Raw genomic sequence first — 144,179 nt, forward strand, 5'->3', positions numbered from 1 at the left:
CATTTATGGGCTTCCCAAACTATTAATTCATTAGGACCGTTAGCTTCATTATCCTCAAAATAATGATCAATAGTGCTTTGAATCTTCTTAATTATGTCTGGATCTTCCATTAAAGTTTCATTTATTTTCCATTGCCAACTTTTACTTTGGTTACCTACTTTATCCACCGTGCAGAAGTTGGGGGCATGATCTGACCAAGTAATAGGGCCTATATATGCTTTGTGTACCATAGGTAGTTGATCTTGTGGCATGAAAAAATAGTCTATTCTTGAATACCGCGAGTGTACAGTAGAGTAGTATGAATAATCTCTTGAGTTAGGATTTAGTGATCACCATATGTCCATCATCCTATGGGAGTGAAGCAGTTTTCTTGCTGTAATTAGATATGTGTCTGACAAACTACTTTTCTGATTAGAGCAGTCTAAGACTGGTTCCAGCGCCAAATTCAGGTCACCTCCAAGTATGTAAGTCCCATCCACGAATCCTTCTATAATATTTAAAATAGATTTTAAAGACTGAACTTGTCCCGCATTTGGCAAATACACTGAGACAAGTGTATATATTTTATTATCAATCATACCCTTTACAGCTATATAGCGCCCTAATTTGTCAGACACATGGTCAATATATTACCAGCGTACAGAGTCAGAAATCACTATTGCTGTTCCTCTCACCCATAGCCTAGTGTTAGGGTGGGTCTATCAAGTTTTGGCTTCCTTTCCCTATTCTTCCAGTTTGTCAACCCATGGTCTTCTCTTATCATTTTGCCTGCATAAGGTACCGACATTGAATATACAAAAGAAAAAGGAAAAAGAAAAAAAGAATAAAGGAAAAAGAGAAGGTTTAAATACATACAATTACACCAAAGAAAAATGTAGCAGAAGCAGTCCTTTAGATGGTCCCTGGACTGCCCTGTGGACATTTCCCTAGTTATTCCGCAGAGTCTGTACCCCCGTAGGGGTTGGCCATAAACTGCGGGTGATGTTCTAGGGGGGATAAAACCAATATGGGCTCTCCCCGTTCCTCCTATTCCCCTGTCGAGGTAGGAGAGAGTCTCCCGTCTCCATATATTCTGTCATCTCCTGCCTTATTTAAATACTACCTTGTCTCCTATTCACTCTGTTCCTCCTTCATGACATCAGAAAATTCTGGTCACCCTATATAGAACAAGCTCCTCCTCCATATCCAATGGGAGTACTCCCATGGTCAATATATTAATCCGATTCCCATTGTGAGAGCAAAGGAGAAGAAGAGGAAAAAAAAAAAAAGGGGCGGGTTATTTTTTTCCCCCTTCTCTTCCTTTCTTTGTATATACATACCCATATATATATATATATATATATATATATATATATATATATATATATATATATATATATATATATATATATATATATATATACAAAAACAAAAAATGCAGCTCATCCATGTGTTGCAATTAAAATCAGTCTGGTGCATGGGTGTGTGGCTTATATCATATACTGAACTAAACAAATTAACCCAGCACTATCATTATACAACTTAAAAGAACAATTGGATTAAAGAGAACTTATCTGAATTTGGCAAAAAGAGACACTTTTGGTTACATGGTTTGTACAAAGTATGCATAAGCTGATGCCCCCGCCAAGGCAGTGCCCATGCATCAGTCCTACCTAAGTGAAAACGGGTATTTTCTTTGGGAGGAGAAAGACCATACCTGCTTCTCTCTTTATTTGGCATGACCTCTTCCAAAGAAACATTCAGCATTATGGGCTTTTAAGTAATCTGTAGGACTGTGTTTAGAGGGGCATGGGTTGGGAGAGCAAGCATTAAAGGGAAAGCCACTTTCCTTTATAGAATATACAAAAACAAAAAATGCAGCTCATCCATGTGTTGCAATTAAAATCAGTCTGGTGCATGGGTGTGTGGCTTATATCATATACTGAACTAAACAAATTAACCCAGCACTATCATTATACAACTTTAAGGAACAATTGGATTAAAGAGAACTTATCTGAATTTGGCAAAAAGAGACACTTTTGGTTACATGGTTTGTACCAAGTATGCATAAGCTGATGCCCCCGCCAAGGCAGTGCCCATGCATCAGTCCTACCTAAGTGAAAAAGGGTATTTTCTTTGGGAGGAGAAAGACCATACCTGCTTCTCTCTTTATTTGGCATGACCTCTTCCAAAGAAACATTCAGCATTATGGGCTTTTAAGTAATCTGTAGGACTGTGTTTAGAGGGGCGGGGGTTGGGAGAGCAAGCATTAAAGGGAAAGCCACTTTCCTTTATAGAACATACAAAAAAAAAATGCAGCTCATCCATGTGTTGCAATTAAAATCAGTCTGGTGCATGGGTGTGTGGCTTATATCATATACTGAACTAAACAAATTAACCCAGCACTATCATTATACAACTTTAAGGAACAATTGGATTAAAGAGAACTTATCTGAATTTGGCAAAAATTAATGCTTGCTCTCCCAACCCCCGCCCCTCTAAACACAGTCCTACAGATTACTTAAAAGCCCATAATGCTGAATGTTTCTTTGGAAGAGGTCATGCCAAATAAAGTGAGAAGCAGGTATGGTCTTTCTCCTCCCAAAGAAGAAACAACTAAACAGGGGAAATATATATATTTCCTCCTCTTCTCCTTTTCTTTCTCTTCCTCCCTTCCCTACCCTTTTTTCCCCTCAAAAAAGAGATGGGGGGAGTGGTGCTCATGTTGTCATCCCTTAATATTTATATAATCCATATATGGGTGTTCCGTTTTTGTTCCTTAAAGGGATAATCCTCATCCCCTGCCCATAATTTCCCTAATATCTTCATACATGCTTTTAATATAGCGTAGCTCTCCTTCTTCCTCTATTAAATTAATAGAGTACCTTATCTACCACACCTTTAAGTACTCACTATACCTCTCAAGTGTGTTTTTATACTCCCTCTTAATATTAGCAGAGGAGGAGCACATCCAGTACCCCTTCTATTATCTTTATTATCTTTATATATTTTCCCGTCCTAAGAGTATATCCTTTTTTATAATCCAGCACTTTCCCGATCAGAAAATGAAGAAAGAAGGAGGAAAAGAAAGAGAGAAAAAAGAGAGAAAAAAAAGAAAAATAAATAAATAAATAAATAGACAAAAAAAAATTATTTTCCTTTCTCTTCTCTTCTCCTCACGAGGAAAAAGAAGAGTATCAAACACAAACAAAATAGGCTAGGTGACAGAAGAGAAAGCTATGGTACATAGTTACATAGTTAAATTGGGTTGAAAAAAGACAAAGTCCATCAAGTTCAACCCCTCCAAATGAAAACCCAGCATCCATACACACACCCCTCCCTACTTTTAATTAAAATTCTATATACCTATACTAACTATAGAGTTTAGTATCACAATAGCCTTTGATATTATGTCTGTTATGTAAGTGGACAGTTAAGTACATCTGATAATTGTATTCAAATATTAGTTTCTAGATAAACCCCTTATTACATATACAAATATCTATAAAATTAGTAACATTTGAATAACCCATATTCTTATATTGAATCAAACTTCATATGTTAATGACACGGCAAGAGGTAAAAAGAGAGTAAACCTTCTTTATGTCTCTGTAGAGGAGGTGGCATTTTTCCTCTGGGCCTTCAGCCATGTGCAAGGGCTCAAGTCAGGTAGATCTTCCCCTCCATAGGCCATCTGTCTCCACTCCTTAAGATCTACTGCAGGTATACATAGGCCACGACAAAAGATATCTATTCCATCCGGATCAAGGTGTAGATTTGGCCATTATTCTGTGCTGAAAGGGAGAATGGATAGTTCCACCTGTATTTAATGCTCCTTTCTGTTAAAGCAGCTGTTAAGGGTCTAAGCAGCCTACGCTGTTGCAGGGTCATCCACGATAGGTCCTGAAATATCTCTATTCTTTTGTCCTGATATTGACAATTGTTAGCGCTCCGTGCTTTATACATGATAGCCTCTTTAGTCTTGTAACTGCACAAGCGACATACAACGTCTCTCGGCCCGTCTCCATTTGGCCTTTTGCCTGTGGCCCTGTGGGCCCTATCAAACTCCATTTTCGTTTCTGTCGGGCGTTGTAAGAGTGTATTGAAAATCACTGAAAGAGCATTCTCCAGCTCTTCCTGGGGCACAGAGTCTGTTAGGCCTCTCACCCTCAGATTATTACGCCTCCCGCGATTATCCAAATCCTCCATTTGACGCTTTATCAGATATGTCAGTTATGGTGTTCATTAGTGCGCTGTCTGCCCCTTTTAATAGCCTGTCGGTTCTCCGATACTTGGGCTTCTAGCTCCTCCAATTGAGTGCCTATGCAGCGTAACGACTCCCTTATCTCTATCATGTCCTCTTTTTGGGCTCTACGGATTTCCTCCAACATTACCTGGAGATCGCTCTTAGTAGGCAGCGACGCTAGTATCTCCTGCAGTGTCTGGCCTGCCGGTTCCTCCTCCCTCTCCGGGCTGCGCGAGTTAGCGTTGACCTCAGGCGCATCCGCCATCTTGCCTCCGGTCGAGAGCCTGAGACGATCCACTCTGTCAAAGTATCTGGATACTGAAGTGGCCTTAGGTGCTTGCGGAGGTGTTGAAATCACCGGTTGGGGCTTCTTTTTCCCATCTTTCCCCATGTTGGTAGGTGAATATAGCCTCTTGTATTCGCTGGTGGCAAGGGAGAACCGCTGTTATATTATTTTACTTTGGAGACGGGAGCTCCTCGCCGCACCTCCTCTCAGCCGCACAACCGGTCACGCCCCTAAAATGGTATTTTCTTTACATTAGAGTGCTCTTCACTATAGTAACAGTCCCTTGATGAAATATGAATTCATTCTATAACAGATTTTGCTGATGTTAAACCTGAATAATCACTTCAGAAAGCTACATTGTTCTAGTCAAAACAATCTTTGCATCTTCATCTTTCTATGTCAGGTAATGCACCAATAAACTTCTTCCACTTATCCCTAAATCCTTCAAATATCTCATGACATCATCTGTTGAATGAGCAGTTGGCTTAGTCCGTTGTAATTGCTTTCCTAGCAGCAGCACAAATGAGGTTAATAAAAGAATGAGCACTGTTTCATTATTGGTCAAAAAGTATTGTGTAGCATAGAACGTACTGTACCTGATCTGATTATTTGTCTACTTTGGACTATTATAAATATATTGACCAAAATACTATGCAAACGATAAAATACTTTACTCAGCCTTCTCCTCCAAACTTTTCTTTGAAAAATTCCATATTCTTTTAAAGCTGTAGATTTCAACATTTGTACAAAGTCCCCTGTTGATAAAGGGCCCCATCTGGTCAGATAAGTTCAACTGGCCTATGGCTAATACTGCTTGTCAGGCCTTAAATTATCATTGTTAGGACTGGGGTTTTAGAAAAGGGGGACCCCAGACAGTTTTATCTGTCGATTCAGCTCCTTCTGTCCAAGTCGGCAGTTTATCTGCCCAGACATGGGGAACTCCAATAGGCCTACCCGACAGATATCTGGAGCAAAATTGAGGACATATGGATCAGACTGGTTAAAAAATCTATTTGGTCATTGCCCCAGTGGCCTGTATCCAATTGTTTGCTCCTAGGCCCAAATGAATGGATCAATCTGATATTGCCCACCTATTGGGGAAAGGTCCACTCATTCGGTGATCTTGACAAAACGCAAATTTATTAATATATGGCCAGCTTAAGTTTTGGACTTTTTCTGTACAAGTCCCACTTTACAGTCTGAAATTTTTGTTTGCTGTCGTCTTTGCATCATTAAAAGATATATGAAAGTACTGGCATATCTGTCATCCTACTGCAGTTTTGAGAATATTTAGTAGAGTAAATAATAGGGATGCACCGAATCCACTATTTTGGATTCGGCCAAACCCCCAAACCCTTCGCGAAAGATTCAGCCAAATACCGAACCAAATCCTAATTTGCATATGCAAATTAGGAGTGGGAAGGGGAAAACATTTTTTACTTTTTTGTTTTGTGACAAAAAGTCACATGATTTGCATTTGCAAATTAGGATTCAGATTCGGTTCGGCCAAGCAGAAGGATTTCTCGAATCTGAATCTTGTTGAAAAGGGCCGAATCCTGGATTCGGTGCATCCCTAGTAAATACATGTTCACCTTAAATGTCACATTAGCTGGACTTCATGTTGAACATCAAAGAATAAATAGGAAATGCTGTCCAACGTTTTCATATATAGCGGTCCAGTTATTCACTGAGGAACATGTTTGGAGGCAGACATTAATAAAATTATAATGTTATCAAAAGTGTTCATTGAACTGTCTATGGGGGATGTCATAAAAATCTGTTTTGTGGTCCTCCAATTGGACAACCCTAAATCATCTTATTCTAACTGGATCTCTTGTTTTTCCCCTATCTCCACTTTTAAATGGCCCTTCAGTGGGATGAGGGCAACAGTTTAGGAATTGACAGGCTTCACAGACAGAATATTGGGTGACTCTTGTACTTGATGGCACCCTAATTTATAACACAATATCTGGCATTGTACAATAGGAGAGACATGTTAGGATTAAGTCACAACACCTTATTTAAACCCCATTATTTCTTTCTACCCTTTAACCACTTTATGTTGCAACGCTATACTTTTTATTTAGACTGTAAGCTCTTGTATGTCATTATGTTATCCCTGATAATGGATGTTTTTGAAAGGTCTGCACTTTTCTTATTCAAGTATCTTATTGTGCTAATGTGCATTATTGAAGATCAATAAACAGAGGGTCTCTTATTTAAAGAAAATCTACAGCTGAAAACATGCGTGTTGGGGTCATTTGGAAATTGCATAAATATTTATTTAACATTTTTCATGTTTTTATAGATAACCAGTGATGTTAACAAGTGCTGTTTGTAACTAGTCTTATTTTGCTCTGATGAGCCTCTGATTCCTGCTGGGCTCCACAATAGCCTTACAATAAGAGGCCAGGAGAAGTGAGGAGTACAAAAGGAATTTGCATCCCTAAGAACAAACTATGAGGGGGCTTAAACCATTGTGTTGCAATGGGGTCTCCCACATTCTTCTTATGAATAAGATTTAGATATTTAGGGCGCTGGGCACAGGGCACATTATCAACCCTCCCACTGTTGATGAATTGTCCGGCAATACTTGCTATGACACCCCAGGGCTAACACCCCTTTATTTTATATGGACACATTACCCCTGCAGGCCCATGGTAGTGGTTGCTCCATGGTTCCCCTGCACCGACAGGTGCCCTTGTACAAAATTCATACTAGCAGCATGCACAGCATCTCACTTAAAACATTTATTTGTGCAATTCAAACAAACTACAATTCACATAAGCCTTCATGGCATTACAACATTACACACCACAGTGCAGTGTCTCCCCCCAGTCTGCCTACCTTATGTTCAGCCACACCCTCCTGATGCATTTCACGCTATTGGGTGCTTCATCAGAGGAGGTGTGGCTAGTACTGGTCATATCCTTTAAACACCTACAAGACATAAGAAAATAAAGGGCATGACCAGAAATTATGTTGTGAAAACAAACTCACCAATAGGCAAAAAATTCATGACTATTTTTCCATCTAATGGGAAAATATTCATGAAAAAGTGCATATATGCCATAAAAAATACATATTATTTGTATCTTTACAATTAAGGTGTACTGGTGCAATATATATATATTAAAATGTTTCAGTGCGTTCAGAGATACTTCAGTGTTAAACATCTTTACTTTAAGATCAATGATTTAACTTTATAGTGATTTAGCAGATGCCATGCATAGAGAAGAAAAGCTAAAGGGTAAAAAAGACAAGAATGAGAAGAAAATAGAAAGATCAGGAATGGGTGGTGAACGGGAGGGAAAAATAGTATGATGTATTTTGGAATATGGATTACAATACAAAGCAGTGAGGAACAGTATAATAAAAAAAAACTGTAACATTTTAAATACAGATCCAGATATACAGGCGCTCAACTTAACTCCAATGGTCATTAGCAGGAAGGCTAAATCTATAGCTAGTCAAGTAGCCCCTAATAGGCTAAAGAAGGATCTAAAAAAATAAAAATACCTGGCTGGAGTTAAGAGATTTTTGTCCTTGAAAAAGTTGCGTAGTGTGTAAAAGCAATTATTGTAAAAAGGTGCATAAATTCAGTAATAAAGATAACAGTCAGGAATTCATGATTAAGAGAACTATAACTTGCCTTCAAAATATGTTGTTTATGCTATACAATGTCAGTGCGGGGCCCTATACGTTGGCCGTGCGATTAGACAGTTGCGGGTTAGGTTGGGAGAGCATTTAAGAGGTCACCAGCAAAGACAAAGATAATCCAATATATAGACATTTTCAGACCTCACATGGGGGATTACCTCAGGAGTTTAATATGTTTGGTATCGACAGCATAAATAAAAAAAGTTGAGGTAATTTAACCACAAAGTTGTTAAAGGGATACTGTCATGGAAAAACATGTTTTTTACAAAATGTATCAGTTAATAGTGCTACTACAGCAGAATCCTGCATTGAAATCCGTTTTTCAAAACAAGAAATTGATTTTTTTTATATCTAATCTTAAAATTTGCTATGGGGCTAGACATTTTGACATTTCCCAGCTGCCCTCAGGTCATGTGACTTGTGCTCTGATAAACTTCAGTCACACTTTACTGCTGCACTGCAAGTTGGAGTGGTCATTACCCCTCCCTCCTACAAGCTGCTGTAATGTAAATAGAGCCTTGTCTGCTGAGCCTGTCAATTGAACAATAGGCAGGAATCAAGATAAGCTCCCACTGACACCACTTCAGAAGGACTGAAATAAGATAGTCCTGTGATCACTGCCCCCACTTACGTTTAAAAAAATAAATATATATATATATACACACAATTCATTTTGGACACTGGAAAAAATATTTTATATAGATAGTTTATTATATTTGTTTACACAAAAATGAATGGCAGAAACACAGGAGTACACTCCCAGGACTGATAACAGGGAATAGAAAAAAAGGATAAAATAAGGAGGACATACTTGAAAACCAGGGAAACTTAAGAGGAAGTCTAGGAAGGGTTAAAATAGCTCAGGAGAAAGGAGGCAGTAAGTAGTTAAAGGGATACTGTCATCGGAAAACATTTTTTTTCCAAAACGCATCAGTTAATAGTACTACTCCAGCAGAATTCTGCACTGAAATCCATTTCTCAAACGAGCAAACAGATTTTTTTATATTCAATTTTGAAATCTGACATGGGGCTAGACATTTTGTCAATTTCCCAGCTGCCCCTGGTCATGTGACTTGTGCCTGCACTTTAGGAGAGAAATGCTTTCTGGCAGGCTGCTGTTTTTCCTTCTCAATGTAACTGAATGTGTCTCAGTGGGACATGGGTTTTTATTATTAAGTGTTATTCTTAGATCTACCAGGCAGCTGTTATCTTGTGTTAGGGAGCTGCTATCTGGTTACCTTCCCATTGTTCTGTTGTTTGGCTGCTGGGGGGGGGAAGGGAGGTGGTGATATCACTCCAACTTGCAGTACAGCAGTAAAGAGTGATTGAAGTTTATCAGAGCACAAGTCACATGACTTGGGGCAGCTGGGAAATTGACAAAATGTCTAGCCCCATGTCAGAATTCAAAATTGAATATAAAAAAATCTGTTTGCTCTTTTGAGAAATGGATTTCAGTGCAGAATTCTGCTGGAGCAGCACTATTAACTGATTCATTTTGAAAAAAAAATTTTTCCCCATGACAGTATCCCTTTAATGAAAAAAGAAGTATTGCAGGCAGGAAAGGAGCAAGGTCTGTGTGAGGTGGATAGCAGAGGGAACTCACAGCTCCTTTACCTCATCTAGTAACCAGTAAAACAAACTAGGAAGGCAGCAAGGAGAGAAAGCTCCCCCCTCCAAAGGAAAGCAGAGAACAAACTTACAGAATGGCAGGAGCTTTGATAGTGTCTGTGGGAGGAGGGGCTGCTAGTGCAGCTGTAGAGAAGGCAGGAAGTAGGAAAGTGAAAGTAATTGCTTCCCTGCAAACCATGTGACCTCTCTCCTCTAAACATCACACTCAGAGAGGGGAGGGGGAGTGTACAGCTAGATTCTCATGTCGTAGTGCGACCTGGCTTTTCATTACAGAGTGGCTGCCTCCAAGCACACAGGTAATGCTGTGCCTGCTGTTAGAGCAGCACAGGATGAATGTGTAATGAGCAGAAATGGAAGCCCCCATGACAAAATACAAACTAAAATAACTTATGCATGGATTTGTGGATTAACATTTTATTTGCCAGACAGTGTTTATGGATGTGTGTTTTTTATAAAAATGCAAAAAAAAAAAAATTTTAAAATGACAACAGATTCCCTTTAACTGATAATGTTTGTCTTTCAGGGGTATTTTAAAAATCTGAGGATTCTGGCATAATTTGATGGAGGCAGGATCAGAAGAATGATTATCAGGATAGAGAGGAAGTAATGTGTGAGAATGTAAGCAGAAGTTCTTTGAGTAGTGCAGGGCCTACCCCATGTCTGGTAATTGTTAACTCACACAAAAGTGTCAAGCGAGTTCCGCTGGGGCAACAAAGCAGACCAGACACCTCAGGCCTGGTACTGGAGGAGAGATTGAAGGGTGGCAATTAACACTGACTTGGGTGTATACCAATCAATATAACAGTTTGGATGCAAAAGCAGACTAATAAAAGTGCATAAGATACATTCAGGAATTCCAAATTAGGGCATTACAGGAGTGAGTCAAAGATTGATTATAAAAATTGATTATAAAATTAAATTCATTTTTGGTTGAAGAAAGTTTATGGAGAAATAGGATTAACTTCCAAGTGCCTTACGCAGTGAACTGTTTAAATATATCCTAATTCTTATTATCTGGATTATTTAGCTGGTCAATAGAGATCATAAAAGTAAAATTTATTCTATGGCATAGGTCTACTCTGTCAATTCCCAAGGCTGGAAATCATATGCCAGTTAACATACAGTCCCCCTAGCTACTGAAACCTACTTATATTACCATTTACATTAGTAACAGAATACTTTTTGCTAATGAAAAATCGATGTTTATTTACATTTTTTAAACGAAATAGTGCAAACATGGGGATTAAAGATACCCCATATCTGGGTCTCGTGAGGAAGATAATTAGATTAGCAGAATATAGCCCCATCCCTTCGCCCTTCAATGTTTTTTTAGGAGTTTATTATTTAGGTGTGCACTGGTGGTCTAATTATCTACCTTGAAAGGACCAAACATGGAGTAGCTTCAGTTTCTTTGTTTAATTCAAGAAATAACAAAAAACTGATTATTCATAATTAAAACAATAGACGAATAGTCCAGCCCAAGCCCTATTCATTGAACCTACTGTAAATTGAACAAGGGGTTATACTGCCCCTTTAAATACAAAGCCACAATAAAAAAAAATATATTTTATATATTTCACAGTTAATTTCAACTGCACCAAGTAAAATCTTCTATAATGATTATGGTAATACCAGAGAAATACAATAAAGGCTTTGCTGACAAAACAAAACTCAGCTTGGCAGTTCATTCTGAAATACCACTACAGAGTTCATTTCATCCACTTCATAAGATCTGCCAGAATAAGTCATAATTAGAGAGGGACACACAGAAAATAGAGGCATTCTTCAACAATAGCGATTTAGAAGTGGATTATTTCAGCAAAAAAGAAAATCTTTCTGTTTGCATTACAAATATGCTACTGCTTCTCTAAGTATGAATCTTACATATTCGACTAGCTATTTTCTAAGTGCATATTAAACACATGTTCTGATGCTGCTTGAAAGTCTCAAGAGAGTAATAATTTGATTGAAGGCTCTACGTTCTACTGAAGTGGGTGGCCAAAGAACTGAAACAGAATGAGAACAGCTGCTGCAAACTCGCTGAACTTTGTCATATATGAATTATTTTGTATACCATCTGGAGCAGGAATTTGCTATTGGCTATCAAAAGAAGAGGAACAGATTCATTTTCACATTCTTTTTTTTCCCATTATACAAAATCACTTTTATTGTACATTACTTTTATTTTCAAATACTGTAGCAAAATATCAACTGAATATATACTATATGTATACGATCTATCTACATATAAGGTAAATACACACATATACAGTTCTCTCTTCCTCAATACATATATTATTTGTAGGCATTTTCTAAAATGATCTATTCTCCAAAAACTGCCTCAGAGGTTTCCTTTTCAATGTAATATGCCAGCTGGACTAAATTCCCTCTCTTCCTCTATTTGTAACCTTCAGGCTAAATTTTGCCATAATGAATTGTGCTGAACTAACCACAAGTTTCTGTGACTGATTGTATCATACTTTAATAAGTAGAACATGTGCTTGGAGTTACTCCGGCAATTAAAATATGGCTATCATTAGTAGCAACTCTTCTTATTCATTATTTTAAAGTAGTATGCAAAATAAAGTCTTAAAGGTAAATTATACTCAGTTTTATCCTTTTCAGTTTATCTATATTTATTTACAAATCACCAGCATGTTATATTGCAATTTGAAAATGAACAAGGATCTTTATTCTATCTATCTATCTATCTATCTATCTATCTATCTATCTATCTGTCTGTCTGTCTGTCTGTCTGTCTGTCTGTCTGTCTGTCTGTCTGTCTAATCCGCAAAAGATGACATGTTTTTTGTAGAGAGCACTGTACAGGTATGAGATCACTTATCTGGAAACCCCTTATCCAGAAAGCTCTGAATTATGGGGAGACCATCTCCCATAAACACAATTTTTATCAAATAATTGATGTTTTTTTAGATGATTGCCTTTTTCTCTGTAACAATAAACAGTAGCTTGTACATGATCCCAACTAAGATATAATTAATCCTTATTGGAGGCAAAACAATCCTATTTGGTTTATTTAATGTTTACATATTTTTTAATGTATGGTGATCCAAATTACAGAATGACTTTCTTTTTTTTAAATAGAGCCAATAGTGAGATACATTAGTACTATTAATTAATTATGCAAGAAATGTTATACATGTACTCTATATAGATATATTTGTGGATATAATGTCAATTTAAATGTCAAAGCATGTGTTTCAGGGCTTCTTTTTAAAATTCAGTGCCTTTCAAGGAAAGGTAGTCAAACAAAATATACCGTACATGAAATTTAATTATTTCCCCATATCTTATTTAAATATGCTGCAGGTGTCCATACCAATAACTTCATAGAAATGTTTGCAACTCAGCTGTTTTCTAATGGTTGTCATCTTGTAAGGGCATGAACACGCAGGTATTTATACTCTGATGGATTGTGCTGTGCTTTAAAGAAATGTCTCAGGGGGCATAACTAACTTATCACCTATGGGCAGAGGTTAATGCTTGTGTTTGTGATAGAGGCTTATGGGAATTGCTTTGTGTACCTGTCCACAGTCTGTGAACTGTATACTCAATTGGTACACTCCTTGGTTCTGATATTAGGATCCGAATCTGCCCCATGTTCAGCACAAATGCACAATTGCTTCCAAGCTTAGTCTGTCTGATATGTACATAGCATTTCATACTATAGATGAAAATATTTGCAGTAAATAAGTGAATGTGTGAAATCCCTCACCATAGGTGGTACAGGAGACTACATCTATAGTAGAAAGACGAAGGAGCACACACAGAAGGGGGCAAGGTGGCCACCAGGGTTGCCTAGGGTGCCTTTACTTGTCAGTTAATCAGTAATTGTCAGAATAATGTATTACCCACAGACAGATAAGGAGATGTAGAAGTTCTTCCTGTATTGATTGATTTGATAGTACCAACCAGCAGTTCACATGGAAGGAGAAGGTTTCATTCTACCATCAGATTCAAAAGCATACTGGCTACTAGTTACATGTCAGTATCCCATATAGCCTGTATCCACTGCCTTTACAGAAGTTGTATTGTACCAATAAACATATTCTGGCTTGTATAATCAGATCAAACTTGCAGCATACACTTCAGCTGTTTGAGCTGAAATGTGTTGCACACTCAGGGTCTTCAGTAAACTTTTAAAGACATGAATGGATGTTGTTTTCACTATCGACCCCCTACACGCTGCCTCAGATTAAAAATCTGTGATGAGTTCAGCATCAGGAGGTACAGCTAGCCCTGTCCTTACCACCTGCCTTAGGTGAGAACAGGGCCCAATGCAGTCTGCGATTCCTGCTGCTCTGTACCTTGCTTGTCTAAATGACGTTTAAGGTATGAGGTGGGTAGGGGTGCCTCCAAAATGGAGCACAGATATGGCCAGTTGCAGCCTTTTTGGGTTAGTAAATAGTGATGAGCGAATCTGACCCATTTCACTTTGCGGAAAAATCGTGAAACTGCAAAAATTCCCAAATGCATTAAAGTCTGTGTTTTTGCTTTTCTGTTAGGTCTACAACTGCAATATCTTTTCCTTGTTTTGCTACCCATTTGCCATGATGCAATGATTTTAAGACAGGAAAGAACTACTAAGTAAGACAAGTTCAATGCTTGACTAGGACACTGTGACATGCCACTGGCCTGCACATGCACTTTTATGGGGGAATTAGCGTTTGGTAGGCAGGTAGCGTAGGATTTTGGAGCTTAGAGACAGGGACACCAAGGTTTAGGACAAAACACAGGTTTATTAAGCACTGGACATTCCCAACAAAAAGGCAACAGAAAAATGTTCAGGTTACAGTCCAACTTCACTGTAGAACAGGCAGGGTACAGTCCAGTAAATACACTGCAAAACATTCAGGGTTTTCCCCCCCTCTGGTCGCTCACCATCAAGGGAAACTGTCACCCTCTTGCACCTTGAAGTATTTGGGCTTCACACTCAGCCCTGCTGGCTCACCCTCCTGGGACTCAGACTCACTAGCCTCTGCCAGTCCTTTTCTCTTTCTTTCCCCACAAGGGATTTAGGCTCCAAGCTCTGGAACTCTCTTGCTGGCAGAAAAGCTCCTTCTGCCCAGCTCTGTCTCTCACAGCCCCTCACTTCCCTGGAGAGCTTTGAGCTATGCTCACACAGCCCTTTTACAGGGTCAGGTAGATCCTATCTCAGCTGCCACTTAATTACCTGGCTGAGAGGGAATATTAACCCTACCTGAGCCAAGTATTCCTTTGCAGCACATACAATGCAGTTTAAATGCACTCTTTTATGTGCCTTTTTCTCTAAGACAGTGGTGTTTTCCAAACACCCTGTCACAACACTGAGAAACTTTTTGGACAAATAGGACTGCTAGGAAGCTAAACTTACTCTGTCAATCTAAATCATTAACCAAGCTAGGAACCTGGGGTAGAGTTGAGCCAAAAATAAAGGAAAAAACTGGAAACATGCTTTTAGTGGACCAGGCTTGATTACGTTGCCAAAAGTTGTACATCAGAATTGGGCTGTACTTATTCTATCCAAAGTAGTACATTGGAAAACAAGCTTAACAGGTGGGTCTGGATGGAAAAATAATATGAATAACATACACAGACACTCCTAGAGATCTTGCAGATTGCCTAGCAAAATATTTTACAGTAAAACTCAATCTTTCCTTGCAGAATTACCGGCTCTCGTTCTGCCCCTCTTCTTGAAGGACAAACATACCCTTTCTTCACCCTTTGCTATGTTGCTCTTTACCACAACCTTTAAATAAGTATACAGATATCCTGTAACTACTACATTTCAACACCTTCTAGGAATTCCAACTGTAAATCTTTGACACTAATAAAAGTAACTCATGTCCTATCTTCAACTCTGATACATTTACTATTTTTCCTGCATTCACTTCATCCTAGTTCATGTTTTAAGTTATAGTAGAAAGACAGTGACCTGCACTTATCATTTAAAGAGTAATCCTATTGTGAACATCATTGTTTATATTATTTTAGATCCTAAAAAATGAAATGAGCTTTTGGTTAAACATTGCAGTCATTCTTTATGCGCAGTCCATGCTTTTAACAACATCCACCTAAAATCAATGAAGTAACGGTAATTATTTACAAATCAATTAATGGACCTGGGCTGAAGCATCCCATCAGTCAATGCATACACAGAAACCTGAATGTCATTTGTAGGGATATACAATATACAAACTCATTTTCTGTTTCTTATTTAAAAGAAGTAATTTCATGAACGAACCCAGAATGCAAAAAAAACATTTAGAAAAATATTAAATGGTGACAATGTATTTATTTACTTTTACTGTTTATCTTAGTTTTGGAAAAGATGATGATTTTGATCTCTATCGATTTGATGTTCTTGTAAGTAAACGACTTGGTCGTTGATACATGAAATGTTATGCAGTTTTTTTTTCTATAAAGTCATTGTGGTAATTCAGACTGTGTCTTAAGTGACTCTGGAAATTGACAGGACATCTGCTTAATCAAATCTATTCAAAACTGTGCAGACAGCAATTCAAATGAACTTGTAACCTTTTTATATTATAACCCAGGTTAGTGCAGTGCAATAGCAATTCAGCTGTAGATTTTATGAGATATCCTGTCACAAACCTAATACACAAATGTATATTTAAAGGGACAGATTTTGTAAGAAAGAGACACACTTTGTTAACACATTGTTGCAGATTATTGTTATTGTAGAACTTTTTTTCTAAAAAAAGAAGTAAAGAATCTGCTAAACAACTTGTTAACTACTGGATATAGAAAAAAACTATATGCCAGTTGTTCTAACAGTGTCTGGTGCAATTACAAGGGTATGCCTGTAAACAAGGGGCATTGTGGGTAAAAAGCATGGTGATATGCATTTGCACTATTTAGCAAATAAAGCCTTATTTCTGTAAAATGTTAATTATGAGAGGTACTTTTTTAAATTTAAAGGCAAGACCTTGTATAGCAGCTACTATTTTTCTGCTGAAGCTTTGGTTATTGGCAAGTTCAGTTGTGGTGCAAGATCCTGCAAAGTCGATGGCCTTTAGCGGGCTGACACATATTATGAGTGCACAGTGATATAACAATAGCTTATAATGCTCATTTTGAAGAACCTAGCCCCCCCCCAGCTTTCCTAGACTGGCACAAATTATTAACAACAATGTGCAACACTCTCATCAAAAAAGCTGGCAAACATGATTGGCCACATCTCCATAAGTGGTGGCCCCAACATTTTGTTTAGACACCTGGACAAACTCTCCCTCTGATCAATGTTATGTTAATTCATGCCTAAAGTCAGCGTTAAGATATGTCTCTGTAAATTTGCACAATATGTAACATGGCAACAAGCTGTTCAGTTATTAACAGTATACCAAGCACCTGACTTTGTTCTGTACCTTACGTATATCTACAGTATGTTGTACATCTAAGAAATTAAAACCTTTCTTGAGTACAATTTCAATAAATCTCAGATTGACTTTATTTTTAAATCTGGACTTTTTATCTTTGGACTTTTCCTAGCCTCACAATGAAACTAAAAACTTGAATGAAAACTCAAGATGGGTCATGCTAGTGCTTTACAAAGGGACTGAAGAACAATGCCCTCCTCTCCTTTTATTCCTTTTTTCCAGACAGTAATTTGCTTAACCTGGGCTTGGCTGTTGTAGGCTAGTACTGTTTGCCACAGCCAGACATATTATCTTATCTACACATACACCAAGTTATTTCACATATCTTAGTCCCTGTTAAGGGTAGCATGCTTAAGCTGGCCATAGATGTTGAGATTTTTAAAAGATCCGATCCTCATCGTGAGACCACAATTTTCTCAGAACGATCGTCCAATCGTAAGAATTGTCCATCAACTAAAAAGACCATTTCAGGCGATATTGCCAGGAAAACAAAGGGGAGCTGCCTGCTTGTCCCTGCACTGGGACTGACAAAGATTTTTTAAAATCTATGATCGTTTGAATCCCACTAACCGCACGATCATTTCGAAGGATTGGTCGGACTTCCCTAAAATCGGTCGTTCAGCAAGAAGAATCGTCGCGTCTATGGGGAGCTTTACTTACATCACAATTACAGGTAAGGGATCCGGTAACACATTATTCAGAAACCCAATATCCGGAAAACTATGAGGCAAATTTAGTGCCGAAACTGTATATTGTATATACAGTATTAATCAAGAATTTCTGCTGAACGAGAGACAAAAGGGCACTTATAAGACCAATCAATAATTTGGCTGATGATCAATGTTCTTCGGAGCCAGTTTAATGCATTTTTCAACAAACCTGAACTATATATTGAGTGGCCACAATAATGATAAAACTGATGCTTTTTTGACTTCTTCGGTCAATGACATGACAGACAGGAGCTGCAACAAGAACAGCCAATGGACAGATTCTGAGAAAAGTAATATCTAATCTTATATAACACCAAATTTATATTAGATAAAAAGAAGAAGAAAGGTTGCCAGCGCATGGTTTGCCTTTAAAAATAAATATTACAAAATATGAGGTGTTACTACCACTTTTGAGTCCTACATTTAACTTCATCTAAATTTGTAGTGCATTGTAGCGAACAGTGTGACTAAATAGTAAGACCATGTTGCACTTTACCCTATATCCTACATAATCTATTAACACTCTGAGTTTGTAGTTAAATATTAGATAAATAATATTTTTTATGTACAGTAAACCAAAAAAAATTTAAAATTATAAATAATTTGAAAACCCCTTTCCACAATGAATTTATCCTAAAAGAATAAAAAAAAAAAGCCAACATATGCTGAATCAATACCTAGAACACACCAGAATGATTTCCCAACTTGCCTGTAATCAGTAGTGTTGGGCCAATTTATTCGCCAGGCGCGAATTAGTGGCAAATTCCCACGATTCGCCACTGGCGAATAAATTTGCGAAATCGCCTCGAAAATTCAAAAAATTCGCAAATTTTTCGCTGTTTCGCAAATTTTGGGGGAAATTTGCCAATTTTTGTCAAAGCGAAACGGCCCAAATTAGCCAATCACTAGTAATCAGGAGAAATCTAGTGAAATGCAGATATGGCCTCCCAACAAAACCAACCAGAGCAGAAAGTCATATAAAGGGAAAGGAATTTTCCTTTGATACCAGTATCCTGGCTTTCTTACTCCCTAGATAGCTGTAATTCTTGATTCCATAGGAGAAAAGCACTTTTTATGGAAATCAAGAATTCATTAAAGTCAGGAATGGAACAACATATAAACAGCCTTTAGTAGAACAAATAGTAGACAGTAAAGAGTTTGAGCAAGACAATACAAGAACCAGGGTATATCATAAGGCAGGGAGCAGAATATAAAACAAATCACACCATGATCAATGCCCCAAGCATGAAGATGCAATATTTAGACTGATATAATGCATTTGGTCAAAATAGCCCTGCCCCACAACAACCACAACTCTTAAAAGGAATTCCTGCCCAAAAACTGTTGTTTACATGTAGTTCTTAACAAGTTTCCAATGAAAACAGCAATTAATCAATGACAACATACAAAGTGACTCACTTCAAGAATTTATTGTGCAAAATCACCATAGCAAATCATTTAAAAATATGAAAATTAATATATAAGCTTTACATCAAAACATACCACAAGGCAGTGTCTTCCCCCTGTCTGCATACCTCATGTAGGCCACTCCCTCCCTCCCTGACACATTTTGCGCCATTAGGCATATCATTAGAGGAGGTGTGATCACACATATATATATATATATATATATATATATATATATACCGTATACACCTGCACATTTGTCCCCATACATATTTCAGGGTTTATTATTCATTATATTATTACAGACATAACACACGGGAACTAAAAATAATCTAACTATTCATCACATAGACATGGATACATTATCTTCCTCTATTCCATCAATAAAAATATATTTAATTACATGTTCAAGGGTTCATAGTTCTACTATTCCCAATCCTTGCATTTTATCTGTGTCTCAAGACAATTGCATTTATCATATAAACTACTTGTTAACCTATTGTTAATATGTTTTTTTTTTTTTTATGTAATTGAAGGCAGGATAGAATAATACATAGGGATCCATACCTATACATTTCTATTCCAAAACATTGCTCTACTAATATTTAATCACAATTCCACATATTACAAAATAATCTACTATAGATATAAATTATCCTATCAGAAGTGTCTAAATGCTTCAATTGCATATTACTTTTACATTTTATACTAACAAAGTGCATATCCCTTCTAAAATATCAAAGAACATTAAGTTAACCCATTTCACATAGCATTCAACCCATTTTACTCTAATTAAAGTGCATGTAATTATCTGTAGAGTAAAAAAAATCATCTTAAAAAACAAATCAGACCCCTATAAATTACAATACATTAAAATCAATAATATGAATTCCATACTGATGTAAGAAATGGTTTTAATGCAAAATGACTTTTCATTCCCTCAGGTATTACTGTCCTCCACCTAAAAATCCAACTTAAGTTAACCCAAACTTTCACAAGCATTCAACCCATTGTACTCTTATTAAAGTTCATGTAATTATCTGTAGAATAAAAAATAGCTTTAAAGACAAATCAGACCCCTATAAATTACAATACATTAAAATCAATGATATTAATTCCATACTGATGTAAGAAATGGTTTTAATTCAAAATAACTGTTCATTCCATCAGGTATTACTGTCCTCAACCTAAAAATAAAACTTGATTCTAATCTTAACAATTTGGTGGTCAAATTACCTCCACTTTTTTCATCTACACTATCAATTCCAAACAGACCCACCATGAAAAACTTCAAAATGTTCAAATATAGGGCTATCCTCCGCTTTATTCTTATTACCTCTCCTAATCTTAATTGTAGTTGCTTAATAGTTCGACCAACATACAGGGCGCCACATTGTACACTGGACACTGTACAGCATACACCACAAATAGTGATGAGCGAATCCATCCATTTTGCGAAACTGCGCAAAAATTTGTGCAGTGGTGAAAAATTTGAAAAATTTCAAAATTATTTTTACGCGCATTTTTTAAGTGCGTCACAATTTTTCTCACTCAAAATGCATTAAAGTCATCGGGCATTTTTTCTCTATGACTTTTCTGTTGAGGCAAATTTTTCTGCAGCAAATTTTTGCGGCAGTTTTGTGAAAAAATTTGCAGATGGCGAAATGCGGAATTTTCCAGCGAATCCATGAAATTCTCCCATCACTAACCACAAACTTTGTGGAACAAGTTACTTTCCTTATATCAAAATCCAGAATTTTATATTTGTTCCAAACTTGATTACTTTTTACCATTCTTATTTCTACACACTACATAGCATCAACATTGGAAAAATCCCCCTAAAGCACCCAATCGCATAATTCTTTTTTGTTCCTTATGTAACTTATTCGGGGTAATTGTACTCACTATTGACTTAGCTATCTTGCTAATCACTATCAGGGTTAGATTTAATGTCCAGATAACCGGGTTTATGGTTTTAACTGTCATTTTTTTTTTATTCCATTTAAGTGTCATTAAGAATTAAATGCAGGAATCAGGTTATGAAAAGGAATATAATTTGTAATAATAGTTATTTAGACACAAGATGTTGATATTTCAGTGCTGCACATAATGTAGAGAGGATAATAGAATCCATTGTGTCTGTACATTTGGGGGCCCATTTACTTAGCTCGAGTGAAGGAATAGAATAAAAAAAAGTTCGAATTTCGAATGATTTTTTTGGCTACTTCGACCTTTGACTACGACTTCTCTTCGATTCGAACTAAAAATTGTTCGAATATTCGACCATTCGATAATCGAAGTACTGTCTCTTTAAAAAAAACTTCGACCCCCCTAGTTCGCCACCTAAAACCTACCGAAGCGCCATGTTAGCCTATGGGGAAGGTCCCCATAGGCTTTGTAACAATTTTTGTCAGCTGTGCACTACCTTCAACTTAACTTTTATTCACATTTCATTACAAATATAATTACCTAATGCATTTCTTCAGAAAGCTTTGGGGGGAATGTAATTAAAGTCGCAAAGAGAAAAACAATTCACATCAATAAGAATAAAAATCCACATCTCGCAATGTAATATTGTTCCTTAAACTGTTATTGCATTGCGAATGAACATTGTGCATTGCAAATTTAAAAAGAAGTGCTTGAAGGTGTCGTAATCTTTTGGAGCAAACATAATGGGGTCATTTATAAAGTTCGCTCAGCGCATATATATTCACAAATGGTTGTTTTGCCTCGGCTTTTTCCGGAACGCTAATATATTGCACTGCTGTGACCATCTTTCCGGTTTTCGTGAATTCGCACCGTGAATAAATTTTCGCAAAGCTTTGCGAGGTTGTCGTGTGCGAAAATAGCATTGACAGTAGCTTAAATTCACAATTTGCAAAACTGTATTGCGAATATTTTCTTCGCCACCAAAGTTGTGGCATAATTCAAACGCAGAATGTATTTGTGATTTTTGCACAATTTGTGATTTTTGCCATATTTAAAAAGCTCTTAAAGACATTGGCAGTTTGCAGATTCTTATTCAGCTTTATAATATAACCAGGCAGAAGTTTATAAATGAGACCCAACGACTTTTTCAGTAAGATGTTTTATTACATTTAGGGGCACATTTACTATTGGTCGAATATCGAGGGTTAATTAACCCTCGATATTCGACCCTCGAAGTAAAATCCTTCTACTTCGAATATCAAAGTCGAAGGATTTACTGCAAATACTTAGATCGAATGATAGAAGGAAAAGTCATTCGATCAAACGTTTAAATCCTTCGAATCGAACGATTTTAATCCATCGATCGAAGGATTTTCCTTCGATCAAAAAAAGCTTAGAAAACCTATGAGGAAGGTCCCCATAGGCTAACATTGATGCTTGGTAGGTTTAAAGTGCCAAAATAGGTATTCAAAGTTTTTTTTTAAAGAGACAGTACTTCAACTATCGAATGGTCGAATAGTCGAACGATTTTTAGTTCGAATCGTTCGATTCGAAGTCGAAGTCAAAGGTCGAAGTAGCCTATTCGATGGTCGAAGTAGCCAAAAAAAACTTCTAAATTCGAAGTTTTTTTTACTTCAAATCCTTCACTCGAGCTAAGTAAATGTGCCCCTTACTGTGCATTGGCGCAAACTATAAAATTTGCAAACGGTCTTCCACTGTGGGAAGTGGTTGCTAAACAGTTTCCAGGTTTGCAAAAACTATATTAAATGCGCATAAAGAAAAATTTGTTCTCGCAAAGGCATACATTTTCGCATTAGTCCAAAACAAATTTGAGTCCCAAAGTCAATTGTGTTCACAATCCTTATCCGGCTCGCACTTGTATCCCCTCAAGCCTGAAACACCGTATCTAGAAAAAAAGAGCCAGCGCCATAGGCACAGGACCAACAAACAAAATATAGGGTAATATTGTTTCAAATAATACCACTTTGTGCTCAGAAGTAGGGCTTAGCTATATCACTGCTAAATGTGAACCCTTGTAAGTCTTGCCACCACTTTGATTATAAAAATGGAGAAAGGCTTTTGAACTTTCCTTAACAGATTTCAATGTGGGTACTCACAAACATAAATTTATTTCTTGGAATGTAAAGAGACTTTCCAGCGTCTATCTCACTCTCCTTCTTTTTTAGGTCTATGATTTCTTGCCACAGCAATATCCGAGCTATATAGTGTGGGGGTTCACTCGCTGGTAGGCTGCTAATTTGTATTAGAGAATACTGTACATTTTTTAATTATATTCCTATATAATGGTGTTATGATCATAATTCATTGTTAAACTTAATAGCAAAGCTTTATAAATAATAACAAGTCAGATCTATAACTTCACTGCATATGCGATAACTAATTGAATTTTGTATTTTTTATTGAAAACAAACTCAAGTCCAATTCATTAATATTTCACATACTATAAAATATAACCGGAAACTCCATACAAAGGTCCTAAGGGGGGCCCAGGAGGTATAGGGGGCCCTATAAAACCCTAATTCATATACAATTTCAATAAAACATGGTAAAACAGGACAACCTCTAGACATTTTCGGGGACTAAAAAATAAATTTGCTATAGGGCCGAGTAATATCTAGTTACGCCGCTTCCTCTAAGATATTTTATTTAACATAATACTAAAAGACTTTGGGGCAGATTCACTAGCCATCGCTAGTGACAATTCGCAAGAAATCTCATCCACGGGGACATTACCAATTCAGTAACAGGCGCGTAGTGGATAATTCACTAGCGAATGAGACCCTCGATAGCATTCGTCGCAGCCTATCGCCTGGCGAACAGGAGTTACTCTGCCAACTCACTAAGATACTAAATTTAGTGAACGTTACCTCTTTCACCAGAGTTGACTTCGCCACCTCAGACTAGGCGATATAAAACAAAGATACATCTTCCTCAATCTTATGTCAGTGACATCATATCCTGTATTCCAGAAATGCATTAAAGTTGTAAAAAACGCTGGGGCCTTTTCTTTTTTTAGAGCGAGATTGCATTCAAAAAGCTTATTACAGGTTTATGTGTGAACAATTTTTTTTAAACTAATTTGAGGGGGATGACACATTTGTTTAGGGGTGGGCTCATGGCTAGGGCATTAGAGGATCTCTCCTGTCTTTATACTAATGACTCTTTAGACATGCGTTTGGAAAAGTGGCCATTTCAAGCATTTGCACCAACATTACTAATAAAGACGTCCATATGACTTTTAGGTACCCACCCTATTCAAATTAACCTAAGCGTAAGAGTGCTAGCAAAGTTTCACTTTGCAGAAATGAAAGCTATGAAATGCTCACCCAGCCAAAGTAACAATAGCGAAAATTCGCCCGTGAATTCACCCCTAGTTTTCACTAGGAACCCAGAGATATTTAGTGATAGAGACCTGTACGTGTCAGGATGAGCAGACCCGTTCCTGACATTAAACTACTGACCTGCATAAGCCCAGATTTGTGACAAGGTGTGGCATGATGACCAGCTGCATTTGAATTAGATATGAGCACTGGAGACACCCAGTTGATTTGCAAATCTCTCATACTTCAGTCTCCAGTGCTGTGCAGGACCCGATCGTTAATATGCATTGGAGGGGATGGGAAAGAGGGCAACAAGCGGAGCCAACCTAGGGGCACCTGGTTTTTAAATCTGGGCCTGGATCTGCAACCGTACCCCCACCTGCTACCCTGCCATTTCCCCCACCATGACATATTACCCACTCCACCAATGCGTTAACTTACCTTTCATCCCTAAAACCAAAAATGAAGTCTCCATAGACCATAGAAGTGATGTCACCATGAAGGTGGATCAGCCAGATAAGGGATAAAAATAGCATTACCATTAGGGGAGAGAGGGAGGGAACACATCCGTACTAACTGGATACCCAAGCAAGGTACCTTAGTGAAGTTCACTTTAAACAGTAATATCATTGCCCTGCTGACTTTGCAATACCCCACGCTGCATATGTATAGATAGTTGTTTATTAAGCATGAATTTTAATACTGTTATTATAAATAACAGAATGTTCTACATTTGCTGGGGATATATATAGATAGTCTGGGCAGTGCACTGAAAATACCAGGTTCCATCCCTCTGCCGACAACCAATTGTCAACCTTTAGGACATTACTAGAACTTGCGCACGCACGGCAAGAGAACAGGCAGATTAAGACAACTGATAAAGTCATTTAGTTATTTATTTGTTTTCCGTTACAGGAGTGGTATTGAAATAAAATATCTGACCCCTCACAGAAGTTTCTACTGTCATCCAGTTCCTCATAATCTCCACCGCCATTTCATGTAAAGATGGCAGACACTCTATGGTTACCTTAGTTGAAATGGTTATAGAAAATCTCACTTAAAGAGGCAGAATAAGATTTTATGGGGTACAACCCTAAACCCTAATACTTTACAAATCATAAAACACTTAAAGAACTCTCCAAAAGAACCCGGTGGACCTTTTGAAATGAAAGGCCACCCAGTTTTTAAATTAGCAGCTTCAGTAACAGTCCAGTTATTGGCCATAGCAGAGAGAGGTCTTAGTTATCAGCATTAAGCATGGGTGGTCAGAGATCCCTCAGGATAATTTAATTTTCTGGAAACTGAATTTGCTTCCAAACTACAGTATGTGCCTTCAAGATACAACCATATAAGGTCATCAGATTCGTGCAATTTCATGAGCGCAGTTCATTTTACTGATTTCTACTGAAAATGACTGAATATATGTGAATATAAAGCATACATTCAATGCCGTATGCATGCGTGTGTGATAGATAAGGATATTATTGTTTTCTCACTATATAGAACATGTCATATTGGAGGCAAACATATTTGCAAAGCTTACAATGGGATTCACACATCCCTGATGAGGACGTTTGTAACAGCTGGCTCTAAAATATCCTATTAAGTAATGAATATTTATATATACTTTCTGACAGTTATGTATTCTGGCTGTCTGTTTCTGCAACTTTGTCTCCATGTGTTTGAATCCTTTTTTATAAACATCTAAAAATTTTATCTGAAATGAATATTTTATGATTCAAACAGTATTTTGAAGTCAGATTTTAATACAATGTAGACTCTGTTTTACTGGTTGATGTAATCTCTGGAATATTTCTAAACGACAGGTAATTGCTAAAATAAATGCAGAAAACGGACCAGTTTATTCTGGGGTTAGAGCATTGTCTCAGGTGGCACTTTCCCAGAAAAGACAGATTTTTTGGTTTTTTAGTTTTAAATGTTAAATAGCTTTGTGTGTTTTTGGTAAAGAGAACGTAATTGTGTTCTTTGCACTGGCAATAGCAATGCAGGGAGTGAGGGGGCAGGCTTAGGGCTTGTGAAAAGGCTTGTGCATTTATTTAAAGGGGAAGCAGAAATTTAATACATTACTAGAGTTAATAGGATTAGGATGTGCAGACCTCCAGATGTGCAGTCCAAGTCACCAAGCCTATGAGCCCAGCTATATCACTCTCACAGTAAATTCACAAAATCAAGTTACACTAGGGATAATCGCTAGTGATGTGCGGGTCAAGTACGTTGAAAACCTGAGCCCGCTGGTACCCGCCTTCTGCCCTCTATTTATAGACCCAAGCCTACCCGCCCCGATGATGAAGTCACAAAAGCCGGAAGCTAGCAGTGTAAGATAAGGAACGGGGAGAGCAGGCAAACCCCACCCATGACTTGTAAGTGTTGTGCCAAGGTTGACCCAACCTGCAGGTAAACCCGCAGTTCCCCCGGGTATCGGGCTGGCCCACACATCATTAATCGCATAGTAATAATTAGGACTGACTCAAGACAACGCTGTGAAGGCCAAATTAATTTAAATATTTTTGTAGAAACAGCATAGCCTAACATATTTATGTCTCTTTAATAAATTAAAATATAAATGTATGTTGGATTACCCAATAAAATAGAATAGAATTCACATCTAAAGGATACACTTTACTTTGAAGGAATTATAAAGGAGTAAAATGGAATTTTAATGTGATATTTAAATGGAATATCTCTTCTTAAATAGGTCAAATAAAAAAGTTCATTGTGCCAAGGGCAATGTAAAAATCCGGCATATGGGAAAATAAATCTCTTTAGAACACATGGTTAGGTGTTGGGGAATCCACATAATATTTTGTTGCAACATGGTTATAGGCATTACAGGTTAAGAAATAAATCTTTGGAAGCAAAACATGTATCAGCTGTTCACACTAATACTGTTTAATGTGGAGAATACAGTTTTAGAAAAAAAATATTTTAACTGAAGAAAACTGCAAGATTGTTTCAACAAATCTAGATATTAAAGCTGAATTAAAAATAGAGCAAAGTACAATTGGTTATAAAATAGTATGCTTTAGAATTTCATATTTTATTTTTGGTCCTTTTGGTGTAGTGGGAGACACATTTGAATCAGCTCCTCCATAAGTTTTGTGAATGCAGAGATTGAATGGGTTTCATGAAATGAGGTATCTCATCGTATATACGTTTTCATCAGGATCTTAAAAAGAAAGAAACATAATCCAAACATGGCCCACTCTGCTCCTATCTCTTAGGGGCAGATTTAATAAGGCTTGAATGAAACATTTGTATTCAAATTTTCTAATTCTTTTTTGGTCAAAACTGAAAACAGTTCTAATTCAATACTTCACCACCTAAAACCTGCCAAGTTCATGTTAAAGTCAATGGCAGAGGTCCGATGAACCATTTGAAGATGTTAATAGCCTTCCTGAATTTTTTTCGGAGGAAAACTCGATTTGAATTTGATTCGAATTTTAGGGTCATTCCTATTTAATCAAAAGTTAGTTTTTTTATATATAACCTCCCATGCGAGTTGTAAATATTTTCGAGTTTATTCAAGTAAAAAAATTCACATAACTTTGAAAATTCGACATTTGATAAATAACCCCCTTAATGTCCCTAATGAAGTTATTTTTTATTGACTGAAGTTGTAGATTATTTTGTTTCCCTGGGATTTTACTTTTCTATACATACAGTCGACATCAATTTCTTTGGTAACTAGGACAAGCCACAACCATAATGTGAGTTCTCTGCTCAATATTCTTTAAAAGGTAATCTGTTCATCTTTTATAATTGCAATGGCTAGGCTGTCTTTTAAATGACCTTCCACTGGAAATGGCAGTGGCATTCATTATGGGCATACATTGTGCTATAATTTTCCTGAACAGTATTTTGAAAGGATTAATAGGTCTGATTTTATATATTCAGAGATCTTAGCTTTATATTTCTGAAATAATTACAGGAAATGTTTATGTCCTTAATTCACAAGCAAAATATAGCTCTTACAATGCCTATACTTTCCATTCATACATTATAAATGAAATGATTGGTAAACTGTTCTCTTCACATAAAATAAATTAATAGACACCCACATGCAAGAATACAGCTCTTTAGGGATTGCTATGGCCAGTAGACTGTCTGGTGGATCTACAGACTTGTAATGTATTGTACTTTCAATATGCTGCAACAGTTGGGCATTGTTGTATTAAACCAATAAAATAATATTTGCTTTATCTTCTACCAGTATTATGTAATCCTTTTATAGGAGCATACAGTCTAGAGAAAGAGATTCAGTTTAGGAATCAAAATGAACATATAGCATGCTGTTCTAGGAAGAATCATAATTAGTCATTTGGAGGTGTATTTATTAAAGTCTGTTTTTTTCTAGTTGGACTTCTAAAGCTGAAAAACACAATTTTTTTTGTAGAATTTTTTCCCCCCCACAATTTATTAAACTCCAATGGTGTTAAAAGTCTAAATAAAAAAGAAGTCCAATTGAGACCTGCTAGGTCATGTAGAAATCAATGGCAGATGTTCAGTTGATATCTTGATCTGTGCCGGGTTCATTCAATAGCCTGAAGATTTCGGGCATCAAACCCGAAAAAGTCTGAGGTTTTGGGTGAAAAAGTTGCCGTTTTCAGCGACAAATCCGAAAAATTCATACGATTTGATTTTTCACAATTTTATCTGGTTTTTTTCCCGCACATTAAATTTTCTAAAACATTTATTGATAAATAGGGGGGTATACCAGGTAGAAATAGAAAAATAAGGTTTATCAATTTATATATGAAGCAGTGTGAGAGCCAAATCTGTCCCATATGAACCATATAAATTGAACCTGTGGTTTATTTGATGCCTGTAAATCATTATGAACCCAGCAGCCTTTTTTGCATTAGTTTGTATAATTAAATATATACATTAATACACTGAATTGCCTCTCCTAGTTTGTATAATTAAATATATACATTAATACACTGAATTGCCTCTCCTACTTTCTTCTAAATATAAGCCTTCAGGAAATCTAATTCTATTATTGTATCCTCATACAAGAAAGCTGTAACTTCTATTTCGGCTCAATAACTGCCTTCTTGGACTAGTACCAGCAAAACACAGGTGACACTGCACTATATATATAGTAAGTTAGGTTGAAAAAAGACACAAGTCCATCAAGTTCAACCTTTTAACAGGACCAGATTTACATAGGGGGCACCCCTAGGCCCACTTCCATTTGTTGCCCCTCCCCTTTATTCATACAAATTTTCATTATCAGGAACGGAGCAATGGGGATTGGTGCATATGTTCCCGGTGTTTCTGAGCCAATGTGGGTGTGGTTTGGCAATATGCCCCCTAACATTCTGCCGCCCTAGGCCTGGGCCTTGGTGGCCTTTCCACAAATCTGGGCCTGCTTTTAAGTCTTTATATAACCTGCCTAACTGGTAGTTGATCCAGAGGAAGGCAAAAAAAAAAAACAATTTGAAACCACTCCAATTTGCCTTAGAGGGGGAAAAAATCCTGACTCCAAGGTGGCAATCCCTGGATCAACTTGTAATACAAGCTATTTTTCATAACCCCATGTTCCCTCCCTTGCTAAAAAGCCACCCAACCCCTTCTTAAAGCTATCTAATGTATCAGCCAGTAAAACTGTCAGGGAGCCGGGAGCTCCCTCCAGGGAGGTAGTCAGGATCGAGGAGGAAGCCCTCTTGAAGGAGCAAGGTCGCGGTGTCCAAAGGGTTAATTCAAAGAGTAGTCAGGATCCAGGCAAGAGTTCAGGGACAGGCAGATAACAGCAAAGTCCAAAGTCCAGGCAGGGGTCAAGATAAGTAATCAGGAACAGGATCAGCAAAATCAGCACACAGGAAACCCAGGAAACACTTAGGAAATGTATTCCTATACTTGGGCGCCATTCTGGTGTCCAGGTAGCGTTTTTATTTCAAATTTGGCGCCATAGTGACGTCATTGGCGTCCTTGCGCCGACGTCGGTGCGCTGACGTCATCGTGCCGGCGCCGCTACCCACGTGGCGGCCATGGGCGCCGCCATCAGGGAAGGACGCGCCGCCCGGAGCTCCTGGACCTGCTCCGGGCGGCGATCGTGACAGTACCACCCCCTCTGGACCACCAGGACTTGGCTTCTGGGGAAATTTGGAGTGGAAATCCCTCACAAGACGAGGAGCATGAACATCAGAGTGTCCTTCCCAGGAGCATTCTTCAGGGCCAAAGCCCTTCCACTTGATGAGGTACTGAAGAGAGCCCCTGGAGATTCTGGAGTCAAGGATCTTCTCCACCTCATATTCTTGTTGACCATCCACAGATATAGTAGGAGGGGGAGACTGATTCACAGAAAAGCGGTTGGAGGTAGCGGGTTTCAGCAAAGAGACATGAAACACGTTGGGAATTCGCATCTCAGGGGGAAGCTGAAGTCTGAAAGCCACAGGATTGATCACCTCCGAGATGGAGAATGGACCCACAAACTTCGGACCCAACTTAGGAGATGGCACCTTCAACCGAATGTTCCTGGAAGACAACAAGACTTTATTACTAACCTTGTAGGGAGGAGAGGGTCTACGTCTACGATCTGCAAATGTCTTGTGAACCAGAGCGCTCTTCTCTAAGTTTGACTTGGTTGCAGCCCAAATAGCAGACATGTGGGCTGCATGGTCATCAGCAGCCGGGACGTCAGACAACACAAAGTCTTGGGGAAAGGCTTGAGGATGCTGACCATACACCGACATAAATGGAGACCTTCCAGTGGAAGTGTGGCATGCATTATTATGAGCAAATTCCGCCCATGGGAGGAGATCAGACCAGTCATCTTGACAAAGGGAGACGTGATTCCTCAAGAACTGTTCCAAAGCTTGGTTTACTCGTTCAGCTGTTCCATTAGTCTGGGGATGATAAGCGGAGGAGAACTGGAGAGTAATACCCAGATCTTTGCACAGGGAACGCCAAAACTTAGCAGTAAACTGAGAACCTTTGTCAGAGACCACTTCCATAGGAAAACCATGCAGACGGAAAATATACTGGATGAAGAGCTGAGACAACTCCACAGCAGAGGGAAGCTTCCGCAGGGGAATGAAATGAGACATTTTACTAAAGCGGTCAATCACTACCCAAATCACAGTGTTACCACCAGAGGGGGGAAGTTCAACAATAAAGTCCATTGCTAAATGAGTCCATGGCCGAGATGGGATAGGCAATGGTTGTAATAACCCACTGGGGCGAGAATGGCTAGGTTTGGATGTAGCACAAACGGTACAAGCAGCAACAAAGTCTTTGACATCTTTTCGGATAGTCGGCCACCAGACTAAACGTCGAAGGAGTTCAAGAGTCTTTTCTGGACCGGGATGTCCAGCTTGCTTGGAACAGTGGGTCTGTTGAAGAATGGGCAGACGTAACTCGGAGGGAACAAACGCCATCCCAATGGGGGTATCAGGAGGAGCAGACGATTGACCAGCCAGGATTTGATCAGCGAATTGAGGGTACAAGGAAGCGATGATCTTGACAGGAGGTTTAATAGGCTCTAGTCTTTCAGGAGTACGATCCACCGGAGTGAAACTTCGAGACAGAGCATCGGCCTTCCGATTCTTGGAGCCAGGGCGAAAAGTCAAGACGAAGTTAAATCGAGAGAAGAAGAGAGACCACCTTGCTTGTCTGGGATTCAGCCTCTTGAGAGATTGAATGAATTCAAGATTCTTATGATCTGTGTAGATCGTGACTGGGATCAAGGAACCTTCAAGGAGGTGACGCCACTCTTCTAAGGCAAGCTTAACCGCCAGGAGTTCTCGATTTCCTACATCATAATTTTGCTCCGCAGGAGAGAACTTCTTAGAGAAATACCCACATGGATGCAGCTTCCCATCAGAGGGATGTCTTTGGGACAAGATAGCTCCGGCTCCAACTTCAGAAGCATCCACCTCGATGAAGAAAGGTAACTCTGGATCAGGATGGCGGAGAACCGAAGCAGAAGTGAAGGCATCCTTCAAGGATTGAAAAGCTTCAACAGCAGGTGGGGGCCAAGAGCTGGGTTTACCCCCTTTTCGGATGAGAGCAAGGATTGGAGCAATACGAGAAGAGAATCCCTTAATGAATTGCCGATAGTAGTTAGCAAAACCAATGAATCTCTGGATTGCCTTAGTACTTAGGGGTAGAGGCCACTCTTGGATTGCAGACACTTTCACAGGATCCATCTCGAAACCCTCTGGGGAGATGATATAGCCCAGAAAAGGGATCTTGGACACTTCAAACACACATTTCTCCAGTTTGGCAAAGAGAGAGTTCTTCCTCAAACGAGAGAGTACTTCCTTCACCTGAGAGCGATGGCTTGCAAGGTCCTTTGAGAAAATCAAGATGTCATCTAGGTACACGACCACAAATTTTCCCAAGAGATCCCGGAAAATGTCGTTCACGAATTCTTGAAAGACAGCGGGGGCATTACAGAGACCAAAGGGCATTACGAGGTACTCGTAGTGCCCATCCCGAGTGTTGAATGCTGTCTTCCATTCGTCACCTTCCCGGATGCGGATAAGGTTATACGCCCCACGGAGATCCAACTTAGTGAAGATCTTAGCCCCCTTCAGTTGGTCAAAGAGTTCAGCAATCAGGGGCAAGGGATACCGGTTCTTAACGGTGATTTTATTAAGACCCCGGTAGTCAATACAGGGACGTAGACCTCCATCCTTCTTTTCCACGAAGAAGAAACCAGCCCCGGCAGGAGAAGTAGAAGGGCGAATAAACCCCCGCTGGATATTCTTTTGGATATATTGCTTCATGGCAGTGGTTTCTGCTGGAGAGAGAGGATAAGTACGACCTCTAGGGGGCATGGTTCCAGGCAGAAGATCGACAGGACAATCGTATTGTCGATGTGGAGGAAGGAATTCTGCAGACTTCTTACAGAATACATCAGAGAACTCCCTTTAAAAGGAGGGTAGAGTCTTCAGATCAGACATAGAGATATTCACCCTCTGGAGGGGTTCAGCAGGAAGACAATGCTTCTGGCAAAATGGGCTCCAACGGGAAATCTGTCCTGCGGACCAATCAATGGTGGGATTATGCAGGCGCAGCCAAGGGAGACCCAAAACGACTGGAACTGATGCACAGGAAATAATTGGGAACGAAAGTCTTTCTTTATGCAGCGTCCCAACCTGCACAGGCAATTCACCAGTCGTCATGGAGATAAATTCAGCCACCAGGGGTCTGTCGTCAATGGCAGTGACACAAAGCGGAGTGGACAATGGGAATAAGGGAACTTCCATGTGTTTGGCGAAAAGAGCGTCCATGAAGTTCCCAGCAGCTCCAGAGTCAATGAAAGCGGAGCCGACAATGGTCTTAGTGGCTAGGCGAATCTGTAAAGGAAGGAGAAACCTGTGAGAGTTCTCTTGAGACTTCGGAGTAGTGCCCCCTACATGAGTTACCCTGGAAATACCTCGGGGAACAGAACTCGTGGGCTTCACCGGACAAGAGTTCGCAAAATGAGGCTGTCCGCCACAATACAGACATAAGCCAGCTATTCGTCTACGGAGTCTTTCTTGTTCGGAGAGACGAGCCCTTCCAACTTGCATCGGTTCCTCCGGAGGAGAAGGAGAGGCTTGAGCAGCTGGAGTTTGCAAGAGAGGTCTCTGGAAGCGAGGTGCCAACACGGGTTGAAATCGTTTACAACGCTCCCTCTCTACTTGATGCTCTCTAAGACGAGTGTCCACCTTAATGGATAGTGCAATCAGATCTTCCAGCAGATCAGGGAACTCCCTGGAGACAAGATCATCTTTAATGCGAATAGACAGACCTTGATAGAATACGGCCTTATAGGCATCGTCATTCCAGGAAGTCTCAGCCATCAAAGTTCTAAAGTCAATAGCATAGTCACTGACACTGCGGTTTCCCTGACGGAGTTGCAGAAGACGAGAAGGAGCATTTGTGACCCGACCCGGGGAATCAAACACCGTACGAAACGCTTGAAGAAACGCCTTGGCATCAAAAGTCAGTGGAGAATTCTTCTCCCAAAGAGATGTTGCCCACTCAAGCGGTTTGCCCACCAAACGAGACATCACATACCCCACCTTGGAACGTTCATTGGGGAAGTGCGAGGGTTGAAACTCGAACTGGATCTGGCACTGTGTAGCGAAACCTCTGCAGGCCTGTGGGTCCCCACTGAAGCGAGGAGGAGGCGGAATACGAGGCTCACCAGACGAGAAACCTGTGCTAGACGAGACGTCCGCCATGGGAGGATTTACCGCCGCTTGGGAAGCAGGAGACGCAGGAGGCACTCGGGAGAGAAGGGTATCGAGTGCCTGACCTATGCGGTACTGCTGGGCTTCATATTCCTCCATGCGGGAAGCCAGTCCGCGGAGTGCTCGTCCGACATCAGGCGTAGCTTCCTCAGTAGGATCCATGGCCCAAGTATAATGTCAGGGAGCCGGGAGCTCCCTCCAGGGAGGTAGTCAGGATCGAGGAGGAAGCCCTCTTGAGGGAGCAAGGTCGCGGTGTCCAAAGGGTTAATTCAAAGAGTAGTCAGGATCCAGGCAAGAGTTCAGGGACAGGCAGATAACAGCAAAGTCCAAAGTCCAGGCAGGGGTCAAGATAAGTAATCAGGAACAGGATCAGCAAAATCAGCACACAGGAAACCCAGGAAACACTTAGGAAATGTATTCCTATACTTGGGCGCCATTCTGGTGGCCAGGTAGCGTTTTTATTTCAAATTTGGCGCCATAGTGACGTCATTGGCGTCCTTGCGCCGACGTCGGCGTGCTGACGTCATCGCTCCGGCGCCGCTACCCACGTGGCGGCCATGGGCGCCGCCATCTTGGAAGCGACGCCGGCAGGGAAGGACGCGCCACCCGGAGCTCCTGGACCTGCTCCGGGCGGCGATCGTGACAAAAACTGATTTAGGGAGAGAATTCTACATCTTCACAGCTCTTACTATAAAAAAAATACTTCTGACTATTTAGACGGAACCTCCTTTCTTCTAATCGGAATGGCTGACTTTGTTTCAGCTGGAAAGACCTACTGCTAAATAAAGCTTTAGAGAGATTATTATATGCTCCCCTTATATATTTATGCATAGTTATCATATCAACCCTTAAGCACCTCTTCTCCAGTGTGAACAACCTTGACTTGACCAGTCTTTCCTCATAGCTAACACTTTTCATACCTTTGACCAGCTTAGTTGCCCTTCTCTGAACCCTCTCTAATTCAATTAAGTCCTGTTTGAGCGCTGGAGACCAAAACTGTAGAGCATTTTCTAGATAGGGCCTTACCAGTGCTCTGTACAGTGGAAGAATAACCCCCTCCTCCAGCAAATCTATGTCTCTTTTAATGCAGCTCAAGACTATATTTGCCCTTGATGCTGCTGACTGGCATTGCTTGCCACGGCCAAGTTTATTATCTACAAGGACTCCAGGGTCCTTTTCCATTATGGATTTGCCTAGTGCTGTTCCATTAAGGGTATAGGCTATATGGTTTTGCATTTATCAACATTGAATTTCATCTACCACTTAGCTGCCCAGATTGCCAGTTTGTCAAGATCCTGTTTACGAAGATGCTGCATCCTGGATGGAATTAATTGGGCTGCATAGTTTTGCGTCATCTGGAACCACTGATACATTACTTACAAAACACACCCATAAGTCATTGATAAACAAGTTAAATAAAAGTAGGCCCAATACCCAGCCCTGAGGGACCACACCAAGAACCTTACTCCAAGTAGAGAATGTACCTTTTTAAATATTGGAATGATATCACCTTTCCTCCAATCCATAGGTAACATACCAGATGAGAGAAAATCAGAAATAGAAGCCAGTCTAAAATTGAACTAAGCTCTCTTAGAACCCGGGGTGTATGCCATCTGGCCTTGGTGCCTTGTTCACATTATTTTTATTAAAGCTTTATGAATCATATCCTGAGTCAGCCACTGACTAGACTGAGCTGAGCCAACAGTGCAGCTATGAAGTGAGCCAGGCAACTCTGACTCCTCTATTGTAAACACTGAAGAAAAGAACAGATTTAGCACATTTGCATTTTCTGTATGCCTTTCTCTTCTTTCCTATTGTTTCCTTCTTTCCTTCTTTATTAAGCCACATAGGGTGGTTCTTGGTGCTTCTACATTTACTTTGTAAGGGAATAAATTGAGAACCGTAACAATATAATATCATTTTAAATGACAACCATTGCTATTCTGTGTTTTTAGCATAATGCCCCAATCTATGCTCTGAAGAGCAGCCATTAAGGCACTAAATTTAGCTTTTCTCAAATTCAGGGATTTTGTGGCCAAAAGTGTATATTTGGCCACAAAATTCGGATATAGATATGCTTCATCAACAAGCACCTGATGAAGGATATCTATATCCGAAACATGTTGTGTGAAAAAATAAAGATACACTGAATTTGCTGTGGTTCTCCAGAGTTTATTTGAATGCTATGCGCTGTATATAGACTATACCTTTCATAATCAGACAGTGACATTGATCCTATTTTGTCACATGCCATGCTGGTAAGCTTTATGGTTAACCTTGGTACATTGTTAAGAAGAGGCTCTTCCTCCCTTCACATTAATATGCTTTTATGGTAAAAAGCTATTATCCGATGCTTGTACAATAATCTACAGTATAGCCACTACATTACATATTATAGTTACTGAGTGAAGTGGAGTTATAATAATAATATTATGCATTTTTAGGGTTTATTCCACTAGATGAAATGCATCATGTAATTTTATAAATCAAGCATCAATGAGTAATTGCCACCCCCCAACCTCTGAAAGAGTGTAACGCCAAGCCAGCAGCTTTAAAATTTACACCATAGATCAGAATGAATGGAAATATAGTGAAGGGTCCACATATTAACAGGCAACAAATATTTAGACAAAGTAGGTTTTTTTTGCAGTAATTCAAAAGTACCTGAATCTTTACCTTTCCTTTGCACTCTAGCATACAATGTAAATGGAGCTTTATACATTATAAAGCAGTCATATGGGCATTAATAAACTGGCCACTGGGCTGTTCCAAAGGGGTTTTACTCCCCGAAACGTTGCATTTGCATTCCGCTTTAAAAATAAAATTTGGAAGAATTCCTTCAGTCCTGTGTGCCATCGGATTTGTTGTGTTGTACCCTATAGTGAGGTGGCCGAGCCTCTACCCTTGTGCACCAGGCGTCTCTTTCGTTCTGCACGGTGTGCGAGGTCCTACACTGTTTTGAACCTGTTCCAAATAGAGACATGTCTGTAGAAAACCTCTATGAGTTTAATTAGCCATATTTAACATAAGTTCATACAACTGACAAAGGTGTCATTTATGCTATGGAATAATGGGTGCTTTTTCCATAATAATCAGGCATGGTATGGTTTTGAAATTCTGAACTACTGTTTGCATGCATACTACACACATAATGAATACCCTTTTAAGATTGTGTTCACTTTGAAATCTAGAGCTTTAAACAGAATAACACTGAAGTTAATCCATCTAAAAAAGTCATGGGAAAGCACTGATAACTAATTGCTACCAGTTTTAGAAAATTCTTCAGCCGCTGTCTTAATATATACGCTACCTGTATGCACCTAAGCTGTTGTTCACCCAGAGATGTGGTTGAACTTAGTTAAGGAAATAAAATGACTTATTTCTTTTACCTTCTCATTTCTATTAAGTGATTTTGGGGAAAAGTAGTAAACGTGAAAAAGTAGGAAGGGTGTTGCAATATCTGAGTGTTTTATAAGTGATTCTTGCTCTCACATACATGCATTTTGAAGGTAACCAGTGCAACTGATGAATACAGTGAAACCTCAATTTTACATTTTCTGATTTCAAGTTTTCCATCAATTTACATTGTTTATTTTGTGGTCCCACCCATATATTATGCATAATACATTTCCCTGATTTTACATTTTCCCCGATTTTACATGTTTTTTTTGGTCCCTTGAAAAAAGTAAAATGGGGGTTCTACTGTAGTTTCAGTCCTGTGTTTGGTATTGATAAGAACAGACTCATCACCATAGCATTTGCCATTTTCTACCTGCAAGGCAAATACAGAATCACAGGATAGTACGGTTGATATATTCAAGATGACTCATTTAAGGGGAATTCAACCCGCCAACTAATAAAAAACCCTACCCCCTACCCTCCATAGTCCCCCCTCCTTTCTTCCCCCCCGCACAGGTGTTACCACCTGTAAATGCCCCTAACCCTGTAATTACCCCTCGTTGCAGAGTCAGCACAGTGGAGCTCACAGGTGCCATTTTCAGCACTTCGATAATCTTTGGTAAGTAAGCGCCATAGTGACGAAAATTAACAAAACGCTGTAAGAAGACCCGAATGTGAGCTCCACTGCACTGACTCTGCAACAAGCGTTATTTAAAGGCTTAGGGGCATTTACAGGTGTTAACACCTGTGCAGGGGGAGCAGGGTGGGGGGACTATGGAGGGTAGGGGCTTTTATTCGTTGGGGGGGTTTGAATTCTCCTTTAAGGAGAACATACCATTAAAACTACAGTGAGCTGGCACACCCCCAAACTGACACTCATGAATAAGCTGCCACCAAAGATGGTGTGCATTGGCCATTGTGATATAAAAATAGGTGCAGGTGTTTTTTTGTTTTTTTTTAAGCAAATAAATGTGCTAAAATTGATTCAATATTTTTAACCAACAACAACATTTACACACAAAACTTCTTGTTAACTAGTGTACTATATGTCTTTAGGTCTAGGCTTAACTAGGCGTCTAGAAGCATCAGCTGCTCAGAGGTTAACAGCATCACTAATTCAGCTCCTCTAGCTCCTAAACATTGAACTTAATACTCAAATAGCTAGGCCTTATTTACAATGCAAGCTTTCCAAGACTTTGGATCTGACTCTGGCATCCTCTTTCCTTAATTTATGAGTTCCAAGAATACAATGTTGACTTATTATGTCACATTTACACCAAAGCCATAATTGGCACTCCTTCTCATGTACCACAGAAATCCATTATCCTGGCAGGTAGGTTCCATCCAGTAATAAAGAGCCATATATTATGTAAGACTATCTGGAACATCGTTATTATTTACTCTGGACTTTGGTAACAGTTACTTACTCTGTTAACTTATTTCCTTCATGATAACTATGATTTTCTTTAATTACATATTAATGCAATATGACTTGCTAAGCTCCTGTTATTAAAAAACAGGCCAATATAAAGAAGGACAGATATATCAACACAGCATATATTTCCATTCTACAGAAATAGACAAATCAGAAACACTATTGAGAACTATAAAAGATAAAAGATTTTCAAACTAAAGAAGATTCAATTAAGTATAATGAGGAATCAGTCATATATTATTTACATAATTAGATAGAATCAAAGTATAGGAAAAGCAGAAGATAACACTCAAGACAGTAATTTTAAGTGGCTGTAGTTTATTGAAAATTATTCAAAATTACATGATGTACAAAGTAACTTCCTGGTAGTAACCAATGCTAGTCCTTGTATGACAGCACCTGTAATTAATGGACTGGAAGGATGTGATTTAATCCTATAATTATCTAATCCAGTACAGAAGCCAAACCAGGAGAAGGAACAAGTCTGTAATATAAAAAAGTCATGTAGGGGAAAATTAAGGAATAAATAAGTGCTTACATTTGCCATTTGTGAGATGTGAAAATTGTTACATTAGAAGAAAACTTATAAATTGCCTGTGTCATATATAAAGTTTCCTAAAGTTGTTAAATCCTGTATCAGAATTTTTTCTTATGGCAACTTTTTGTCTCTGCTACAATTCAGCAAAAAAATTTACATATGACGAAATGCGGAATTTCACCGCGATTCCACGTGTGGCAAAAAAATTCACCCATCACTAATTGAGTGGGAAATATAGACTGTACTGTTATTCAAAACACATACTGCAACTTCAATGTTAGTTGTTTATATATTTGATTATGTGTGGAATTCCACCACTGTTTCAGTCTATTTTAATCTAATATTTATCCAACATTAAAGTATTCTCACACAGACAGATTTATGAAAATGTGAGATTAGAACTCACCACAGAAAGATTTGCCCTATACAGTATTAACATTCCTCTGAAGCTACAGTAGCCTAAATAGGAGAGACAAGACAGATATTGAACAGAAGGGTGAATCTGCACTCTTTAAGATGAATCTTTTTTTACTGATTTAACATCTTATTTTATATTAGAACAATAAAGAAGTGCATCCTTTATTCTTTCCAGAGATCCAGAGTTGCAACTTTTACATTTATTTGTCAATTTTTCATAGATAAGCGAAAATCCGGGGTTAATTTAAGTGATAACATAAGTGCATTTGTCTAGTAGACCTGTCTAATACATCACCTTTTATCTGTGGACTCTACTCCCATGTTTGATTGTGTTATGTCTGCCAGTGGCATTACTTACATTTTTTTGTAATTAGGTTTTATGTCTAAAGAAAAAATGGCAACTGTGTGCCAACAAGTGAATACTCATAGGAATTAAACCATTTCCCATTGGATCAAATAAGTTGAATGTATGTTTTTAAAAAGCCAACAATAATCAGGATTTTGAAAAATATTTACTCTGTATTGCATTAAGTAAGACTTTCCATTCTTAATAAGAAAGTAATTGTTTTCCTTTTACCTGCCTTTTATAGGTCCATAAAAATGTGAGTGGAACAAGCTAGTAGCTAATAAATTAGATTTATTACATTTGAATTAAAGGATTTAGAGCAAGTATGCTTATTTGATTTCTGAATGCATGTTATAAATTAAGAAAGTGGTCTTGTATTGCAATATTCTGCATTTCAGTACTAGTTAAAAGTTTATTTTTTATTACTGTTTAATAAAGGTGGGATTTAAATATACTTTGTCTTCTAATACCAAAATCCACAGACTTTAAACTCTCTGACTCTTAATCGAATATTAAAGCATATGCTAATATGCAAATTATTCAGCAAGAAAACAAAATTGTCCATGGAGCAGTTTTTAGCAAATATTCAGATTCATTTGCATGAGAAAAACATATATCAAAAGAAAACTTCACTTATTATTTTCCGTGTAAAATGGATTCTGGCCCACAGTAATCTAGAAGAATGGAAACTACCAATATTATAAATTGTACGCATAAGTCATAAGGTAATTTAACAAGCTGAGGTTTTAAGAAGACTAAGAATGGTCTATAAATATATGTAACCATATCCACCAGTTAGATCATGGGTGTGTAAAAGTAATGTACAGTCAGTATGAAAATGAACCACAAGGCATGTCTACTAAAGTTTTCATTTAACCAGGTCATGATATACAGAATCCAGTAGTGATAAGTCCAACACAACTGGATTTGCTGAATAAACCATTTCTTCTTCGCTTTGTGTTTGAACATAAAAGCTTCCCATTTCCACAGTGCATTTGCTTGTAATACTGAGAGTGTGGAAATGAGTGGAAAAGGACTGAAGAACTGAAGGTAGGCATTCTATCTTTCACTCTAGGCCATCTGTTGTCTTCTTTTCCAGCAAATATCTGTACTAAATCTCTATTTCCTTAAGGGATAGCTGTTTGAAATTCAAGAGGAAAAGTAAAACGAGTAATATCTGTACCACACTATCATAAAGCTACATAATCATCTTAACGTTGATGTACTCTGCACGTTGACTTAGGGGCAGATGTATGAAGGGTCGAATATCGAGGGTTAATTAACCCTCGATATTCGACTAGGAACTAAAATCCTTCGACTTCGAATATCGAAGTCGAAGGATTTAGCGCAAATGCTGGATTATTCCTTCGATCGAACGATTAAATCCTTCGAATCGAACGATTCGAAGGATTTTTTTTTTTTTAATATTTGAAAATTTTATTGAATTATTTCAATACAGTGTAGAATGCAGAACGTAGTTCAACAAGAAAACATCAGCAAATGGCACGACATGGAAAGTATCTACGTAGCAGATCAAAAAATGAAGTGTCCACATATGAACTATCATTATGAAAGCTTTAAAGTGACTGTATCGATAATTAAATGGGAGGGAAGAAAAAAAAAAAAAAAAAAGAAGAAGGGGGTAAGAAAAGAGAAAGATAGAAGAAAAGTGTCAGGAAAAGTAATGCGTTCAACCATTGACGTACATCAAAGTGAAGGGATCATGTCCTACACAACCCATGTGTAGTACCTCACGATGCGATATTTGGCCCCATCTGATGCAATTCCAAGTATCGGGTCCAGGGATGCCACTCCAGCTCCTCCTCATAACTCCTGTCCAAAAGTCTGGCTCGGATGGATTCCATCGCTCTAATCCAATTCACTTTAGTGATAAGTGTTTGCAGTCCCGGGATTTGTGACTTTTTCCAATTAGCTGCTAGTAATGATCTTGCTGCTGTTAGAATATGCGTGGCTAGTTTGTGTGAACTTTTTGAGTGTATTGCTGGGATTCTCATGCCTAGAAGAAAGGTGTGTGGGGAGGCTTGTATAGTGAGATGGAGGACCTCGGAGAGCAGAGTGGCTACTGTCTTCCAAAACTCTTGGGCGATTGTGCACGTCCACCAAGTGTGTAAGAATGATCCCCGTTCACCACAACCCCTGAAACATTTAGCGTGGTCGGGATTGCCACTTAGTTTACTGATGCGTGACGGGGTGTAGTACCATCGAAATATGATCTTATATGCCCTCTCAGCAGAGACTGCGCAAATGGATGTCTTTTTGGCCACATCCCATATGCACGACCAGGTTGTGTCCGAAATCTGAATACCTAGGTCTTCTTCCCATTTCGCCATGTAGGGTTGGCGGGAAGTCGTGGTGTCTGATGCGATATTGCTATATAGGCTAGTGATCAGGTGTGTCGGGTATGATCGGTTGTGACAGATGGTTTCAAAGTATGTTAGCGTATGGCTCGTATTGGTCTTGAGTGCAGTTTCCACATAGTGTCTAATTTGTAAGTATCTGAAAAATTGCGAGTGTGGGATGTCATATTTCTCTTCACATTGCTGAAACGAGAGCATCGTCTGATCTACAAGAAAGGCATTAAGGGTAATCAAGTTTGCCTCTATCCAGGGAGTGAAGTCATGCGGGGTGCATCCTGGTATGAAATCTGAATTGTAAAAGATAGTCCTAAATCTGGAATCAGAAGTACTTAGTCCTGTTTTCAAGTGGATTGCATCCCATAAATCCAAAGCTTGTTGTGACGAGGGTAGAATAGCCAGGGAGGCACTTCTGGAAGCTTTAGGTATCCAGAAAAGGTGAGCTAACTGAAGGGGAGAGATATAATGATTTTCAATTTCTTTCCAGGGTTCGTTGGTTGGGGCATGTATGTGTATCATGGACTCCAATCTGCTAGCTATATAGTATCGGTATATGTTTGGGACCCCCAACCCTCCCATAGATTTAAGCTTGGACATGATCTCTGCTTTGATTCTAGGTTTTTTGCCCCCCCAGATAAAGTCCGACATTGCCTTTTGTAGGACATAAGCTGTCCGTTCTGGGAAGTGTATTGGCAGTGTTCTGAAGAGATATAACAATCTCGGCAGTAATGTCATTTTGATCGCAGCAATTCTACCAAACCAAGAGAGGTGGTATGTATGCCAAGTCAGTAAGTCCCTTTTAAGTTTGTCTAGCATCTTGGGGTAGTTGGCCTGGTATAAAGTGTCGTATGATGAGGTCAGTTGAATTCCCAGGTACGTTATGGAGTCAGCCCCCCATTTGTAATCAAAGTTGAGTTGCAATAACTTTAGTTCAGAATTTGACATATTCAATGGAAGCGCGTGCGATTTCGTGGGGTTAATTTTGTAACCAGAAATACGTTGGAACTGATCCAGAGTGTGGATTAAGTTCGGCAGTGTGGTTTGAGGGGATGTAAGCGTAAGAAGGATATCGTCGGCAAACAGGTTTATCTTGTGAATTTGTCCACCTACTTGAAAGCCTTTGATATTGGGGTTATTCCGAATGGCATGAGCTAGGGGTTCCAGAGACAGAGCGAACACCAAAGGTGAGAGAGGGCAACCTTGACGTGTCCCTCCTCTAATCTCAATACGGTCAGACTGGAGGCCCATGTTCACCACTCGGGCTGACGGGGCTACATATAGTTGTTTAAAACCATTCAGGAAAAGTTGTGGTAGTTGTATTTTTTCCAGAACCGCAAACATGTACCTCCAGTCTAACCTATCAAACGCCTTCTGTGCATCTAGAGACAAGAGGAGGGAAGAAGACTTAACCCTTGGAGCCAGACTTATTAGATTTATTGCCTTACGTATACTGTCAGCTGCTTGACGGCCTGGTACGAATCCTACTTGGTCTTGATGGATGAGTTGTGGAAGTGTTGTGGAGAGTCTATTGGCCAATATCTCTGCAAAAATCTTAACATCAGTGTTGATAAGGGAGATGGGTCTATAGCTATCACAGTTTTGGGGATCCTTTCCCGGTTTTAATATCATAATAATATTCGCCGTTTGCATGTGTTGTGTTAAGGGTGCACCTTCCATGAGAGCTTGAAAGAGTTCTTTTAATTGGGGGAGCAGCTGAGTGGAGAATTTTTTATAGTAACGGGCGGTAAAGCCGTCAGGGCCGGGAGCCTTATTCAGTTTAGAGCCTTTGAGCACTACTTCTATCTCCTCAGTGTCTATAGGTGCAGCTAGCATGTCCTGGACTTCCTTTGACAACGGGGGGGAGTCCAATCGGACAAAAAATCTGAGCAATGAGCTAAAGTCGCGGTCGGGGCCTTGTCGGCTGTGTATAAGTTAGTATAAAAAGTGTGGAATGACTTAAGGATTTGTTGCGTGTCTCTAGTTGTTGTCCCGTCTGAGATACGAATAGCATGTATAGTTTGTGAGGTCTGTAGGGCTTTAAGTTTACGAGCAAGCATAGTGTGAGTTTTATTAGCGTATTCATAATATACGTGTTTAGTTTTCTGCATAACATATGCTGCCTTATCCGAAAGCACTTGAAGTAGTTGCGTTCATGAAGTTTAAGCGAAAGCTGTTGAGTTTTCTCCTCCCTACTCTTTTTTAATCGTGCGGCGTGTTTGAGCAGTATTCCCCGGATTACTGCTTTGTGTGCATCCCAACGGATCGCTAGCGATGTCTCCGATGGGCTGTTGAGTTGGAAGTATTCTGTGATCGCATTAGTCACGTCAGTGCAAGTATCTACATCCAAAAGTACGGATTCATTTAGTCTCCAGCTCCCTGTCCCTCTCAGCTGATCCCATTTAGTGAATATAATCTCTATCATACCGTGATCTGACCAAGTGATGTCGTGGATTGTGACCGAATGGACATATTGTATCTGTGTCGCCTTGGTGAAGATAAAGTCAATGCGGGAGTAAGTATCGTGAACATTAGAGTAGTAGGAATAATCTCTGTCTATCGGGTGTTTCTCTCTCCAAGAGTCCACTAACGCTTCAGCGGTTAGATATTTGGCCAAGTGTTTGGAATCTCTGTCATAAGCGATGGGAGTCTGAGGGTCTAAGATGGCTCTGGATCTGTCCAGATTGTTATTAAGCGTAGTGTTAAAGTCTCCCCCTACTATAACTCTGCCCTCCGAGATCTCCGCGAGTTTGTCAAAGAAAGTTTTGAAAAATGCCTGCTTAGAAGCGTTAGGGGCATAAACTGAAGCCAATGTGGTCAGTTGATTCTGAAGGAAGCCCGTGACTATAATATACCGGCCTTCTGGGTCGACCTGTTTCTGTTTAAGTTGAAACTTAAGCTGTTTTGCCAGGAGGATGGCCACTCCTTTCGTTTTGGTAGACGAATTAGCCAAATAGAAATGAGGGTAGTATTTTGACAGATATTTAGGTGATGATGTTTTGCTAAAGTGTGTTTCCTGCAGCAGCAAGACATCTACCCTGTGTTTGTGATAGTCCGAGAAGGCCATAGTGCGTTTTTGAGGCGTGTTTAAACCATTAACATTGTGGGAGCCTACCTTCAGGTCGAAAGAGGAGGAGCCGGAGGGGGTCCTGGGACCCATCGTAAGCCAATCTGGGGTGTTCCTAGACGAGAGCAAGGTGAAGCGCAACTGAAAGTATAAAGAGGAAGGGTTTACAACAAGAGAACAACAGAATAGTAATCAAGGTGGGGTAATAAACAAACAAACAAAAATAAACAGTGCGTCGTCTCCCAATATGAGGCGACGTCTGGTTTCCAAGGAGGGGAGCAAGTCAATTGCAGCCCTCTGGGAAATCTCTTTTTTAGAGAGGGGGTCACGGAACGGAGTCGAAGGAGAAAATACGTCCGCAGGACCCGCCATACTGACAATCCTGTTACAATTTCTTATCTAAAAAGGCATTTCTCTCTAACTGTCCTGTACCCGTATAGTATATATGTGGAGAGCAACAGACATATACAGCTAGAAAGACAATAATCAGATAACTGGAATGTGCTATACTGACAAGTCTCGGTGACCTAGCAACGCGGAGACGAATATAAATGTATTAACATAAATTGCTCCATATCAGCTATAGCTGTGGGTCATCACAAAACAGTTAGAAAGATAGGGTTAGGCCTCTAAGTGATCTGGTTTTGCTCCTCAGTCTCCGCGGGGACGTCCGCGCTGCCTTGGAGAAAGGGCAAGGCCTCCTCAAGATCATTGGGATGTCGGACAGTGTAAGTAAGTCCGTTTTGTTGATAGACGAGCTTAAATGGGAAACCCCATCTGTACGTTTTTTTTGGCGTAGGACATCTGTCAAAGGCTTTAACTCTTTCCGCTTTTACAAGGTAGTTTGGGCCAAATAAGCGTAAACTTTCGGACGTATGCCATCTAAGTCCACTTGAGAAGTCCGAGACGCTTTCAGTATAGCCTCTTTAGTTTGGAAGTAATGGAAGCGTACTATAATGTCTCTAGGAGGTGAATTCGGTTTAGGCCTGGCTCGTAATGCCCTGTGTGCTCTGTCCAATAAAAGATATTTATCTTCGATATCCGGAGCCAGGGCCCTAAAAAGTCTAGGCAGAAAAGAGTCTATTTGTACTGATTCCGGTACATCTCGAAACCGTAGATTATTTCTTCTGGTGCGATTTTCTAGATCCTCGTGTGCATCCTGGAGGTCCCTCAGTTGGAATTGTAAATCCTGGACTAAGGTTTCCATATTGGAGGAGGATTCTTGAAACGAGCTTTGAGCTTGTTCCAGATGGTGCACTCTACCATCCATTGCTGCTAGATCCGATTTAATCTCTGTAAGGGACTGTCTGATTTCACTCTGGATCTCATCCTTGAAGCAAAGAAGGAGCGATTTCAGTTCGTTCATATCTTTTTTGGTGCTCGGGGCTTCCGAATCTGAGTCAGTTGTAGAGGAGAGTTGTCTCGTGGTCCTGGTCGTAGAGGCCCGACTATTGAAGAAATCCGCTGTTCCTTCAGTTGGATTGGTGGCCTGTTTCTGTCTGCCGCTAGCCATGTCGTATCGGGTACGAGTGATAAAGCAATCTGTGCGAAGGGTATCTGTGCAAATTTGTAGGCTGAATATTAGTCACAGGAAGACCTCAACAGTGCGCAGGATGGAGTCCAAAATATTGGAGTAGTCTTGCTGCCTCTCCGGAAGAGTGATCGCGGGGGAGGAGAGAGGAGTGTTATTGTTTGTGTAGCTTGTTAGCCTGATGGGCCCGGTTAGGCCTGCAGCGTGGTTAATTGTGGGAGGGGGTGAAAAGCACCGTACAGCTAGGTATAGCCCCTCAAGCGTAAAGGATATACCCCGGCACGCAGCCTCACAGACTGGCGAAATAGTGAGTGATGAAATAAAGGCGGGAGCGGCTGTGCTATATGCTCCTTGTGCTATATGCTCCCTGTGCTTGGGGTCTGCGTACACTGGGTCTCTGCTAACCTCCGGACAGCGCCGGTACTCAGCGTGGTAGAGCTGCAGAAGGGTCACAAAAAAGTGTTGACACCCCCACCCCTATTCATATAGCAGTGATGCAGTTCAGGGCCTTGTGTGTGGCGCTATTGCGACCACCTTGTGGGGATAGCACTGAAGTCCTCAGCCAGTTAATGCAGATTCCCACCGCTCCTCAGGTTAGGCCCGAGCCTGTTAAGGTAGAGTTCGTGAAACTGGAATGGCGTCACCGCTACACTGCTACAAGCAGGCAGGGCCTCCCCTCCGCCACGTGTTGTATGTGCCTGATTAAAAAGGGGCCGCTGGATTCGCACGCTCACAGTACCTGTGTATTGGGCACCCGAGCTGCAGTCCGTGTGCGCGACTAGCAATGCATTCCGTCGCTAGGGGAATCAGCCGCTTCCTTCAGCGATCGGGCAGGAGTTCAGGTACGCTTCACAGGATGCGGAGGCCGCCCGACGCCGATACAGCAGCAGCACCTTTGGTGTGATTTTTGTAGTTGCTTCCCGTGCGGCCACAGAGACTCTGCAATCTAGCAGACCGGGTGGCGAAAGAATTGAGCTGTTTTAGGGTGCTAATGTGGGCTCAAGGCGGGTTTTAGCGATGGAGCTGAGTTTTAGGCAGCCATCTTCCTCGGCTTCCAGGCCACGCCCCCCGATTCGAAGGATTTTAATACAACGATCGAAGGAATATCCTTCGATCAAAAAAACTTAGGCAAGCCTATGGGGACCTTCCCCATAGGCTAACATTGACTTCGGTAGCTTTTAGCTGCCGAAGTAGGGGGTCAAAGTTTTTTTTAAAGAGGCAGTACTTAGACTATCGAATGGTCGAATAGTCGAACGATTTTTAGTTCGAATCGTTCGAATCGTAGTCGTAGTCGAAGGTCGAAGTAGCCCATTCGATGGTCGAAGTAGCCCAAAAAACACTTCGAAATTCGAAGTTTTTTTACTTCGAATCCTTCACTCGAGCTTCATGAATCGGCCCCTATGTTAATGACTTAATGACTTGACTTTGTAAATGACTTAAATTACAAATTTACTTTTGCCCATTTGCCTAAATGTGTAAAATAACAACATTTTAAAAGTGTTGTGCATTTTAAGGCTGCAAAAAAAGTCTAAACACGTTTTGGAGAAAGCATTTACTAAGGCTGAAAATGTGCACTCCATGAATAGATAATGCTTTGAATGATTTACTGCAAGAGTATCAGACTGTGATTTGAGAACTTTGTTCTCTTAAATATAATGCCTGTGCCCAAGGCAGGACCTTGATTATTACTTATGGGCATTTGTTGGTTTTATCCGGTCTACATCTGGCAAAGAAAATGTATTCTTCCTTCCACATCCTTGCTTGACAATAATGGCTATGTTATATATAACAAACATAACTTGGAAATCCACCTTAATATTAAAAAAAATGCAGGTGGTTTTAGAGACAGACAGTATTTTGGTGCTCTCTGTTTTAATTTTATTTTATTTAAAAGCTTTAACTGAAAGTAGAACCCATGACAGTGAAGCAGTTAGAAATTCATGAACATTATCAAAGAAAATTAAATAAACAAAATATTTAGGCATAATACATTACAAACAGCTATTGCCAAATCTCATTCCTTTCATACAACATCCCTCTATGAGCTGGGAAAACTTGCATTAGGATATTGCATTTTCACGTAATACTTCTAGGTCTATAATAGTGAATATTGTTTGCAAGACTTTCTAATCTGTGCATTAAATATTATGCCCTTAATCCTTGAGGAACTAGCACGATCACTGTATATTTCATGCAGTCTATTCTATCATGCTTATCTTCTATATAAACCATTTTTTTTTTTTGCTTTCCTTAATTTTGCCTTCAGTTTTCATAATTATTGTGCGGTTTTGAATATCTACATATTTCTAGCATTCAACACAGTAAAAGTATTTGCTGTTTATTCAGAATCTTTTCCACTGTCAAATACAGGCAACATTAGTTTCTGTTTATAGTTCTGAATCTGGGCTCTTGGCTCCCATGCCACTGGAAAAGAACTATTAAGCCCGGAGGCATAAGGTGATATTTGCATACCATTTTCCCCTGTTCTCAGTGCAGTTCAAAACCCTATAGTCTTTGGTTCTAGTGTTGAGAAACCCTTTCTCAAGGTTATATATTGCTATGCAGAGTTGTTCTTAATATAAATATCCTTATACTCTACGGATGGAATGCAGACAAAATATAATCATGTTAAAATAAACCATAGCGTCCATACTTTTTTCTTTTACAGTGGCCATTACTGCAAATGCCTGTAACAGTAGATCATAAACCAGTCTTAATTATATAGTTATTTAGGAGCAAAGATGAAGTCACGTGAACTCAGAAAAGTGCATTTTACAGACATATTAAATTGCTAGATAAATCGAAATGTCAAATTCTTGTTTCCATTCAGATTAATGTGATTCAGTTGCAGGGATGAATTCTGGTATGGTGGCACCCTCTGCACCAGACCTCTTCAGACCCATCAGAATACTAGTGATGTCACATTCGCTGCAACCTGGACCAATACCCCCTACCCCCTCACCTCTGCAGCCAGATCTCATGGGAATATATCCAGTGGCAGAGGAAGAGGTATTTATTTTGTTTTTGCAAAAAAAAAAAAATTACCATATAGACACACAAGGGCCAACACCTTAAAGCTGCCACCCTAGGCACGGGTCCACAAGTGCCTGTATGGCAAATACAGCCCTATTTAGTTGTATAAAACATGATATAGGGTTGCATTTGCCATAATCATTACAATATCAAAACTAGTCTATGCTTCATCTCTATTATGGACAAAATAAAGTGACAATATTACTTTTCCACACCAAAGTTGTCAAAGTTGTTAAAAAATTATATATTCCAAAATATTCATATTCATCTAAAAAGAATAAGAAAACATGTTGCGTCAGCAAAAGTTATAATTGCCAGTGTTTAGAAAATATGTAAAAACAATGTGGATGAGATTGAGATCTTTTTGACAAATATATTCTGTAGCATGTCTGTGTATGTACTCATATAGTTACATAGTTACATAGTTAAATTGGGTTGAAAAAAGACAAAGTCCATCAAGTTCAACCCCTCCAAATGAAAACCCAGCATCCATACACACACCCCTCTCTACTTTCAAATAAATTCAATATACCCATACCTATACTAACTATAGAGCTTACTCACCAGGTAAAGCAATTTAGCCTTTATATGCAGACATTTTTATTACAGAGGAGGGGCAGGGGCAGATTCATCAAGGGTCGAATTGAAAATTTGAATTCTTAAATTCGAATTTTGAGTTTGTTTTAGTGGAATTGGACTAGGGAATAGTCCAAAATCGATTTGAGTTTTAAAAAAAAAATAAGGAATTTGAATTTTGAAATGTATCATGTACTGTCCATTATAGAATTCAAATTTGACTATTTACCATCTAAAACCTGTTTTAACCTATGAGGGACCTCCTACGATCAATTTGGAGTAATTTGGTGGACATATATATATATATATATATATATATATATATATATATATATTTTTTTTTTTTTTTATTATTATTATTTTTAATTTTGGTGGAAAAACTCGAATCGAAGTAGATCAAATTCAATTTGAACATTTTTTTAAAATAAATTTCGATTGGTCATTTTTTTTTGAATTTCGAGTTTATGGGAGTTGATTGGCGTTTTTAGAAACTCCCATAAACTCAAAATTCGACCCTTGATAAATCTGACCCTTAGAGTATACAAAAATAAAGATATGGCTGTTAAAGCAAGAGCCCGTGGACTGTTTTGATGCTTCAATGGTTTTAGATTTGGGTGAAGTATGTTAATAATAGACCCAACATATCTGTATAATCAGGCTATCTTTACCATATATGAAAGCACTGAATATGTAAAAAAGAAAAGTAACATCCTGATTTATAATCCTGTTTATAGAACAAAATAGGATCATTATTCAATATACTACAGTAATCCAGATGTTCTTTTAATAAAGTTAAAATTAAAGTGTAATTTAAGGTAGAAAGCTATATTGTACTGAAATGTAGTAAGTGCTTGTGCAAGAGAAAAATACATCAAACCATATGTTTTCTTAATATATTATAGAAATTCTTTCCTCATGCTGAGGTCGCTAAACACCCAACCATTATAGAAGGTATGGAATGGATTAAGTATGGGACTCAGTGGTAATTCGTAGTCATTTCCAATAATTTAATTTAATTTCTGTTTTGATAGCATAATATGTATAATGTTCCATTTACAGATGTCTCTAGAGGTATCCTCAAGGTGAAAGAGAGAATTTCATTCCTATAATGGCAGATATTATGTCTAGAAGATAAAAACATTAGGCCTCGTGTATGTCCACAAGTTGAAATGCAGTCCCTGTACTTTCCCTGCAGGTAGTTGTGTGTAACACCACCTTCATTAAAGGTACTTGCATCAAAATGTGATCCTTGCACTTCTGCTTAGTCTTTTCCTTCCATTCTTAATTAAGCGCTGCTGTGACAATTGACAAGGATTTACCACCATCTCCGGAACAGGCAGTAGCTCCAGGGTTCCCTCAGCATCCTGCATCAATTGTTCAGTTGTAGCAAAATAATAGGGAAGATACGTGGGGGTGCCAGGCACATACTTTTCACTGCTGCCTACCCCAGTCCGTTCTGCTGAGTCCAGCTTGTTGGGGTGGGTGGCGTGTTGGGACAGCGTGCATGTGCTTGTGCCGGAGGGGGGTGATGCAGCCGGCCTGGCCCGGACCTGCTTGCATGACATACAACAGAAACGACTCCAGGAAGACTTTGAAAATATTTGGGATGCCTGATTTGCAGTGAAGCGCATGCACAGTTGTGTTAACTTTGGCAAATCAGGATGCAACTGTGGTAGGTGCAGCACTATTGAATCATGATCTTTGCCCTTTTGTGATCAAAATAACCAAAAAAAATTGCACTTTGCTTACTGCACTTTCAGACATAAAGTATATGTACCCTATTGTATTTGATTTGATCAACATGAGGGCACATAAATCTCTCCAAGGGACACGGAGCACATTTTGCTGGAAGCACCTTTAATGAAATCCCTAGTTGGCAAGTTCTCAGCATGTCAAACTTAATATCATAGAGCCGTGCTGGCCAACAACGTTGCCAAGTACTGGACCAGTATGGACCTTACATGCATAGGGGCAATGGCATTTTGACTGGCATGAGTATCCCCAAGTGGTCTGCAGCAATCAAAATGCAACATGTGCCATAGTCCTTAGAAATTACATGTATCGTGTGTAGGTTCCTGACTTTTTGATGCAATATCCAGTGCTCCATTTGTAACTGGATTGAAGTGATACAGAATTTAATTAATAGAAGGAAAATAAACAGCGCAGTGTTAATGAATTGAAGGTGATCTCCTCCCCGATAAAACTGAATGTTATTTTCATGAGAGATGAAATAGTGAAGTATTATTTATCATCATCTGCAACATGTTTAAGATGTAGTGTTTCCTCTCCTTCTGATATCTATTTTTACCTTTGTCAGTTAGTCCCTGCGGGGGAAAAAATATGTATGTAACTCTAACTTTCGTTGTGTGAAGTCAGGTGATACAAAAATAAAACCAGCAAGCAGAGGCATGCCCGCCCACTTCCTTCACCCACATACAATGTACTGCAAGGCAGTTACAAGAGGAAAAACCCACACATTTTATGAACTGTTACCACAGGTGCTAGGGGTAATGTAAGTGTATTGTGACCACAAAATATGTTTTTCAAAGTATATTTATTTTTTATGCTGCATGCAAAAAAAAAAGTTTACCTTTTTGAAAAAACTGCTATGTTAGTGATTCCCTCCCCTCTAAAAAAAGGTTGGTGTGGTTTTATGCATGGTTCAGTATATATTCCTTCAATCTACTTTCTAACGTCATGGTCTTGTGCCATGTTTTTATAATATCATCTGTGACTTATAATAATAATTATAATAATTTAAATGTCAAAAAGATTAGAAATAGTGTTTTTTAATATTTCAGTATCATGCAGATTCCTCCAACTAGGTACAATATAGTTTCCTTAGTGCACTTTAAATACACATAGCCCCCAGTGACTAAATTGCCATGACAAAATACTAACCACTTAAAGGGGATATAAAGGCAAAAAATAAAATCCTATTTTAACTTTCTTTAATAAAAAAAGAAATCTGTCTCCAATATACTTTGATTAAAAATATGTACCGTTTTTATAAGAAGCCTGACTGTCTGTATGCAGTAAAATTCCCCCTTTGTTTTACTTGCTGCAGTCCGACTTCCGACAGTCCCTAACTGCTCTGCAGGGAAACAATCATACTATCAAACTTCAAGGGGGTGCCCCCAACTCTAGCAGCTTTGTTTGTTTCCCTGTAGCAACTGTGTAGTTTTGTATCCACAGACACAGTGCAGTCTGTATATTCTGATTATTAATCAGTCTTGCTGTATCAGCTTCTATGGCAGATATCATTTGACTTGTGCTGTAATGACAATCCCTAAGCTTAACCTTCCAACTGAAGCCCAGACCACACTGAGCATGTGCGTAGTCTTGGTCTTACAGAGATGTTTAACAAAGTTATAGCCCCCTGTGCCAACTTTAAAAGCATAAATCATTTGTTTAATTGGGCTTCTGGTGCATTAAGTTCATGTTTATATTTAGTATACAAAATACAGCATTTCTAACATTATTCTATTTAAGACTTTAGTTGCCCTTTAAAGGACAGAAACACAATGTGTCATAATGAGCTAGATGGTTTAATCCACTTTCCTCAAGGCATGAGTTTCCAATGATTTGTTCGTCTGACTTTCAGGACGAAGGAGGATAGGGTTATGGGTGTGGCACATTGAGAAGGGCTGTGAGTAAAAATGGGAGATATGTGTGGTTCTCAGCAGTTATGCAGGCCTTATTTCTCTTGATGCTGTAGGCACTCTCGTTTTGATATTTGGCTTAGGTAAGATTAATGTTCAGGGTTGGAGGATTGATCTTCGATCTGGTGTGAGGACGCTTTAGCATTCTGTTGCTTGTGTCTATGACGATTTTCATTCATCCAAGTCATCCAAGTCATGATATACACTGTCTAGTAGAATAACTACTAAAGCAACTTCCCTTTTCTGAGTTGTCTTGAAAATATTTCGCCACTCACTGAAGACTCAGCACTCAGATGAGCTTTTAAGAAAACAAAGTTTTTCTACTAGATATTTTGCTGCTTGCTTTCATTTTAGTTATTTTCACTTTTTGCTTGTGTTCAGTTTGGTATTGGTCTAAGGAAATAGGGTCTGAAGTGAAATTCACTTTGTCTTATTTGCCCTTCTGAGCACAACCGTATAGGGTGGTATAGGGTGGTCAGCATGGCCGATGGCCCTTTCAAACCTGTAAGGTATTCTGGCATGTGGTTTATGTGTTACATTTGATAAGCATGCAGTTTTGCAGTTCATTTGTCACTGTTTTAATAAAGCTGTTTCTAAGGGTTTGTTCCTGAGGGGGTCAATAATGTTTTTATGTTACAGATGGCTTCCTTGACACTGCCTAACCATGCAAGCATCCCTGTTTTCCTCAACAGCAAAGGATAGCATATTTGACTTCTAATTTTCTACAAATCCACATCTAGTGGCAGATTTATCAAGGGTTAAAGTGAAAATTCTAATTTTGAATTTTGAAATTTGCATTTTCAAGGCTTTTTAGTGAAATTCAACTAGCGAATAGTTAAAATTCGATTCAAGTTTTTACTAGGGATGCACCAAATCCAGGATTTGGTTGGGATTCGGCCAGGATTCGACCTTTTTCAGCAGGATTCGGATTCGAAAATATGCAAATTAGGGGAAATCGCGTGACTTTTTGTCACAAAACAAGGACGTAAAAAATATTTTCCCCTTCCCACCCCTTATTTGCATATGTGAATTAGGATTCGTATTCGGTTCGGTATTCGGCCGAATCTTTCGCAAAGGATTAGAGGGTTCGGCCGAATCCAAAATAGTGGATTCGGTGCATCCCTAGTTTTTACAAAAATTCCAATTTGATTTTTGAAATTTATCATGTACTGGTCCTTTAAGAATTCAAATTCGACTATTCACCACCTTAAACCTGCCGAATTGCTGTTTTAGCCGATGAGGACGTCCTGTGATCAAATTGGAGTTGTTTGCAGCCTTCCTGAAAATCTAGGAAAAAACTCAAATTGAATTCAATTCAAATTCGATTCGAATTTGCGGGTCGATCTCATTCAACCGAGTTTGAAAAATTCGAATTGTTTTATAAATTACAGTTGGTCGTATTTTGGTCAAATCTCGAGTTCATGGGAGTTTATGGGAGTTTAAAAAAACTCCCATGAACTCTAAATGCAACCCTTGATTAATCGAAGTAATGGGAGTTTTTTTGAACTCCCATAACTCTGAAATTCGAAAAAAAAATCTAAATTTATTTTTAAAAATCTAAGTTTTTTTTGCGGGTGATTAGGCTGTATTCGATCGTTGAAATGAAGTAAGATCAAATTCAATATAATTCGATTCAAAGTATTTAAAAAAAAACCTTTGATTTTTCAAAGTCCACCAATTGGTCCCCCATAGGCTAAAGCAGCAATAGCAGGTTTTACATGGTGAATGGACGAAGTAAAAGTTTTAAGGAGACAGTACATGGTAAATTTCGATATTCGAATTATCAAATCAAATTTGGACTATTCCGTAGTCGAAGTACACAAAAATAGCCTGAATTTTGAATTTTTTTACTTTGACTTTTCACTTCGACCTTTAAACACTGAGCTGAATGGAAGGTACAAAGATTACCCTCCACAATAAAGTTACTCTGAATGTTCTTAATCTTCACATTTTCTGTTTTACAAGAGGAAATCAGTCAAATCCACACTATGTACAAAATATTTTTCTCTTGGGTGTTTCCAAGGTTTCCAGTGCATTATAAAAAATGATTAAAAGAACAATTTTCCAAAATAATTAGCTTACATTTCATTTTAGGAGAAAATCAGAATGTTCTGAATCAAACACAATTTACAGGACTCATAGGGATTTGTAAGATCAAAAATTGAGCATTGCTATAAAAACTAAAATTGGGATATACTTGTGATTTCTTATAAAAGGCTCTTTAATTTAACGATTCTTACTTAAAAAGATGCATAAGAGATGCAAAAAATAATGGTGAATAATATACAATAAAACAACGAGATGCCTGTTTTTACATTCCCAAAAGGATCACTGTATTTGAAACAAATAATTGTAATTAAAGGGAAATTTTTCCCCTCTTTTTTTAGTTGGGCTTGTGTGAAAAGGTGTATATATATATATATATATATATATATATATATATATATATATATATATATATATATATATATATATATATATATATATATATATACACCTTTTCACACAAGCCCAACTAAAAAAAGAGGTAGACGTAATTTTACCTACGAAAACTGGGAAAACTTATTGACTCGAGTATAAGCCTAGACACAACTACAGCCCTGTCTCCTAGCAGTGCACATTCCGCCAAAGCGAACCCCCCAGCGATCAACCGGACTTCTTTGTAACGTTGATGGTGACAGAGAATTGCCAAACGGATTACTGTGTGCATCGTCCCACTGTCCCACTACCATGTGCAGAGGGTGCTGTGTGATATTGCCATCACTGTTAATCTTTCGTATAACCAACAGAGGGCGCTGTGTGATATTGCAGTCACTGTTATTCTTTCATATAACCAACAGAGGGCGCTGTGTGATATTGCAGTCACTGTTATTCTTTCATATAACCAACAGAGGGCGCTCCCCAAGCAAACTGTTGGTATAGGAATGATTAAAAGTGACTGCAATCTCAGCTACTGCCCACTGACTCAAGTATAAGCAGAGGTAGACTTTTTCAGCACATTTTGGATGCTGAAAAACTCGGCTTATACTCGAGTATATATGATATATATATATATATATATATATATATATATATATATATATATATATATATATACACTAAGATTGTTTTATATTATTATACATATGGCTGAGGCCATATGGAGCGATGGGATAATGTCCATGTATTGCATGGTTTTTGTGTCATCTGTCATGGTTACTTCACTAGCATTTTTTAAAATAAATTTCGATTGGTCTTATTTTTATTAGAATTTCAAAGTTATGGGAGTTCAAAAAAACTCCCATTAATTTGAAATTCGACCCTTGATAAATCTGCCCCTTTAAGTGTCTTGTTGAATGATATAGTATACATTTAATTTTTGCATATACAGGTATAGGATCCCTTATCCGGAAACCCTATATCCAGAAAGCTCCGAATTACGGAATAGACTCCATTTTATCCAAATAATCCACAATTAAAAATGATTCCCTTTTTCTCTGTAATAATAAAACAGTAGCTTGTACTTGATCCCAACTAAGGTATAATTAATCCTTGTTGGAAGCAAAACCAGCCTATTGGGTTTATTTAATGTTTAAATGAATTTCTAGTAGACTTAAGGCATGAAGACACAAATTACAGAAAGATCCGTTATCCGGAAAACCCCATGTCCCGAGCATTCTGGATAACAGGCTCCATACCTGTATTTAATAAATGTAAAGCTCAAACAATGCTTTCTGAGCCATAGGATGGACCACCTTCAATTTTTTTCTGAAACCAATACCCAACCAGGAATGAGGTGGAGAGAGATGTGTAAAAAGCATAAGAAACAGAAAGGTTTGCAGGCATATTGATAACTGCATTCAATCAATTAAATAGTCATAAATGGGTATAATATAGTATAGTATAATAAGGAGTAGGGTTTTTACCTACCCCTATGGTTGTCATTACCTCATTCTGGTCTATAGTCTTATAGTGAGCTGCTATTTGTATGCAGAGATTGCAGAAAGTATAGCATCTAGGTGGAGAATCCCTTGTAGATCATCTTGAAGAGCCTGGTACTATATATCTTCAATCTCTTGAGTGCTGCCTAGTACTGTAACCAGTAACTTGATCTGGGATTTAACTGATCTATGTCACATCTGTACCAAACCTGTTACATTACTACATTTAACTGAACATGTGTGGTACAGATGTCACATAAGAGCCACAGTTTAAGATCAAGCTGCCCAGATTATAGTGTCAATTGCATGTGCAGCTGTGCGAAACCCTTCCTCCAAACACAGTGATGGCCCGAACGGAAAAGAGAGTCCTTTGAATCATGTGATATACTAGAGTAGCTTGTAGTGAACAAACTGTGTTACAGCAGTGATACAGGCATATTAGATGTATATACATTTAATAGCTGTGCAATTTCAATAATTTATGCACCTTCAGTATTTTACCACACTAAAGTCAAATTGCATCTGCATGATAAGAAAGTTAGAATGGATGTTGTTATTAGATATACTGAAGGACTGAACTAAAAATGAATAGCATGTTTCTCATTAGCGACACCCCAGCACAGGCAAAGGCATTTCTAGTCTGCTAAAGGTTCTCCCATTTGCTTCATTGGTGCTGGCAGATTCCAAAACATTTTCATAATTTGAAATTAGCCTGTTCTGTACAGAAAGCTTTGAATAAAGCAAATATTTTACAAGGGCCGGATTTACATAGCGGGCGCCCCTGTCTCCTTACCTTCACATGCACAAATTGTCATCATCAGGTCAGGAGCACTGAGGATTGGTGCACCAGAAATTTTAAAAACATTGTATCTCCTTAGCAGCCCCAGAACTTCCAAACCAATGTGTGTGTGGTTGGGCAGCATGCGGCCCCCTAAAATCCTGTCACCCTAGGCTCGGGCCTTGGTGGCCTTTCCATTAATCTGGGCTTGTATTTTACCATGCTTCCTTCTTCATTTTTTTATTTAGTTCTTCTAACTATTCCTGTGATTTTCTCTCATGCAGAGTGAAGCATTCTGAAATCAGAAGATATTTACTTGTCTCTTGCCATACACATAGCACTGCCAAGATACCAAAAATGAGAGTTTTCATTCTTCCATAAGGCTTCATGGGCAGAGACATGCAAATCACTCCTTTATGTCCCGCTAGCCAACTATGCATCCAGAACTGCTAGTTTTATAGCACTAATACAGCCTAATGTTTCAGAGCCATATATCCAAACTTGCAGACAGCCTGTTTCAATCTTGTTCGATCTCATCATTGCAAGATATTGGAGCATGGCTTCTGAGGGGTGGGACTTGGAGAGTAACGAAATATAAACCCGGACCTGGTTAGGGTGAGATGGGCTAAAAGAAACCAAAAAAAATTCAAAAGCAATTGCTGTACATGCAAAATGTACAGTAATGTACTTTATGTATTTACTCTGTGACCAGATAACATGGCCATGTTAAATGAGATTAAACTACCTGATATTGTTATTACTTAATCATACATATTTGTTCATGTAGATATTCTGAAACTGAACAAGACAGATATGAGGGCTTATTTGCTAACACCAGATGCAAGTGCTATGTGTGCTAATAGCCTGCAAATTCCATCCATACTGTACTTCCAGCTGGCACTAAAGCAGACCTTTGTGTCTTCCAAAGCAACTTCTTTGCACTTTATGAGACACATAACAATTTGGCTTGCTAAGCTGTGCTGGCCCTCCAGTTGGAGCTGCCAGAGTTGTACACAGACAGGCACAACTCTTGCAGCTTCCTTCAAAGACCTCAAATAATTGTGCCTGTTAAACTCAGTCACAATTTTGGAGTGAAAAGGTGGATATGTGAGCAAAATGCATAGCACTTTTGCACCGAGACCCACTGTATGCCTTAATGCAGTGGTTTCCCAATATCTCGTGAGCAATGTGTTGCTCACCAACCCCTTGGCTGTTGCTCCCAGTGGTCTCAAATCAGGTTACATAGTTACATAGTTAAATTGGGTTGAAAAAAGACAAAGTCCATCAAGTTCAACCCCTCCAAATGAAAACCCATCATCCATACACACACCCCTCCCTACTTTTAATTAAAATTCTATATACCCATACCTATACTAACTATAGAGTTTAGTATCACAATAGCCTTGGATATTATGTCTGTCCAAAAAATCATCCAAGCCATTCTTAAAGGCATTAACTGAATCAGCCATCACAACATCACCCGGCAGTGCATTCCACAACCTCACTGTCCTGACTGTGAAGAACCCCCTACGTTGCTTCAAATGAAAGTTCTTTTCTTCTAGTCTAAAGGGGTGGCCTCTGGTACGGTGATCCACTTTATGGGTAAAAAGGTCCCCTGCCATTTGTCTATAATGTCCTCTAATGTACTTGTAAAGTGTAATCATGTCCCCTCGCAAGCGCCTTTTTTCCAGAGAAAACAACCCCAACCTTGACAGTCTACCCTCATAATTTAAGTCTTCCGTCCCTCTAACCAATTTAGTTGCACGTCTCTGCACTCTCTCCAGCTCATTTATATCCCTCTTAAGGACTGGAGTCCAAAACTGCACTGCATACTCCAGATGAGGCCTCACCAGGGACCTATAAAGAGGCATAATTATGTTTTCATCCCTTGAGTTAATGCCCTTTTTTATGCAAGACAGAACTTTATTTGCTTTAGTAGTCACAGAATGACACTGCCCAGAATTAGACAACGTGTTATCTACAAAGACCCCTAGATCTTTTTCATTTAAGGAAACTCCCAACACACTGCCATTTAGTGTATAACTTGCATTTATATTATTTTTGCCAAAGTGCATAACCTTGCATTTATCAACGTTGAACCTCATTTTCCAGTTTGCTGCCCAGTTTTCCAGTTTAGACAGATCACTTTGCAAAGTGGCAGCATCCTGCATGGAACCTATAGTTCTGCACAATTTAGTATCATCTGCAAAAATAGAAACAGTACTTTCAATGCCCACCTCCAGGTCATTAATAAACAAGTTGAAAAGGTATTATTATTAAATTTCCCATTTAGAGGCACATTTTGGCTGCATAAAACCAGGTGTACTGCCAAACAGAGTCTCGTGTAACAACCAGTCTTCATAGGAGATACCAAGTAACCAATTACAGCACTTATTTTTCACCACCCAATAACATTTTTCATGCTTGAGTTGCTTCCAAACTTTTTTTTACCTCTGAATGTTGTTTACTAGTAAAAATGGTTGGGGACTAGAGGCTTAGGGGCAGATTTATCAAGGGTCGAATTTCAGGTTTATAGGAGTTTCTAAAAACTCCCATGAACTCCCGTGAACTCGAAATACAAAAAAAACCAAAAAACGATAAATCAAAATTTATTAAAAAATTCCAATTCTGCAAGTTTTACATGGTGAATAGTCAAATTTGAATTCTTAAAGGGACAGTAAATGATAAATTTTGAAATTCAAATTATTTTTGAAATACGTATCGAATTTGGACTATTCCCTAGTTGGATTACAGCAAAATAAACTCAAAATTTGAATTTAAAAATTTAAAATTTTCAATACGACCCTGATAAATCTGCCCCTTCCTATATAATAAAGTTGAAGTGTCTCTGCGTCCAGTCCCTGTGTCCGTGGGATTGCGCTACTGCACATGTGCCCCACGGACCGTCTCTGGCGAATTTTTAAGTTGAAGTGTCTCTGCGTCCAGTGCGTTACCACAACAAAATGGCGCCCAAGCCCACCATAAAGCGACGAACTCAGTTCTACCATCACAATTCAAAAATAAACAGCCGGCACTGAAAGGGGCGGCACTACGTGCGACACACCCTGCCCACATCAACGGCCAGAGCATTAAACCCGCCACACCAACAGCGCCCACCCACTGCCTCTTCCATGAACTATGGAGGCTGAACCCCATCTCCGTCTCCTGATTGGTCGAAATGTCTTGAAGGGCGGCGCTCACAGTAATAGGTGGGGACCTAGTAAATCATTGTGTCAGGACCATGCGTGTCCACACCTACTTACGAAGCTGCAGTTGACGGCCCGCGCAGGTTGGGAGGTGGAGAGTATAGAATTTGTAAGCATAAAGTAGCCAATGAGAGCGGAGGACGCTTTTGGAGGCGGAGAATAGGGGGTTAGAGACTGTAGTTGCTTGGTGAGAGACTGTGAACATCCAGTCACTGCACTTCCTTCCCTGAACCGTCTCTGGCGAATTTTTTTTAGATAATAAAGTTGAAGTGTCTCTGCGTCCAGTCCCTGTGTCCGTGGGATTGCGCTACTGCGCATGTGCCACACGGACCGTCTCTGGCGAATTTTTTTTAGACTAGAACAATTCTGTTTTAATAAATGTTTGACTACATGTTCTAGCGCCCGTTAATTTAACGGGCTTATGTCTAGTAATGTATAAAACCTGAAACAGTAAGAAATAAAATAATCCCTAACCCTCCATGCCAGCCTTGATCTATCCACTCCAAAAAGGCATTGGCAACTTTACTGTCATGGGAAAACATGTTGTTTTCAAAACGTATCAGTTAATAGTGCTGCCCCAGCAGAATTCTGCAATGAAATCTTTTTTCATGTGCTCTGATAAATTTCAGTCACTCTTTACTGCTGTACTGCAAGTTGGAGTGATCACCAGTAGAACAATGGGAAGGTAACCAGATAACAACTCCCTGATAGATTTAAAAACGGCACTCAGTAGTAAAAATCCATGTCCCACTGTGACTCCTTCAGTTACATTGAGTAGGAGAAACAATAGCATGTCAGAAAGCAGTTCCATAGTGCGGCACTGGCTCATTTTGAAAGCACATGACCAGGCAATGACCTGAGATTGCCAGTAATGTAAATAGAGGGGGGCGGGCCCTGGCCTGGGTCGTGCAGCCGGGCTCCCCTCCGTTCGCCTGGAATTCTGCCAGAATCAGTGGCGCGCGAGCTGCTGGGGGGCCCTGAGGGGGTGCGGCCCTGGTCCAATCGCACCCCCTGCTCCCCCGGTAGTTACGCCACTGGAGATTGCTCAATATTACAACTAAAAAGCAATGGGTTAGGAAAGGAAATTTGACATGGTAGAGTGAATTATTTGCAGTGTAAACAATGTAATTTTGAAACAAAAACTACACCATACAAATCATGACAGAATCCATTTAATAATTTTTACTTAATACAAAGTTGCTTGCTCTCAGAAACTGTTAAGCTGAAGAGATGTTATCAGTATGGTAATAATTAGGACTAGCAGTATTGTTTATACTTCACTTACCCACATATAGCTGAAAATGACTTACTCATTTTGATATGAAAACACAGAAATGTTAAAGTTAGAGGTCAAACTGTTTGGAATAAAGCATAATTAACAAGATGCCTGTGGAAACAGGAAAGTTTTTTTTAATGTCTTCATTGATTGGAGCTCTTGTATTTCAGAGCAAAAACAAGTGGCGCTGTTTAGATTAAAACTCTCTTTAAAACTGTCCCTCTGCAGCCCCTAACTCACTGAAGTAGTAAATCGACTAAAATCTTAACTACAAATGCAAGTGCATTCACCATTAATGGAACAGTAACACTTACATTTGTTAGAACAAAATAGTTCTCTAAACTGATTAACCCACACATACCTGTAATAAAACATCTGCTGTAAGTCTCTGAACAGGGTGACCAGTTATCATAAGCAGGAGTTATCCCAAGGCAGATTTACAGTGGAGCAGCTGTAAATTCAGCATTCTAAAGCAGCAATCCTATACATGTCCCTCCTCCAAAATTCAAATTGATGCTGTCAGAAGAGAAACCAACTTGAATTTACATACCAGGCACTCTCTTTGGCATTTTCTTTTTGCATCTCAGTGGAGGGACTGTCCCTGGACTGCTGTAAAAAGATTTTATTTAACAATATTGCTTTAAAAACAACCCCAATGTTGCTGGACTACATTTTGTTCTCCAGAACCATTTAGTTGGGGAAGAAGTTCCCAAAACCACCCATTCCAGGTCCCATTGACTTCGCTGGCCGTGAATGCTTTAACTGCTTCGAAAATTTGCCAGCAAAAATTCCGCTGCAACAAAAAAATTGTTGCAGGTCAGAATTGTCGCATGTCAAAATGATTCGGATGCCCATTGACTTTAATGCAATTGGAAAAAATAGTTGTGCGTTTAAAATTGTGGCTCGCATCAAAATAATTTTGACTGTGATTGACAAAACATACTTTGTTAAATTGAAATCAGACCAGTTAATTACAAACTGGTACTACTGTCATTATTTTTACATTCTACATTATTTCATACTTATTTACTGACCCTGAGTATCCACGAGAACTCCTAGAGGCTGGGATTTATTTTACTGACACATGTCCTACAGTCTAGAGATGTTTCTGTGAATAGGTGAAATCATTTTCCATAGAGACAAATCACTTACTTACTGGAATGAAATGTTAAGCAATAATGCAAGGTATCTCTTAGAGCTAAGCAAAATCGAAGCTTGTTGTGGGGTTTAATACTTTGTTGACATTGATTTAAAGTTCTTTGAATAATAGTGTTAGAATTGCTTCCTCACATTTAAGTTACCTTTTATTATTTCATTCCCTAAATGAAAGGACTACTTTCCAAGTACTACATGGACCGGGGGGGGGCAAGATTGATCCCAGTATATGTTGTAAACATGTTCCCACAGGTTTAATTATTCATTAGGACCTTATAAGTCTAAGTAATGTCTTTAAACTTCTCTTTCAGACCAATATCCATAACTACTCACCAGAATATAGTTAAAAACCTATGGTAAATACAGTGTCATACTCAGATGGTATATCTCTCCAACTCAAAAGTAGTGATGGGCGAATTTCCTGTGAAATTCACGAAACGGCGAAAAACTAGTGAAACGGCACCGGGGTCCGTTTTTGACGCCAGCGTCCATTTTGGCAAATTCACTGGCGAAAATGCGCTGGCGTCCATTTTTTTTGCCATGGAAATTCGCCGCAAATTAGTGCCTGGCGAATAAATTCGCCCATCACTCAAAAGCTGTATCTGAACAATTAATATGGAATGATTTGTAAACATGAGATAAATCTCTTATACCTGAGGCCAAAGCTGTTGTAGGCTCAGTAGGATCCAGAGACTAAGTTGCAGATTTATCAAGGGTCGAATTTAGTGATGGGTGAATTTATTCGCCAGGCGCGAATTCGCAACGAATTTGCATGATTCGTCGCCAGAGAATAAATCCGCAAAACGCCCGCGAAAATTCGCGACAAAAATTCGCCGGCGTCAAAAACAAATTTCCGAAAAAACGGGCGCCAGCGTAAAAAACGAGACGCCGACACAGTTTCGTGAATTTTTTGCCTTTTCGTGAAATTCGCGAATTTTTCGGTGAAACGGCGCAAATTCGCCCATCACTAGTCGAATTTTGATTTTGAAAAACTTCGTAAAAATTCGAATTCAAAAAGACTAACCTTAAATTAAATCAAAGGGTTTTTTTGGCCGAACAGGTCAGTTTTCGATCGAATAGATCCGTTTTCGAATTCAAATCGTACGAATCAAAGTAATATCGAATTCAAAGTTTTTCCAAAAAATAGGTTCTAGAAGGTCCCCCATTGGCAAAAACAGCAATTTGGCAGGTTTGAGATGGCGAATGGTTGACGTCAAATTTTTTAAAGAGACAGTTCATGATACATTTCTAAATTCAAATTTGACTCGAAGGCTGTTTGTTTGCATTACCCTCATTCACTGAAAAGAAAAGCAGAATAACCACGGAACAATAATAAAATAATTGTGCAAGTGCAATGATCTTTCTTTCTTCTTTCTGTTAGTAGAAATGTGACTGGGTGTTCAGAAAGAAAAAGAACCATGGTACATTAAGCCCAAACAAACAATTGGCAAAATCTGTAGGAACTGATTCAATGGCAAAAGAGCTACAAGCAATGTTATATAGGCAGAATCATTTTCACTCTCTTATTTAAAAAAAATAAATACATTTGATTAATGAACTGCAAGTGGCCCTCTATAGAAATGTATTTCCATCACTATAGACATTTTGAGAGACCCCATCAAATCAAAGTAGAATTGCATTGCTTGGTTACACTTCTATTACAATTATGGTAAAGCTTTCCCTTTTCTACTTCTGCATTTATGTATATCCTTAATGTTGAGTGAATCAAACTCAAATATCCACCCTTTATATACTATGCACAGCTGAAATCTAGAAGCCTAGTCCTCAACTTAACATGTTTTCATATGCAGCCCTGACAGGCAACAAAGTTTGAACTGTTTATTTTTTTATGAAAAAATCAATGATGTAATGAGTGAGAAAAGGATTGAGCAGGTCATTCTCCACTGTAAATGAAGTCAGCAAAATAAAAGATTCTATTTAGGTTACATGATGAAAAGGTAATTCAATAGATGCAACATGGTTACCATTAAGTCTATTGAATATTCAATTGTTTTAAAGTAATTGTTTGTGAATTCTTTCAGCATACTGAGGGACATAGGCATTAACATTTATTTAGGGGCACATTTACTTAGCTCGAGTGAAGGAATAGAAGAAAAATACTTAAACCTTTGACTGCGACTTCGACTTCGAATCGAATGATTCAAACTAAAAATCGTTCGACTATTCGGCCATTCGATAGTCGAAGTACTGTCTCTTTTAAAAAAACTTTGACCAAGTACTTCGCCACCTAAAACCTACCGTGCATCTATGTTAGCCTTTGGGGAAGGTCCCCATAGGTTTCCTAACAATTTTCTGATCGAAGGAAAATCGTTCGATCGATGGATTAAAATCCTTCGAATCGTTCGATTCAAAGGATTTAATCGTTCGATTGTACGATTTTTCCATACGATTGTAGAAAATGTGGTGAATCCTTGACTTCGATATTCGAAGACGAAGGATTTTACTTTGACGGTCGAATATCGAGGGTTAATTAACCATCGATATTCGACCCTAAGTAAATGTGCCCCTTAGTATAAGCAAGTGGTAATAGTATTCCAGGTTCATGTGCTAGGCTATACAGTAGGCATCCCCTACAATATACAATAGAATAAGGAGAACTAATAACTTTCACAGCAAATCTTTCTGATTCGCAGAATTACAGCTCCATATAAAGCTTCAAGGGGTGTGATTAGAATGCTAGTTTGATTAAAATGAAAAAACTGCCACAAATTCACCAAAAGATTTGGTTCAGCAACCAAAGAAATTTGGGCTTCATTTAAATGATCATAATAACTTTTTTGAAACACTATTTTGCGCGACAGGTATGCATTAAATAAGCATTTGTGACATGCTTTTCCTTTATTATAGAGATTCTCAGTTTTACCTAGGCTACAGTGAGACCATCATATTTACACCCACGCCCAATATTTTTATGAGGCATGTAGTCAGTGGCATTACTATAGAGGAAGCATATCCCCCGGTCAGCTTCTTCTATAACCATGATACTAACTAAGAATTTGCTCACCGGCTGCCTGTGTGGGCGGCATGCACACACCATGGAAAGTTTCAGTGCCTCTCTGTAGACTTTTTTTTGGAGGGATCTGGTTTCTTTAAAGGGATACTGTTGTAGAAAAACATGTTTTTTCCAAAATACATCGGTTAATAGTGCTGTTTCAGCAGAATTCTGCACAGAAATCCATTTCTCAAAAGAGCAAACAGATTTTTTTATATTCAATTTTGAAATCTGACATGGGGCTAGACATTTTGTCAGTTTCCCAACTTCCCCAGTCATGTGACTTGTGCCTGCACTTTAGGATGGAATTACTTTCTGGCAGGCTGTTATTTCCCCTACTTAATGTAACTGAATCAGTCTCAGTGGGACTTGGCTTGGGAAGAGCTGTTCTTAGATCTTTCAGGGAGCTGTTATCTTGTGTTAGGGAGCTGCTATCTCGTTACCTTCCCATTGTTCTGTTGTTAGGCTGCTGGGGGGGAAGGGAGGGGGTAATATTACTCCAACTTGCAGTGCAGCAGTAAAGAGTGGTTGAAGTTTATCAGAGCACAAGTCACATGACTGGAGGCAGCTGGGAAATTGACAATATGGCAAGCCCCATGTCAGATTTCAAAATTGAATATAACAAAATCTGTTTGCTCTTTTGAAAAATGGATTTCAGTGCAGAATTCAGCTGGAGCAGCACTATTAACTAATGAGTTTTGAAAACAACATGTTTACCCATGACAGTATCCCTTTAAGTATGCCACTGCATGTAACCCAATCCCTTCTGCATTGTACACCAAAACATTGCATGCAGGTGTGAATATGGTGTCATATTAAACTCCACAAAAGAAACTTTTTACTATAATTGTATTTTTGTATTTTTTTTAGTATAAACCCCCAGTGCTCTGTTTTATGAAGCAAAGACAATAGATTCTTCTTTAAATCACTTTTGTCCATTCCTCATTCACTGTCCAATATCTTCTTAGAACTATCTCTGAGCCAGAGCCCAGCTTTTCCCGTCATTAATAAGCATTTTAAGTAGAAAAACATAAAGCAAACAATGAGTTTCCTGTAATCAGACCCTCTGTACTGGGAGTGCCCATAATTTACTAATGCAAGGTCTCCTTTTAGGGGCATATTTATCAAGGGTCGAATTTTGAATTTAAAAATCTTCAAAATTTGAATTCAAAAAGACCAACTGAAATTAAGTTTTTGGTCGAATAGGTCCATTTTCGATCGAATAGGTCCGTATTGGAATTGTACGAATCTAAGTAATATCGCATTCGATTGAATTAGAAACAAAGTTTTTCCCAAATTGACCAATTGACTCCAAATAGGTTCTAGGAGATCCCCCAAACACTAAAACAGCAATTTGGCAGGTTTTAGATGGTGAATGGTCGAAATTTAATTTTTAAAGAGACAGTATATTTAGAAATTTGAATTTTAAATTTTTTTCAAATTCAAATCAAATTTGGAATATTCCCTACCCTAAGTAGACAAAAAAATTTAAATTCTAATTTTTTCAATTTGAAAATTCACCTCGAACTTTGATAAATCTGCCCCTTAATGATGTTGTCCCATTATGATCTACTATCAGGAGCTCACCCCTGCGATGTCGCTCTTCTGCGCTATGCGCTCCGCCGATGCGGTTCAGTGACGTCACGACGTCATGACGCTGGCGCAGGGGTTTCGATTGGAGCAGCGTGATGACGTAGGCGATTCTACTTCTTTCGGCGATGAGATCTCCCCAGTGCTCGGACATCGTTTCTTGGCTAAAACTCTGAGTGAGTAACTTATTTCTTATTGATATACCGGTTTTTGACTCTGCTATTGCCTTGACTTTCCTCATCCTAATCCTTGGAACCCTTGCTTGGACTTTGATTCCCTGTTGCCTAACCTGCTATTACCTTGACTACTCTCCTGTATTAACCCCTGAAACTTCTACTTGGATTTGATTCCCTGTTGCCGATTCTGCTTGCCACTGATACTCTCTACCGCATTAACCCCTGAAACTTTGCATGGACTTGATGATTGCTGCCAATCCTGCTTGTCTACTGACTACGCTTCAGATTAACCCTTGTGGAGCCTGTTCCTGAATATCTGCTGTCTTCTACTGGGACAACCATCTGGCTCATGTGTGTTGCTGTGATTGTGACCCTTCCTGTTTGTCTGCGCTGGTCTTCAATCCATTGAGTTCACACCTACCGGCGATTGACACTAAGGTGATTACCAAAACCCACGTACGGTTCTACAGTTTCCTGCCGCAGCTGTTTACACCATTAAATCACCCTTTTCTTGTACTCATCTGCAGCCACAAGACTCAACACTGAAAGTACTTCACGAGGTCGGTGTTCCCTCTTAAAGACTTACGGGCTCCCATACCTCACCTTCACTAACCTCCCTCTGTACCTAGTTGAGGGTGTGTTGGAGGAGGGGCTGTAAGGGTTGTCTTCCTCAACGCCAGTGGTTCCCTCCTGCTCGGTAAGTCTGACATCTACATCCATAAAAGCATTCTGTTCCATGGAAAAAATTACTTAAATATTGAGAAAATGTATATTGCAATATTTAACAAACAACCATTTCTTATGTAACCTTAACATAATAAATATCTGAATGAAAAGAATGAAAGAGGAGGGTGATTTAGACAAGCTGTTTGTTGACAGGCTCTTGAGATCTACTGAACACCAGATAAAGGTCTACTGGTAGATCCCAATCTACCTTTTGGACACCCCTGCTCTATACAAAGCAAAGCAAAAAGTTACTCTCGGCATATTTTTTAGGTCCACAGTGAAAGGGTTGTAATATAAAAATAGTCATAACCACCAAATATTTTGTTATGAACTTGAATAGATTACAATACTGCAACTTGAGCAGTCACCTAATGGATTGATCTGTCATACAATAAGCAATAGAGGTATAGGAGTATAGAAGCTGTTTTCCAGAAACCCATTTATGGGAAGGTCATCTTCCACAGACTCCATTTTAATCAAATACTTCAACATTTTTAAACATTTTTCCTTTTTCTATAAAATTATAAAACAGTACCTTGTACCTGGTCCCAACGAAGATGTAATTAATCCTTATTGAAGGCAAAACAATGTTATTGGGTTTATTCAATGTTTAAAATGACTATAAAAATAAATGTACCGCAAACCCCTGCTTATCTGCAAAACCTAAGGTCCTGAGCAATTTGGATAACATGTCCAAAACCTGTACCTGTACTTTGTAGGAAATAGTTACCTATATTTTATTACCTACGATTATTAGCGAATGCTAAGAAACAAACGTAACCCTCACATTGTTTTACAAGAGGTTTCTAAATACAGTACCAATAAGCCATAAAGAGAATATTGATATTTACCTTGATATAAGGTGAATGAGTAATTCCTAGAAAAAAAGAAACAAACAAACAAACTCAGTGGTGGGCTGGAGGTATGAAGACTAATTCAGGCCAAAGCCACTACCCTCTTCTCCAAAACTCTTTCTCAACTGGAATCTTGAGATACATAGCGGCACATTTACTAAAAGGTGAAGTGGCTAACGCTAGGGACTTTTTCGCCAGAAATCACATCCGCAGGGAAATTGCCAATTCACTATGCAGACGACAAGAGATCATCGCTAGCGTTCGTTCACACTCTATCGCCAGGTGACTTTTTGCTCAGGACATTTGTAATAAAAAGTGGCAACTTCAAGCATTTGCACCAACATCTTTAATAAAGACGTCCATACAGCTTTAATGTACCCGCCCTATTCAAATTGACCTAAGCGTAAGATCACTAGCGACTTTTCCATAGGCATAAACAAACGCTAACGAAAAGTCGCCAGCGTTCGGAACCCAGGATGCAACTTTGCATTTTAGTGAATTAGCATAGTGATAGCGAATTTGCGCCTGGCAAAGTGTGCAAAGTGGTCCCAATTCGCCCTTTAGTAAATCTGCCCCATAGTCTACACAGATACAAAAACACTGATAAATGGCACATTGTTATTTCAACATGTCAGTTTAACAATGCCACTAAAATTTCACTTGGTGATAGCTCCAAAATAATATGCAAGGTAAGTAAATATGCTCCCATATTGTGAAGGTATACTATATTGTACAGATAATATTGCATATTTTAAGATATTTGAAACTATGGAACTATCCATAAGGTTATTAGTGGTGTATAGCATAGTATACTTTATCACATATAATCAACTGGCATTTAATCACAGATAAACAACTGGCATTTAAGCGTTTTCTGGCAAAAACAAGTAAATTATTCTTTTTAAACTCAGGTCTTTTAAATTATCATATTTTAAACAGTATTAGATATAGCTATTTATTTTTGGTATTTAGAACTGAAAAAGAGAAAAGGAAAATAATTGGGCAGAAAAGAAAAAATGCAAGACACATGCTGGTCACATATGTGTTAAACCATGGACTGAAGAGGAATGCTTTAGATCTACTACAGGTGTTCCCCTCTGGAGCACTTTAATCCTCTGTGCAAACTGTATATTATTTTAGAATTATGCATGAAAAGCAACTGCTTTGGAAAGTTCTTATGCATTGCAATATAAATAAAGGGAAAAAGGAAAATATATTCAATGCTCTGAGGTACTGACATTAGTCAAGGCAAAACCATGACAGGAATGCAAAAGGTTGTGCTTTAGAACAAGCGCACAGAGCCGACCCTGCTTTAATATGGGTTTACAACTTTGAAACTGAAGCCAGAGGGCACAGTTTTTAATTCCCAGCAGGTTTCATTAAGGGTGTTTTGATTTCCTTCATTTGGTGGAAGAAGGAATTAGTTTTATGGTTTCAGTATCTAAACATCTGTGAACATCAGGTGCTGAGGGCATTCAGGTTCAGATAACAATTCTTGTGGCTCAGAGAGCAAGAAGAACATACGAAATGCCTTCACTGTTCCTCACAATGCAAACAATAACTATTGATCTTATGTATCGAAAAGAGTTGGACTAAGCACAAGAGCCACTGGCTTGGCAAATAATACCATAATTATTGTTAGATATGAAAGTATCAAGACCAAAATACCTTCTTTTTTATGCTGCCTTTTTCTATTAGTTTGCCTTACAAAAATACTCAGGGGCCTATTTATTAAACATCAAATTTTTCTGCTTGAGTTTTTAAAGGGGAAAACTCGAATCATTATTACATTTTTTTTGAGATTTATTGAACTGCAAAGCTGCAAAAAATCCAAATCCAAAAATAATCCAGCTAATACCTGTTAAAATCATGTAGAAATCAATGGCATATAGTCTCTATAGCAGGGGTACCCAAAAGGTAGATCGGGATCTACCAGTAGACCTTTAGCTGGTGATCAGTAGATCTCAAGACACTCAACAAACAGCTTGTCTAAATCATCCTCCTATGTCATGCTTTTCATTCAGATATTTATTATGCTAAGGTTACATAAGAAATTGTTGTTTGTTAAATATTGCAATCTACATTTTTTCATAAATCAATATTTAAGTAAAATGTTCCATGGAACAGAATGCTAACAATGTTTTTATGGATGTAGAATAGATCATAATGGGACAATTCACTAAAAGTAGACCACATATTAGTAAAGTATAGGAACTCCTGCTGTATAGTTTTGGGCTGTTTGCACCGGTTTGATAATCCAATAAATCGGAGTTGTTGCGGTGACAATTCAATAAGGTCGAGTTTTTGGGGCATCGGTTCTAAAAAGTTGCACAATTTGAACTGATGCACAGTTTTGTTGAGACTTTTTTCGCACTGATATTTTTTGAGAAGTTTTAACGGTAAATTAAGGGGATTAGGGTTTGGGAGAATTTTTTTTTTAATTCTAGTGAGAAAAAGTTGTGATTTAGTAAATACCCCCCTTAAGGATCAGTAGTTATTTCTGTTCCATTTTCTTCATCAAAGATTCTGTTGTCTTTTTTTAGTCAGTAAGAAGCAGTAAAGTTGAACAGCTCTTTATTCAACATATGACAATTTCAAATGTCAGTAAGTAGCTATCTTACTGCTTACTGACATCCAACAGGGCACCCTTTGTGTTTATAATCCAGTTACAAGAAGCCAGGGTCAGACTGAGGGGCCCGGGGGCCACCAGAGCTTCTGCCTCAGGCCCCCCCTCCAGACTCTGAGGGCTGCTGCCTCACTGCCTCCTGTGCGCACATGAGTGGTGGCGCAGTTGCCATACGGGAGGCCCTGAGGCAGAAGCCCAGGGAAGAAATCCAGGTGGTGGATCTGGGCTGGCTGGGCCCACTAGAGCCGGGGGCCCACGGGGTTTTTTCCCAGCATCCCGCCAGCCCAGTCCGACCCTGCAGGAAGCCAAAAGAGAGCTTGACCCAATGGTGATGTGTAAAAGACACAATTTCACTGTGGTGTGGTCATCTAATCAAGTACTTAGCAATGGTTTGTCAGATAAGCAGGGTACCAAATATGGCTCCCCGTGCCAGGACAATCCCTCTATAGTCTGTTCAGAAAAAGTTTTATTCGCATATACATTCCTTTGTACTAAGCACAATTACACATTAACATTTGAGGATATAGAGGCTCATGCAATCTTTAGGAAATGTAAGATTCTATAAACTTGACTGTAAACACTTACATTATGTACACTAAGGGGCAGATTTATCAAGGGTCGAAGTGAATTAGAGGGAATTTTCGAAGTAAAAAAATTCAAAATTCGAAGTAATTTTTTGAATACTTCGAACGTTCGAATAGGATACTACGACTTCGAATTTACTTGAATTCGATTCAAAGTAAAAATAGTTTGAATATTCGTCCATTCGATAATTGAAGTACTGTCTTTTTTAAAAAACTTTGACTTCGCCAAATTAAACCTGCCGAAGTGCTATGTTAGCCTATGGGGAACATCTACAACCATTTTAAAGTCTTTACACAATGAAGTAAAATTGTTCGATCGTACGCTAAAATCGTACAATCGTACGCTAAAATCATTCGAATCGATCGAACTATTTTACTTTGATCGTTTGATGGCCGAATTTGGTGAAAAATACTTTGACGTCGATATTCGAATTCAAAGTATTTTAATTCGATGGTCGAATTTCGAAGTATTTTACACTTCGAAATTCAACCCTTAATAAATCTGCCCCTAAGTTATTTTTTTTATGTATTTTTTTACTCCTGATGTCATATTATTGATAATATTACTTCTTACTTCTCATTCATGCAAAAGCATCATCAAGGAAATTGGGAGACACTTTGCAACCAGATATTGAAATAGAGGGAAAAGGGATGCACCACTAGGAAATAATTTACAAATACACAAAGTGAAAGAAAGGTAGCACAGTGGTTAGAAATTAGCATTGGTGCTTTGGAGTGTTGGGCTCCTAGATATGATTCCAGCAAGGATGTTATGTAGAAGTATTTTCTGTATATTCTCCCCGTGTCTCCCTTTTTTAGGCTTTCCTTCCACTCTCCAAAAATATACAGAATGATTAATTGATTCGTTTTTTATATAGAGAGAGATGCAGAATATGTTGGCGGTACTTAAATAAAGGATAATAAAGTTCAGGTATGGGACCTGTTATACATAATGCTTGGGACCTGGGGTTTCGATAATTTAGACTAGTTGTAAAAGGAGCATCTACCATTGGCTTCTACATGATTTTGACAGGTTTTAGATGGAATATTTTTGGATTGGGAATTGATGCAGTTTTGTCACATAATAAATCTCTAAAACATTGTACTATTTTTTTTCGTGACTTTATCAGGTTTTTGGTATGAAAAAGCAAAAAATGACCCAAAAAGACCCGAAAAGTTTTCGGTTTAGTAAATGTACCCTTACGTCTACTAAAAATTAAAACATTAATTAAACCCACAAGTATTGTTTTGCCTCCAATAAGGATTCAAGGAAATAATTTGTAAAAATTTTAATTATTTGACTAACATGAGTCTTTGAGGAGATGGCCTCTTTTAATTCAGAGCTTTCTGGATAAGGGGGTTGATGACGAATTCCATACCTGTACAATATTTTCATCTAAAACAAAAAAAAAAAATTAAAGTTTGATTATTACAATTTGTACTTCTTGCCTTGTTGATAAGGAAGTCTGAGCAACTTTGTGATGATGTGCAGTGTCATTGTTCCTCACAATGCAAACAATAACTATTGATCTTATGTATCGAAAAGAGTTGGACTAAGCACAAGAGCCACTGGCTTGGCAAATAATACCATAATTATTGTTAGATATGAAAGTATCAAGACCAAAATACCTTCTTTTTTATGCTGCCTTTTTCTATTAGTTTGCCTTACAAAAATACTCAGGGGCCTATTTATTAAACATCAAATTTTTCTGCTTGAGTTTTTAAAGGGGAAAACTCGAATCATTATTACATTTTTTTTGAGATTTATTGAACTGCAAAGCTGCAAAAAATCCAAATCCAAAAATAATCCAGCTAATACCTGTTAAAATCATGTAGAAATCAATGGCATATAGTCTCTATAGCAGGGGTACCCAAAAGGTAGATCGGGATCTACCAGTAGACCTTTAGCTGGTGATCAGTAGATCTCAAGACACTCAACAAACAGCTTGTCTAAATCACCCTCCTATGTCATGCTTTTCATTCAGATATTTATTATGCTAAGGTTACATAAGAAATTGTTGTTTGTTAAATATTGCAATCTACATTTTTTCATAAATCAATATTTAAGTAAAATGTTCCATGGAACAGAATGCTAACAATGTTTTTATGGATGTAGAATAGATCATAATGGGACAATTCACTAAAAGTAGACCACATATTAGTAAAGTATAGGAACTCCTGCTGTATAGTTTTGGGCTGTTTGCACCGGTTTGATAATCCAATAAATCTGAGTTGTTGCGGTGACAATTCAATAAGGTCGAGTTTTTGGGGCATCAGTTCTAAAAAGTTGCACAATTTGAACTGATGCACAGTTTTGTTGAGACTTTTTTCGCACTGATATTTTTTGAGAAGTTTTAACGGTAAATTAAGGGGATTCGGGTTTGGGAGAATTTTTTTTTTAATTCTAGTGAGAAAAAGTTGTGATTTAGTAAATACCCCCCTTAAGGATCAGTAGTTATTTCTGTTCCATTTTCTTCATCAAAGATTCTGTTGTCTTTTTTTAGTCAGTAAGAAGCAGTAAAGTTGAACAGCTCTTTATTCAACATATGACAATTTCAAATGTCAGTAAGTAGCTATCTTACTGCTTACTGACATCCAACAGGGCACCCTTTGTGTTTATAATCCAGTTACAAGAAGCCAGGGTCAGACTGAGGGGCCCGGGGGCCACCAGAGCTTCTGCCTCAGGCCCCCCCCTCCAGACTCTGAGGGCTGCTGCCTCACTGCCTCCTGTGCGCACACGAGTGGTGGCGCAGTTGCCATACGGGAGGCCCTGAGGCAGAAGCCCAGGGAAGAAATCCAGGTGGTGGATCTGGGCTGGCTGGGCCCACTAGAGCCGGGGGCCCACGGGGTTTTTTATTATTTTGATTATTACAATTTGTACTTCTTGCCTTGTTGATAAGGAAGTCTGAGCAACTTTGTGATGATGTGCAGTGTCTATAAAGACAGTCCTTATCAATTTACCAGTTCAGATCAATATATAATTCTACTTTCATAAGCTTACAATCAGGACCCAGGAAGGGATCTCTCTTTTAAGTCTGTTCTTAACTGGTTGAGACAATATAATCTTTTTTTTTTTATTTGGACATTATATCTGCTACAATAGTAAGCTTGCATAAAATGATTTTTTTTAGAGTTACAAAGCCTAATTGTGCATACAGTAAATAGTATATCATAAACCTGAGTTTCAGGTCCAATACTGTGTCCCATCTATAAAGAAAAAATGGAACGTTTTTTTTAAAGTATATTAACACGTGGTTCTTTGATGAGCAACTGGATGGCAATGAATGATTAACTGGACAAGAAATGGTTGGGTGTCTTTTTAGAAAGAATAGACATGACATTATCAAAATAATTATAAAAATGTATAGACTGAGCCAAGCGTTTGCAATTATACTGTAGGTTAAGGGATCCCTTATCCACCTGCTATCCACACAACTCTGAATTACAGGAAGGCCATCTCCATCTTTCTGACCCTTTCTGATAAACAGAGTACGGTGAATTATTTGACCTTTTTAATTTTGGTGTATTTGGAAGACTTTTGATATTGAATTTGAGCAGATTTTCTTGTTATTGTTAGTCAGTACATTCTACATAAATGGAACCCAAAGGACAAAAGGGGACATTACTATTATTGGCATGTAATTTTCTTGATGTGGTTGGCAATATAATAAGCTGGTTTTACTTCCAACGAGGATTAATCATATCTTAGTTTGGATCAAATACAAGGCACTGTTTTATTACTACGGAGGAAAAGGAAATCATTTTTAAAAATTATTTGATTATAATGGAGACTATGGGAGATGGCCTTTCTGTAATACAGAGTTTTCTAAATAACAGGTTTCCTGCTAACCCATTTCGTTACGACAAAAATTTGAAACAAGTTGAAAAAATTCGCCCATCCCTAGTTTAGACATAGAACTTAACCAGATAACTAATTTGTCACTGCACATAGGTGGCCACAGTTATTTTATATTTTACAGATGGATTAGTTAGTGAAGAATAATGACATATGTTTAAAATTCTATTATTAAGCCATTGTTCTTGGGTAGTTAATTGAAATTAATTCTGATATTCAGAAGGCTTGGGACCTGAGTTTTTCTGGATAAGGGATGTTTCTATCATTTGAATCTCCATATCTTAAGCATGCTAAACATCATTTGAACACTTATAAACCCAATAGGATTGTATTGCCTCCAATAATGATCTGTTAGGAAGGAGATCAAGATACAAGTAAACGATCCCTTAACAGGAAAACTATTATCTGGTACCTCCCTCAGAATTATGGGAAGGTTATCTCCCATAGACTTAATTTGAAGCAAATAATTCTATTTTTTAAAAACATTGTCTTTTTTTATGTAATAATAAAACAGTACTTCTTTTGTTTATTTAATGTTTAAATTAATAAAGTATGGTGAGCCTAATTATAGAAAATAATTATAATAATAAACACTTATCTTAAAAAAACAATTTGCAATTGTTTTTACAGCATTCGCCTACACAAAAAAATGTTTATTAAAGCTTATACGTAATTGCAATATGCCCCTTTAAATAATGATCTCCATGAACTGTTAAGAAGGAATTACAATGAGCTTGCCATGAGCTATTTATTGTCGTTGTGCAAATTTCTAGCTGTAGCTGACAAGCATTTTATTCAATGCGTATTTCTTTTATTTGAGCTCTTTTTAGGCTACAAAGAACAGTTGTTAATTTCACATTATGTTCCCTGTGTCATACTCTGTGTTTTGCACCTCCCCTTATTGATGATAAGAATGAAATTTGGTAGAATCTGTCTCAGTAGATCTTTCCTACATATGGTCTAACAAGCTGTTACCCCATGATTTTTGTGTGAATTACAACACCCTTAGCTAAAATTTGCTACATCTGGTACATGGCTGTGCACATTTTACACTTGTCACATTAATTACCTAATTTTTAACTGCTCCATTTTGTGTATTTTCTCTTGGAATAAACAGAAATAGACAGAAAATACTTTATTATTTCCATGCAACTTTGCAGGTAATGTTCCAGAACCCTTACATATGACCAGTGAATACCAATCTGCGCTCAGGTCCTATACTGATTAACAGCAGAGCCATTACTTTCAATAGTGTGGTCCACAGTTAATATTTAGTCCATTTAAACTAACTATGTTAACTAATATGTTTCTACAGAATAATTCAAAAGGCAAAATTTGCAACATTTGGTACATGGTTGTGCACATTTTACACTTGTCATATTAATTACCTAATTTGAAACTGCTCCATTTTCTTTTTATCTTCGAATAAACACAGAAACAGACAAATCAGTCAATTAGTGGTGGGCGATGTTTCGATTCTCCGAATAGTTCTCAAAACAGCAAAAAAAAACCCAGAAAACAGCGAAAATTCGCAGAACGCATTAAAGTTGTCCAAATGCATTAAAGTCAATAGGCATTTGAATCATTTTTATCCACGCGACCATTTTTGCCATTTTTTTTGTTGCAGCAGATTTTCGCTGGTCAATTTTTTTAACACAGTTTCGTAAAAACATTTGCGGCCTGCAAAGTGCGGAAATTCCTCGCAATCCATGCGAGGATTTATTCGCCCATCACTACAGTTTTTTAATCTTTGCCTTTGTTTCTTGATATCTAAAACCTTAACAAACTAAATTCCTCTGCTACGGTATGTATTATATTTCTATTTCACAGTCTGCCTTCTTCTTATAGTGCTTTCCTAGACTGTACGTAAGATATAGGGGCAGATTTATTATGTGGTGTAAAAAACAAAATCACCAGACATTGCTGTGTAAAATAATGGTCTAAAATGGTGTAATTTTTTTTGTGCTTTTTCTTTGAGCAACTCCCACCAGAACTTACTTACAAAGGTCTGAAGCAGTGTAAAATACCAGTGGGGAATCTGTCATTCACATGGCGTAAATAAAATTTTGTTTTAAATAGCTTTTTACACAGTTTTTCCGGGGGAATTTAATGTTATACAGCATAATAAATAGACCCCATAATGTATTTCTATCTACATTGGGATCCTTCTTAAATATTCATTAGTGATGGGCGAATTTATTCGGCAGGCGCGAATTCGCGGCGAATTTGCGTGATTCGATGCCAGTGAATAAATTCGCCAAACGCCTGCGAAAATTTGTCTGAAAAAATTCACCAGCGTCAAAAATTTTTTTCAAAAATGGGCACCGCGTCAAAAAGTAGACGCCGACACCTTTTCGCGAATTTTTCGCCGTTTGAATTTCGCACGAAATTCGAGAATTTTCCCGCGAAGCGAAACGGCGCAAATTCGCCCATCACTAATCTTCATGCTTTCTATAGCTGTATAAGTTCCAGTCTAAAAATCCTACACGAAACCACTAAAACAAATTTATCAAATGTAGAATTATGAATTTTTTTTTTTTATTATTGAAGTATCTCCAAAACACACCAAATTTGAATCTGAGCTTATTTATTAAAAGCCTCGTACCTTGAAAACATAGTCATGAAAAAACATGGAAAAATATTTGAATGTAGTGAAATCACATTCTACCTATAATTTTCAATTTGTCTGCCAAATCTAAAATAAGTTTTGAATGCTTGAACTGAAAAATGTCCTGAATTTTAATTTTAATACAACTCCCATTTATTTCTACAAGAAGTCCTCAGCTTTTAATGGCAAATTATTATATTGCCATTTTTAAAGTTTTTTTAAATCATAAACATTTGCTATTAATTTGCTATTTTTGCTGCAAAAAAACCTTGAATTCCAATGTTAATAAATTGATCCGGTGCCTACAGTTAGTAACCCATATTAGGGGGCATATTTATCAAGGGTCGAATTTCGCATTTGAAAAACTTCGAAATTTGAATTCAAAAATAACAACCAAAATGAAGTCAAAGTTTTTTTTTGGCTGAATAGGTCTGTTTTTAATCCAATTGGTCCATATTAACCCAAATTCGAATCGTACGAATCGAAGTAATAGCTCATTCAATCAAATTCGAATCAAAGTTTTTCCCATAAAAAACTTTGATGTTTCACAGTCCACCAATTGACTCCAAACAGGTTCTATGATGTCCCCCATAGACCTCCTAGAGACAGTACAAGTACACAAAAAATAGCTCGAAATTTTTTTTCATTCGAAAATCCACCTCGACCTTTGATAAATCTGCCCCTAGATGTTTATTGTGAAACAGCTGACCTGTAACTGTAACCTGCTGATTAGTTGCTATCGGTTACTAGACATGGAACAAACATAAGATGTTTCATGGAGGCTTATTTATTAAAGGTTTAGTGGATTTACCGTATATACTCGAGTATAAGCCGACCCGAGTATAAGCCTAGACACAACTACAGCCCTGTCTCCCAGCAGCGCACATTCTGCCAAAGCGACCCCCCCAGCGATCAACTGGACTTCTTTGCAAAGTTGATGGTGACAGAGAATTGCCAAACGGATTACTGTGTGCATTGTCCCACTGTCCCACTACCATGTGCAGAGGGTGCTGTGTGATATTGCCATCACTGTTAATCTTTCGTATAACCAACAGAGGGCGCTGTGTGATATTGCCATCACTGTTAATCCTTCATATAACCAACAGAGGGTGCTGTGTGATATTGCAGTCACTGTTATTCTTTCATATAACCAACAGAGGGCGCACTGTTATTCTTTCATATAACCAACAGAGGGCGCTGTGTGATATTGCAGTCACTGTTATTCTTTCATATAACCAACAGAGGGCGCTGTGTGATATTGCAGTCACTGTTAATCTTTCATATAATCAGCAGAGGGCGCACTGTTATTCTTTCATATAACCAACAGATGGCACTGTGTCATTTTGCAGTCACTGTTATTCTTTCATATAACCAACAGAGGGCGCACTGTTATTCTTTCATATAACCAACAGAGGGTGCTGTGTGATATTGCAGTCACTGTAATTCTTTCATATAACCAACAGATGGCGCTGTGTGATATTGCAGTCACTGTTATTCTTTCATATAACCAACAGAGGGCGCACTGTTATTCTTTCATATAACCAACAGAGGGCATTGTGGGATATTGCAGTCTCTCCCCAAGTGAACTGTCGGTATAGGAATGATTAAAAGTGACTGCAATCTTAGCTACTCGGGTCGGGTACTGCTGACCCGAGTATAAGCCGAGGGAGACTTTTTCAGCACATTTTGGATGCTGAAAAACTCGGCTTATACTTGTATATACGGTAAGTGGTTTTAGAGTTTTTTGAAACCACGATTTAACTCCCAGACTCCCAAACCATAATTGTCATTGAATAAATGAAAAAAAAGGACTGAACGATGCATTAAAAAAAAAATCGGATAATTTGTAGCTAAAAAAATCATAAAACCTCTAAAATTCTGATTGGTTTAAAAATGGTCCAAAAGGATCTGCTCACCTCCCATTGACTTCTACAGCACCTTGACAACTTTTACTTGCCGAAATTTGGCATTTAAGGCATATGTGGTTTAAATCAAATTTTTAGAACTTTTTAGAAATAGTTTTTAGTAGATTGGTTTTCGAAACCACGACTAAACTCACAAACCCTAAACCATGAATTTATTAAAAGTTCCTATAAAGAATGGGTAAAAAAATGCCAGGAAAAAAATAATAATACCTCGGAAACCTCTAAAAATTCAAGTTTTTTGGACAACATGTAGTAAAAAAAATTCTCAATACCTCTAAAATGCTGATTTCTGGTTTTAAAGTGGTCCTATGGGATTAGTGAACCTTCTCATTGACTTATATAGCACCTTGGTACAAATCAACACTTTGGCACGCACTCCACAGGACTCCAGGTAACAGTAAAAGGATTTTTCTTTATTACACAAACAAATATCCACCTAACGCGTTTCGTATGTTACCACACGTAATCATAGGCATTAATGACAATTACAATCACATGGTTTAAAAAGCATTGGAAGCTTGCGTCACTTGGGACGTACTTCCTCCTTAAAAACTTCTTTAACTCTTTCAAAGCTATTGGTTGTGTTCTAAAGTTTTAATTTTCAAAAAAAGATTCTTACAAGTTATTTCCTATTCAGTCTATAATCATTTATGTTTTTCTCAACTTCACCAACATTATGTCATGTCGTTTAATATATCTCTTACAAATTTTCTCTTTAAAAGTAAGTTTGTTTCAATCAATTTATTTACTTTATTTCAATTGCTGATCTTTCACTTTGCTATCTTATGTAGCTTTAGAATTATAAATTCCAGACCTGTTTGGTGATTTCGAAACTTTTATTAGGGCGGAGGGTTATTAATTTCGCTTTCTTTTATGTCTTTTTTTATATTTTTTTAAATTATATGTATTTACGTATGGCAGCTTACATCCCATCTTACGTTTAACCCCTTGGGTTCTCGTGTATCCAATAGAAAAATCCATTTCACTTCTAATTCTAGAAGTTTTTTCTGTTTGTTTCCCCCTCTACTTCGATTTCTTACTCTGTCTATTCCCTGAATCCGTAAGTAGGCAACATTTCCTTGATTACATTGGGAAAAATGTCTAGATACTGTGGTGGCACTGCTTTCTGCCCCTATCTGACTTATATGTTCTCGCATTCTATTTTTTAAGGGGCGAGTGGTGCATCCTACATACTGAATGCCACAATGTGTACATGTTAACAGATACACCACATGGCTTGTATTACAGTTAATAAAACAGTTGATGTTATATTCTTTTTGCGATATTGTGCTTACAAATATTTTCGACTTATGCATTTGTACACATGTAACACATCTTGATGCTCCACAGCAGTACGTACCCTTCGCTTCTAGCCAATTCCTACTATTTTCTTTTCTTTTAAATTCGCTTGGGGATAGCATTTGTCCCAATGTTGGTGCTTTTCTACTTACAAACTTATACCCTTGTGTTAGTACCTCTCTCAGTTTGCTATCATTAAAAAGCATTGGTATGTGTTTATTGATAATCTGCTTTATTTGGGTAAATTGCCTACTATATGAGGTAATAAATAGTGGTTTTTCCATTTTATGATGTTTGTTAAAATTTCTCGTTTTTAGCAGGTCCTCTCTAGTTTTTGAAATAGCTATTTTAAATGCTTTTTCTAGTTCTTGCATTCGATAGCCCCTTTGTAGAAATTGATCTCTTAAGTTACAGGCTTTTCTTAAAAATTCTGCTTCTGTGCTACAGTTTCTCTTAAGCCTACAAAATTGTCCTATTGGTACCCCTCGAAATACATGTCTCGGGTGACATGAGTCTGCATGCAATAACGAATTTCCTGCACATTTTTTGCGATATACTGTGGTTTGTATCTCACAATTTTCATGGGACAATTCTAAGTCCAAAAATTGTATATTTGTGCTATTAAATGTGCCTGTTAATTTTAAATTTAAATCATTATCATTTAGTGTTTCCAGATATTTTAAATACGATTTCCCATCCCCTTTCCATACAAAAATCAAATCATCTATATAGCGTTTATAGATCATAATTGCACCCGTGTCCTTTATGTTACCTTCATATATGTGTTTCTCTTCCCACCAACCCATATAGAGGTTGGCGTATGTGGGCGCGAATTTCGCACCCATTGAGGTCCCACATATTTGAAGGTAATGTGTTTGGTCAAATTTAAAAAAATTGTGTTTTAATAGAAATTCAATTGCTTCTAGGATAAACTCTTTAGTATCCGTGTCATAATTACTGTATCTTTCTAAGTGGTATCGAATTGCATGCAGACCTTTTTCATGGGGTATGCAGGAGTAAAGACTTGTTACATCTGCAGTTGCCCAAATATAATCTGATTTCCATTGAAAGTTTTCAAAAATCTGTAGAACCTGCTTTGTATCCCTTAAGTACGAAGTAAGTCTTTTCACCAAAGGTTGTAAATACAAATCAATTAACTCCGAAAGTTTTTCGTTTAATGAGTTAATCCCTGATACTATAGGTCTCCCTTTGGGCGGAAATGTTCCTTTATGGACTTTGGGGAGATGATAGAAAATTGGTAGTATTGGGTTATCTGGTACTAGCAGGGATTTAATATCTTGCCCAAATATTACTAAATTGTGGCCCTTTTCTACAATCCTTACCAATTCTTTTTTAAAAAGCATTGTAGGATCTCCCTTCAGTACCTGGTAGGATGTGTTGTCACTTAGTTGCCGTTCAGCCTCTTTTACATAATCCACTGTATTTAATACTACTACTAATCCCCCTTTGTCCGCTTTTTTAATTGTTATAGTTTCATCTTTTTTTAGAGATTGTAATGCCTTGAGTTCTATATTATTTAAATTCGATGTCTTTATATTTTTAGTGTTATTAACTTCATTTGATAATTTCGTGAGTTCTAGTTCAACTACTTCCTGAAATTTTTCAACTGCACTCCCTCTGAAGTGTACTGGGTAAAATTCAGATTTCTTTTTTAGTTTTTCCAAATCTTGTTTGTTTATACCCTTTCTAATGATTGGATGTCCTTCTGTTTCGTTCGCTAGGGACTCTAGGTGTGATATGGTTACCTCTTCCCTAAAACTCCATATAACATTTTGTACATTATCATCTTTCTCCACTACCAAAGTCTCGGGAGATGCAACTTCTGCTGCTGTGTCTTTTTCTTTTTCTAAAAAGAATTTTTTCAAAACTAATTTTCTTACGAAGCGATTTACGTCAAATAATGTTTCCAATAGATTAAAGTTTGTTGTTGGACTAAAATTTAGACCTTTAGCTAGAAGTTGCATTTCCCCATTTGACAGATTTTTATCAGACAAATTTAGTACATAATCCTCCCAGTTCCCCGTTTTTTGCGCAACTGATAGTTGCTTTTTAAAAAAGAATTGGTAAGGATTGTAGAAAAGGGCCACAATTTAGTAATATTTGGGCAAGATATTAAATCCCTGCTAGTACCAGATAACCCAATACTACCAATTTTCTATCATCTCCCCAAAGTCCATAAAGGAACATTTCCGCCCAAAGGGAGACCTATAGTATCAGGGATTAACTCATTAAACGAAAAACTTTCGGAGTTAATTGATTTGTATTTACAACCTTTGGTGAAAAGACTTACTTCGTACTTAAGGGATACAAAGCAGGTTCTACAGATTTTTGAAAACTTTCAATGGAAATCAGATTATATTTGGGCAACTGCAGATGTAACAAGTCTTTACTCCTGCATACCCCATGAAAAAGGTCTGCATGCAATTCGATACCACTTAGAAAGATACAGTAATTATGACACGGATACTAAAGAGTTTATCCTAGAAGCAATTGAATTTCTATTAAAACACAATTTTTTTAAATTTGACCAAACACATTACCTTCAAATATGTGGGACCTCAATGGGTGCGAAATTCGCGCCCACATACGCCAACCTCTATATGGGTTGGTGGGAAGAGAAACACATATATGAAGGTAACATAAAGGACACGGGTGCAATTATGATCTATAAACGCTATATAGATGATTTGATTTTTGTATGGAAAGGGGATGGGAAATCGTATTTAAAATATCTGGAAACACTAAATGATAATGATTTAAATTTAAAATTAACAGGCACATTTAATAGCACAAATATACAATTTTTGGACTTAGAATTGTCCCATGAAAATTGTGAGATACAAACCACAGTATATCGCAAAAAATGTGCAGGAAATTCGTTATTGCATGCAGACTCATGTCACCCGAGACATGTATTTCGAGGGGTACCAATAGGACAATTTTGTAGGCTTAAGAGAAACTGTAGCACAGAAGCAGAATTTTTAAGAAAAGCCTGTAACTTAAGAGATCAATTTCTACAAAGGGGCTATCGAATGCAAGAACTAGAAAAAGCATTTAAAATAGCTATTTCAAAAACTAGAGAGGACCTGCTAAAAACGAGAAATTTTAACAAACATCATAAAATGGAAAAACCACTATTTATTACCTCATATAGTAGGCAATTTACCCAAATAAAGCAGATTATCAATAAACACATCCCAATGCTTTTTAATGATAGCAAACTGAGAGAGGTACTAACACAAGGGTATAAGTTTGTAAGTAGAAAAGCACCAACATTGGGACAAATGCTATCCCCAAGCGAATTTAAAAGAAAAGAAAATAGTAGGAATTGGCTAGAAGCGAAGGGTATGTACTGCTGTGGAGCATCAAGATGTGTTACATGTGTACAAATGCATAAGTCGAAAATATTTGTAAGCACAATATCGCAAAAAGAATATAACATCAACTGTTTTATTAACTGTAATACAAGCCATGTGGTGTATCTGTTAACATGTACACATTGTGGCATTCAGTATGTAGGATGCACCACTCGCCCCTTAAAAAATAGAATGCGAGAACATATAAGTCAGATAGGGGCAGAAAGCAGTGCCACCACAGTATCTAGACATTTTTCCCAATGTAATCAAGGAAATGTTGCCTACTTACGGATTCAGGGAATAGACAGAGTAAGAAATCGAAGTAGAGGGGGAAACAAACAGAAAAAACTTCTAGAATTAGAAGTGAAATGGATTTTTCTATTGGATACACGAGAACCCAAGGGGTTAAACGTAAGATGGGATGTAAGCTGCCATACGTAAATACATATAATTTAAAAAAATATAAAAAAAGACATAAAAGAAAGCGAAATTAATAACCCTCCGCCCTAATAAAAGTTTCGAAATCACCAAACAGGTCTGGAATTTATAATTCTAAAGCTACATAAGATAGCAAAGTGAAAGATCAGCAATTGAAACAAAGTAAATAAATTGATTGAAACAAACTTACCTTTAAAGAGAAAATTTGTAAGAGATATATTAAACGACATGACATAATGTTGGTGAAGTTGAGAAAAACATAAATGATTATAGACTGAATAGGAAATAACTTGTAAGAATCTTTTTTTGAAAATTAAAACTTTAGAACACAACCAATAGCTTTGAAAGAGTTAAAGAAGTTTTTAAGGAGGAAGTACGTCCCAAGTGACGCAAGCTTCCAATGCTTTTTAAACCATGTGATTGTAATTGTCATTAATGCCTATGATTACGTGTGGTAACATACGAAACGCGTTAGGTGGATATTTGTTTGTGTAATAAAGAAAAATCCTTTTACCGTTACCTGGAGTCCTGTGGAGTGCGTGCCAAAGTGTTGATTTGTACCTTGATGTCTCCCCTATGCTGAGGGTTCGGGGCGCAGCACCCGGACCACCGAACAGGAGCGGTGAGTGACCCACAAGTTTACTTTATTGGGATATTTAAAGCGGAGGGCTCGGGGCATATGCACCCGAGCCAATTTCAAACAGCGGTGAGCAAAATTGGATTAAATGTATTAGCAGACCGCGAAGTAGAAGAACGTTCCAATATTTAATCTTAATGATACGGCGGGTGGTTAGAGCGCTCCAGTCCCTAACTGTGTAAAATTATATAGCACCTTGACATTTTTACTTGGCAAAGTTTTGCAGTAGAGGTTTTTGTGTGACACTAAATTATAATCTCAAATTTTGTAGAGCGTTTAAGAAATATAGAAAAACCAATAATTTTTCATTATTTCTGGACAAAATCACAATTCAATTGTTAGTAAATGTGCCCCTTAGAGTCATGGTCACTTTAGATAATTTATTATAAATTATAATATAATAACTTTATAATAAAATGGTTTTTTTTGTGTAGGCCTACATTTTATTTACAAGGCATTTAATCCTTTTACATCTGAAATTTCATAAATGATTCAGAGTTTACTAAAATGGGGGGGTGACAATCTATAACAAAACTGTTGAAAGTAATGAAGGGGTATTTCATTTACAGCTAATATACTGTATGAACTAAAGATGTAACTTTGCAATTGCAGGCACTGTTCCAGAACATCTACAAATGACTGGTGTTTTTGATTTATTGATTAACAGCAGAGACATTTTTCAGCGATTACTGTACTTTCAACACGGAGGTCACATTTTTCCATTTGTGCTAGCTCTGCTAACTAATTGCATGAACATTTCCATAGAATCTTTTCAAATGGCAAAAAACTATCTTTAAAAGAAGTGAATATTGTTGCCTGGTGGGTGTCAGTGTGTTAGGCAACCCCTCCCACCCTTCATTGAATTCAATTGCTAATTTTATTCCCCTGGCTGGTGCTTCACCAGGACAGGAAAGGTCTAAAACAGCTTGACTTGCCATCTTACCTTGATGACCCTCATGCAGCCTTAGACTTTCATATAAAATTGGAAAGTTTTAGTATACTGTACTAAGTACAGTAAGATTTTTTTCTTTTCTGCAAAAGAGAGTTAGTCCGAAGAAATAACCCAGTGCATTCAGCTTTTCTGATTGCTTTGATCTATATAATGGTAGAAGTGTATAGGCTCTTACACATGAGCATTTTGTCCTGCGTTCTTCTATGTTTGATTTCTCCTACGTTCCATCAAGCCATGTTTCACCTGATTTCAGCGCTTGGATACACCTGTGTCAGTACGGGCCAATAAGGGAAAACCACAGGAGAATGCATGACAAATAGTGATGGGCGAATAAATTTGCCAGACATGAATTCACAGTGAATTTCCATGTTTCTGGGCAAGAGAATTAATTCGCAAAACTGCAACGACAATTCACTGTGGAAAGATCCGGTGTGTCAAAAAAAAAATTGGTGCTCGGCAAAATTAGTTTGATGCCCATTGTAAAATTAACAACTTTTTCATAGAAGCAAAACTGAACAGATTCAGCCATCACTAATGACAAAGGGGCACATTTACTATTGGTTGAAAATCGAGGGTTATTTAACCCTCGATATTCGACCGTCGAAGTAAAATCCTTCGACTTTGAATATCGAAGTCGAAGGATTTACCACATTTCGTTCGATCAAATGAAAAATCATTAGATCGAACGATTAAATCATTTGAATCGAACGATTCAAAGGATTTTAATTCATCGATCGAATGATTTTCCTTCGATAAAAAAATACTTCGAAAGCTTATGGGGACCTTCCCCATAGGCTAACATTGGTGCTCGGTAGGTTTTAGGTGGCGAAGTAGGTGGTCGAAGTTTTTTTTAAAGAGACAGTACTTCGACTATTGAATGGTCGAATAGTCGAACAATTTTTAGTTCGAAACGTTCGATTCGTAGTCAAAGTCGTAGTCGAAATCGAATTTGGACTATTCCCTTGTCGAGGTACACAAAAATAACTCGAAATTCAAATATTTTTCATTCGAAAATTCCCCTTGACCTTTGATAAATCTTCCCCTTACTTTTCAAATAACCCAGTCATTTTTATAATTTCCATCATACACAGATTATAGTCACATTACTCAATTATACAATATACAGATTTTTTAGAAACTGTTGAACAATGCCTTTATAGATTATTGTGACATTCACTATGAGAATAATTCTTTGAAAGACGGAAAAGATGATTTTTTCGCTTTTTGGATTCAGGAAGGAATTCCCCCCTTTTGAGCTATAATCTAGGGATGCTATAGGAAGGGTTTTCCTTCCTTTGGAACAAACAATTCTAATAGTTGGATTTTAAATACACTCCACAGTATATTATGTTTTGTTTATAAAGGTTTGAAGTGAAAAGAAGGAAGAAAGGAAGTGTGAATACATTTTCCTGTGTCACAGCAATGGTCCGAAACAGCTAAATTCAGCATGGGGGATTAAGGATAAGGTTGGAATGATGCACATGCTTGATGGCAGTGTGCTGAATTTTACTCACTGGCAGCAAGTTTGCTGAACTTCTTTCTGGTAGAGGCAGTTATAGAATAGGGCTGTCCTCTTTGTAGGTAGAGGCAGTTATAGAATAGGGCTGCCATCACACCATGCCAGCACAACAGAAACAACAGAAAAGTACTAGAATTTTTGTGAAAGCTTCTTCAAGGTCATTTCTACTAATGCAATGTATTGATTCAATAGTTGCTAATATTTCACAGATGCTGCTGAGAAATGTAACTAATACAACAAATTGTAACAGTTCAGAATCTGCGACTGGATTATTGAACTGCCAGACTGAAACACCAGCAATTGCTATAAAGTCTTTATTTCTGGTGAACTATCTGAAAACAAATGAACTGAAAAAAAGTGTTTGGAAGGTAAACAACCCCTTTAATGAAAGAAGTAAAAAGGTATGAAGTAAAGAATATGTAGGCAAACACTTCAAGGGTTAGAGAGCAAAGATTTGCCTTTCTGGAACTGGCATTATATAGTGAACAAAAGGGCTTCTAAAGCAATGGGTAGTGATGGGCGAATTTGTCTCATTTCGCTTCGCCATGAATTTCTCAATTTCCCACAAAATTTGCAAAACTGCCAAAAAATCGAGAAATGTGGAAATTCACTGCAAATTCGTGTCTGGCAAATAAATTCGCTCATCACGGTAACGGCCATTATAATGCTAGTGAATCAAAATTCTGCTCTGCCTCTTATTCCTGCATGTATACATGTATCAAGCTACTTCATCAATAAAATAATAACTGCTAGGAATTATGAATAATTGCATAGTAAGTATATTGCTTAAATGAGAAGTAAACCCCCCCTAGCCCTCATTTGCCACCCTCCACTGCCCCATCCCTGCTTCCTCCTCACATAGTCTTCTACTAGAAAAAGTGTCCCTGGCAGCAATGCTTACATATCTATGCAGAGAAGTGCAGCAGAGCTCATGGGAACCATCATGGGCACCATCTTCATCTATGCAGGGAGGAAGCAGAGAGGGGTGACAGTAGACAGTGGCGAATGGGGGCTTGTAACTTTAGGGAGGTTTCATTCTCCTTTAAAGGGGAAATAAAGTCTAAAATAGAATAATGCTATAAATGCTGTATTTTGTATACATACACATGAACTTACTGCACCAGAAGCCTAATTAAACAAATGATTTCTGATTTCAAAGTTGGCCACAGGGGGTCATCATCTTGTAACTTTGTTATACATCTCTGCAAGACCAAGACTACGCACATGCTCAGTGTGGTCTGGGCTTCAGTTGAGAGTTTAAGCTTAGGGATCGTCAAAACTTATCAAAACAGCACAAGTCAAATAATATCTGCCATAGAAGACGATAGAGCAAGACATCAGAATTACAGACTGCACTGGGTCTGCGGATATAACTCTCTACACAGACGCGGGCTGCTTTACAGGGAAACAGGGGAAAATAAAACTGCTCGAGGTCAGGGGAGTAAGGTGGGGGGCTCCCCCCTGCTATTTGAAAGTATAATTGTTTCCATGCAGAGCAATTAGGGACCGTCTGAAGTTTCCTATCTGCAGCAGTCAGACCAAGTAAATGAAGGGGGAATTTCACTGCATACAGTCAGGTTTCTTATAAAAACGGTAGACATTTGTTTAATTAACGTCTATTGGAGATAATTTCTTTTTCATTAAAGATTTAATTTTTTGCCTTTTCATCCCCTTTAAGGAGAGTTCTTCTACAAAAAAGAACACAATAATTCCAGGGCAAACCACAGAAACTTCCAAATAGGATAGGGACCTCTCCCAATGACATATACAACCTTGGTAGGTCTGACATGCCGGATTTTCGGATTCTGACTTCTTCCATCCTCAGGGTATAATAAATCTCGAAGAATATGAGGGTTTTTTTTCACTAAAAATTCGGATTTTATACAAAAAAAAAAAATGTTGGTGTTTTTGGCATTCCGACTTTAATAAATAACCCCTTAACACTGCCAGATATTCTGCTTATTATGCATTTTGTTTTGTTTAATGTATGCTGTATAAAAATGTAAATGATTTGCTGTCTTTGATTACTAGGTGAGCAGAACTTATCGCCATTCCTGTTTTGCAAGAGCTATTGTCAATTCTCTTTGAATTGTACAGCTGATCAGATCAGAAAAGATCAGATTTGTGATGGAAAAGTGACAGAAGCTTTAGCTGAAATGTAGTTTAACTTCTGTAGAACAGAATTTCTCTAAAATTCTAGTAAGTCAAGTGGATGAATACAGTTTTCTTCCTTAAAACAAACATGATGAGAAATAATATATGCTTGAGCTTCTGTTCTAGTTGTATAGCTGTGAAGCCCAGTAGAATTACCCTGCTTTAGGCAGCTGTATGCAGTAGCACATATTTGGCTTCTTGTGCATGTTCTTTGATCTTATTTAGGTAAAACACTGAAACCACAATCTAACATTTGCTGTCAACGGGCATTCAAAAGGGAAACGTAAATTGTATAAAATATAGAAAATAACCCATAGAAACTGTTTTTGTGCACTGCTTTTATTATGGATATATAATGATGATTGAACATAATTTATATTAATACATTATACCCATACACATATTGCTAATTTATTTTAAGTTATATATAACTGTCACAATGCTAACTTGCCTCCTAGCTTTGCAACATTTTTAAGTTTAGCCAAAATAAGCCTAATCGTGGTTCAGTATTACTTTTGAAAGGTTTGGTTACTTTAGATCAGTGGTCCCCAACCAGTGGCTCAGGAGCAACATGTTGCCCACCAACTCCTTGAATGTTGTTTCCAATGGCCTCAAAGCAGGTGATTATTTTTGATTTCCTGGTTTTGAAGCAAGTTTTTCTTGCATAAAAACCAGGTGTACTGACAAACAGAGTCCCCTGTAGGCTGCCAGTCCACATAGGGGCTACCAAATAGCCAATCACAGCCCTTATTTGGCATTCGCCATGAACCTTTTTCATGCTTGAGTTGCTCCCCAACTCTTTTTTACAATTAAATATGGCTCACAGGTAAAAATGTTTGGGGACCCATGCTCTCGATAATGGTCATTATGCCCTTCTGAATCTTACTATTTTTTAATAGGAATTACATTATTTCATGTGCAGTTTCAAATTAAATCTGGACACAGGACTTTCCTATATACGGTTTCCCTTTGATCTTTCTAAAGCATTTCTTTTCCCCCATATAGATGTCCTGGTTTTGTAACCCAAGTAGGTCTCAAGTAGGTCTTTATTTCTTAAACCTGTTTGTATGCAAAATTTAAATTGATCTGATTGAAATAAGTAGGTATTAGATTTGCTCACCCGTTACAAAATACACTACAACTAATTTCAGTAGGGAAATACATGTGGCTATGTGTGCTAGATGCACCATTCTTGTAAATATAATTAAAGGAGTGCTGCCATTATTAGTGACCTCAGACTGCCCATCTTTGCCTCGCGGGTGAAATTTACCAAAGGTTGGAAAAAATTCCTTTCTTTTTACAATTTATCACAAGTAAAATAATTTGAGTTGTCACAGATTTGCATGTATTTATTATTGATATTTTCTGCTGGGCTAATAGCCTTACTATCTATCACTTCTAGAGTGATCTATGAAAGTGAGTAGCCTATCACTAGCTAGACCTGACCTATCTAGGTTCCACTTCACCTTTCCTGCCTGCTCAGGTAAGGGGATTAGCAAAATGGACCCTGAGCATGTGTGTGTTTAGCTTTTCATATTCTAACAGATCGCCACCTAGTGGCTAAACCTGGGATACTTAGGGGCATACTTTGACCCAGGAAATGGAGCCTAGTTCCTATATAACTGAAGGGTCCTTAAATGGCCAAACTTTAGGGGAGTGCAATATAAATTGGAATTACATTTATCAGTCCCCTACATATACACATCTTCCTTCAGCCAATAATTTAAGAACAGAAATATAGATTCTCAAAAATGTTAGAAAATAAAGTTTTCATATGTGTTGCAGTCTATAGTATATTGATTTTGTAACTGGTTTTCATATGGTTCCCGTTCTTTATAGAATTAGCATACTACATTTCCAAGCAGTGTATATTAACTTATTTCTATTTGCAGAATAGAAAAAAGAGGGAGAGAGGAACAATGGATGCAACAGTGATCCCCTTGTAATTCATTTTTTGACCATAAACAGTAAACAAATGACATGCTAAAAATATGAGAAAAGAGAAGTTAAAGGGGCTGTTCGCCATTAGATTAACTTTTAGGGAGTTATTTTTACTAAAATCCAAAAACTTCTTACTATTTTCTTAAAACCACATTGACCAAACTCCTGAGCACATTTTTACCATATTTATCAATAAATATAAAAAATCTGGTGCATTTAAAATCTTAAAAAAAAATCCTAATTGTATGATTTTTACAGATTATTATCCGAAAACCACAAATTATGTGGATTGATGTGCTATTGTAAATGGGAAATCTGCAATTAACTTCTACATGACCTCAGCAGGTTTGAAATGGAGTACTTTTTTAATCTGACTTTTAGCAGCCTTGGAGTTTAATAATGTAATAATAATTTAATATCCTTCGAAAAAATTGTGTTTTTCCATTTAAAATGCCAACCAGAAAAAATCAGACTCAAATTAATAAAATAAGTTTTCACAAAAAAAGACAATTTTGTAATTAATTTTCATTTTTTATTATTTGTATTTTTTTTTTTTTTTAGATGGGGTCAGTGACCACTATTTGAAAGCTGGAAAGGGTCAGAAAAAGAAGGCAAAAAATTCAACAACGGTAAAAAAGAAAAAATGCAGACCAATTGAAAGTTGCTTAGAATTAGTTTGAAATACCTCTTTAATGGAAGGCAGTTTTGCACATACAGTAGGTTTACTGTCCAACAAGTAACTAAGGGCAGTAGTGATGGGCAAATAAATTTGCCTGGCACAAATGTGCAGCAAATTTCCGTGTTTCACTCATTGACTTTAAAGCCAACGTCAAAATTGACGGCAGCGACTTTTCGGACGCGGTTGTCAATTTTCAAGTTTCACAATTTTTTTCGGTCGAACAGAAACTGTAGAAATTCGCCCATCACTAAAGGGCAGCCTTATAAAATGTGAAATTAGAGCTCGGCACAGAAAAATCCATCCACTTTCCAAGTTTATTTGTCAGCTGGTGAACTCTAACTTTCATTTTACTAATTAACTGGAACTAATTGTGTTTAAATTCAATAAAGTATAGTAAAATATATTTTTATTGATAAATATTTATTTGTAATTGTATTCCACAGTACTATTATCTTGTATATTTAGTTTGCATTTATACCTAAAAACCCCATAGGAATGACTACTCTTGATGTAACTACTCAACATTAGAAACCAAGTCCCAATTGATTATTGTACAGATTAAACAGGCTGTGCTATGGATAAAAACATTGTATTGCCTTTATTTTATCTGTACACACATGGGGCAGATTTATCAAGAATCGAATTGAAAATTAAAATTTTTTGAGTTTAAAAAAAATTCAAAATTCAAATTTCAAAATTTATCATGTCCCTTTAAGAATTTATCATGTCCCTTTAAGAATTCAAATTCGACTATTTGCCATCTAAAACCTATGGAATTGGTGTTTTAGCCTATGGGGGACCTTCTACAATCAATTTGAAATTGTTTGGTGTACTTTTAAAAATCTAATTTAAAAAAAAAAAGTTTTTGTTTTTTTGCTGAAAAAATGTGATTCGAATTCGATTTGAGTTTGCAGGTCAATCCTATTACCCTGAATTTAAAAATATTGAATAAATATTTCTAAATAAATTTCGATTTATCGTTGTTTTTTTCAAATTTTGATTTTATGGAAGATTATAGAAGTTTTTATAACCTTCCATAAACTCTAAATTGGACCCTTGATAAATATGTCCCATAGTACCTATGGATATCAGTGATTAAATGCTCTATATTGAACAGCTCCAAATTAAATAATTCTTCACCACTTTCACTTTTGCAAAGTCATGTCAGTTATTCTCAGTTATTCACTGACAACTGCACTGCATTACAGGGTCGCTTTAAAGGCTCATTGCATTTAAATCCATGTTAAGAATTATAAATAGCACCAACGCCTGCAGACTTCATATGTTCTGAATACTTTTCTCTCTGATGTTTTTTTTCCTTGTTGAAAACTGGATTAAAACCATTTGGGATTGAAATCTTATTGTAACATAGTATGCAAGGGAGTTCATCTGCCTGTAATTTTAAACAAACAAATCTGGAACGGATTATTTTCAGAATTTGCATAATATAAATGAATAACAATATTTATATCTTTTTTTAAATTAAGATGCACATTTTAATGAGGTGTACATAAATGTTTAATTTACACATTGTATGAATTTTGGTCTCATACAACAATAAGTTGTTACAGTTCAGTTACTACGGCTAGCAAAAATTAATTTTACATGACCACTAATTATATCCATTATAAAAGCAAATGCTGTAATTGTGTTCAAAAGAAACAAGAAAATTCTGAATACAGGCAACCTAAAAACAATAAAAGAAGGTGGATATCAGTTCCCTCCTTTTCATTATACTTTATTATTTTATTAATTTTTGCCCCCCCCTTTATAGAGGCTGTCACATGCCCCATGTTTATTACAGTATTTCATTGAGTCTTCCTACTATTTCTATTGATCTAGAGGGCTGAGTATCTTTCCATATGGTAAAATTGTTGAGTTTGATTGCGGTCATGAAATGGTTGTTATGACAATGTATGGCTTGCAGAGAAAAACATTCCTTTTGTCTAAATGCAGAATTATGGCTATGTTATTTTTCACCAGGTCTCTTAATTTGGGAAAATAGATGTCAAGACATCAAAATAGAGGGCAAGTCTAAATTAAGAGACCTTATGTGGCCAGTTTCAAATCCAGCTGCAGCCCCTCCAGCCTAGCTCAAAAACATGTTTACTTTATTTGCTGTATATACAGTTATGGGACCTGTTATACAGAATGCTTGGGACCTGGGGGTTTCTGGATAACAGATATTTCCGTAATTTGGATCGTCATTCCTTAAGTCTATTAGAAAATTATGTAAACATTAAATAAACCCCATAAACTGGGTTTGCTTCAAATAAGGACTAATAAGTTTGGATCAAGTACAATGTACTTTTTTATTTATGTCGTCTTATTTTGTCCCATCGACTATTTTATCTTGGCACCTTTTTTGTCTTGGCGACTTTTGTGTCCAAATGCAATAAATTCAATAGGCGTTTTTTTCTTTTGGCGACTTTTTTATCCCTGCGACAATTTTGTCGCAGCAAAATTTTACACAGTAAATTTTTGAAGCAGTTTCACAAAAAAAAAAAATCTATAGGCCTGATTGATACCCTCGAATTAGGCCCTCTCTAGGTTGGGGGGATTTGTTATATATTTCTAGATGTACGTTTCTGGCGATATCTCCTGCGGGAGAACTTTGTTGTACTATCCTAACATGATGTAATGCATTAACATATTTACGTACTGTGTGATATGGATACTATGGCTTGGACCCTCCCTCCTCCCCTTTCCCATTCTTTCTTTCTGTACCCCTTCTAAACTTTTGAAACCAATAAAAACATATTTAAAAAAAAAAAAAAAATCGCTGGTGGAAAAGTGTGGAATTTTTCCGCAAATACATGCCCGGTGAATAAATTTGCTCATCGCTATCCAACAGAGTAAAACAATATAATATCTTTGGTGTTATATAGTAGAAGTTGAAAACTGTTTACAAAACCTCATTAATAACATTCATTTAGTCCTTCGTAATCAATTAATCCTTACGGGAATACAGTAATAATTTATTGGCAGAGATTAATAAATACAAATAAGTTTTCTTTTCCATCAATAGAAACTTTATATTATTTTTAAATGGCTTTGTTATTGGGGGAATATAAAATAAGTTAGACAACCCCCCCCCCCCAAGAAAATTAGGAACAAAAATGTGCAATTAGCAATGTAATATTTTTCATTAAACAGTTATTACACTGCATAATTTTTATGACCTGCTTGAAGCTGGCATATTTTTATATGTGGGCTTTTCAGTAGAAAGCTTTAATTCATACACCATCTCTTTTCCACTGGCAGATATGGCACTAAGGGTTTGAAAATATCATAATAAAAACTGTACATGCAAAGGATGTTTGCACTAAGGATAAACTGTTAGCATTGTGCCTACTTTACTGCTAAAGTTGTTCAAAAGCTTCTGTACATCTTGATATACTACATTGTAAATGGAAGATAGTTAAGGAAATATGTATTGTACTGCATATAAATATCCACAAGAGGGATCCAAATAGCCTTTGTCAAAAATATCATGTTATTAATAATGTGTCATCATTATTTTGTAATACAGTTAATAACATTTATTTTGAAATGTTTTATGTGGCCTAGAAATTGTGGTCAAAAAATTTAAAAGTTAATGTGTTTATAACACCAATCTCATTTATTTCTTGATTTATCTAGGACAACATTTCAGTAAATTAGCTGTTCTGAGTGTCCAAGTACTTCTCCTTTTGGAATATTATGATTGAAGTTAATGATCATTTTATGTTCTCTAGTTTTTAACATTATAATTTATACCACGTTGTACAAGAGTACAAATGGTTTCTAATGCCTCATTTAAATGCACATGCTTCATTAATGTTTGAACCTGAGAGCTGTTTCCTGCAAAAAACATAGATAATACTTCTTTGTGAGAAAGAGAGACTGTGCAGTAACCAAAGAACTATTACAGAAAATCTAAGTGGAGCTCTGTGTGTCATTGACAGAAAAGGGTCGGCCTTCATATTCTGACCTTCAGACCCACCATTGATATACCAGAGTGTCAGCACTGATGTACATTTTATTAAGTATAGCACAACAAGAATGGCAGATACTGAAATTATATAATAATTAACTGGATATAAGTGTAGGCAAAATAAATGTTTAGCTAAAGCTTTGATCTAAAGCTAAAGCTTTGTGCTAGGACAGTTCTTGCAAGCCTGTTTAAATGTAAAGACTACACAAAGTAGGAGGCATACATCTTAATAAGCTGACAACCCTTAAACAAAATAGATCTGTTCTTTTTCCTAAGGAAACACATGCCAGAACTATTGTCTAAGCACCTACAGAATTCCAGACAGGAAGCTTCATAGCAATATTTTACAGGAAACCAAACTGAGTGCATAGCATATACAGTATTCAGCCCATATGAGGATCAGGAAAATCAGTCCTTGAGGTCATTAGGCAGTAAAAGTATACTGCTTTTTTGGTTTCATTGTGGTGTGAAAAAAGGTGTTGTTGTCCCCTTTTCGTACCACATTTTAAGCTGGAATTTCTTCTTCACGTGAACTTGTACATGCTGCATAAAGCCACATAAATAATATAAGCATTTATGATTTATAAATAGGCCATTACAGTATTTAATACCAATTTGCTTATTTTTTTCCAGTGTAACACCATTTGTAGAATTTAATAAATTACCAACCTTAGGACCTATTTATAAAGGTTCGTAAGAAAAGAACAATCTTTCCAGTTTGGCAATCTAAGCTATAAACACCAGTCAATAAGGCTAGGCATTAATTATATATATATATATACAAGTAGCAGGCCCACTACCTTTTGTATATTTTGTATCTAAGGAGACACAAAATGATGTAGAAAAAGATCTGCACAACTATTGGAGAAGTCTGTTATTCATAGGAACATATGTGTCCAAAATGGTTTTAACGCTACATTATATTGTCATTACATTAAAACACTTTCAATTTTTGGTGTTACTGTTCCTTTAAAGAGGCCACATCTATGCAGTGCCGTTTCTGACTAAGGAGCCGCCTGAGGCGGCTCCTGCAATGTGGCCGCCAGCTTACCTGTCGGGAGGGGAGGCAGGAACACTATTGCGGAGAGTGCAACTGCGCCCTCTCGCAATAGTACAGACGAATTTCTGGTTTAAAAACTGGAAATTTGGCTCTTAAAGGTGCAGGAGCGGATTTTTGCCGCCCCTGGAATCCTCCCTGGCGCTGCCGCCTTAGGCGAGCAGCTCAGCTTGCCTCATTGGCATCTATGGCACCTCTTTCAGGATAATCTAGCCCAGTTTGTTTAATCTTTCTGTATAAATTAAGGGAAAACAGATGCTTCATTGTTTACTGAATATTTACATTTTAGATTTGCTTTTATCTATATATTTTAACCCAAACCATATAGTTATGAATACACTCCTCATTCAGGTAGCTGTAGAGAAAATCGCACACCCACGACAGACGTCCAATATAGTGGTACCTGGTGCCCGGTGATAAAGGAATCGGCAAACCTCTCAAATGGATACGAAAAAGCACACCGGCACACAGGATTTGAAGCTGCAGGGCAAGCCCTTGCAATTTTTTAATGCAGTGCAGGTGCAACGTTTCGGGGTCACGCCCCTTTGTCACGCCTCCTCATTCAGCCACTAGGTGAAGCCTGCTAAAATTTTCTAAAAATTGCATTGCTGCAAAGGCTCCAGATTTGAAAGTTTTTCAGTCAGCACTAATTTAAGACCATTTTAGATAACCTGCAAAATTTAGTACAGGTATGGGATCCGTTATCGGAAACCAATTATCAAGAAATCTCCGAATTACGGAAAGGCAGACTCCCATAGACTCCATTTTATCCAAATAATCCAAATTTTTAAAAATGATTTCCCTGTTCTCTGTAATAATAAAACAGTAGCTTGTACTTGATCCAAACTAGATATAATTAATCCTTATTGGAACCAGCCTATTGGGTTTAATGTTTACACGATTTTCTAGTAGACTTAAGTTATGAAGATCCATGTTACAGAAAGATCTGGTATCCAGAAAACCTCAGGTCCCCTACCTGTAGAAGGGATGAGAATTTTTATTTCCATGTTCCTCCGCAAGAAAAGTCCATAGACATAGTAAAAAAAAAAAAAAAGAACTGTTGCATGGTTTGAAAAAGTTGTGCAAAAAATGTCCTTTGACTTAAGTGCATTTGCCTATTTTTTTGCTGTTTCTCGAATTTTCTGTGAAACAAGTGAGATTCGCCCAACAATATTTAAAAGCAGATTGCTTCTTTATATTCATTAGTTTTATAAATCTGTTCTTAGGAGTCTATGCTGTGAGCATGTCCTAGCTAGTCTCTTTATAGACTTTGAGGCAACAGCCTAGGTTAGTCCATCAGCTAGACAGCTTCAATCATATGAAGAGAGGGTTTAAAAATGTAGTATATTGCTTTTGTTTATGTTAAATAAGGGATACAATAAATAAGCAAGAGTGTTACGGTAACCTTGTCATTCATTTATCTTCTAAGGTTGCCCTCTCCAATCCCTCTCAACTTCTCCAATCATTGATCTTGTAGACGAGAGACAAAAAAAAACCCCATTATTAAAGATATTGTCTGACTTGTAACGTATGCTGCGGTAAATCTACACTTCTCGTTGTTTAAGCAAAGTGATCAAGCAGTTCAATAATTTTTTGCTTATTTTCAGGGTCCTGCTATTTGTACTGATTAGTGATGGGCAAATTAATTTGAAAGGCGTGAATTTGCGGCGAATTTCCACGTTTTGCAGGTGGTGAAAATTCTGCCAGTTCAAAAAAATTTGGGTGCGCGTCAGAATAGTCGCACATAAAAATAGTTGTGAATAAAAAATTTTCAGATTTGGACAAAATAGGCACGTGTATAAAAATTGTCGCGGGCATCAAAATTAACGCACGTCAAAATAACGTTGATACCCATTGACTTCAATGTGTTTTGCAAATTTTTCAGCGAATCGAACCGGGACAAATTCTCCCATCACTCGTACTGGTTTATGTTATAATATTTTCCTTCATCTAAGCTGTGCTGTGGCTCTGAAAATAACATTTCTAAATGCAGAGTTAGTAGATTCACATACCTCAATGATGTTGTTAACTCAAGGATTAATTATGACATATTTTAGTACAAAATTAATTAAGAAACTAGTACAAATTAAATAAGAAACTATAATAAAAATGTGTACGTTTTTTGCTAAAAAAGTATGATTTGGAGAAATGATCATTCTACAAATGTTCATAAATCAGCCCCATCCATAATAACAAAATTAACATAACATGTTAAAAGATTGCAGACATAATAACTGACACATATGGGGCCTGCAAAATCTTTTTTGATAAAAGGCCACCTTTCATTGGAAAAACAAAAAAGACAAAGCATAAGGGTATCCAATCTAGTATATTAATAAACAATCCTCACTTACACTATCCTAAACTAAAAAAACAAAGTACTTATTTGGTTGGTATTAAATTCCCTACTGTACACTCCATAATGCACTGTTTAGGAGTCGCTCTCTGTTTGGATTACTTGCATGTTCCAGGATTCAGTTGTGGCTTTCCTCCAGCAAATTCTTTAGTTTACTAGATGTTGGTTTGTTTATTGCACTATGTTCAGTTATGCATATTTTTTCAGGTGATTGTGAAATAGGTGACTGTATATTAATGTTGTTGTTAATAATAATATTACACTACATGGTGCTCTTTTGCCTTCAGATGTAACATACATTACAAGCAGGGTATTCAGAAAGTGTTACATTTTTAAAAGGGCCCATTTACTTATGAGAAGATAGCAGAACAGCAGCTATTAAATTGATGTTAATATGACCCACCTGCTTAGAAGTGCTGAAAAGCAAAAATATGCAGTCAACCATCTGTTAATCTATCAGCACCTGTCAGGTTCATTTAAGGCTCCATGGCAGAAGTGGCAAGGACAACTTTGTTGCAGTGCTAGTAAATAAATGTATGAAAAAGATCAATTGTGTTCACTGTATTAGAGCCCAACCAAATAAAGGGTTCCGCAAATTTGTAGGAATCTTTGTAAAACAGAACTCATGTTTCCTCCAAGATCTTCCCTTGTCTCTCAGATATCATTCACATTTAACAACACAACCTTTCATTTGACCACACAGTGGTTATCTTAGACTTGCATCTGTTTTTTTCACCACACATCCAAACACTTTCAAAATCTTGTTGTATTCAGCTGCACAACATTGCCCCAATATGACCATATCTCAGTTCAGATACAACCAAAACACTCATCCAGTCTCTTATTATCTCTTGACTACTACAACCTACTCATTGTAGGTATTCCAACAAGTCACCTTTCACCAATCTGTGCTAAATGCTGCTGCTAGACTCATTCATCTATCTCACCGCTCAACATCAGATGCTTCCCTATGTATAGCAATTCAATGGCCCAGGCCCCATTTACTCTAGAATCAAATTCAAACTACTCACACTTACATTCAAGGCTCTTAACAATGAAGCCCCTCCCTATATTTTGTCTCTGATATCAAAAATACACTCCTTCAAGCCACCTCCTCTCATCACTTCAGCCCATTCTACAAGACTTCTCTTGGGCTTCTGCTTTTCTCTGGAACACTCTGCCTCAAGCTGCCAGACTTTCTCCTTCTTTCAAAACTTTCAAACGCTCCCTAAAGACCCACCTGTTTAATCAGTCATAGCTGATCACAAATTTGTTTCTGAAATCCTTATGTCTCAATTTTACCTTAACTTTTAGTTTGTAAACTCTTGTTTGTTATTTACCATTTGTTCCCTGTTCATTCTAAACTAATGTAAAGCACTGTGTAACTTGTTGGCGCTATATAAAGAAATGATCATGATGATGAGGTCTCTAGGTATAAATGGCATTCATATGCTTTACCCTTGTTACCAAGTTCTGGGATCAAAATACACCGGATGGCCAGATAAAGGGGAGGTTCATAGTGATGTCTATTTATTAGCATTAGGGGAACAGGTATTCTTTGTCTTCGTGGTCATGCATGTATGTTTTATCTGGACAACCAAACCTCTCTTTGAGTGAGAAACAATAAAAATATGAATTGCATAGATTTAAAGGGATACTGTCATGGGAAAAAAATTTTTTTTCAAAATGCATCAGTTAATAGTGCTGCTCCAGCAGAATTCTGCACTGAAATCCATTTCTCAAAAGAACAAACAGATTTTTTTATATTCAATTTTGAAATCTGACATGGGGCTAGACATATTGTCAATTTGCCAGCTGCCCCAAGTCATGTGACTTGTCTTCTGATAAACTTCAATCACTCTTTACTGCTGTACTGCAAGTTGGAGTGATATCACCCCCCTCCCTTTTCCCCACCAAAAGGGAACAACGGGAAGGTAACCAGATAGCAGCTCCCTAACACAAGATAACAGCTGCCTGGTAGATCTAAGAACAACACTCAATAATAAAAACCCATGTCCCACTGAGACACATTCAGTTACATTGAGAAGGAAAAACAGCAGCCTGCCAGAAAGCATTTCTCTCCTAAAGTGCAGGCACAAGTCATATGACCAGGGGCAGCTGGAAAATTGACAAAATGTCTAGCCCCATGTCAGATTTCAAAATTGAATATAAAAAAATCTGTTTGCTCTTTTGAGAAATGGATTTCAGTGCAGAATTCTGCTGGAGCAGCACTATTAACTGATTTATTTTTTTCCCCCATGACAGTATCCCTTTAATGGCTGTTGAATCTAAGTTGAAGAAGTTTCCTGAGAGCTGGTAGGAAAGGCGTCTGTATGGCATGAAGAAGGTCTAAAGATCCAAAAGCTAGATCCAAAATCAAACTGATATCTTAATCAGAGCTGTTTAGAGGTCTGGCAGGCAGCAAGTAAGTAAGTAATAAGAGTAGAAAGCAGAATGAAAGGGTTCAGATAACAATCTAGCATATCTAGCTCAGGCAGGGACAAAGTACCCACTATATGGGCAAAGGCACACACAATAAATCTCATTTTCTACAGGTGACTAATTTCCAAATGCTTCCCCACTGGTAATAATGCAAATCACTGGTGGCAAAACATACACTTCATTTTTCCAAAGTTGTCTGAAGTTTCCTTGAATGGCAACTTCAGATTAGGGATGTCGCGGACTGTTCGCCTGCGAACTTGTTCGCGCGAACATCGACTGTTCGCGTCCGCCGAATGTTCGCGAACGTCGCGCAACGTTCGCCAATTTGGGTTCGCCTTAGCTGTCGCTTTTTTTTGCCATTTCTCCCCCAGACCAGCAGATACATGGCAGCCAATCAGGAAGCTCTCCCTCCTGGACCACCCCCACACCCCCTGGACCACTCCCCTTCCATATATAAACTGAAGCCCTGCAGCGTTTTTTCATTCTGCCTGTGTGTGCTTGGAAGAGCTAGTGTAGGGAGAGAGCTGTTAGTGATTTGAGGGACAGTTGATAGTAACTTTGCTGGCTAGTAATCTACTTGATACTGCTCTGTATTGTAGGGACAGAAGTCTGCAGGGATTTGAGGGACATTTTAGGTTAGGTAGCTTTGCTGGCTAGTAATCTACCTTCTACTGCAGTGCTCTGTATGTAGCTGCTGTGGGCAGCTGTCTGTCCTGCTGCTGATCTCTCATCTGCATCTGTTCTTCAAACCACTGCCACCTAGCTGTGTGAGCTTTTTCACATTCTGTCTAAATATCAATAATAATACCGTCTCCAGAAACACCACCTGAGTGACGTAGTGTGATTTCTGCCCTTTACAGCACAAAACGCAGCGCTGTGTCAACAATGGATTTTTTAGAAACATATTTGCCCTTGATCCCCCTCTGGCATGCCACTGTCCAGGTCGTTGCACCCTTTAAACAACTTTAAAATCATTTTTCTGGCCAGAAATGTCTTTTCTAGCTTTTAAAATTCGCCTTCCCATTGAAGTCTATGGGGTTCGCAACGTTCGCGAACCGTTCGCATTTTTGTCCGGACGTTCGCGAACATGTTCGCGAACATTTTTTCAGACGTTCGCTACATCCCTACTTCAGATGACTTTGAAAAAATCATGGTTGATTTTACATTATTAGCAGTGGGGAAGCATTTTGAGGAGATGAGCTGCCTGCAAAAAAAGATTTATTGCACAATGTCATACTTTAGGGTTCATTTACAAATGCAGTCTCAAGTTGCCCAAAAATGGACAACAGTAATTAAAGGTATTTGCCCTTATCATTCTCTATCACAGAAACTATAAAAAATGCTGAATGTATATATATATATATATATATATATATATATATATATATATATATATATATATATATATATATATATATATATATATATATATATAAATTTAGATATTGCTGTGTTATTAAGCAAAGACAGGAATGTCATTTTGTTCCTTGGCCATAAAAAAAGAATAATTTCTAAATCTGTCAAATGCAAGGAAGTACAAATGCTTGACTAAGGTCACAAAGGGAACTGACACATGTTCTTCCTCTACTTAGTCACTGACATTAACAGAAAAGCACTTTCTGCACCCATTTCCTAGAGGTAATACAATTGTGATGCTGGATCTAAAAATGTAAATGGTAACTTTAAACTTCACTCAGGGAAAATGTAACTCTAGACAGTGCAAGGGTTTTCTTGATCTTTGAAGCAAAATCACAAGCATACAAACATATGGAAGTCCATATGTCCAAGTAACCCTGATGACCCCTGGTAAATTCCTGTAATTTGACCATAAACATGTTAGAGTTCGAGTAATGCTGACTCAAGTCAAATCAATTTTACTTTAGGCTTATCCTACTTATCCAATTTATCATTCATTGCAGACATTCTAATATAATAATGATTTAGCTCAGTGCTCAACAATGTGATTTGATAAAATCACTTTTCTCCTCCAGTTCAACTCCAATCATTATAATTTTCAGTTATATGTCACATCCTGCTCTCTGTTATCTCTCTTTTTCCTCATGTATACATTTCCATTCTTGTGTTCACTGTTTGTATATATATATATATATGGAACATGCAGGAGCACTCACCAAAAAAAACACAGTATGCCTGGGTGCAGGTAAAATTATTATTATATGAATATCCAGATTGTGGAAAGATCTGTTATCTGGAAAACCCCAGGTTTCGTGTATTCTGGATAACAGGTCCCATACCTGTACTGAATATACTGTATATAGCACTGAATGTATACATTTATATTGAAAATGTACATATGTTATATACTGTATGTTTTGTTACTAGTTTATACCAGAATGACACTAAACAAATACAGTATATGTATTTGAAGCTATTGTTTATTCTATTATTATGAGTTTCTGTCATCTTTTATTTTGAATTTAAAGTTAGAATTTGACAAGGATGCTTTTGACAAACTGAACCTGTACTTTAATCTAAAGATGACTATTATGGTTGGCTCTGCTTGCATTATGTTGTGTTTGGGAATACCACTTTCCTGTTTTTAAAGATTCTAATGTGAAATAAATCCGACACAACAGGAAGAACTCCCAGACGTTCCATTTCCCTGCATCCTTTTTTTAAACTATTTCTTTTTGTCGTCATCACTGTAATTTATTATCATGTCAAATACAAAGTTAATGAAATTATGCAGGTTTGTAAGAAATACTGAATGTGCGTCAACTGTAATTTAATATTAGTACAGGTAATATAATGATATATGACCTTTTTTAAAGGGGAACTAAAGTCTAAAATCGAATATCACTAGAAATGTTTTTTGCATACTGAAAATAAACAAAAGCATTCTGAACATAATGCACCAGCCCACAGGTTGAGAAAACTAATTAAACAAACAATTTATGCTTTCAAAGTTGGCCACAGGCAAGACCAAGACCATGCACATGCTCAGTGTGCTTGTAGCAGCTGTTCAAAGGCAAAGCTTAGAGGGTTGTAGTAAATTATCAGAACAGTAACAGGTGACATAACATATTATATACAAAAAGTGTGGTTGTGGGAGCACTCAAAAGGCTAAGTTTAAGTATATTTAACTTAGCCTTTGAGTGCTCCCACAAAAAAGGCTAAGTTAAAGTATATTTAAATATAATGGAAGTGCTGTTTTTCAATGTACATTCCATTGTCCCCTCTCTCATAAGTAATTCAGTATAAATGCAAGTGCATGTGTTTACAAAACAGGGGTTTTTAGTTACAAAGTTATGATCATATAGTTGATAAGCCACCATACCACGTCAAGGTAAACCCCATACGGTGGTCCCTAACTTGTTTACCTCTGGTCATAGTATAAAAAGTCTTTTACTTCTCTGCATAGTAGCATTACTTGTAGTCAGTGTATCCAGAACCTTGGTTTCAGTCCGTGGGCTAAATCCTCCCCCGCTAGTATACGGCTTTTAAGAAAGAGAGATTGCCCCACCCATATTTTAACTTAGCCTTTCGAGTGCTCCCACAACCCCCCTTTTTGTATATTGTATTGTAGCCCCTTTAAACTAATGGTAGTCCTATGCTTTTAAAAATGGGCGTTGGTTTGGGCAATCTCTCTCTTTTAAAAGCCGCATACTGGCGGGGGAGGATTAAGCCCTCAGACTGAAACCAAGGTTCTGGATACGCTGATTACAAGTAATGCTACTATGAAGAGAAGTAAAAGACTTTTTATACTATGACCAGAGGTAAACAAGATGGGAACCACCGTATGGGGTTTACCTTGACGTGGTATGGTGGTTTATCAATTTTATGATCATAACTTTGTAACTAAAAACCCCTATTTTGTAAACACATGCACTTGCATATATACTGAATTACTTATGAGACAGGGGACCAGGGAATGTGCATTGAAAAGTAGCACTTCCATTATACTTAAATATACTTGAACTTTTTGAGTGCTCCCACAATCCCATTTTTTGACATAACATATTAAGCAAGACTGATTAATAATTAGAATCAGAATATGTAAACTGCACTGGTTCTTGTGTTGCCATGTAATGAAATGTGGGGTTTATAGTTTTGTATTGTTTAAACTTTTCCCAGCTCTCTTTTCAGTGGCTCTATTAATATGCATAATAATTATCCAATGAGAATCCCAGCTGATATGTGTGAATCTTACTGCATGTTGTTTGGAGTTGGGAGCGGTAAGCAATAATTGACAGAAATAAACAAATATGTCCTTTATCCCCATGTCTGATTCCAGTGTAATATAATATATATATATATATATATATATATATATATATATATATATATATATATATATATATATATATATATATATATATATATATATTATTGCTCTTTAAGGCAACCATTTCATTTTATGCTACTTTTTGTATTACTTATCTTCATATTCATTCCCTCTCCTATTCATATTCCATTTTCTTATTTAAACCACTGCCTAGTTGCTAGAATAAATAAGCTAGCAACCAGATTGCTGATGAAATACCAAACTGGAGGGCTGCTGAACAAAAAGCTAAATAACTGAAAAAGTACAAAAATAAAAGATGAAAATAATTGTAAACAGTCTAAGAATATGATATCTACTTGTTACTAATAGTTAATTTAAAGATGTACTATCCCTTAAACTCTATATATAACTCTGCACATTTGATTTACCTTGTTGTGTGGTAGCTCCCTCTTAAAGCTTATAATGATGGTAATAATGATGATAATGCTTCTGATGGCTTCCCACATATTCGTATAAACACAGTGAGACATTGTAAATGCATATAGTTGACATATTACCAACTCCTAAATTAAATATTATGCTGTAACTGCAAATAAATGCACTATATACCACACCTGACATGTTTTCAATTTTTTCTTTGATGTTTTGACATAAGGTATGCAGGTCTGTATAATCTAATTGTCTTAAACATAGCAGGATACTATGCCAATAGATGATAACATTATTGATGCAAAACAAGACTGCACCCAGACACTTAAAGGTCAATTATTTTTGATCCGCAAAGCCATGACAGTGTTCAAATAAAATATTCATGAATACTACAAAAAGCTATTTAGCGTAGAACATGGCCTTTACTATACAGTCAGTTGAAAGAAAGAGCATACAATTCTCCAGCTCCCCTTAGATCTAAGTGATAAGGTACTATAAGCATCATTAGCCCATAATAAGAATCTATAATACATAGATAAGTCAGCTACCTTGTGGAAATATCAAGTGTCCTAAATTGTAGCAGTTCTATTTATGCATTGTGTATCAAGCTGTATAGGTTATATTGTGTACTTTTTCATGGCATTTATGCTTATTTTATATGAGCAAGAATGTGACTTGTAGGCAGTTTCATGATTTAAAGCTCCTATGGCAGTGGCACCTAGAAGAATAATGATCACTAATAACATTTCTGTATATTGTGGAAATATTGCCTCAATAAACTATAGGGGAACATGCATAGTAATATGTTGAAATATTCCCTATTTCCAGCCTTTGTTTTACTCCTAAAATAAAAAAATAGGCACACATTATTTCACAGAGAATATAATTGCATTTGGTTTTCCCCTTTTTTATTCCCTACAGATACAGAGCCACCAATCAGTTTTATATGTTAAGCATTGGAATCTGGATACCTTAAGCCTTTACAGGAGTCCCTGTGCAGGCAAATTCAAGATTAGTATTATACCACTGAGACATTCACTGTGTGAGAAATATACAGTAAGCATTACTATCCTTTTTCATTGCAACTCTGTTCAGTGGTGGTATGAATTTAGAAGCATATTATACATCGTATTGCATAAAGATTTAAAGAGATTCTGTCATGATTTTTATGATGTATTTTTTTTTAATTACCCTTTCGGTGCAGATTCAGGGCATCGGAGTTCACGAGTGCCATCTACTTCTCTTCGGTAATCTTCGGGTCTTCAGTAATTTCCATGACTTTCGATTGTCAGGAAACAGAAGATTGATCCAACATGCGCCGTTAAGCCGCTCTATTCCCAAAGATTGTAGACGAGTCTATGTACGGTATGGGGTAGGGGTTTTATTAGCAAGGGTTTTGGTTCTCCTTTAAGTTCTATAACTAATGATGAGAAATTTTTTATTTCACTGCAACAAAAAAATCGGCAAGACAAAATTCACGATAAGAAAAAACACCCATCACTTTAATGCATTTGGACAAAAAAGTTGCTGAGACAAAAAAAAGTCACCCCAAGAAAAACACCCATTGACTTTAATGTGTTTGGAGTGAGAAAAAATTGTTATGGGTAAAAAAAATGTTGGCGCCTATTGCCTTCAATGTGTTTTGCTAATTTTTAACCATTTCTTGATTTTTTTTTCGCAAATTTTCCCTCTGTTCCTTGGCAAAGCAAAATGGGACAGATTCACTCATCACTATCTATAACCTTAAATGGAAGGCTTGTGTTAACATACCTCCCAACGGTCCCATTTTTTTGTGGTACAGTCCCGATTTTGACAGCTCAGTTTTTTATTGAAAAGTTCAGAGTTTCTCTTTGATCTTCTGCACTGATGCCAGAAAAAGATACAAAGTTTATTGAATGTAATTGAACAAAAGTTTTTTTGGCAGAGAGCCCAGCATATTAAGCACCTGCATTTAGATACATTTGAAACAATTATTAACACAGTGCCAACATATTCTGCAGCAGTGTACAATCAATAGGTGTATAGGACTATGAAGATTTTCATTCATCCAGATCATGGTATATCTAGTATATATAATTCAAAAACAACTGGACTTGCTGAGTAATCATTGAAGATGTTTCACTACTCATCCGAGCAGCTTCTTCAGTTCAACTGACTGGTGTGGGAAGTTCTCGTCATATAAACTCTTCCACTAATCCAATCACAATGGCACATTGTAACTCTATTGTAACTCTTTTGGAACCCTTTTTCTGATACAAGAAGTAAAGGCCCACCTTAAAGAGACCCATCCTCTCCTGGGAGTATCTGGGGCGAGTCAGTTTAGTACTAAACTAAGATTACATTTTTTAAAAACATAGACAGTACACTCCCACCTTATTATTAAAGGACCAGTAACATCATTTAAAAAAAAAAAAAATGTGTTAGTATGCATTGAAAAAAAAACACCAAGACAAATGAAACTTTAAAATCGCAAAGCCTTTATTAAGAAATAACTTACAGAGACTCCACTTCCGCTCCTCTTCAGAAAAGGGGGCAGTGCAACAATCCACTCGCTCGATTTCTCCTCTCTGGCTATCTCCTATAAGGAAGGCAGGGAAGAGAAATTGAGCGCCGCACAATGGATCGTGTTCGCCTTTTCTGAAGAGAATCACAAGCGGAGTTTCGGTATATAATTTCTTAATAAAGACTTTGCAATTTTAAAGTTTTTGGTGTTTTTTTTCAATGTATACTAACGAATTTTTTTAAATTTTTTTTGATGTTACTGGTCCTTTAAACAATGAAAAAGCAAAGGACCAACAACAGAGCCCTGTGGTACTCCAATAACAACACTGGTCCAGCTAGAATATATTTTATAATTTACCACCACACTTTGCAATCTATTCTTTAGCCCATTCTCTATACAAGTACAAATATTATGTTCCTGACCAATATTTCTTTATTTAATCCGTAACTAGTGATGAGCAAAATCTTAGACTCTAATGGGTGAACAAATTTGTTGTATCGCAAAAATGTGTCGCACAATTTGTCGCACAATTTGCGTCAAAAGAAATATTTCACCCATAGACTTCAATGCATTGCAACGAATTTCCTCCATTCTGAGAATTTTCCGGCTAAGCAAAATGGGTCAGATTCGCCAAATTACGATGGCGTAACCTTCTGTGTGGTATTGTTTGAAAAACTTTAGCAAAATCTAAATATATTACATCAATTGCAATCCCATAGTCTGGGTTTCCAGATATTTTCTCTGGTGCTAGCGTGGTGAATAGGTATTGGTATGGTTTGAGATACCCTTTCTTAATTGTTTCCTGGATACCTAATTCAATTATTACATCTGTGATTTCCATTTCCGAGTTCTTTTCATTTTAGTTTTAAAGCACTATTGTAGGGACCTATAGGATAAACTTGCCCCTATAGCTTTAAATCCCTACCCCTTCCTCCTTTTCCCCTAGTTGCTGGGCAAAAACTCATGTATCTAGTTTAAATTTACATAACCAGTGTTATTGGCCAAGAGGTGTAATGACCATTTCCTACCACACTTCAATATAGTGCTGGGAAAGGGGTGGGTCTTCCTCTTTGGCTGCTGGTGTCCTTACTTACTGGATATTCCCATTGAGCCTGGGTACACCAAGGCCCGGTAAAGCCATTGCCCTAAAGAGACATCACCTTTAGTATCTGAGTCGGGGACCAGGGAACTCTGTGAACGCGGTTAGTTAGAATAGGTTATATCTGTTATAGACTCTCTAGGAGAGTAAGATAGAGAGATCAGATAGCAAGAGCAGCTTTGTGCTCCATCGAGGATCTGTAGCAGGGAGTAGCTTCCCAAGGCTCCTAAGATCATTTGTCTTGTACAAATAAATTACCTTTCTTTTGTTTCACCATAAGAACCTCCTGGCGTTCAATCATTTTCTATTTTACATGCACATGCACAGTAGCCTGAGAGTTGTAGTAGCACTACACCCATATTGGAACCTTCCACTTAGCGAAGGCCCTGACCTGAAGTGTTGAGTTGCAATGTAACCCATGCTCTTATCACTAGCTGGACATTAACTACTTTTGGTCTGCTTAGCCCAAATTAGCGTTACACTATGTTCCTCCAATTCCATACTCTGACTAATAATCAGGTAATCAAGGTGCTTTTTAAACTGTTCATTCTATCCTCAAGCTCTTCTATGTCTTTGTTTTTGTGGATACTGACTGGGCAATGGTTGCCTTATGTAGTTGTGAGGAAATCTTTTTGATGTCTTAGACACTGTGACAGTATGTTCTTTGTTACAGAAGTTACAACACCTAATATGTATAAAAAACAAATCAGACCGCACTCACATTTCTGCCCAAATTTTTGATATTGGGTGCGCGTCCAGTAGCCCATTCACATTGGCTGCTCCAGAGTATACAAATTCCATCCAATGGACAGCACTCCTTTTTCCATAAAACCGTCTTTATTTTTCTTAGGACAGCAACATGCAACGTTTCGAGTGGCACTCCACTCTTTATCAAGCTTGATAAAGAGTGGAATGCCACTCGAAACGTTGCATGTTGCTGTCCTAAGAAAAATAAAGACGGTTTTATGGAAAAAGGAGTGCTGTCCATTGGATGGAATTTGAACAACACCTAATATGCCCAGGGGGGAATCTGTGATCAGAAGATTGCAGATGGAGTTGGTGGAGCAAAACAGTGTGGCTTGGGTTCCTCCTATCTACCAAAATCTTGGACATTGCTCTGCAGACTAGGAGCTGGATAATGAATGAGGTACGGTTATATTGTACCTGAGGCACATTTTGTTTTTCCCTTCCCATATGTCATGCTAAGAATGCTGCTTCTGTTGGTTTTAATATTCCATATTAGTCACATAAAAAATCAGTACACAATTTTCTATATTGTATATTATGCATTTCAAAAAATATATACAGATGAAGCTCCAGTTATCCAAAAACTAAACTAGTTACAGGACAACTTGTGTTATCTCATGTTACTGTATCTCGTGTTATCTTGCATCATCTCACTGCAGTCTCGGGGGGAGAAAAGCCTTCTGTTTTCAGGCAACAGGTGGTGCCTGAAAAGTAACTTGAATGTGAACAGTAGGGAATAAGCTTTTATTTGATGCCAGGTTTCTCCTGCCTTATCTCTCTGCTATATTTTCTGCAATGCTAAGACTAAGGGGCAGATGTATCAAAGGTCGAATTACGAGTTCATGGGAGTTTGTAAAAACTGAACTCGAAATTCGAAAAAAAAACAACCATTTTTAAAAAATAACTAATTTTTCAAATTGGGGTCAATGGGATCAACCCACAAACTCGAATCACATTATATTCGAGTTTTTTCTCCAAAAAAACCTTGATTTTCAGAAAGGCAGTAAACAACTTCAAATTGATCCCAGGATGTCCCCCATAGACTAAAACAGCAATTCGGCAGGTTTAAGATGGCAAATAGTCGAATTCGAATTCCTAAAGTCCCAGTACATGATACATTTCGAATATCTAATTAGAATTTTTTTAAAAACTCAAATCGAATTTTGATTCCCTAGTGGAATTCCACAAGGGATTCCTCTGGATCCTGCCAGGAGTTGCCCCTTTCTGGACAGAAGGAGGAACCAGTCGCATGAGCCCAGGGCAGGGTCGCCAGATAGGGAACCACCATATACTGTATCTGGATGATTTAGAAAGCCAAATAAACTAAGAAGTCTTGATGGGGAACCACTGTACACACAGAACAGGGTGCCAGAAGTCTTGTGGTGAGAAGAATGCAACCCAGCTTCTTGGTTACTGCCAGGCAATGCCCCTTTACACAAGCCCCAGACCAACTGCAATAGCCTAGGTGCCATTTGGAGAGAAGCCAATGTATCAGCTGCCGCCAAGAGATGCCCCTCTCCAAAAGACCCCAAGGGCAGGATCAAGCTGTAGGAGTGCAGGGCAGAGTCCCAGATACTTTATGGAAAGAAGCTGGCCCCTTGGTTGCCACTAAAGATGCCCCATTCCTCATGGGAATGGATTTGCATAGCCAGCCCCAGTTGCTGTGCCCCCTGCATGGCACTCTCAGGCTACGGCTTTCATACATGCATGGGCAGAAGACCAGGGAGTCCTCCCCACTTGGCAAATGATAGTGCGGGATTCTTGCCCCACTGCATGGGCCTTGGGGCAGTGACAAGTCAAAACATAATAGTACAGTGTTCTGGGACTGATGGTTGAGGTGTTGCCCCTCTCTAAAAGAGGAGTAGGCAAAAGCAGGTTCCCAGGAGCCAGAAGACCAACTTCTCAGTTACCCCCAGGGAATACCCCTCTTTGGAAGTCAACAGGGGGAGGAACCTTCCACAGAAGTGCAGGGCAGGGTTCTAGGAGCCTTGGGGAGAGAAGCCAAACTTCTCAGTTGCCACAAGGCAATGCCCCCTCCAAGAGGCCCGGGGGGGGGGTTGGTTGGAACCGACAGCAGGAGCCCAGGACAGGGTCCTAGTAGCCTTGGGGGAGAGAAACCATCAGCCCAGCCTCTTGGTTCCCCCATGGAGATGCCCCACTCCAGAAGTCCCTAGGTTGTGGTGTAAACAGCCATAGAAGCCAAGGGCGTGGCCTGTAGATTGAGAACCACCATATACCAGGGTGGGTTAGAAGGGCAAGTTAAGGGCAAAGTCTTGATGGAGAACCACAATATGCCCAGGGCAGGGTCCAAAGAGCCTTGGGAGGCATACTAACAGGCTGGTGACTGGTTAAAGCAACTTAAAGCAAACAAATCGACAAAAAAGCACAAGTATTTTTTATTAACTATTATTTTGGATACAGGTTTGTATATTTAAGTACTGTGGATTAATTTTTAAAAGCTTTTCCATCTTAGCTGCTTAATAGCCAAATTTTGATGCGCTATTGTTTACAGCTAGTTTGCCAGTAGCGTTGGTACAGTATATATAGTTTCAGTGGGTGCGCTGGTTTTCTTTTAGAGGGGTTGAACTTGATGGACTTTGGTCTTTTTTCAACCCAACTTAACTATGAGAGAAGCCATTAGCCCATCCTCAAATTGCTGTCAGGAGATGACCCTTTACACAAGTCTCCAGGGGGAGGAGCTAGCCACGGGAGCCTAGGGCTGAGGAACAGGAGCTTTGGGGAGAGAAACCGTCAGACGGGACTCTCGGATCCCATCAGGAGATGCCCCTCTCTGGAAGTCAACAGTGGAAGGAATCAGAACCAGGAGGCAGGGCAGGGTCCCTAGATGGGACATAGGTGGGTTATAAAGGTCAGCATCTTGATGGGGGAACTACCATAAGCCCAGGACAGGGTCCCAGGACCTTTGGGGCGAGAAGCCAGAAGGCCAGGTTCTTGGTAACTGCCAGGAGATGCCCCAGGGAGAGAAACCATCATTATTTCTCACAGCTCCTGTCAGAAGATGCGCCTCTCAAGAATTCAACATGGGGAAGGAATGGGCCACTAGACTACTGGACATGGTCCCATGAGCCTTGGTTGCAGATAAGAGATGTCTCTTTCTGGAAATCCAGATGAGAACTGATTTGCACTGCCAGCACCATTTGCAGCTACAGGAGCGTGAAAAGATTCATGCCAGGCTAGGGTTTCTGCCCCCCTGCACAGCAATTTCATGCTACGGCTTTCAGGCATGTGTAGGCAGAAGACCATGGAGTGGTCCTCTACTGGGCAAATGTTAGCAGTGCAGGCTCACCACCCCACTGCACAGATTGTGGAGCAGTGGGCCAGTGGTAAATCAGAATGAACTTTAACACTATTTTTGGGATTGGTGGTTGAAGGATTGCCCCTCTCTAAAAGTCTCCAGGAGAAAGGAACTGGCAGCTGGAGGCAAAGGCCAGGCCCGGATTTACAAACTTGCCGCCCCTAGGCCGGCTCTACTCATCGCCCCCGCTCCCCTGCCGGTGCCGTCCCCTTTGCTTCCCCTGTCCAGCACTGTTACCTCCACTTCCGGTTTCCCCCTGTCAAGCGATGTCCCCTTCCTTCCAGGGCCTTCCGCTTTCTGTGTGTACGCATGCGCAGAGCTTAACACTCGGGAACAGCACTGTGCCATCCCCTTTGCTTCCCCCTGTCCAGCACTGTCGCCTCCACTTCCGCTTCCCCCATCCAGCGATGTCCCTCCCCTTCCAGTTGCCATCCTCTTCCCCCTCAGTGTGCGCACGCGCATTAGCTCATCTTAACACTTGGGAACAGCACTGGAGACTGACGTGAGTCTCCAGTGCTAGTTACTGATGCAGCTGGGCCGCCCCTGAAATTGTGCCGCCCTAGGCCCGGGCCTATGTGGCCTTGCCACAAATCCGGGCCTGGCAAGGGCCAGTTCCCAGGAGCCTTGAGAGAGAAATTGTCAAATTGTCAGCCTCTCGGTTATTCCCAGAAAAAGCCTCTCTCTGGTCAACAGGGGGAGGAACCTGCCGTGGGAGCGCAATGCAGGGTTCCAGGACCCTTGGGGAGAGAAGCCCCACCTCCAAGTTGCCACCAGGAGATGCCTCTCTCCAGAAGTCCCCAGGTGAAGGAACCAGCCACAGGAGCCCAAAGCAGTGTCCTAGATGAGGAACTACCATATTACTGGGTGATTTAAAAGGCAAAAGGAAAGGCAAGGTCTTAATTGGGGAACCACCATATGTACTAGGCAGGGTCCAAGGGGCCTTGGGAAGACAACCTGGCAGTCTGGCCTATCAGTTGCTGCCAGAAGATGCCCCCTATGCAGGTCCCCAGGGGGAGTTACCAGCTGCAGGATCCCTGGGCAAAGTCCCAGGGGCTTGGGGAGAGAAAATGAGAGCACTGTATCTTTGTTCCTGTAAGAAACTTACCCTGGTGGTCTAGTGGGCAGCGGGGTCCATGCCGTTTCCTTGGCATGGACGCCCGCTGCGCTGCTCCTATCCTGCCCTTGCCGGTGCCATCTTTGATTACTAAGGCGCAGGCGCACTGGCTTGATTGCGCCAGCGCGCGACGGCACGTTTTGGCGCCAATCGGATCCCTATTTAAGGCCCATTCAGACCTGTAGCCAGTGCCCATTATAGGATCTTATCCTGTGGTTTCCTGTGCTTTTGCTACCTGTTTCTGAATTTGCTATCCTGAGTGATATCCGCCTGCCTCGACCCAGCCTGTCTGACCATCCTTCTGCCTTATCCAGTCTGTCTGATTATCTGGTTTTGACCCCTTGCCTGCCTGATGATTCTGTTATCTGCCTGTCCTGATCCGGTCTGTTCCGTTTCCACCTGACGCCTTGTCCTTGACCTTCTGCCCAAAGACTCTTGCTATCCGGTCGTGCCCCTTTGCCAGCCAGAACTCCTCGCCTTGTACCCCTCGTTAAGTCCAGGTGGCACCCAATTAAGCTGAGGGCTCCTCCCGAAGCCCAAAGGTGGTCACACTACTGGTGAAGCCGAGCCGAGACCAGGGTCCTTGGCATTTGTTCTGGTATTGGGTGCTGGCCGTGACAGTTCCAGCCAGAAGATGCCCCTCTGTGAAACTAAACAAGTAGACAAAACAGCCATGGGAGTGCAGGGTGTCAGTGGTGAGATACCCTCTATGGAAGACCCCCAGGTGGCAAAAGCCCAGGACATGGTCCCAAAGGCCTTTGGGAGAGAAGCCAGCAGCCAAGGCAATTGGTCCTTGCCAGGAAATACCCCTCTCTCTAATGGGAGTGCAGAACACAGTCCCAGGTGCCTTGGAGAGAGAGAAGCACAGCCCTGCTATTTCCACAAAAATATGCCCTTCTCCGGAAGTCCTGATGAGAACGGATTTCCATAGCAAGCTCCAATTGCAGCTCCAGGAAAGATTCAAGGCAGGCCACGCTATATGTCCCCACCTCTCCAGGAGTCCCCAGGGGTAGAATCCAGCTGCAGGAGCCCATGGCAGAGTCTCTAGATGGGGAACCACGATGTACCTGGGTGGGTTTGAAGGGCAAGGGCAGAGTAAGGGCAGGGCAAGGTTAGGGCAAGGTAAGGTCTTGATATGCCTCTCTACAAGTCAACAGTGGAAAGAATCAGCACCAGGAGACAGGGCGGGGTCAACCACCATATACCTAGGTGGGATAAAAAGGCACAGGCTGGCTTCTTAGTGGCTGCCATGAGATGCCCTATCACACAATTCCCAAAGGGGAGGCACCAGCCTTGAAAGCCCAGGGCACAGTCCCAGGAGCTTTGGGAGAAAAACAGTCACACTGCTTCTCAGATACTACTAGGAGACACTTTTCTTTGGAAGTAAATAGGGGGAGGAACAGGCCGCGGGAATGGGCAGGATCACAGGAGCCTTGTAGAGAGAAGCCTGGGCCCTTCAGTTGCTGCTAAAAGATTCCCCTCTCTAGAAGTCCTGATAAGAATGGATTTGCATAGCCAGCCCCAGTTGTAGCTACAGGAGAGCAGAAAGATTCATAGCAGGCCAGGGTCTCTGCCCCTTTGCATGGCAACCTTATGCTATGGCTTTCAGGCAAGTATGGGGCAGAAGACCAGGGAGCCATCGTCTGGATAAATAAGAGAATGTTAGCGTGAGGACTCCCCACCCCACTGCATGGGCCTTGGAGTAGGGTGCCAGTGGCAAATCAGTATATACTTGCACACTGTGTCAGTATTTGTTTCCCCTTTCCAGTAGTCCCCAGGAGAAGGAACCAGCTGTTAGAGCCAAGGACAGGGTCCCTAAGTGGTATACCTGGGTGGGTTAGAAGGGCAAAGTAAGGGCAAAATTTTGATGGGGAACCACCTAATGCCCAGGGCAGGGTCCCAGGAGCATTTAGGAAAGAAACCGACAGCCCAGCCTCTTGGTTGCTGCCAAATGATGCAACTTGAATCAAGTCACCAGGGGGAGGAAGCAGCTGCAGGAGCTCAAGGCAGAGTCCCAGGATCCTTGGAGAGAGAAAGTGTTGGTCTTGCATCTCAGACCCAGTCAGGAGTTACCCCAGAACCAGCACAGGACAGGTTCCTTGGATGGATTAAAGGGCAAAATAAGGGAATGGTCTTGATGGGGATTCACCATACGCCCAAGGCACAGTTTCAGCATTGGGGAGAGAAACCATTAGCCTAGCCTCTTGGTTCCTGCCAGGAGATGCCCCTCACCAGAAGTCCCCAAGGGGAGCCTAAAGCAAGATCCCTAGATGTGGTACCACCATAAAGCTGGGTGGGTTGGAAGGGCAAAGTAAGGAAAAAATCTGAGCAAGATCCCAGGAGCCTTAGAGAGAGAAGCTGGCAACCAAGCCTCTCAATTGTTGCCAGCAAATGCCCCTCAACACAAGTCCCCAGGGGGAGAAAACAGCACACAGCAGAACTCCAGGAGCCTAAGGTAGAGAAACCAACAGCCTAACCCCTTTTGGGAAGTCAACAGGTGGCAGCCTGGCCACAAAAGTGTGCAACAAAGCCCCCAAAAGCCCCCAAAAGAAAGGACCCCCTCTGGAAGTCCCCAGGGTAGGTTCCCATGAGCTTTTGGGAGAGAACCATCAACCCAGCCTCTAGGTTCCTGACAAAAGTTGCCCTTCTCTGGAAGTCAACTGGTGTGGAACTGGCTGCAGGAGTGCAGGGCAGGGTCCCAGGTGCCTTGGGAGTGAAACTCAGCCCCTCTCCGGAAGTCCTAATGAGAACGGATATACTGTACATAGCCAGTCCCAGTACTACAGGAGTGGAGAGATTTGAGACAGACCAGGGCCTATGCCCCCTACACGGCACTTCCATGCTATGGCTTTAAGGTGACAATCAATGGCTTGAGGAATATAAATAAATGTAGACAAACACCTTAGTGAATTAATTAATGTCTTGATAAAAAAAAAATGACATGAAAACATGTCTGAGGAAGATATTTATAGCATGACATGTATCAACATTTATTTTCTTTTATCTGTGAAATAATTGAAAAACTAAATATAAGATTGATTTGCATCCCAAATGCCAGAATACTTTTGTTTACATGCCCAGGAAACCTGAAATCCTGAAAAAAGTAATAATTAAAGAAAATTTCATGGACATCCATGGCTGCAAGTGACTCTGGAGCTTTATATTACAGATCAAGACAAAAACTCCTTATTATTTTTAATCAGAAAAGATTATATTTGAGCATGTTCCAGTTCTGTTCTTTACAGTATACAGAAAACATTTTAGGATAGAAGAAGAGCAGAAAAATATTATTAACATTTTACACAATTTAAAATCCCAGCTTGTGTTCTTAACAAAAAAAACTGTTCAAATTTAGCATGTGCTTTGTTGGATATTGCCTGTTCTTTTTTCATTATCTCTTGGAAGATAATTCCAAATAATTCTCTATAGGGAAGTTCTTCTTGTCTATCTGTCTATCAATCTTTATATCTGAATGCACAAGTATCTGATTAGTGTACTTAAAGTAATAAAGATTTCTACAATGGTGTCAAATTGATTGATAATAATTACAAGTCTGTAGAGGTTTGTCTGGCACAGCATGCTCTTTGCAGGCTGGGATGTTCTGGTTAACGTTATGCCCTGTTGTTGAAACACTTGATCAAATATGCCTTCTGTGTATTAGATGACAAAACATGCATCGCCTTTTACAAAAGCAAATTCACTTTTCTTGACTTCACTGTAAAACATTTTAAAGAGAAGAAATATACTGCTAATACAGTATAAGCAGATTTACCCTTATAATGCAACATCAATTTGATTTGTAGTGGGAGGCTAAAAGCTAAATTACAGACAATAACATACGGTATGCATATACATTGTACAGATAAAATGTATTGATGAATCTGATCATGTGGTAAATTGGTAGCCTGACAAATTATAGATTTACTGACTTTTACATTTTAAAAGCAAGTTTAAATGAGTGCACCTAAAAACACACAATGCCCTCTAAACTAGTGATATTTGGTTTGAGACAAACTCAACACGTGTCCGGCCCCGAACTTACTCACCCCCGATCTGCGCCCAACTTCTGGCTTCCTTTTATAGAACCGCACCGACCCACCACGCTGATGATATCACAAAAGGGGCAGGAGCTCCCATAAAAAACGGAAGTCGGAAGCTGGCAATGTGAGGTCGCAGACAGGGAGAGCAGGCGTAAGGGCTCAACTAGAACCCACCAGCGACCTGCAAATATGGCAGCAAGGTCATCTCGAACCAGCCCGACCCATGTATCAGGCCAGCCTGCAAATCACTACTTTACACAGGCCATTTAATTTCTAATTTGAGTTTATAAATAAGAGCTGGCCAACAAAATTATTGCCATCCTTCTTATTTAATTTTTTTTGTTGCTTGAGGTTGCCGTCCCCTGTACTCCTTCAGCACCTGTAATATAATATGGAGAGAGGCCAGGTGTGCTTGTTAATCACTTTTGAAGTATGGGCCCTAAAAGGCTAATGAAGCTTTGTAGCTAAAACCTGCTCCCTGCAATGGTCAGACATTACTTCAAGAGGTGGTCCATCTTTATCTTAAGTTTTAGTATGCTGTAGAGCAGTGATCCCCAACCAGTGACTCGTGAGCAACATGTTGTTCACCAACCCTTTGGATGTTGCTCCCAGTGATCTCAAAGCAGGTGCTTATTTTTGAATTCCTGGCTTTGAGGCAATTTTGGTTGTATAAAAACCATGTGTACTGCTAAACAGACCTTCTTGGAGGCTGCCAGTCCACATAGGGTCTCCAATCACAGCTCTTATTGGGCACCCCAGGAACTTTGTTCATGCTTGTGTTGCTCTCCAACACTTTTCACATTAGTATGTTGCTCACAGGTATAAAAGGTCGAGGACCTCTGCTGTATAGTGTCCTATTCCTAGCAACCTTTATTATTTTACTTCCTTATTTTTCTGCCTTTTTTCCTGTTTTCCAATGGGGGTCACTGTCTTCTGTCTTCCTATCCATATTGTAGTCTCTTATTCAAACCACTGTTGGGTTGAAAGTGTAAATAAGAGCCTAGCAACCAAATAGCTGCTCAAATAACAAACTGAAGTGTTGCTAAACAAAAAGCTAAATGCCCGAAGACCCACAAAAAAAAGAAAATGAAGACTAATCGCAAACTATCTCAGAATAAGAAATGTCTATATTTTTCTGTATTATACTAAAAGTTAATGTAACGTGAGCTACCATCATACCAGGAAAACACCATAATACCTTGATTATAAGAAACAAATAAATGGGAAATAAATGAATGGAAAGCTGGATGTTATCTGATTTTTTTCCTGTGGATGGATTCTTGTTAAGAAAGATGGCCTGTGTGGTATGTTGCCCAATACTGTGATCTCCTTGCAGGGTACTTTACTCAGCAAATCAGGTTATTTGTTAGATCAGTGCATAAGTAACCCATCTATGAAATGCGCAGCAAAGTTCATCTGCAGATGTATGCTGTATGTATTAAGGTGCAACTCACCTATAGTTGGCTATAAAATGGCTCTTTAGGTGATAAACATTTTAGAAATCTACGAACAAGCATTACCCTAATGCAGAACAATATTTACCATGTTTTCAATCAATCTATGCTATAAACAGATATCCCTGTTATTTGCACATCAGTTACTTTAACGTTAATATATTGAAACATATATTTGCTTCATACTGCAGACAAGATTTGCATATATGTTTGAAGTGCCTGCATCTCATTGCAACAGATTACTAAAAATGTCATCATATGAAATGACGATGACTCTACATGCTCTTTTACAATTTTATTAAAATCTTTTATTGTTCCTGATAAATCAACACATGCCTATGATCTGAGAATGAATAAGGAAAAAGCCCCCAGGCTTCTTTTGAGAAATGCAGGAAAACTCTCTGAGGCATTCAAATGCAATACAGCAGCACGCTACTAATTAAGATAAAGTTATTATTTTTAAAATTCGACTAGAAATGCAATTAAGCCTACTACAGAGAACTGTAGCAATCAATTTTATACAAATTATTCTCTCCAATAAAGATAGGTTAAATCAAGTGAACATTTTGTGCTTTATTCAGTCTGATCTGTATACTGTATATACCATAGGTTTCTAAAAGCATAGATCAGTCATCTCGCTTCATCTTCCACGCTGGCCCTACATGCATCAGTTTAAGAGGAGTAACTTAAATAGCCATCATTTATTTTTTATCTTTGTCTCTGTGACGTGTCAACAAAATATGCTGTTCCCAAATGTCATCTAGACACCTTAAAAGAGATTTAAACACTTTTATATGACAGACAGCCTTAAAGTGTCAGAGTGATATTTTCAGAAGGAAAATAATCCATGATTTCTTGCTGGAATACCTGTCTTTTCCTCATTTTACAGGTTTTTGCAAAGAAAAGAATAAGTGAACTTTGAGACGTCATTTAGTAAGTCTAACCCCCATATATAATATAAGAACAGGGTCAAACTGGGGGGCCCGGGGCCCACTAGGGCTACTGTCTCTGGCCCATATCTACACCCTGCGCTTCTTCTTCCTGCTGTGACCTCCCTTCTTGGGGCAGATAGTGGCAAAAACACAGTGCACTTGCACACGCACACACAAGGGGGCCCTGAGACAGCAGCCCTGGTGGACCCGGGCCCCCCCAGTCCGACCCTGGCCTTATATTACATATGGGGATTAGTTTTACTAATACAAGATCTGGGGGCCCACTGGGTTTTTTCCCCTTGTCTCAGTCTGACCCTGTAAAAGGCTCTACATTTGCACAGGAGCAGTAACCCATGGCAACCATGCATTGAAAGTGGTGAGTAGTACATTCTGCATACTGATCGTTTGCTATAGGTTAGTCCTTTGGGTGAACTAAGTGCCTTTTATTACATAACCCCATAAGTGCTACTGAAGCAAGGGAGGAAACAGAATATTATGGTGTGTGTTGCACTACTGCTGTTTGTAAGATTTATAGTGATGGCAGGCAGCATGTTGTCACCCTCTGGCAATAACAACTCCCATGGGTGACAAAGAGCCCAAAAATACTTTTCAATCCAGATGAATGGCAATCACTGGATGTAAAATGTGCCTTTGCATAGTTACTGTAAAAAAAGGCATATGATTAAGTGTCCTTGGGGCACACAAAACGCATCAGGCTTTTATATTTTAATACATAATGTAAAATAAAGACTTTTTGTACTATTTAAAAAATTTGGGCTCCTGGATTCCACTGATTGACTGAGTTTGGTGTTCCGGAGTGGTGCCTGCCCGCTATTCCAGTTTACTGTGTCTTGCTCCCCTTTGCTAAAGGTTTGGGGCATGAGCACCCGGACCCACTGTGGAAAGCGGTTAAGCTTGTCCTTTTACTCATTTCCAAATCCTTGCTTCCTACTATCTCTAATAACTGATAAGGATTTGGCCAAACTCTGTCCTAATCCCCCGGTGATGGCTTATACAAGGGGACAGAATCTACATGATTTGTTAGTATTAACAGACCCGGTGAAAGAGAGAACAGTCGTCTTTGCTTAAGTCTGGTAAACCTGGGTGTTTTAGATATCCTTTGTATTGTATCCTTTTAAATTGTATTTCATGTAGATATATGTCACCAAGTATTTTACCATTCGCTGACAGGACAAAAAATTTAAATCAGACATCACATCACTTGTACTACCACACATATATACATGATTACTTGCCCTTGCAATTTCCTTTTTACACCCTCATGCTTTTTGATTTGCCATCATATTACATGCACCACCACACATATAATTTACTTGATAACATGCCCACATGGGCTAGCATATGTGGGCAAAACAGACCAAACCCTGAGACTGCGGATGGACGGGCATCGCTTCACTATAAGTACCGCCTTGATAGATATCTTCACACCTAAACCATGTGGCCTTGAACATGGCCACAGACTGCCCAACTTTTAGTATATTGCCATTGATCACATCCCTCCCTTAAAGAGAGGAGGAGATAGATCTAAAGTCTTACTCCAACGAGAAGTGTTTTGGATCAAGAATGACAAGTGAAGTGTTAATTTCTATGCTTTTTGAATCAGCGCTGATATTGCTATTCTTATCTTAAATCTTTGATAACGTTTCTAAATTGCTATTAACATGGAATGAATCCTCTTTAGATACAAATGTCACTTAGTTGATACAAGTGTTACAAGTTTGTAACAGAAGATTTATAAATTGTGTAGGTAAATTTTCTCTGCATAACCTAGTGGATTATGTTGGTTCTTATCTATATTCTCCTTTTCAGGCCATCCCCACAAGTATATCTTTAGATGAATGAATTTGTACCACGCTGTGGAGCAGAGCCAAAACCCTATATAATCTATACATATTTGGGGTCAATACATGTGGCGGAAACAGTTTATCTATAAATGTGTCGTTTTTATTTGAATTTTTGGGTCTTGACAAAGGTCTTAAACGGAGACCAAAACGTTGACCTGATCTATTTTAAGAAATGTATTAAATCCTGGTGCGCATCCTTTTTTCAAGTATTTGTATTTATATGCATGATGGCCTGTTTCAAAGTGGTACAGAGTTGGTATGCGATACATATTGGTCGATGTGCATGGGTATTTCATGAATTAAGCTTACAGTATATGAGTTGACTCACCTGAATAGAAAGGAAGAGGGGTTTTCCTTACGCAGATGGTGTAGAAGGGACCGTTCCCTTTGCTTTATCACATTGCACTTCAACCTTAAGAAACCACTGTTTATATGTGTATAGTATATCAGACACAAAACACAAATATTAGCATCCAAGAAATGATTTTGATGTTGGCTTTGTTTGGGTTTATGTCAATATAGATAAAACAACACACTGCTATTAGCACTCACCTTTAGTGATGGGCAAATTTATTCGGCAGGCGGGAATTCGAATTTATTCGGCAAAAGATGGCGCTGGCGTCTTAGAACCACGTGGCGGGCGTCCCCGCCGATGGTGCATCGGGCAACCCCGCCGCACAGGTAATTTTATTACAATGCCTCTTTTTTGGCTGCATTCTTAGAAAAAATGTGAAGGTTAGCTCATACTGAGCACCTGAGCCCTCCTCTGAACTTGTCTGTGCGTTTTCCATGGCTCACTGAAGAAAATCTGGCAAAAGAGATCTCTGCCACATGAGTATTTAAATGAGAATTACAGATATGCACATTTAGGTGGCTGGGTATAGATTCTTGCTTTAACAGCAAAGTTAGGTTGACAATGGTGTTTTTACCTGGGCATACATGTCTGCTTATATGATTAATTCAGCAGTGGGCAAATCCAATCATTCACTACTGATCATTGGGTGGCATGTGCAAACCTGTAAAGTTCTGATTTTGAACCAAATTATATAACATTTGGGAAAACAATGAAACCTTTCCCCTGGCCATTATCAAACATTGCATAAGAAAATCCATCATATTTATTTAAACATCTTTAAAAAAGTACTTCCCTTTCCCATGAAAATATAAACAGGAGGATACAAGGAGTGAGCCCTCCCCTATGTGCTACTAATTAGTAGTGATAGATAAGTGATGGGGTATAACCCAAGCACAGTTTTCAACCACAGTTCCAAAAGTTCCAAAGAATAATAAGACAGGGTTTGAATCAATCACAGTACTCAATTATGCCTGTATCACATGATTTTAAGATGACATTCCTAAACCACAGTGCTAGACTCTGCAGCCTCCACATAATCTTATAGTTCAATAATACATCCACAGGGAGTGCAGCCTAGAATTCAAACATTCTCAAAAATTCTCTGGTGTCCAATGGTCAGTATAACTCCTGTGAGGAAAGCTCATATTAATATCAGAGTTACTCATCTCGTACTTCCATTATGAAGATGTATAAATAAACAGTATCCAAATTTCCACGGCATGACCAGTACATAAAGTTATACTTATCTGGTTCTGTCTGTCTGCCAAACCTTCCAGGACCTCAGTTATGGTTTGTTGGAAAACCGGTTATCACTGTAGATGATGGATTACATAATATGGCCAATCTGATCCATACCCCTTGAGAAAGCCCAGTTTGGTGGCGAAACAGCCTTCAGGGAGTTTGTTCAGGAGGAGATGCGGGGGCTCCTGCAATTAATATTGAGAAGGTGGATGGTATGCCTCAGACTGTGCATGTTGTGTAATTCATCGACTGACATGGAAAAGTTTGCCGATCCAATAATTCATTTGGGTGACATGTGCAAGCCTGTAAAGTTCTGATTTTGAACCAAATTGTATAACATTATTATTGATTGGGAAACCAACATTGTCTGGCAGTCAGGGTATTGTTTTCAATTTCAGCAGTGTGTTCAAACGTTCTGATTTTCTGCATTGCTTGATCAGTGTCTGACCAAGCTCTGATCAGATATTTTAGTGGGAGCCATTATACAGTATGTCCCATATGGCTGCCTTTAGTTCTGCCTTTATTCTCCAGTGTACTTGTAATGTGTGAGTTTTATGTAACTGTAAACCAAACATAAATTCTTTCTGATGTTTCCAATATGTGATATATTTCCAATCACTGTATATACATTCCCCATGGTTGTAAAGCCAGATATTTGTTTCTTACATTTCCAACTGCAATTACAGTTGTTTGGTGGTAGCGGCTACCATAGATTTGAGCTGTTTTGCTGGAGGCAGAATATTTCAGGTGATGATATAGTTATATGATTTGATTTTTACACACCCGTTGTTGATGTCTGCCACTTTTTATTTGTGGGTTTTTTTTCACATTTTTTTCTATAAGATTCATCTTCTGCTTTTTTAATTAGTGTTGATTTTTGTGTCTTGGTTTTATACAGACCAAAGAATTTTCTGTAATTCTTCAACCAATCAGTTTCACAGGCAACCTCTTTGTGAGGTACAGTATTATAAAACCCTTTCAGTGATGAACTAACTTTGGCACAGGAACCAGATATTTATTGACAGTTTCTCTACTCACTGTTGGGATTTCTTAAATACTTGACTCTGTGCTGCTTCATCCAACTGCTGGAGTAGTTTACTCCTGTAAATGCTTCAAACAATCTGGGCAATCTACAAATAGCTCATCATTTACAGTTCCCCTATCCCTTTTATCAAAGATTAGGAACTTCCCACTTTTCCCTAGGATCCCCTATAACAATAGGCCTCTTTATCCACTTATGACAGCTTTCTTTTCAACTGTCATCCATACCTATAGAAGAGCAGATTATTTGTTACATAACCAAACATGATACATTACTGGGATTTTAAAAAATATATTGCTGTACAAATTTTAAAGGGAACCGAAATCTCAAAGAATACACGGTTACCTTAACACAGTAGTAAACTAGAAAGACAGAACACAAAATACATCAATAAAATAAAAGAACATTTCTGAATTCGAGTGTTCAGTGTACAGTACAGGTACTTGAATTTATAGAGCAGTTGTTTATAGAAGGGAGCTGGGGACAAAAGACAGTAGATAAAGTAAAGCTTTATTTTCTAAAGATACAATACAGAAATAATGCAGAAAGGTGAGCAATAATGACAGTAGCTCAAAACATCTAAGCATTATTTTCTATGGGGTTAATGAATACAAACGTAATTAAAATTAAGTTAAATATTTCATGTTTATTCAAAAAAAGAAAGAAATCTGTTGCTCTTGGTAAATACTGTATGCTGAAATCTTTATTTAAATGAACTAGGGAGTACATCATTTAACAGTACACACATCAACCACTTTCACTACCAAATCCCTATCCTACCCACCTTGTATACTTCATTTTAACACTGAGACTATAACAATATCCGGTGCAATGTACTCAATGGCCACAGTTTTTATTGACAAATATAGAATCATTAGTATTACCTTAAAACTAAACAATGTAACTTTGACTACATGCTACAGTATGTCCACCAATGTAATGTTAATCATAGGCTGTTCTCATGATACAACACAAAGGGAGCCAATAGGTGCGAGGGACCAATAATCCAATCCTGAAACACCTTGAGCATTCCCAATGGCCTACCTACGGATATCTGCAATGTAAAATCAGAAGGAAAATATACTGTACATGGTATCCAGTTAAATACTGAGAAACAAGTATAGTTATATATAACAAGAGATAACAAGAGATATCACAATCAAACTTTAGACCATCTGGCTGTCTAGCACACACACACACAAAAATTCACATGCGATGGGCAAGTGAAGACAGACAGTGAAGGTAGATAATTTGGATACAACAGTTAAAGATACAGACAGGATTCTCACAACAGGAGTCCAGAAATACGTAAGAACAGGCTGGAATCGCAGTAACAAGGTAGGCAGAATGCACAGCAACAGGATGAAAGCGACCTACAATAAGACAAGGCAAAGGAGCAGGACTGTGTTTTTAAAGAGAAGGCACAGGGAAGTCTCTGACAACTGTTGCAACTGTTTAATAATGCAGTACACATAATTCCATTAGAGCTGACTGCATTGGTGTGCTTTCTAGAAATCCAGTGCATGCAGCATGTCTCTGAAGTGTAATGGTAAGAAAACCCAGAGCACAATGCTTGGGAGTACCCAGGGCCAAATACCTGCCATTTATCACAGTCACTAAGGAACCAATCCATGACGTGGCAGAGCCACACCTGCTTGAAAACTTAAACAACCACTAGAAAAGGCACTTTAATACCCTAAAAGAAACATTTTAAATGCAGAGTTGTTCACAAGTCCTCATCTACTCTCTATTTCTCCAGAATGGCATACAATCACAAAGCCACCATCATAAAGGTTTTGCCACTTGCTTATTAAGTACTTTTGTACTTATGTGAGAAAGGGTTAGCAATTACCTTCTGACCCCCAGTCATATGGCTTGCTCTAAAATTATCAAGGTGTGTTTTATTTTACGTCTTGCAAATGTCAGATTTGCCCCTGTTATTTTACACTGCTTCAGACCTTTGTAAGTAAGTTCCGGCCGAAGTTGCTCAAAGAAAAAGCATGTGGAAAAAATTACTGTATGCCATTTTTTGTCACGCTGATGCCTGGTGATATGTAGCAAATTATTCTGCAATTTTTTACACCACATCACAAATCTGCCCCTAAGATTCTTAAGCTGCCTGTGTAGCTTTCTCCTTACAGGAACACCAGTCCATGCAAATCATAACAATCTATATCTATTTTTCACAGCCACCCCAAGAAGATAGACTTTGCATGCCCTTTAAGCTATCATTTACTGCAGATTGGTGCAAGAGCATGCCACTAATGCTCATTTGGCACCTCGCACCACATATGAAAATTCCAACTTGAGGTGCAGATGGCAGCATCAGGGAGTGCCAACCAGTCCTGTCCTTAAAGGGATACTGTCAAGGGAATTTTTTTTTTTTTTTAAATGAATCAGTTAATAGTGCTGCTCCAGCAGAATTTTGCACTGAAATCCATTTCTCAAAAGACCAAACAGATTTTTTTACATTGAATTTTGAAATCTAACATGGGGCTAGACATATTGTCAATGTCCCAGCTGCCCCAAGTCATGTGACTTGTGCTCTGATAAACTTCAATCACATTACTGCTGTACTTCAAATTGGAGTGATATCACCCCCCTCCCTCCCCCCCCAGCAGCCAAACAAAAGAACAATGGGAAGGTAACCAGGTAACAGCTCCCTAACACAAGATAACAGCTGCCGGTAGATCTAAGAACAGCACTCAATAGTAAAAACCCATGTCCTACTGAGACACATTCAGTTACATTGAGAAGGAAAAACAGCAGCCTCCCAGAAAGCATTTCTCTCCTAAAGTGCAGGCACAAGTCACATGACCAGGGGCAGTTGGGAAATTGACAAAATGTCTAGCCCCATGTCAGATTTCAAAATTGAATATAAAAAAATCTATTTGCTCTTTTGAGAAATGGATTTCAGTGCAGAATTCTGCTGGAGTAGCACTATTAACTGATGCGTTTTGAAAAAAACATGTTTTCCGATGACAGGATCCCTTTAAAGCTAGCCATAGGACAGAACACCCTGTTGAAGTTTGCATCTTCTGCCACTCCCTAACTTGTGTTCGGTGGCGTAACTATGGAAAGAGCAGACCTAATTGCGAGGTTATGTGGGGCCAGGGCCACAAGGTTGACTAGTTAAAATTCCACCCCCCAGTTGCTTCCTCTTTAAATTGTAGCTCGGCTGTGCATGATTGGTGCAAATGGATGTAGCTTATCTGGTGCAAGTGCGCGTAGCTCATTTTTTATGTGGGGGAGGGGAACCAGCACCTGCTTGTATGCAGCTCTGTCAAACGCAGGTGGCATTGTCTTCAAGGCCACACACTTCTACATTCTGAGAGGCCTGTGACAAATCTGCAAATGAGGCATGCACCCATTTTCTGCAGTTTGCACAGTGCCTTACCGTACATGACCCATAAAGACTCCTCACCACCTAGCAAGATCAACTGCTTTAAAGCCCTGCCTATCAAACCTAAACGTGGCTTCATTCACATTTTTGTATACCTGTAGTCTAGCTCCGAAGAACAATTGCAGTTGAGATAGGCAGGTTACATCATTAAATGCAAAGCTGGTTTACACATGTGTTTCTAACCAACCTATTAAACACTAAAATCATTCAAGAAGCATACATTTATTACTGCTGGTAAATCACATTTCACACAAAAATATACAGCATTACTGAGATCTATTAAGTCATCTTAATAAAACAGGCAGCCTCCCCAGTTGAAAGCATCTGGTCAGACTCATTATAATATTAATGAGACATTTAATTAGGGGAGCTAAGAAGGGTGCTTGAAAAACTATCATTTGCCAGTTGGGGCTTACTCACTTTCACTCAGTCATAGGGATCTTGCATCAGAATTAGTCAGATTGTTACTGTGCAAATGAGAAGCTGCTGAAGGCATAAATGTTGCTGAGGCACAATAAAAGATATGAAACTGTGCATTAGCATACTGGAATAAGAAATTACCATTTCTCAAATATAAATTGCTAGCTGGGTGTCTATGAACACAGAACGTTGTATTTGCATATTTAGTGCAACTCAAATCTCAGGGCTGTCAGTTTTCCTACACAAAGCCAAAACAGAGTTTAAGACACTGATGGATACGATCTAGGGATTGTACATTTTGAGGGTACTGTATTATAATATCATAGCAGAGAAAGCAGCAATATGTAAATAAGACAAGCAGTTATTTTTTATTTTCCTGTGAATAAAAGGTTGTTGTAAAAAATGTTAATCTACAATAATAATCTTTTGGTATAATAATTTTGCTACTGTTAAATAATAGTAATAACATTATTGAGATTAATGTTAATGATTTATGAGCCTAAATTAAAGAAAGGGCTGAAAGGAATCTCCACATGCAGAATATGGAAACACTCAAATCTGGAGCTAAATCTCATGTTATTAATTATAGGATTAATTTACTAACATTGGTACTCCTGTAATCCCTGTTGTTCCCTCTTTGCAAGCTCCAAATGCTCTGTTCTTTTCCAGGTACCCCGGGAGTAGCCCAGGAGTAGAGCCAATAGTGGTAAAGGATAATAAATATTTCACTGAGGTAATTAAGACCAATCTATTTTGTGAACACAATCTCCCTTTAACAGAAGCTTAAATAGCTGACTTTAGAGCTCTTATTACCTAGAGATAACTATACGGTACAGTGGAACCTGAGCAAACTCTTACCCAAGGCAACACTTCATCATAAACTACTTATACTTTTAAAACTTGCTTTATTACTGAAAGCAGGGCCAAAGAGTAAATATGGGTTTCTCCATCTAGGGCCCAGTTAGGGACTCAGAGAATTGTTTCATAAGAGCCACAAGGTTCATTAGTAAGACCCCTTCTTTGAGCAAAGTAGTTTAGAACCCCAGGTTCCAGCGCCCATTAGGGTCAGTCCAGGGCCGGACTGGGAGTAAAAAGCAGCCCTGGCAAAAAAAATCAAAGCAGCCCACACAAAATGCATGCTGGTCTTTTTACTTACACACAAGCATATTATAGAGAGAGAGAGAGAGAGAGAGAGAGAGAGAGAGAGAGAGAGAGAGAGAGAGAGAGAGACCCATACATTGGTTTAAAACTGCCTTTATATGGTTAGTGACTTCTAATATCCTTATCATTTACAGTAGGGGGTACATTATCCCTTATAATACATGAGTGATACTCAGAGTTCCCTGTATAACTCAGCCTGCAGCCTTGTGCCTTTATATGGTCACAGAACAACCCCTCAGTGACTTCTAATATCCTTATCATTTACAGTAGGGGGTACATTATCCCTTATAATACATGAGTGATACTCAGAGTTCCCTGTATAACTCAGCCTGCAGCCTTGTGCCTTTATATGGTCACAGAACAACCCCTCAGTGACTTCTAATATCCTTATCATTTACAGTAGGGGGTACATTATCCCTTATAATACATGAGTGATACTCAGAGTTCCCTGTATAACTCAGCCTGCAGCCTTGTGCCTTTATATGGTCACAGAACAACCCCTCAGTGACTTCTAATATCCTTATCATTTACAGTAGGGGGTACATTATCCCTTATAATACACGAGTGATACTCAGAGTTCCCTGTATAACTCAGCCTGCAGCCTTGTGCCTTTATATGGTACACTGTAGTGTATTTTTTAATTAATGTAGTTAAGTACAAATTCTCAGCCTTCAAAAGGGCACTCAAAATAATAAAAACAGCAGTACTTACATACTGCTGTTTCCATCTTCAGACTGTTGAGGCACTGCTGACCCACTCTCCAATCCACAGGTCCACTTTAAGCACCAGCTCTGCTTTGCCCTAAAAAATACCTCTCTCCAGCTTCCAGCTCTGCACTTTGTTTGTAAATAAACCTGCGTGTGGTGACGTCACGCAGGTGTCCTCACCCACAAATTGAAAGTTGCTGCAGTCCTGCCCCCCTCTGCTCTAATGTTACAATACACATAGCAGCAGGGCTGTTTTAAGCCCTTGGTGGGCCCTGGGCAAAGCTCATAACAGAAATAGCAGGATGGCACAAAGATTATTTCGTATATACATACCCCCTGAATTTAATTGTGACGATGGGCCAGGCAAGAGGCACCACAGGGTGGCAAACCAAAAAAACATCTTTTTAAATATTTGTGCAGTCACTGACAGTGGGCCCCAAAATGAGTGGGCACTGTAAGAAGTGCCAGTCAGTTGTGGCAATAAACATTTTCTAACAGGGGACATTGCCTTCATACTTAGCCAGAGGAGGGGGGGGGAGAGAGAGAGAGAGAGAGAGAGAGAGAGAGAGAAATAGACATAAAGATTTTTTGAGAGAAAGATGATAGACCAGGAAGAGGTTAGAGAAGGTGTGCATGAGGGTGCCTGATTCAGCTAGCTTGGACCTGGTGGCGAATGTGGAAGCCGGTCACTCACTGTGTGCGACAGACTCAGTGCGGTGTGGTCGGTGATTCCCTGATGGCTCTTGGCTCATGACGTGTATGTGCAGCGCAGGACCAGGCCAGCTCGGCGAGTGTTGTTATGTGGCAACGCGATGCGTCGGCTCCCTTTGGACTGTTTATCATAGCAGTGGAGGTGGGAGGAGGCTGCTAGAGTCAGCGTGCATGCCAGAGTGTGGGGGAGGAACCGGAGAAAGAGCAGAGAGATGACAGGAGGATTAGAAGCTGCAGACTGCGGGTCGGTGGACTGCGCGTTCTAGTTCAGGGCAGGTACGCAACTCTGGTGGCTGTGATTAATAGCTAACAAGTGAAGTGCCGCACCGCATCTAATTAGACAGCGGGCGGCCCACTTAGGCAGAGCGGCCCCTAGGGCATTTGCCCGAACGGACAGATTACCAGTCCGGGCCTGGGTCAGTCACATCAGTTTAGCTGTGAATACCACATGGAAAACAGTAACAGATTACAAACTCAATGTACTGGATTTTAAGGGATTATAGATAAGTCCCTTGTAAAGTGTACACAACAAGCAGACCTGAACTCTCACTTATGTGGTGCACAACAGGGTTAATAAATTGTGTCACTGTATTGCTTTGTTCTTTACTGACATTCTTTGTATTTGCTTGTTTGTTGTTCTGATTTACATGTTTTAGTAGAGAGAGAGAGAAGCAAACCCTAAAAATGAATAGGAATAATAATGCCATGTTTTATATACTGAACGTATTGCACCAGCCAAAAGTTTCAGCTTCTCAATAGCAGCAATGATCCAGGACTTCAAACTTGTCACAGGGGGTCACCATCTTGGAAAGTGTCTGCAACACTCACATGCTCAGTGGGCTCTGAGCAGCTGTTGAGAAGCTAAACTTAGGGGTTGTCACAAATTATCAATCAGAAAATGAGGTTGGCCTGTAATATAAGCTGATGCTACAGGGTTGATTATTAAATTCTGATGCTAGTTGCACTGGTTTCTGTGCTGCCATGTAGTAATTATCTGTATTAATGACTAATCAGCCTTATATTGTGACATTTATATTCTATGTGTACTGTATATTGTGAGTCGGTCCCTAAACTCAATAAGTGACAGCAGCACAGAGCATGTGCAGTGAATCAGCAGAAAAGAAGATGGGGAGCTACTGGGGCATTTTTGGAGACACAGATCTTTATATTTGTTTCTGTTTTCCCTTGTATCCGTTAATGGAAAATAAGAGGAACCAACTTGTAGATCCCGAAGGAAAAGCTGTATCCATGGTAAGTCCTATGGTGCCGAATTCTCAAGCCACGCTGCAGCATCCTGAGGAGAGGAAAAGAACTGCGTACTGCCGTTGCGTTGAATCCTCAACTTGGCAGGGTACATCATGGCGTATTCAATCTTTTTATCCCTCAGCCTTTTCTTGATGTCTTGGAATCGCGACCTCTGGCGTTGCACTTCCAGGGAAAAATCAGGATACAAGGATATTCTTGTGCTTTCAAACGATAAATGTGGCTGGGTCCTCGCCATTCTAAGAAGGGCATCACGGTCCTTAGCGTTAAGCAGCCTCGCTATGATCGCCCTTGGAGGGGCCCCTGGAATTGGCGGGCTCATTGGAATCCGGTGGGCCCGCTCCACAGTAAATGTAGTTGAAAGCATGGCAACATCAAATGACTCCTTCAGCCAGTGTTCAATAAATTTTTCCGGTTCTTGCCCCTCCACCCTCTCAGGGAAGCCCACAAACCTGACGTTGTTACGACAAAGTCTGTTCTCCAGATCGTCTACTTTGGTTAGGGACATTGTGAGGGACTGTTGGAGGTCACTAACTTGTTGCGGTATTGTAGTAGCCAGATTCTCCAAGGCACTGATACGCTGTTCCGCCTCCACCGTGCGCTCATGGAGTTTCTGGATATCTTGTTTAAGAATAGAAAATTCTACCTTGAGTTCCTCCGTTTTTGCCATAATCAAAATAGTACAAGAGTCTCTAGACGCTTTTATTTCAGCGAGTAAGTCTGCCAATGTGGGTTCCGTTAGTGCTGCCGGGCTGTGCAGAGGTGACGAACTTGGTGAAGAGGTATGCGAGGCTGCGCCGTCTTTATTAGGCCGCTCACAGCGAGCAAACTTTTCAAGCTGCGTCGTAGCCTCTGTAGTCTTCTTAGGTAGTTTACCTGGGCCCATTTCACAGCACTAGGGTACCGAGCAGTCGGTGAAGTAAGTAAATCCAGGTTTAGCAGGGAATTAATCCTCTTTTACAGGAAATAATAGCATAGGCCGGCGGAGCCTCACGAAAACCCGTCTTCTCACATCAAGAGAGAAACCACGCCCCAGAGACACAGATCTTTACTGCTAAAGGGCTGTGGTTACCTTGGGCTGGTACAGAAACCCAAAACATAATCACAACATTTCTAGCTTATTTCTTTTGTTTAACTTTCCTTGTCCTTTAAAGGATCCCATACCTTGCCAGGCTACTCTGAAGGTAACAATTTGGTACAATGTGTGTACGTATATTTACTGTCCCTCTAGAAGAGAAGATACATACATTCACCCAGATTTAAAGCCAATTAGGACAAATTAATGAGCAGATAAAGCTCAATTAACGAGTTGGGATTTGAATCTTAGGCCAGTTCACAAAATCCATGCTGCAGCTTTACTTATAGAAAAGCCACAGCGAGTTAACCAGGAGAAAGCAGCTTACTCATGAAAGATCAGTTTATTGCAAGTGAACACATTGCACTTACAGGAGTAATCTGTTTCCTTCTGGCTTTTCTTCGTTGGTTCTCCACAGCTTAAGTGTTATGTCTAGACACAGAGGAACATACAGAACAGCTGTGACCTTTGTGATGTTCCTTTTGCCACAACTGCATCTTTTATTGGTTCGAGAGAGAATTAAAGCACACTAATAAATTAAAGGAATTTTTCATATCATGCAGTGACATGCAGATATGAAAGGACGTGGATCAGTCACATTACCAAAATGTTCATATTATAAGTGAGAAGTAGGACCTTGATATTCTTTTCTACTTTACTGGGAAATTATGCACTTCTAGTGTAGGAAAGCACAATGTTCTCTCTACACTAGTGATCCTATACACCCTTCCTGGTTTAAAAACAGAAGAGCCAAGTGAAGGGAAAACGGTTGATTGGCATTGGGTCAAAATGCCAAGAAAACACCTCTGGTTTATTCCATTGTGGGTGTCGTTAGGCTGATGGCGCCATTATCAATATCACACAGGAGAGCTCACAAGCTGCTGAGCAAAGCTATCTTGCTTAAATCCAACGTTTTAAACTGGAATGTAACCTTTACAGTGGTGTAACTAGTCACCAGCAGGCACACATGCAGGATGTCCCCTCCCTCATGCTCCTGATCCCTTTGCCGTGATAAGACATATGGCAGCTCGCACCCCCATATTCATGCCACTACTTTACATTCAAATTGTTGGTGCTGTGTTATACAGTAGCCTTTAGAGGATTTTGACTGTTCTGTTCTGGTTTTCCTGGGTTCTTAAAAAGCAATATGTAAATCATAGGTAATGTTGCCACCTTTTCTTTATATTTTCTCCCTATTAATAACTTTGGCATCAAGTTTCATTTTTACTGGCCAGGCTGGTAAAATACTGGTCAGGTGGCAACCCTAATCACAGAGGTCCCTTTTTAGACCTACAGAGAGCAGAGGAGCATATGAAGGTGGCCTTCTAAATTGCTTGCTTAGACTACAGAGTACTGTTAAAACACATTTATAAAGCACCAACTTATTCTGCAGTGCTATTCAGAAAGTACATACTGTATAGTGCAGTGCAAGTATACAGAGATGAGCTGGCAATGAAGTTATTCCACACTATAGATAACTATAGATTAAAGTAGATGCTGAATGTTGCTTTCTGGCCATAGGAAAAGTGAAATATTTCTATTTATTTTAAAATCTTGGACAAAACAGGTCAATTCCTTTGAACAAATCATTAAAATTGTCCTTTAGATTCAGGTAAAAAAATATTCCAATGTGTAGTTAATTACTAAAGTTTCATTAACAAGATAGTTGTAAATAGCCCTAGGGAATAATTGCACAAAGTTATATTACAGAGCTTTTATTTATTATTAACATGTATTTATATAGCGCCAACATATTGCGTAGCACTGTATTACACTTTTTAATTCCTTGTTTTGTGACAAAAAGCCACGTGATTTCCCTCTCCGTCCCTAATTTGCATATGCAAATTTGGTTCCGGGCAGAAGGATTCGGCCGAATCCCGAACCGAACCCTGGATTCAGTGAATCCCTGGTTTCCAGGCAACACTCATGAGAATCATACATACATACATACATACATACATACATAGTTTCACTTGATTTTTTGCTTGAAAATACACACTATCTGTATAAACAGAGGGGGCTTGTCTCGTTAGATACTACATGAGTGATCATTTGAATTTTTTTCAAGGATTGTCTTCACTGTTTTATGTTGCCTATTCTCTTTGATGACAAGGCTCAGTTTATGACCCAGCAACATTGTTGCATTACGAGCATCCTTAATATGCTGCTGATAATCCTGGAGGCATAAGAGCTGAGATGTAGAGCATAATGCATTGTTAATAAATAAATATCTGTGTATGAAAACCATTAAATAAATAAGTTAGACTCTTTGCTAAATACAATTTATAAAGGTGCATGGTGGTTACATATTAAATATATCTGTCAAGTACTGCATTGCGGAGAAGCGATTGCAGTTGCTGTTCTCATTGTAAATATCAGTGTTTACTTAAATAGGAGAATTTACCAATATATGCAGCTTGTGTCTCTCGCTTGTGCCTTGCAATGGGACAAGTTCCATAATGTATCAGATTTTAGCCTGTGGGGCACACTAGAAGAAAGGGAAACAACTTGGCAAGATTCTTATTAGGCTAATATGAATTATTCAGAATGCAAGTTCAGATGCTGATTGCAGGGGATGATAACAGAATTGGTTTTCCAGGGTTGTTCATGTTACAGCAACATCGCATATGCTTTTCAGGAATTTACTTAAATAGATTCGGTATTTTGGCAGATGCTTCAAAGAAGTAATATTGCTGCCACCTAGCCGTTGTCTGTGGAATAGCTTCCATTATATATGTCTTATCCTTTAGCATAGAACGATTTTGCTGCATTCGTTTGACCACAAGAGAGGAACCCTGCCATGTTTTATTTCCCTTTACACAGAAGTAGCTGACCATGCCAGCATCCAATTTTCGTTCATCATATGCCAATTTGAGTGATTCATCTCTTAGTTCTCTTAGGGAAAACTGTGTAGCTCACTTCTCGGCCCAAAAATATACACCCAGCTCATAGATGCTGATGCTCCACTGAAAAATTGTGTAAAATCAGAAAAATTAATAAATATTAATTAATAAATAACCCCCTAAGGATTAAGCTCTAAATGTTAATATGCACATTAAAAAAGGTCCCTGCTTTATATTGCAATCTACTATAAGTGCATGGGACCCAAAGAGGAGAGCAATAGTTGTACTTTAAAGCATTAACTCATACGTGTTTACAATAAAATAATCATGTTATTAATTGCCATCATTTCCTTTCTGAACATCTTCTATTACCTCATGATGTCCTTGGAATGGTAGGCAAGGTAGAGAGTTTATTTTGACTCTAAAATGTGATTGTCTGTTTAACTGTGCCTTTACATACCTGTATATGAGACAGCTGCCATGTTTTGTGCATACCTCCCAACTGACCCGTTTTTAGAGGGACAGTCCATCTTTTGACCCCGCAGTCCCGCATTTGTTCTGAAAAGTCCAGACTTTCTCTGCACTGAACAGCCAGAAAAAGAAACAAAGTTTCTAACTTAATTGGCTTTTGGCAGAGAGTCCAGAACAGCCACATCAGCAGATAAGATACTTTTGTAACAATTTTGAGATAAGCAAATAAGTAATTGTAACAATATAAGACAACAGGTCCCTTGGGAAAAGTTAGGCTCACAGATTAAATGGCAATTCACCTTCATTAGCAAAACTGTAATAACTAAAAAAACACAGAAATAAGTTCAAACTTTCAAAACCTGCCAAATTTTGTAAAATGAACATGGTAATTAGGGAGTTGGCTGCGCGCACCAACTTTTTTTGTCTCTTTTTATTTCCAAAATGCTTTGTGCACTTTGTTAGTTAGTTAGTTTCTCTTCCTATCAGCAATTTATTCACACAAGTGCTCTTTCCATTGGCATATAACCTCACAACAGGATTGCCTCAAAGGGTATTAGGGACCTTACATACACCTCTATGTCATGGCTGAGCTATATAATACAGCTTCTGACACTTTATAATGTTCCCAGGACAAACCTAGGCCAATCCTGTTAATAGGGTAACTCTTCAAGCAAGGGTTTTTCATTTCTAGGCTCTCTTTTATTGCCTTAAGGCAATAGGACATCCCCTATTTACATCAACTTCTAGGGAATCCTAACTAAGGAAAAGATTACTGCCCTCTAGAGATAACGTTATAAATTACATTTAACGGAATGGTTGACCTTTAAATTAAAGGGGTTCTAAACCTTACAGTTACACTGTCCCACAGCGATGCCCTCATTTTTTATAGAAGTTGCTAAAGAATCAGACAAGACCTATTCAGTGGTGGGAAACTGTGCTTGAAGCTTCCAACACTAGTTGCAGGAACAAAGAACACAGAGCCAGATTTATAAAGATCAGCTGGGATTCTAATTAGAGAATGTTTTGCATATTAGTGCACCTGCTGGCCGTGGTGATTTAGGGAAAAGTTTTGGGAAAATTGAATTTTTCACTGTTGCTTTAAAAATACAATCCTGATGGTGCGGGACTACAGCATGCCTCAGACTTCATTATATAGTATAGTATTCTGGGATTTGTAGTCCGGCCACAACTTAGTAAAGTTTATGATTAAGGGATAAAATCCCGAAACGCGTTTTTTCCCAATAAACTTGTCCAGAAGTGCCGTCAGCCTGTGGAGTTTTTGATATACTTACAGTGGGGACACTGTTGATTGAGCACCTGGATGAAGGGAAGATCGGTGAATTGGAGCGGTCTATTTTCTTGTTTTTCTTATTCTTAGTAAAGTTTGGTTGAGCAGTGCAGTGAAGCAGGGTTTAGAACCCCTTTAACTTATAGTATGTTATAGAATGGT

This window comes from Xenopus laevis, chromosome 6S, assembly GCF_017654675.1.
Source record: "Xenopus laevis strain J_2021 chromosome 6S, Xenopus_laevis_v10.1, whole genome shotgun sequence".
Lineage (NCBI taxonomy): Eukaryota > Metazoa > Chordata > Amphibia > Anura > Pipidae > Xenopus > Xenopus laevis.